This window comes from Anolis sagrei, chromosome Y, assembly GCF_037176765.1.
Source record: "Anolis sagrei isolate rAnoSag1 chromosome Y, rAnoSag1.mat, whole genome shotgun sequence".
Classification (NCBI taxonomy): Eukaryota; Metazoa; Chordata; class Lepidosauria; order Squamata; family Dactyloidae; genus Anolis; species Anolis sagrei.
In genome coordinates, this window is record NC_090035.1 from 69,513,295 (window position 1) to 69,657,473 (window position 144,179).

General features: G+C 43.1%; 1 protein-coding gene across 1 annotated transcript; it reads right to left on the reverse strand.

Moving 5' to 3' along the window:
- Positions 1-18,978: 18,978 nt before the first annotated feature.
- LOC137095539 (leucine-rich repeat and fibronectin type III domain-containing protein 1-like protein) lies at positions 18,979-87,162 on the reverse strand. Its single transcript, XM_067462320.1, has 3 exons — positions 86,988-87,162; positions 20,952-22,346; positions 18,979-19,612 (listed from the first exon to the last, which is right to left on the reverse strand). Exons 2-3 carry the CDS (start codon positions 22,325-22,327, stop codon positions 19,108-19,110), a joined length of 1,881 nt encoding a protein of 626 aa, XP_067318421.1. The 5' UTR covers positions 22,328-22,346; positions 86,988-87,162; the 3' UTR covers positions 18,979-19,107.
- Positions 87,163-144,179: the final 57,017 nt, after the last annotated feature.

Consider the following 144,179-nt stretch of genomic DNA (forward strand, 5'->3'; position numbering starts at 1 on the left):
TCAGCCATATTTTTTAAATACAGCCAGCCCTCCAAGGGTTCTTTATCCATAGACTGGACCATCTATGGCAGGAGTCTTCAAACTTTTTAAACAAAGGGCCAGGTCACAATTCCTCAAACGGTTGGAGGACCAGATTATAATTTGAAAAAAAAAGAAGAAGAGTGAATTCCTATGCACACTGCACATATCTTATTTTTAATGCAAAAAAATCCCCACTTAAAAACAATTTTAACAAATATAAACTTATTAGGTTCTTGTGGGTTTTTTCAGGCTATAGAGCCATGTTCTAGAGGCATTTCTCCTGACGTTTTGCCTGCATCTATGGCAAGCATCCTCAGAGGTAGTGAGGTCTGTTGGAATTAGGACAATGGGTTTATAATATGTGGAATGACTGGGGTGGGGCAAAGAGCTTTTCTCTGCTGGAGCTAGGTGTGAATGTTTCAATCCATTTTAAACCCATTGTCCTAATTCCAACAGACCTCACTACTCTGAGGATGCTTGCCATAGATGCAGGCGAAACGTCAGAAGAAATGGCTCTATAGCCTGAAAAAACCCACAAGAACCTAGTGATTCCAGCCATGAAAGCCTTCGACAATACATATAAACTTATTAGTATTTCAATGGGAAGTGTGAGCCTGTTTTTGGCTGATGAAATAGGATTGTTGTTGTTGTTGTTGCTGTTGTGTGCTTTCAAGTCATTTCAGACTTAGGTTGACCCTGAGCGAGGGCCGGGTAAATGACCTTGGAGGGCTGAATCCGGCCCTTGGGCCTGAGTTTGAGGACCCTGATCTATGGAAATGTTTTTAAAACTGACAAGAAAGCAAACTTTGATTTTGCCATTTTATGTAAGAGACACCATTTTACTGCAACTTTAAATATAAAGAGCACTTATGAATTTTGGTAGCCATTAGAGTGCGGAATTTGTTCCTACCATTTCTATCATTTCTTTTGTGTTTTCCGCTTCTTTGGGAGCATGAAATGGGAAGCCCCCTCCCTGCATGAAAATCTCCTCAACACAAAAGCCTGCTTTCATCTGCAGCCGAACTTGCTTCCTTGGAAAAAGAGTGTGTGTATGGTGGATTGGCATGCCCGGAGCTCAGCTGTGGGCACGCTCCAGGCCTGCCTGCATGCGCCACCATACACGCACTCTTGAAGATTGCAAGTGTGGTGGGGTGTGCAGGCAGACCCGGAATGCACATGCGGCTGAGCACCTCTTACTCTAGAGTTGTACTTGGCTGCAGGCACATGCACTTTCTGGGCCTGTCTGCACACCCTGCCACACACACACTCTTTCCAAGGAGAGTGCATGATGTGCAGGCAAGCCCAGAAAGCACGCACATCTGCCAGTGCCTACAACCTATTTCCTCGTACTCTAGAGTAGAAACAGAAAGTGACAGGTGAGAAGAATGGAAGCACACACCAGGAAGGGGAGCCAGTGGGTGGTCCCCCATAATGGTCCAATTTTTGAAACTGAAAACAACCTCCCAATTTCAGGGGGCTTCCAAAAAACAGATCAGGATGAAACGAAAACCGGGACATGAAACGGCAAGGTTTACCCCAAAAGCACAACCCTAGTAGCCATGGGGGCTCTTAGAACTAAGCCTCAGCAGAAACAAAGGATTTACCATAATCATAAGTTACTGCAGTGTTAGAAAGTTGAGAACTAACGGAAATTTATATAGGAAGTCGGTATTGTTATTTGAAGAAAAATGACTTAATTTCTCTTCTCCATACCTACACCTATGAGTATATTTCATGCCATGGAGATAAATATAGGTATTGACACTTTGTCCCCATTTCACTGGGTACACCTCTCCTGTTCCTACTGCTGTGTTACTTAGATTCAGAAACATGAGAGCAAACTGCTCTCCATCACAGCTTTCACTTTAAAACAATGCACATTAGTAGTTATTTCCAAGCCAGGAGGGTTGCAGGAACACAAGTCAGCATAAAAACAAAGTGTGTGCATCTTTTTATGATGCCCTTTCATATTCCACAGATGACAACCTGAATACATTGTCCTTATTGAGGAAGATCATAGAAACTAAGAGAGAATATGACAGTTTACTTTTTCTGAGTCTACAAGAGAGGGCAAGTTCTCCTCCCTCCTGTCTTCACCTCTTCCTAAATTTATTAAGACCACACTACTATATATATTCATGTATAAGGTCTAAAAATCTATTCAAAATATGAACCAAAAAGTCAATTTATCCATGGTCCATTAACACTATAAATCCGTGTATAAGTCTAGAGATTTTTGTCAAAAAATCATCCCCCCAAAAAACTGAGTTGACTTATTTATAGATCAATGTGAGTATTTGTTATAGTGTGAGAAAGGATGAGGGAATGTAGCCTTTAAGTGAAAGAAAGCACACTCCCTTAACCCAATGGAAAGATATGCAAGCCATAGACATGTTGATGGCTATCAGCAGAGCGAACTGCGAGGAAGGTGTTGTGAAGATGGTGCTGGAGGAAGACGAAAAGAGAAGGCGCTGAAAGGGAAGAGGAGGAGGAAGACAGGAAAGGATGGGAGGACATGCCTTTGAATCTTTCTGTGAAGAGACGGCAATAAAATAACTGAGCACTTTGACCAGCTTGCTTGCTTTGCTTGAAGACTTATACTTTGTTTACATTACCCAAACATTAGAGGAAAGGCTTTCTATGTAGTTCATCTCCTAATAGAAGAGGGTCAAACTGCCACAGTACAGTACCTAAGAGCCCCTGGTGGTGTTTTTTGTTTTGTTTGTTTGTTTGTTTGTTTGTTTTGTCGTGTCATGAGCAACTTGAGAAACTGCAAGTCGCTTCTGGTGTGAGAGAATTGGCCGTCTGCAAGGACGTTGCCCAGGGGACGCCCAGATGATTTGATGTTTTTATCATCCTTCTGGGAGGCTTCTCTCATGTCCCCGCACGAGGAGCTGGAGTTGATAGAGGAAGCTCATCCGCCTCTCCCTAGATTCAAACCTGCAACCTGTTGGTCTTCAGTCCTGCCAGTACAGGGGTTTAACCCACTGCACCACCGGAGGCTCCTTCACCACTGGGGGCTCCCTGGTAGTGCAATGGATTAAACCCTTATGCCAGCAGGACTGAAGAGTGTGGATGAGTTCCTCTGTCAGCTCCAGCTCTCCATGTAGGGACATGAAAGAAGCCTCCCACAAGGGTGGTAAAATATCAAAACATACGGCATCCCCTGGGCAAAGTCCTTGCAGACGGCCAATTCTCTCATACCAGAAGCGACTTGCAGTTTCTCAGGTCACTCCTGGGAAGAAAAAAAAACTGTACCTTAACTCTTGTTTAACAAGGAACCATCTCTGAGTAGAATGGCAAACAACAAATTACTAGTTCATCCTGGGAGAACCTATTTGTTACCTTCCATGAGCAGTTAGTAGAGGCAGGTAACAATTATGAAGATGATGATGATGGTGATGATTATTTTTTGAAACACAACAAGATGAGTCCACAGCAAACAAGATCACTCTCCTGGCTGTTGTACTGGATGACACGTCGGACACTTTCCAAGTGTCTAGGACTGTGTGATGTATCGGCAAATAATGCATGTAGATCCCAGTAAGGTGGCCTTCTGCAGCTGGCAGCTGGTAATTTTGTCAGCGCCGATTGTGTTTAAGTGCAAGCCAAGGTCTTTAGGCACTGCACCCAGTGTGCCGATCACCACTGGGACCACCTTGACTGGCTTGTGCCAGAGTCATTGCAGTTCGATCTTTAAATCCTCATTTCGTGTCAGCTTTTCCAGTTGTTTCTCTTCAATCTTGCTATCACCTGGGATTGTAACATCAACAATCCATACTTTGTTTTTTAACACGATCATGAGGTCAGGAGTATTGTGCTCCAAAACTCTGTCTGTCTGAATTCGGAAGTCCCAGAGTAGTTTGATGTATTCATTTTCTGTAACATTTTCAGGCTTGTGATCCCACCAGTTCTTTGTCGCAGGCAGATGGTATTTGTGGCACAAGTTCCAATGAATCATCTGAGCAACGGTGTTGTGCCTCTGCTTGTAGTCTGTCTGCGTGATCTATTGTTTCATCTGCTTCCTTGCAGAGTCTACATGTGGGATCTGTAGCCGACTTTTCAGTTCTGGCTTTGATGGCATTTCTTCCTCTTCTTCTTCTTCTTCTTCTTCTTCTTCTTCTTCTTCTTCTTCTTCTCCTCCTCCTCCTCCTCCTCCTCCTCCTCCTCCTCCTCCTCCTAATCCTCCTCCTTCTCCTCCTCTTCTTCTTCTTCTTCTTCCTCTTCTTCTTCCTCCTCCTCCTCCTCTTCTTCTTCTTATTATTATTATTATTATTATTATTATTATTATTATTATTAGAACACTGGCACCCTTCTACTCTTTCCTCCCTGGTTCTGGAGTTTTTGAATGCTTGGGCAAGAGAAATGTGATGAGAAGGAGCAACTGAGCCTCTAAAGCAGTGCTGATGCTGTCTCCTTTCTGCAGAATGGCATTTGGCTTATCCACACATCACATCAAAATCCATATTTTTGATCCCAAAACCTGCCCTTGACTTATACATGAGGTCAACTCACAATTATGTACAATACACTTGGAACTTGGTTTGCAGCAACTGAAGTAAGCAAAAGACAAGGGGAAAAATGAGAGAGAAGAAGTGGGACCTTTTCAAAGCAACTGAAAATTCAGAATAACAGGGGATTATTGGATACTGCCCATGCCCAAGAGGAATATGCTTTTAAAATCTTTCCCATGGTGTCAAAGGCAGGAGAGGAGAGGAAATTATTAAAAAAGGTGTAGGGTGCATTTTGTTCATGGCCCAAGAATTGAACAGAGGTTTTTTCTATAACAAGGCAGTCCTCCAGTTCAATTTAGCAGCTGTGACCTATTTCTGCACTCTTCCCTTTAATTTGACACTCCGGGAGCTCCTTCGGTAAAGCCGATTTAAATGTGTTTTGGGTTGGCCAGCTTTCCTACTAGGCCTAAGCTGACCCGGATAGATCCCAGTAGTTTAGTATCTGTTCCCACCTACTGAGTTAACAGAGCAGTAAGGCTCTTAAAAATATTTTGGGAGGAGAAATCTCAGTGTGATACTAAGTGGTTGAGAATTAAGTTTGGATGAATTTGTCTATTTGATTTCTCTCTCCATCATTTTCGGTTCTTAGCTTAGTTTGAGTATGACCTTGTTTTTTCTTTTTTAAAAAAGATGGTAGGAAAATGGGTATGAATTTTCTTCCAATACATGAATATGGGATAAAAGACTTTAGCCATCGACAAAAACTAAAAAGATTTTAGCTCTTTGGGAGCTACAAAATCTCAATACCATGCAACTATCTCTATTTAGCAGGGACATCCCCAATTGATCCTTTGTTGTCCAACTTTTTCAGCTGCTTTTCATATTGCTTCAGATTATCTCTCCTCCACCTCCTTTCCCCCTTCATCAATTGCTGCAAACTGAGATCAGATAGTAAAGTAATTTGCATTCAACTTAGGAGTAGGGAAATGAGAGGAGGGATTGAATCTTTACTTTCTCAGTAAATTAAAGCAAACTGTTTCAGCATCTCCTAATTTGCCTCTCATTTCCCATTAATATTTGTTGTCATTTTCATCACACTCCAATGTCATTTATCAATGAATCCTGATTTTCATCTATAAACACTTGGAGGGTATACAATAATGAGATATGAAACCCATATAACCTTTTCCTTGATAGTTTTAATTCATCCCAGTGCTTTGCTTCCAGTGGAATATCTTTTATCTTTTTCTTTTCACCATGTCACCCATCAACACATTTTGAAACAAAGCTTGGGCTGAATAAATTTGCTTGTTTCTTTTCCTTTCTCCTATATATTGTGTTTTTTCCCTTTTGTATTCCAGACTAATTGTGAGAGCTGTTCAGCAGTGGAACTCTCTGCCTCGCAGTGTGGTGGAGGCTCCTTCTTTGGAAGCTTTTAAACAGAGGCTGGGTGGCCATCTGTCAGGGGTGCTTTGAATGTGATTTTCCTGCTTCGTGGCAGAATAGAATTGGACTGGATGGCCCACGAGGTCTCTTCCAAATCTATGATTCTATGACTTATGTTTGTACTCTGCAACGGTAATTTCACCTTTAAACCATGCCAAAAACACATGTAGATTTGTTGCAACATGTTGTAATCACAAAATTGGAAGAGGTGACTCACACTCATATATTATTTTTCTCTCTCTTGTGGTGTAACATTTGTTGAAGTCAGGATGGAGAACTAGAGAAGTTGGGTTGTTGTAGGTTTTTTCGGGCTATATGGCCATGTTCTAGAAGCATTCTCTTCTGACGTTTCACCTGCATCTATGGCAAGCATCCTCAGAGGTAGTGAGGTCTGCTGGAACTAGGGAAAAGGGTTTATATATCTGTGGAATGACCAGGGTGGGACAAAGGACTCTTATCTGCTGGAGCTAGTTGTGAATGTTTCAACTGACCACCTTGATTAGCATTTGATGCCCTGGCAGTGCCTGGAGCAATTTTTTGTTGAGAAGTGATTAGATGTCCTTGATTGTTGTGCTGTTGTAATTTTAGAGGTTTTTTAATACTGGTAGCCAGATTTTGTTCATTTTCATGGTTTCCTCCTTTCTGTTGAAATTGTCCACATCCTTGTGTATTTCAATGGTTTCTCTGTGTAGTCTTGACATGGTGGTTGTGAGAGTGGTCCAGCATTTCTGTGTTCTCAAATAATATGCTGTGTCCAGGTTGGTTCATCAGGTGCTCTGCTATGGCTGACTTCTCTGGTTGAAGCAGTCTGCAGTGCCTTTCATGTTCCTTGATTCGTGTTTGGGCGCTGCATTTGGTGGTCCCTATGTAGACAACAACAGAGAGGAAACAAACAAGGACATCTAATCACCTCTCAACAAAAGATTGCTCCAGGCACTGCCAGGCCACAAATGCTAATCAAGAGATGCCTCTAGAACATGGCCCGAAAAAACCTACAACAACCCAACTTCTCTAGTTCTCCATCCTGACTTCAACAAATGTTACACCACAAGAGAGAGATAAATAATATATGAGTGTGAGTCACCTCTTCCAATTTTGCCTCTAAAACATGGCCGTATAGCCCGAAAAAACCTACAACAACTCAGTGATTCCGGCCATGAAAGCCTTCGACAATACTAGAGAAGTTGTGTGGACCACTTCTACCTACACACACAATGGGCCATATAGTTGCTCTAAACATGAACCGAAGTGCCATCATATTAATTCCGATTCCATGAATTGTTCAAATATGGCATATGCATTGTCAGACATAAAACTGGAAACAGATCTTGTACTATTACTGGTTGCATAGAAGAGGAAATATCATCTGCTCTTGCTTGTCACAAAATCAGGTAAGAAACAACACTTGCCAAAACTTCTCATTTTGCACAAGCAGGGGTTGTCTTTACTTGTCACAAAAGTAGTGGTCCCCTGATTTGCATTTGGCAAACCGTTGCGTAGAATCAAGAGTACCCAAACAACCCAGATTTTCTATTTGGGTGCTTCTATGTGTGATGGCAATCTTTTGCATTCAGAGGAGTTTGTGGCATCCAGAAACCTGATTCTAGTTTCCACATGCTTTGAGAAAACTTCAAAAATGTTTTCTTACATCAATGTGATCTGAGGTCTAGCACTTCTGTGAAGTATGAATCAGGCTGAGTTGTTTTGGATTCAAGACGCACACTGCACTTTGCCATGGCTATTAATATATGTTTGTATTTATCGAAGATGATACACTGAGATTTGGTGACAGATTGTTGAGATACCAAAATGTATTTTGTAATGTATTGATTTTTTTTCAGGTCCCGGAGTCCCAAGATCATCAAAGAGTTTGACCCTTTGGGGCTATTGATCCCTTTTCTCACCTGCTTCTCTTCCAAATCCTTTTCTTCCTTGGTGAGAAAAAACCCCTTCAACGTGAAGATAAGCATAGCTTTTATTTTTTTTTTGAAAGGATTTTAAAAATCCCCTTTGTGCAGTCTAAACAGTGTTTAGTCTTGTTCTATTGTGGGGGAGTTTTCTTTAAAAGTCTTGCAATTTCAGCAATCTCAGGAGAATATGACTCGAGAGAAGAGCATCCCTGTGTCTTGCAGGCTGGAGAATAATAGAACGGCTCTTTTAGTGGTGACCCTAAGTATCTCTAGCAGAGAGAAGAAGCCACCTCATGATGGTTAATTTATGTTTGAGTTAGAGAACACCAATTATTTGACCATCCTGGGGGTCACTAATGGAAGCTTAGGCACATATTATTTCTACTGAGTGGACAAAAGAACTGGGCATGTTTAGCCTGCAAAAGAGAGAGCTGAGAGGAGACATGATGAGGGCCATGTATAAAGATGTGAGAGAAATCATAGGGAGGACGGAGCAAGCGTGTTTTCTGCTGCCCTGGAGACTAGGACGCGGAACAATGGCTTCAAACTAAAGGAAAGGAGATTCCACTTGAACATTAGGAAGAACTTCCTGCCTGTGAGAGCTGTTCAGCATTGGAACTCTCTGCCCTGGGCTGTGGTGGAGGCTCCTTCTTTGGAGACTTTTAAACAGAGGCTAGATGGCCTTCTGTCAGGGGTACTTTGAATATAGTGGGGATGATTGGGGTATAGGGTGGCTACCTGTGCTCGATGGGTTCGCACTCCCTCTGAAGACACAGGTCCGCAGCTTGGGGGTCCTTCTGGACTCCGCTGTGACACTTGATGCCTAGGTGTCGGCGGTAGCTGGAAGGGCCTTTGCACAGTTAAAACTCGTGCGCCAACTGTGCCTGTACCTCGTGAAATCTGATCTGGCCATGGTGATCCATGCCCTAGTCACCTCTAGGTTGGATTACTGCAACACACTCTACATGGGGTTGCCCTTGAAGATGGCCCGCAAACAGAGGTGGCCCTAGGTAATTTTCAATGGTAAGCCAACAGTATTTTGGTGCCCCGCCCCCCAATCAATCACTGATATATATTTTCTGTTCTGTGTGCCATATTTAGTTCAATTCCATCATTGGTGGAGTTCAGAATGCTCTTTGATTGTAGGTGAACTATACATCCCAGTAACTACAACTCGCATATGTCAAGGTCTATTTTCCCCTAAGAGCGCCTCAAGAGCGCCCCTGGGCAAAATCAACTATACTGCAAATGCTTACTTTGCGTAATGGGTTGAGCCGCCCCTGCCCGGAAACTACAGTTGGCCCAAAGATCGACAGCCTGACTACTCACGGGAGTCGGTTACAGAGAGTGGTCTAACCCCCTGTTTAAACAGCTCCACTGGCTTCCAATAAGTTTCCAGTCCCAATTCAAGGTGCAGGTTATCACCTATAAAGCCCTAAACAGTTCGGGACCTGCTTATCTCTGTGATCACATCTTCCCCTATGATCCAGTGTGTACCTTGAGATTCTCTGAGGAGGTGCTGCTCTCTCTCCCTGAGGTGGGTGACGAGGGAGAGGGCTTTCTTGGTGGTGGCCTCCTGGCTTTGGAATTCCCTCCCAAGGGAGATCAGACAGGCTCCTACTTTGTCCTCTTTCCGGAGTCAATTAAAAACCTGGATGTTCCGGTGTGTTTTTAATTAAGCAGTCCACCAGTAATTTTCCTGTCCCTACTTAAGTTCAGCACTTTATACCGGCCCTCTTATGGTCTACCTCAACATGTTTTGATGACAGTATTTCCAGCCCTACCTATTTGATTATTGCTTTCATTGTGCTCCTGTTGGAATGTATTGCACTCATTGAGTCTGTACCTCAGCTATATTCTTTTCCCAGCCATATTGTTTTTACACTGTTTACAATTGTTGTTTGTATTTTATTTTTATCTGATGTTTTCAATCTGTTTTATTTGTGTGTTTTACTTGTAATTTTGGGCTTGTCCCTTGTAAGCCACCCCAAGTCTCTTAGGGGAGATAGTTGGCGGGGTATAAAAATAAAGATAATAATAATAATAATAATAATAATAATAATAATAATAATAATGCAATTTTCCTGCTTCTTGGCAGAATGGGGTTGGACTGGATAGCCCATGAAGTCTCTTCCAACTCTATGAATCTATGAATTAGGAGTATCTACATAGCAAGTCGGAGCCCCCGGTGGCGCAGTGGGTTAAAGCACTGAGCTGCTGAGCTTGTTGATCGAAAGGTCGCAGGTTCGATTCCGGGGAGCGGCGTGAGCTTCCGCTGTCAGCCCTAGCTTCTGCCAACCTAGCAGTTCGAAAACACGCAAATGTGAGGAGATCAATAGGTACTGCTCCGGCGGGAAGGTAACGGCGCTCCATGCAGTCATGCCGGCCACATGACCTTGGAGGTGTCTACGGACAACGCTGGCTCTTCGGCTTAGAAATTGAGATGAGCACCACACCCCAGAGTCAGACATGACTGGACTTAATGTCAGGGGACTACCTTTACCTTACACAGCGAGTCATTGGATGGGGAGGTGACTCAGAAATTTGACTTGAGGTTTTCTATTAACCTTTGTTCCTAATCAAGTGATTGAGACTCCCCAAAGGAAAACTGGCAGCCAGCTGTAGGTACAAGTTGAGCAGAAATGAATATTTACAAGGATTAGATGGGGCAGCCATTGGATCTGCTATTACCGGGATGGCAAATTCACTCTGTATTTTTTTCCATTCCTCCTCCTGGGACTGTTAAATAGAAGACTGTTGGGAGGCAGCAATAGGTAAGGCAGAATGAAGCCCTAATCCCCTCCAATGAGCATTCGCCCTCAAATGAAACTTTCCTTCAATTCCAGCATTGCAGAGAGTGAAGCACTGAAAACCATTCATGCTTAAAAGATTTATTTTGCTGGTAACTTTGCTCACCCCCTCTTTTTTTGTGGATGCCTGAACTGTATTTCTAAAAGCTCAACTTGAGTTCAAATTTTCTGCATTGCTAGAAATTTGAGGATTGAATGAAAAATTCATGGAGAGGAGAGAAGTCTCACTTAGGTGGGCACTCAAGCTGGAATGTGTCCAGAGGAGGGAGACTAAAATGATCAAGGGTCTGGAGAACAATCCCTATGAGGAGCGGCTTAAGGAGCTGGGCATGTTTAGCCTGAAGAAGAGAAGGCTGAGAGGAGACATGATAGCCATGTATAAATATGTGAGAGGAAGTCATAGGGAGGAGGGAGTGAACTTGTTTTCTGCTGCCCCAGGACGCAGAACAATGACTTCAAACTACAAGAAAGGATATTCCATCTGAACATTAGGAAGAACTTCCTGACTGTGAGAACAGTTCAGCAGTGGAACTCTCTGCCCTGGAGTGTGGTGGAGGCTCCTTCTTTGGAAGCTTTTAAACAGAGGCTGGATGTCCATCTGTCGGGGGTGCTTTGAATGCAATTTTCCTGCTTCATAACAGAGGGTTGGACTGGATGGCCCATGAGGCCTCTTCTAATTCTATTATTCTGTGATACTGTTCTTGGTATTTCAGTCTCTTCAGTCTCTTCTTGGCAGGGGGTTGGACTGGATGGCCCACGAGGTCTCTTCCAACTCCATGATTCTATGATTCTATGAATGGGGAAAATCTGTCCCACACCAACATGAAGATATGTCTTCATTTTAGATCCAGCCTTCACAAGCAGATAAACCCAAAACTTGTACCTTCTTTGCGTGAATTATAGGCAACAGGTACAAGTTCTTCTTTGACTGGAGAGAACCAACTTATATCACTTAGGGTTTAAAGATTGGACTGATGTTCTGTCGGGTTGGTTGTGTGTTGGAAACTCTAATTGAAATTTGAAGGTGGCTCGGAAACTGCAACTCGTACAAAGATCGGCAGCCAGGCTACTAACTGGAACTAGTTATAGGGAGAACACGATGCCTCTACTAAAGCAGCTCCATTGGCTGCCGATAAGTTTCCAGTCCCAATTCAAAGTGCAGGTTATTACCTACAAAGCCCTAAACAGTTTGGGTCCTGCCTATCTTCGTAACTGTATCTCTCCAATGAACCGGCACAGACTCTAAGATCTTCCAGGGAGGCCCTCCTCTTGGTTCCATCACCATCTCAAGCATGGTTGGTGGGGATGAGGAGGGCCTTCTCGGTGGTGGCTCCCCAGCTTTGGAACACCCTCCACAGGAAGATTAGGCAAGCCCCCACACTGTCTTCTTTCCGCTCTGGGCCAGAGTGAAGAGAGAAATCCCATTCTTTTTTCAGTGATCACAAGACTGCTTCCCCAATCCGTAGGTCCTACAACTTTTGTTATAACTCCTACATTTCCATCTGATCCAGAGTATCCTTTAATTTATCATATTTGGGGAAATGGTGGTGGGATACAAGAATAAAGTAGTAGTAGTAGTAGTATGTTGTTGTTGTTGTTGTTATTCTTGCCAAAACATGATTAAAGCCGAAGGTTTAGCACAGTTGATAAATCACCAGCAACTAGAAGATCTGTCAACCGAAAGGCTGCAAATTCGAACCCCCGGGTCGGCATGAGCAGTCGACTGTCAGCCCTGCTCACTGTTTACCTAAGCAGTTAGAAAACAGCTTTAGCTGTAATTAGAGAAATTAGGTACCGCTAAAAGCAGAGGAGGTGTTTTATGATGCCATAAAGAAGGAAGATCAGAAAATGCTGGGTGACCAAAAGGAAGGAGGAAGTCCTGATGGCTCTTCATTAAAGAGAATGGAACAACAGCACCCCATGTGGCTGGACTCACCTTTCTTGGCACTAAAAACAACAAAAGCTGGACACTGAGTCAACAACACTTCCTTTCTGCTCTTTCTGTCTGTGTATTGTCTATACAAAAGCAGCATTGAATGTTTGCTGTGTATGTGTGCTGTGATCTGCTCTGAGATCCCTTCGGTGTGAGAAGGGCGGAATATAAATAAAATGTTGTTGTTGTTGTTATAATATGGCAAAAGGCACTCTCCTACATCCTTGGATAACGGAAACCACTACTGGATCAATGTGTATGTGGTGATATCCTTGAAACCCACCTAGATCTTGAAATACCTCAGGATATAAGCCCCTGATGGCGCAGTGGATTAAAGCACTGAGCTGCTGAGCTTGTTGACTGAAAGGTCACAGATTCGATTCCAGGGAGCGGTGTGAGCTTCTGCTGTCAGCCCTAGCTTCTGCCAACCTAGCAGTTTGAAAACCTGCAAATGTGAGTAGATCAATAGGTCCGGCGGGAAGGTAATGGCACTCCATGCAGTCATGCCCGCCACATGACCTTGGAGGTGTCTATGGACAATGCCGGCTCTTCGGCTTAGAAATGGAGATGAGCACCGCACTCCAGACATAACTGGACTTAATGTCAGGGGACAACCTTTACCTTTTATAAGCTAAGAAGTTTTAATTGTGTTACCAAAACTGCTTTATGTACAAGATCTACGGATTTATTATGCAGCTTTGCACTTTATCTCATGCCCTCGTCCTATGATTACAGCTCTGGACTTACTCCCATTACATTAGCTACTGCCATTGACGGAGGAGTGCTGTTTTATTCTGAGTTTTATATTGTTGTCTATATGCTGATATGTTTTATTCAAATTGTATTGTATATTGCATTTTATTTCATGTCCTGCTTTTTAGGCACCTAGTGCCTTGTGTAAACTGCCTCGAGAGCCTTTGGGGAAATGGTGACAGGATACAAGAATAACGTTGTTGCTGCTGCTGCTGCTGCTGTTGTTGCTATTTTAGCCAAAACATGATCAAATACATTAGGTTTTGGAGAAGGACTTTTAAAGACTAAACACACAAAGCCTGCAGAGTGGGTGGACAAATCTGTAAGTTTCAGTATCCCCCACATGTCTTCTCCTCCCCCCAAAAGGATCTCAAATTCTTTCCATTCCCAAACAAGATAAAATGTACACATTTTTATCCAAAGTGGATTAAAACTGAACCCACACTCATCCTTACTATATATCTGTATGCCTTGGGGAGGCAGCTTAAAGCTTTAGGGAGGCCAATCTTATTTTTTGAACAGTGAATCAAATAACTCTGGGGCATATTAGGCTGTATGGTTATAATGCTATGATCCACTTTAACTGTTATGGTAACATCCTATCTAATCCTTGGATGTACATTGTAGGAAGGGGGAAATAGACTCCTCATAAAGAGGGCTCTAGAGAAAAACTATAAACTTTTGTGATGTCATAGCACGTCTCCATGACAGTTGAAATGGAATCAAAGTGTTCTAACTGTATAGTGTGAAACGACCCATATGATTTGCCCTTCTCAATTCCTGGGCTTTGTGGCATGGTTGGTTGATACCAACTAGAGTAGTGCCGTTGAAATTCTCCTGAGGACTTTCCACACTTGGGCGAGTATAGTGCTATCAATCCACTTTAACTACTTTAACTATTGATGGACTTAGGAGCTCCTTTGGCAGAGAAGGCTGAACATCTCTCCGCCTGTCCTTCTCTTCCGTTTTGGAAACAGACAGCGAATCCTCCCACCAAAACTCCTTCTCCGCTGTCATTGGCTGGACTCTCAGTCAAAGGGAGGTCGGTTTCTGAATCTCCAAACAGGAAGGGGAGAGCAGGTGTGTTCAGTGCATGGCAGCATGGCGAGCATGTGGGTGAGGGAGAGCATGCAAGACTGGAGGGAGGCTCATGTCATTGACTCTTTTCAAGACATGGAGGTTCTGTGTGGGAAGTTTGGCCCAATTCTATCATTGGTGTGGTTCAGAATGCTCTTTGATTGTACGTGAACTATACATCCAAACAACTACAACTCCCAAATGTCAAGGTCTATTTTCGCCAAATTCCACCAGTGTCTACATTTGGGCATATTAAGTATTCATGCCGTGACTTTGGCACAGCTGGCTGGGAGTCAGCTGCATTAAGATCACTACTGACTGAAAGGGCATGAGTTCGAAGCCAGCCCAGATCAGAGTGAGCTTCCAACCAATTTTGTGTAGTTTGCTGTCAACCTCTGCAGCCCGAAAGACAGTGACATCTGTCAAGTAGGAAATTCAGGTACCACTCATACGGGGAGGCAAATTTAACTAATTTATGAGGCCATAAAAAACTCCAGCAAATATACAAAGAATGAGGAAGTACTTCATCAGTGTCACAAATGGTCGGTGAAGGGAAAGCTTCCCCTGGTGGCCAGAATACCCTGAAGAAAAGCTGGAATGTTAAATAGCTCTGTGTGTCTGTCTATTTATTTTGTGTGTCTATGGCATTGAATGTTTGCCATGTATATGTACATTGTAATCCGCCCTGAGTCCCCTGCAGGGTGAGAAGGGCAGAATATAAATACTGTAAATAAAATAAATAAATAAATAAATAAATAAGTTTGGTCCAGATCCATCATTGTTCGAGTCCACAGTGCTCTCTGGATATAGGTGAACTACAATTCCAAAACTCAAGTATTTTCTGTTGGTCATGGGAGTTCTGCGTGCCAAGTTTGGTTCAATTCCACCATTGGTGGAGTTCGGAATGCTCTTTGATTGTAGGTGAACTATAAATCTCAGCAACTCCAACTCCCAAATGACAAATTAAATCCTCCCCACTCACACCCCCACCCCAGATTTGGGCATATTGGGTATTGGGAACTCCATAATTGGTGGAGTTCAGAATGCTCTTTGATTGTAGCTGAACTATCAATCCCAGCAACTACAAGTCCCAAATGACAAAATCAATCCCCCCCATACCCCAACAAATTTGGGTGTATTGGGTATTTGTGCCAAATTTGGTCCAGTGAATTATATCAGATATCTACATTACGATTCATACCAGTAGCAACAAAAATAATTTCATGGTTGGGGGTCACCACAACATGAGGAACTGTATTAAGGTGCTGCGGTATTAGAAAGGTTGAGAACCACTGGCTTAAAGTAGGACTTTATGCCCTGCACTTATGGGATGCAATCACAGCCATCAATCGAATCTGGCAGGAGAGACCATAAAAGGTCTCATTTGATGGATCAGGAAGAAAAAAATACACCTCAAAATGGGCTTCAAAGTAAAAATGCTACACGGAGAAAGAGGGTGCGCCCCTCCTGCCCTGACACAATTAAATCATGCGCAGTCCTTTATTTCGAAAGATGTGCTGCTACAGATTGGATCAGCGCAACACTGTTTGCAGTTCAACTCTGTTTGGCTCACACTCAATTACCAGAAAGGCTTTCCTCCTTCATAATTCAGCGCTCTTGGAAGCCTGAAGAAAAGGCAATCGGCATTTTAATAGTGATGTAGTGATAAGAAGCCTGCCGAAGAGCTAATCAGGGTGCAAGGGTGCAGCAATTTCACAAGCTGCTATTAAATCAAGCCCTTTTAGAAGTAGCGTGGCAGGTTTCTGGCCTCCAAAACACCCCACTTAACCGGCAAGGGTCTTTTTTTTCTTCTTCCTGGAAGGGTTGTAAGTAACAAAAGCAGAAGGCTCAAAATCAAGAGCTAAGATTGGTAATTTGGTAGCTCAACCTCATCAGACAAAGATAGATGTTATGCCCCTAACCATAACTAGGATGGGTCTTATCTATTGGGACAAAATACCTGGATCACCCGGAATCCAGGACTGGCTGTTTACACAATGCATAGAACTTCTGGGTAGTATCTCAGGTTTCTGCAATTAATTCAACTGTGACCCACATTAGGTAAACTTGGTGGTTAGACCCAAGTTTGCAGGAAACTCCAGAGTATCTGCAGCTGGATCAGGTCTGTTTCTGCCCAATCCACTGTCTAGATCAGGCATGGGCAAACTTCGGCCCTCCAGGTGTTTTGGACTCCAACTCCCACAATTCCTAACAGCCTATTGGCTGTTAGGAATTGTGGGAGTTGAAGTCCAAAACACCTGGAGGGCTGAAGTTTTCCCATGCCTTGCCTAGATGGACACCAGCACATAATCTTTTCCTTGTGCTGTCCATCCTGATGCCTTCACTGATGCTCCCTGCTGGCCATTGAGCTCCCTAGGAATGCCTGGCCATCGTGGTCCTGTCTGCTGATGTCAACATAAGGCAAGAAAGAAAAGGTTGCTCTATCCCAAGCATGGGCAAACTTTCTAACTTAGGGGCCACATGACAGGCCAGAGTGGGTGGGTGGACTAGGAGGGAGGGGTTTCTCCCTAAGCCCCCTCCGTGCCCTTTCCTCCCCTTCCTCTTCTCTTTTGGATGCATAAAGTGAAGGAAAGACAGGAAATGTTTGGATATTGAAAGGGTTGGTCTTGGTCAGGATGAGATGGTGGACAGGAGAGAAAAAGTGTATCCATGAGACCCTGTATTGCCTACTCCTGATATAGAATCCTTGAGTTGGAAGAGACCTCCAAAGGCCATCCAGTCCAACCCCCTGCCATGCAGGAAGGAACAATCAAAGCACTCACAATATGCAGCCTCTGTGGGAAAGCCTCAAGAGAAGGAGACTCCATCACACTCCCAGGAAGCCTATGCCATTTTCTAGGAGGTTTCTTCCTAATAGTTTCAGCCCAATCTCTTTCCCTGCCATTTGGAACCATTGCTCACTTGTGCCCTGGTCCCTAGAGCAGAGGAAAATCGGTTCCCTCTTCCCTTCTCCTCCTCAAGGGGATACCCTTTTAAATCTTGAAGCATGGTTCTTATGTTCCCTCTTTACCTTCTCTTCTCCCAGCTAAACATCCCCCAGGAGGAAGGGAAGAAGGGAAGAAGGAAGGAGAATGGAGGAGAGAGGGAAGCAGGGAGGGAAGAGGGAAGGAAAGAAGGATGAAAGTGTGGGGGTGGAATGGAAGGAGGGAGAAAGAGGGAGGGGAGGGAAGAAAGAGAGGAAGGAAAAAGAGGGAGAGTGGAAAGGAGGCAGGAAAGAGAGAAGGAAGGATGAAAAGGTGGATGAGAAGGAAGGAGGGGGAGAAAGAGGGAGAGAGGTAAGGGAGAAAGGGAAGAGAGAAGGAAGACAAAAGAGAAGGAAGAAAGGAAAAAGAGGGAGAGAGGAAAGGAGGGAGGAAAGAGAGAAGGATGGAAGGATGAAAAGGTGGAGGAGAAGGAAGGAGGGGGAGAAAGAGGGAAGGGAGGAAGGGAAGAGAGAAGGAAGGAAAGACAAAAGGAAGGAAGGAATGAAGGAAGGAAGGAAGGAAGGAAGGAAAAAAAAGGGAGTGAGGAAAGGAGGGAGGAAAGAGAGAATGAAGGATGAAAAGGTGGAAGAAAGGGAAGGAGTGGGAGAAAGGGAGAAGGGAGAAAGGGAAGAGAGAAGGAAGGAAAGACAAAAGGAAGGAAAGAAGGAAGGAAGGAAGGAAAAAGAGGGAATGAGGAAAGGAGGGAGGAAAGAGAGAATGAAGGAAGGATGAAAAGGTGGAAGAAAGGGAAGGAGGGGGAGAAAGGGAGAAGGGAGGAAGGGGAGAGAGAAGGAAGGAAAGACAAAAGGGAGGGAAGGAAGGAAGGAAGGAAGGAAGGAAGGAAGGAAGGAAGGAAAAAGAGGGAGGAAAGGAGGTAGGAAAGAGAGAAGGAAGGAAGGATGAAAGCCTGGAAGGGAAGGTGGAAGGGAGGGAGAAAGAAAGAGAGAGGTACGGAAAGAGAGGGAGGAAATGAGGAAAGAAAGAGAAGGGAATGATAGGATGGTGAGAGAGAGGAGGGCCTGGGTTTACCCATACCTGTTGTATCCCCTTCTTGAGTGGGAACCCTACTCTAACATCAACAAAAGGTTTAGACAATGGCCAAGCATTCATAGGGAGCTCTATTGCCAGAAACAAGCAGTGCCAATGAGAACTAGACAAGGGCAAGTCCAGGACAGCAGAGTTGGTCTTGAGGCTTTGGACTGGCCGTGGAGCAACTATGATAGTAGCCATATGCACCAAACCTAATCCTCACCTGGGTCAAGCATTATGCTCCGGACTGGCCCCTGATTAAGTTGCCAGTGTAGATGCATCCTAGGGAACAGTTCCATCATTGAGTGGCAAGTAACTACCAGGAAGCCCTTAAGTGTAATGATGAAGTTACCTCTGGTTGCAATGCAGCCCATGCTCACATGACGTGAAACCCAACAGAGCCAGAGGGGGATCCAAAGGCAGGTTATACCATCACTAATCCAGACCTGATTTTAAATCTATTATCTAAGAATGATTTGTTTAAAAAAATTCTTGCAAACCACACACTTTATATTTAATATTGTGCAACAAAAATAGTTAAGAATGCAAGAGCTTTTACAGATTAAAAAAATAGTTTTTTTTAAACCATCTGATCTTAAAAATAGACAATAGTAGTGAAGCTTAAAATGCAACCACAACCAGTTTCAGTTTTGGGCCACGCTTCAGAGCGAGGGAGAGGCCTCAGCATGGCTACTGAGAGAAGGCTTCACTTCGCAAAGCGCCCGTCTCTGCGGGTGCGACGCGTTCACACTCCAAACTGAGGACGCTTTTGCCTCTCTGGGGCAACCCTGAACATTCCCGCTGCAGCCCCTCTGCCAACTTAGAGCTGGAGTGGGCCACAGAGCCGCTTTGGCTGCCGTTAGTCTGAGAACAAACATTGGTCACTTTTGTGGTTTTGTTTTTGTGGTGGTTGGTGTAAACTTTGTACTTCATCAGGAGAATGAAGATGAAGACCAAAACGGATGCCACAATGATGCCTCCGATGATGATGATCATAGTCCCACCAAGGAACTGGGCGTGGAGGGAGCGGCATTGCCGGTATTCCTCCTCCGTGGTGAACTGTACACATCCGACTACCATGGTTGCAGTCAGAGATGTCACGCCATCATCATAAACGGCAAGGACACAAAGATCATAGTCACGCGCAGCAACCAGATCTGTCAGGAAGAAGGACTTACTGGAAGCTGGAATCATCCTGTAAAGAAACACAGGACAGTTTACATCACCTGAAGGACAAAGTCCAATGCATTTTTATATCCTAGGACTCAGGGATTGCTATGTGATGCTTTGGACTTTAGAAGGGAGAGGTGTTTTAACACAAATGCTTATGGCTGTGAATAATAACTTGGTAGTGTGGTACATGTACTGCAGGAAACACCTAGCTTAGATGTTTCTACTACTTGCCCTTGTTTTGAGTACAGTATGGCCCCTGTATCCACATGGAATATAGTAGAGTCTCGCTTATCCAACCTTCGCTCATCCAACATTCTGTATTATCCAATGCAGTCTGCCTCCCGCCCAGATCCACAGCTGTTCCAATATGTTGAGATATTTTGGTGCTAAATTCTTAAATGCAGTAATTACTACATAACATTGCCATGTATTGAGCTGCTTTTGCTGTCAATTTGTTGCAAAACATTATGTTTTGGTGTTTAATTTGTAAAAAACATAACGTAATTTGACATTTAATAAGCTTTTCCTTAATCCCTCCTTATTTTCCAACATTTTAACTTATCCAACATTCTGTCGGCCCATTTATGTTGGATAATCGAGACTCTACTGTACATTCTTCTGGATATGTGAAACTGTGAATAACAGCAAATCCTATAAAATAATACATAATAATACAACTTTATTACTATTCCACCCTATCTCCCCGAGGGGACTCAGGGCAAAATATAAAATAAAGGACGAGCCCAATAATGCCATAAAGTCACACTGGAAGAATCAGAAAATGCCTAGAGAGGAGATATTTTGTCAGATATGAATAAATGAAACCACAGATATAAGAATCATATTGAATATTTAATTCTTCTGAAATCCAGCAAGGTGGCAACTAGCCTAGCATGGCTACTGAAGTCACAACAAAAACCAAGACAAATTAAAATTACCACTTCGAATTTTCTTGGTGACTTATGCATGCATAACCAGAGGTAAGGAGCCCCCTGTGGTGCAGTGTGTTAAACCACTGAGCTGGGAGTGGTGTGAGCTCCCCCTGTCAGCCCCAGCTTCTGCCAACCTAGCAGTTTGAAAACATGCAAAAGTGAGTAGATCAATAGGTACCACTCTGGCAGGAAGGTAACAGCGCTCCATGCAGCCATGCCAGCCAAATGACCTTGGAGGTGTCTACAGACAATGCCGGTTCTTTGGCTTAGAAATGAAGATGAGCACCACCCCCAGAGTTGGTCATGACTTAATGTCAGGGGAAAAACTTTACCTTTACTAACCAGAGGTAAAATCAATGTTAAGTATTTTTCAGGCACTGTACAAGGAGGTATGAAATAACTCCTGCTGTATGGTGTTAGTCTCATTACCTGTACACTAGGATCTCATCAGCTGAGCTGTTGTACTGGATCTGGAACATTCGTATTCCTGGGATGTGATGCTGGGAAGGCCACTGGATGAGAGCAGAGGAAGAGGTCAGCTCAACCACCACCACCTTCCTCTCTTGGTGAGATTTGGTTTCATTGGGGAAGCTTGACTTGGCAGAGATAAGAATGTCTGAGGGTTCCGGGTCAGCTTCTTTATCGCAGTTGGTGCTGTTAGCCAGCTGAGGGTAGGGTTTAACCATGAGTTCAATGGGGGCAGTAGAGACCCCAGCAGCATTGGATGCGATGCAAGTAAATTCCCCTTTCTCTTCCACAGAAGCCACCAAAATATCCAAGGTCCCATTCTCATAGGAAACTGTTCTGGAAGTGTTGGAGACCAGCTTGCCCCCAGGCGAAATCCAGCGAACATATGGCTCCGGATCACCCACAGCTTTGCACTTCAAGGAAACACTCTCTCCTTCCATGACCACCTGCTTAGGAGTCTTGTGAGTGATCATGGGAGGCTCACAAACAAACTCTTCCTCTCGTATAGTCCAGAAGTACTTACCCATCAGTTCTGGAGGAGAGGCACATGTCTCCAGGTCATCTTCCCTGGTCAGACGCCGTAGCCAAACAAGTTCACAGTTGCAATGCAAGGGGTTCCCCCCAAAACTCAGCACCAAGGAGGACAAGGGGGATCCCTTTGGCTTGGCATAGACAGGGATGCGGGAAAAGAGGGGGTCAGGGGGGATCTTTTTCAATTTGTTGGAGGTCATGTCCAGCCGAGCCAGTTTGTGAAGTTCTGAGAAAATCCCTTCTGGTACAAAATCTATGAGGTTATGATCCAAGCTGATAGTGTTGGCATTTGAAAGCCTCCCGATAGTTTCCCAAGGAATATGAACAAGGTTATTATAGGATAGATCCAGATCCTCAATTATGTCAATGAAATCCTCAAAAGACCCAGGCGAAATATAGTGCAATTGGTTATTACTGAGGATCAAGTGGCGAAGATTAATTAACCCTTTGAAGTGATCCTCGCCAATGGAGGTGAGTCGGTTACTATCCAGGTGTAACGCGTGAAGGCCTTTGAGATCAAAAAAGGTGTAAGGCATGATCTGACTGATTGTATTCCGGGACAAGGTCAAGTGAATCAGGTTCGTCATGTTGGAAAAATCCTTCCGCCGCAGGCTGGTAATGAAGTTGTCCATCAGGCGGAGCTCAGCCGTTCGCCGGTCAATGGTAGGAGGGACAAAAAGCAGCCCTGTCTTGGTGCAGAGGATGGTAATTGAGGGGGAGAGAGTCTGGCACCTGCAGCGGGGTGGACACATCATGGCCTTCACCACAGTGCCCATGACCAGCAGGGAGAGGACCAGCCTTTCCATGGTAAGGTATACAAGCCACCTGGAAGAGAAAGAAAGGGTGGGGAGAGATCCATAAGAAGGATATCAGAAGCCTTGTTGAAGTCATTGACACTACTCAAGACCTGGTATCCTCTTGGTGACATCCATGTAAGTCCACCTGCTGTCAAGTGGAAAGCTGGGCAGGCTTGGTTATAGATAGCAATCATAGCTTTGCAATATTGTGAAGGATGTGCTATGAGGGAATCAACATGCCCTAGATCAAGAGTTCCCAACCTCTATTTTTTTTCATCAGTTTTAGACTTCAGCTCCAAAAATCTTTGGGCCCTTCCAGACAGGGTGTTATCCCAGAAGCATCCGTGTTTTTAAAAAGCGGATGTTCCCGGGGGCCCAATCTATACACACCCCAAAAGCACGTGGGTGTCCAGATGTTCTTCCGGGACTTCCTGGGAGAACACTAAGACACTGTAACCCTCTTTCCAAAAGCCCCCCAAAACAGCATAAAAAAACAAAAAACTTACCCGGCCTCCATGAGATATCTACTAGAGCTCCTGTGATGCCTACAAACAAGTATGGCATTGTGGACTCAGATAACCCAGTTCAAAGCAGATATTGTGGGATTTTCTGCCTTGATATTCTGGGTTATATGGCTGTGTTGCCCTTGGATAAAGGTCTCTCACACTTACATATGACCTTTCATTGTCATTGTGGAGGTTGCTCTTCCACCACCCACAGTGTACAAAGTTTCCCAGGATGTAACTCTGTAGCCATTATTTTGCTGATAGAAAGGAGTGAGATGTAAGTCCCTTCCACACAGCCCTATATCCCAGAATATCAAGGCAGAAAATCCCACTTTATCTGAGTGTGGACTCAGAAAACCCAGTTCAAAGCAGATATTGTAGGATTTTCTGCCTTGATATTCTGGGTTATTTGGCTGTGTTGCCCTTGGACAAAGGTCTCTCACACTTACATATGACCTTTCATGGTCATTGTGGAGGTTGCTGTTCTCTTCCACCACTCAAAGTGTACAAAGTCTCCCAGGATGTAACTCTGTAGCCATTATTTTGCTGGTAGAGAGGGGTGAAACTCAGACTCTCTGGGCAATTGTTTGCACTGCATTCCTTTCTCCACAAAGATCCCAAAGAAAAACACATTGTGTACAGATTTTCAGCCTGTCTAGTTTTATGAGGTACAGGATTCAGCCATCCCTGATGTAAAAACAGGGTACCCATTCATTTTTTAAAATAGTTTTTATTGGTTTTCTTTAGATACATCAATTCATCAGTACCCATTCATGAGACAAAACTATTAGAAATCTTTTTAGTGTGAAGACAGGCAGCTGATGTCAAAACAGTCAACACCAGAGAAGAAACAACTAGCCACCTGTCAGTTTGATGTGCTGAAAAATGCACGCAGTGGAGGAAGATGGGCCTCTCCTGCCTTTGGTTTATTTATTTACTTATTTTACTCTATTCTTCTAAACATGTCTGTCTTCACCCGGCTTTCTCTTTCATCTCCATTGCTTCCAGGACAGCTGCTGGGCTCTGCCTTCGGCATTTGATCTCACCACTTCCACTGATATGACTGCTGCTTGCATTGTTCAAACCTTGGATTGCAATCACCTCCTTATTCAAACAATTCATATTGTTCCCCCTTGCAGGAGCACACTCCAGTTTCATACGCCTTTCATACTGTGTTTCTCACTTTTCCATCCATCTGACACAGATATCTATGGCTCCAGTGAAATATTGTTGTGACAATGTGTGCGGTGACTAAATATGTGGCTGTGCAACTTTCTGGCAGTATCTGCTGTGCCACAGCAACTGTGTTAGTGCAGTTGAGCACCTTCAATATTGCACTTCCGTTCAGTAATAGAATTGCGCTGGTTCCCCAATCAATGGTCCCACAATAAGTCTTTCACACAAGCTTGTAACCCTACCTTCCTGCATTACACCTCATCCAGCATACCTGCAGTTCATTAATTTTTAAATTATTATTTTCTTATTTAATGCAGAACTGTAGTACTATATCTATATCTATTTCCCCATCCCATCAATAGCTAGGGATAGGGGAATTGAAGGTGGGGGTTGGACAGGATTGGTTGCAAAATGCACATGGTTCATGTGATAGGGACAGTCACCAAAGATGACTATCCCACTGTAGTGCAATGCATTAAGGCAATTTAAAATGGTAGAGACTGAAATACCACAAACAGTATCATAGAATCATAGAATTGGAAGAGGCCTCATGGGCCTCATTTTATGAAGCAGGAAAATTGCATTCAAAGCCCCCCTGACAGATGGCCATCCAGCCTCTGCTTAAAAGTCTCCAAAGAAGCAGCCTCCACCACACTCTAGGGCAGAGAGTTCCACTGTTGAACAGTTCTCACAGTCAGGAAGTTCTTCCTAACATTCAGGTGGAATCTCCTTTCCTGTAGTTTGAAGCCAATGTTCCGTGTCTTAGTTTCCAGGACAACAGAAAAAAAGCTTGCTCCCTCCTCCCTATGAATCCACATATTTACACATGACTCTCATCATGTCTCCTCTCAGCCTTCTCTTCTGCAGGCTAAACATACCCAGCTCTTTAAGCCACTCCTCATAGGGCTTCTTCAGACCCTTGATCATTTTATTTGCCCTTCTCTGGACACATTTCAGCTTGTGTCCAGAGAAGGGCATCTCCCTTCAATTGTGGTACCCAGAACTGGGCACAGTATGATTCCAGGTGTGGTCTAACCAAGGCAGAATAGAGGAGTCAATGACTTCCCTGGATCTAGACACTTCTGGAGTATTGGCTATCCCTCCTAATTTGGTGTCATCTGCAAACTTGCTGGTCATGTGTTGTTGAAGGCGTTCATGGCTGGAATCAATGGGCTGCTGTGAGTTTTCCAGGCTTTATGGCCATGTTCCAGAAGCATTCTCTCCTGATGTTTCACCCACATCTATGGCAGGCATCCTTAGAGGTTGAGGGGTCTGTTGGAAACTAAGTGAGGTTTATATATCTGTGGAATGTCCAGGGTGGGGAAAAGAACTCTTGTCTGCTTGAGGTACGTGTGAATGTTGCAATTTAGCATTTAATGTCCTGTTGTTTCAAGGCCTGGTTGCTTCCTGCCTGGGGGAATCCTTTGTTGGGAGGTGATTAGCTGGCCCTGATTGATTCTTGTCTGGAATTCTCCTGCTTTTTTAATCTTGCTCTTTATCTACTGCTCTGATTGTAGAGGTTTTTTTTTTAATACTGGGAGCCAGAGTCTGTTCATTTCCATGGTTCCCTTCTTTCTGTTGAAACTGTCATCATGCTTGTGGATTTCAATGGCTTCTCTGCGTAGTCTGCAACTGCAGTTGTAAGAGTGGTCCAACATTTCTGGACCACTCTAACTTTCCACAGATATATAAACCTCACATTCTCTAGTTTCCAACAGGACCCTCAACCTCTGAGGATGCCTGCCATAGATGTGGGTGAAACATCAGGAGAGAATGCTTCTGGAATATGGCCAAACAGCCCGGAAAACTCACAGCAACCCATTGATGATCATGTCTTCTAACTCCTCAGAGCTCCCGGTGGCACAGTGGGTAAAAGCGCTGAGCTGCTGAACTCGCTAAGGTTGCAGGTTCGAATCCGGGGAGTGGGGTGAGCTCCTGCTGTTAGCCCCAGCTTCTGCCAACCTAGCAGTTTGAAAACATGCAAATGTGAGTAGATCAATAGGGACCTTTCTGGTGGGAAGGTAATGGCACTCCATGCAGTCATGCCGGCCACATAACCTTGGAGGTGTCTATGGACAATGCTGGCTCTTTGGCTTAGAAATGGAGATGAGCACCAACCCCCAGGGTCAGACATAACTGGACTTAATGTCAGGGGGAAACCTTTACCGTTACCCTCATCTAAGTATAGTAACTTCATTTTTTTTTGTCAAAATGACAATAACAACCCAGTAAATGCAGAACTTTTGAACGTTGTACAGGGTTAGTCAAAATGCATAGGCCAATAAGCCATTCAATTGAATGGCTTATTGGCCTATGCATTTTGACTAACCCTGTACTTCCTGGATTGTCGTCATCCCTTTGATCAGGCATGTAGCCGGGGGGGGGGGGGGGGGGACTTTGGGGGCTTAAGCCCCCCCCCCAAATTCTCATGGTGGTCTGCGAAAAGGCCTTGCTGGTACATTATTTAAACTGTTATGTTTATTCATATCATGATCTGATCACCATACTCAATATACCTTGGGGTAACGATACAAAAGGTTTGCTAGGGTAGACCCTCTTTCACTCAGACTCAGCCCCCCCCCCCGAATCAAACTCAGCCCCCCCCCCCCCCCCCCGAATCAAAATCTTGGCTACGAGCCTGACTTTGATACTGTTTTTCATATTTCATCTTTTAATAGTTTCAGTTGTCTTCGTGACTAGTTTATTATTTAGTTTATTATTACTACACTAGCTGTACCTGTCACGTGTTGCTGTGGCCAACCATCCCTCCCTCTCTATTAGTTTCTTTCTTTCTTTCTTTCTTTCTTTCTTTCCCTTCCTTCCTTCCTTCCTTCCTTCCTTCCTTCCTTCCTTCCTTCCTTCCTCCCTCCCTCCCTCCCTCCCTCCCTCCCTCCCTCCCTCCCTCCCTTTCTTTTCTTTCCTTCTCTTGCCTTCATTCCTTCTCTACCTCTTTCCTTCCTTCTCCTCCCTTTTTCTTTCTCTCCTTTCTTCCTTCTCTACCTATTCTTGGACTGCAACTCCCAGAAGTCCTCCTGGTTGATCTATCTACCTGCTATCTATCTCTATCTGATCTATATATCTTATCTATCTGGAGGATTGCTGGAGGTTGCAGTCCAGGAATAAGAAATATGTCTGGATTGGGATGCTCTCAAAGGAATCCAAGGAGAAGCAAGCTTGCAGCTTGGAAGCAATGCATTTGGAGCATCCTCCTCCCCTAAAGGGCCTGGTCTAAGGAATGCTGGCAGACGTCATTTTTGCACATGTGTTGTATCATCATCTACCTTTTTTGGGTTTTTAAGTCCTTTCCACTGCTTTTGGGAGGGGTTTATGAGTGATGGTCACTCATTGGCCTGTTAGGGGTGTAGTGTCGAAATTTTGTGTCAATTCGTCCAGTGGTTTTTGAGTTATGTTAATCCCACAAACTAACATTACATTTTTATTTATATAGATGTAACTGGATTGCATTGTGTTCATTGTGTTTTTATGGGTTTATGTGCATCACTCTGACAGCTTTGGCAATAGAGTGATTCACAGTTTGGATGACTAATCAAAAAGACAAACAAGGTGGACAAGGGCTATCCATACGGGGCACATTTTTCACCCTTCACTTACATCACAAAAAGCAGACTGATGCTGAAATAAATTGGGGAGTCTTAATGGTGCCAGTGCCTCCTTCCAGTAATGGTTTTCCTCCTCAGATCAGATACAAATGCTGAGGAGAAAGGACTGGAGAAATTGAGACAGAGCCTGAGAAATAGCTAACTCAGGAAGAACACAGTCGACTCACAACGCCGTATATTAAAACAAATGCATTGATGGTATGAAAGGCCATTAGTATAGTTCAGTTCATAAAAGCGTAGATGCACAGTCAGTTCACAGAGGCAATTTCATTGCTTTAATCAGAATAGATTTCATAACCATCCGAGAGAGAGAAGAGAGAGAGAAGAGTGTTCTGAGTGTTGTTTACCCGCCTTGTGTGACCCCTTGGTTCATAATCATAGAGCGACATAATCTAATTATATATATTATCTTCCTTATTATTAACCCTGTCGTAATCAGGGGCAAATTGTGTCTAATTGAAATAACTCTCTTTAACCATCATGTTGCGGTATAATGATAATTATTTTAAAAAATATTTACTGCCATCATTTAACAGCTTAGATTGCACTATTTAGGGCCACAGTGGTGCAGCAGGTTAAACCGCTAAGCTTCAGAACTTGCTGACCAGAAGATCGGTGGTTCAAATCCGTGGGACGGGGTGAGCTCCTGTTGTTAGCCCCAGCTTCTGGCAACCTAGCAGTTCAAAAACATGCAAATGTAAGTAGATCAATAGGGACCGCTTCTGTGGGAAGAGAACCGTGTTCCATGCAGTCACTTCACCTTGGAGGTGTCTACGGACAACACTGGCTCCTGGCTTAGAAATGGAGATAAGCACCACCACCCAGAGTCGAACTCGACTAGACTTAATGTAGCAAACTGGCAACCAGTGGAGCTGGTTTAACATGGAAGTTGTGTGCTCCCTATATGCTGCTCCAATTATTAACCTGGCTACTTCTCATTGGACTATTTGAAGCTTCCGAACAGTCTTCAAAGGCAACCCCATATAGAGCGTGTTGCAATAGTCTATCCTACATGTGCCGAGACCATGCACATTTATTACTTGGATTTATGTTTTCATCTGCATGGTGAATAGGCTGAAATGGCAGCAAGTGTGTTCAAGATTGCAAAGGTTATTGCTAAAGAAAACCACATAAGCAAGGGGAGGCTGCAGCAGTTTGCTTTTACCTTAGCATCCTGGGAAGGGTAAGATCCCATCTAATTTTCTTCCCTTGCCCACTGCTGATAGAATTGAATTGAGTGCAAAAGTATATGCTATATTTCTTTATTTATGGTCAGCGACCCAGTATGGAATCCCACTTAACAATAATCTGTCCTCATCAGTACACTGTTTACATTAGGTTGGGACTGGAGCTCCCAGTGTTACAATGAGTTAAACCCTTGTGCTGGAAGAACTGCTAACTGAAAGGTTGGCAGTTTGAATCCAGCGAGTGGAATGAGCTCCCATCTGTCAGCTCTAGCTTCTCATGCGGGGACACAAGAGAAGCCTCCCACAGGATGGTAAAACATCCGGGCATCCCCTGGACAATGTCCTTGCAGATGGCTGATTCTCTCACACCAGAAGCAACTTGCAATTTCTCTACTTGCTCCTATCACAAAAAAATAATATGTTATCTCTAGGAATTTTAGTGTATTTATTGTATTTATTGTATTTTAATTCTGTTTTTACCACAATGTTACTATTTAATTGTAGCCTCCAGTGGCACAATGGGTTAAACTCTTGTGCCGGATGAACTGCTGATCAAAAGGTTGGTGGTTCAAATCCAGGGAGTGGCATGAGCTCCTATCTGTTAGCTCCAGTTTCCTGTGCGGGGACATGAGAGAAGCCTCCCACAGGATGGTAAAGCATCCGGGCATCCCCGGAGCAACGTCTTTACAAATAACCAATTCACAGTTGCTGTATTGGTTCACCATCCAGAAAGGAGCCAGCAGTGGTGCAATGGCTTAAACCCTTGTGCTGGCAGGACTACTGAATGACAGGTCAGTGGTTCGAATTTGGAGAGAATGTGTTGAGCTCCCTCTGTCAGCTCCAGCTAAAGATGTGGGGACATGAGAAAAGCCTCCCACAAGGATGGTAAAACATCAAGTATCCGGGCATCCTTGCAAACAGCCAATTCTCTCACACCAGAAGCGACTTGCAGTTTCTCAAGTTGCTCCTGACATGAAAAAAAAATAGGTTGGGATATGAATTAAAATTTAACACCATTATAACAGATACTTATATCCTCAGTGAGATGCTCTACAAATTCCTAGAAAAACATATTAATCAAATGTGGGAATTCATCAGTTCCACAGAAGTTATACCCAAAAGTGTGGTGGGCCAACTAAATAAATACATACATTCAGAAGCAAGGAGTCAGAAGCTCACTTGCATGGTTTCTGGAGAAAAGGAAGCTTGCCTGAATATGAATGATTGCATTCTATGAAGTCAACACTGACTGAAGAACAAGACTGAACTCAGTCTTTTATCGTACGAGAACTCACAAAGCTCCATGAATGTGATATAAATTAATAACACAAGCATCCATATGCAGAATCATTCCAACCACTAAGGTATAACTTATGTATGTTAACCAATTTAAACTTGAATCAGAAGGATTGTAGTTTAGTGGGCAGAACATCCTCTACACATGTAGAAGTTCTAGGGTCAATCCCCAATAGCGTCTCTAAGAACAAGCAGGAAACAATCCTGCTGAAAAAGCCCAAAACTCACTGTTGGCAATATAGGCCTAGAAGGATTACTTATGGGTTTGTTAAAATATTCCTGTCCTGACCTTTATCAAAAGATCCCAGGGCAGGAAAAAGACAAGAGGACAATTTAAATGAGGTTAAATTCAAACATGTAAATAGTTTCAAATGATTCAAGACAAATGCTAAGGCTCTGACTCCGGCCCCTTCTATATTGCCATATAAAATTCAAATTATTTGCTTTGAACTGGATTATATGCTAATGTAGACTTCAGCACAGCTGGTTAATCCCCAGCAGCAATAGATCAAACCAAATGAAAGGTTGGCAGTTTGAAGCCCGCGTCGGGCTGAGCACCCGGCCTTCAGCCCAGCTCGCTGTCCACCTAAACAGTTCGAAAACAGCTGTGAGCTTTGAGTAGAGAAATTAAGCACCGCTTAAGCGGGGAGATATTTTATGGTGCTCCATACAGTCATGCTGGCCACATGACTTTGGAGGCACCTACGGACAATGCTGGCTCTTCGGCTTAGAAATGGAGATGAGCACCACCCCTCTGAGTTGGACACAACTGGACTTAATGTCAGGGAACCCTTTACTTTACTTTACTTTACTAAAAAGGAAATACCCAAAAATGCTACGATCAAAGGAAGGAGGAAGTCTTTGTCATAGAGGATGGAGCAACAGCACCCTCTGTGGCCAGAATCAAGCACAGCCTCCAGGATGCTGAAGTTGGGAAAATGCCGACATATACCTCTATCTGTAGGCTGTCCTGTCTGTTTAATGGCATTGTTTGCCATGTATGTGTTCTATGATCCGACCTTCGGGATGAGAAGGGCTGAATATAAATGCTGTAAATAATATCTATATAAATAAAAATATAATGTTCGTTTGTGGGATTAACATAACTCAAAAACCACTGAACGAATTGACACCAAATTTGTACACAATATACGTATCAGGCCAACAAATGACCATCACTCATAAAAACACTGAAAAACACAGCAGAAGAGGCTTTAAAAGCCTAAAAACAAAAAAACACATTACAACACATGCGGAAAATCATATACACCCCCACCCCCCACCAAACACACACACAAACATATACACGCACAAAGCACATATATGGGCCACAGCAACATGTGGCAGGGGATGGGTAGTATAGTAATATAATCCAGATCATCATAGCAGATAATCCACATTATCTGCTTTGAACTGGATTATAGGAGTCTACACTGCCATATAATCCAGTTCAAAGCAGACAATCTGGATTTGATATGACAGTATAGAAGGGGCCTATGTGTAAAGCATTGCCACCCATCCACATAAGTAAGTATGTAAGTACAACGGGTTAACTGCTGGGAAGGATCAACTATATCCCAAGATCGGATTCCAGGTTTTTTGTTTATCCCAGATTATCTGGCAGTGCGGACTCATATAATCCAGTTTAAGGCAGAAATCCTAGAATCAGATCCTGGGATATAGGGCCTGTCTGTAAGGGCCCTTAGTTATAATTTGTGGTCTGTGTGGTTATCGCATATCATTGTGGCGTAACATTAGCCATAGAAGTTTGTCTGATGCCTATGGTGACATTTTCAGCAAAGTGTTGATGTTCATTTCATACTGCTTTTAGTTCTGTTGGCTTACGTTTGTATTGCCTGCTCTCATTAAAATTCTGTTTCATTAAAATTATAAATGGGTAAGAACTGCTCTGTTGAAGGGAAGGATGCTCATTGTTTTAAAAAGGAAGCAAGCAAGCAAAGGGGATGACCTTGCACTGCTGCCAGATAACATCTTAGATTAAGTGAGCTGCATGTAAATGGTCTGAACCAAATAATAAACTGATCTGCATGAACCCAGGAGTTATGGGTTAGGGAGTGATCAGAGGGACCTCATCCAGGGTTCAGGATCCTCAGGATTTGGGTTCTGCACAGGCAGAATGTCATACCGTTGGAACAGACTCTGCACAAATAACTATTATATTCTGGAAGTATGTTTTCTACACAAAAGCCTTTTTTTTCAGGAAAACCCTGGGCATTTCTGTGGAGAACAATTATCCAAAGCACTTTCCCTGGGCATTTCTATGCAGAACAATTATCCAAAGCATTTAATAATATTCTAATATAGTAGAGATTCCACTTCCACTGGAGTTGGGTGTGTAGGACCCCTACAAAAATGCAAAAGACACAAAAACACTATTTATTTCCCTGATATAATTCTCTCTAGGAACCTCTATGCCCTCCAGTGTGACCCTATAGTCAATGACTGCTGGATTCACCTTGGAAGAACCTAGAGAAATATTCCCTTTAAGGCCCTTCCACACAGCCATATATCCCAGAATATCAAGGCAGAAAATCCCACATCTGAGTGAGGACTCAGATAACCCAGCTAAAAGCAGATATTGTGCGATTTTCTGCCTTGATATTCTGGGATATAGGGCTCTGTGGAAGGGCCCCTGGACACCTCTTGATCCCCCAGCATGCCCTTCTACACAGCCCTATATTCCAGAATTACAAAGCAGAAAATCCCACATTATCTGCTTTGAACTGGGTTATCTGAGTCCACACTCAGATAATGTGAGTTTTTCTGCCTTTATATTCTGGGATACAGGGCTGTGTGAAAAGACCCTATGACTACCTTCCAGTTGAAGGTAGTCAACTCTCTTCCTAGAGAGAACTTGTATATATTTTTTCATATCAGGAGTAACTTGAGAAACTGCAAGTCGCTTCTGGTGTGAGAGAATTGGCCGTCTGCAAGGATGTCAGACAGGGGATGCCACTCTGTTGGAAGCTTCTCATGTTCTCATGTCCAGCTTCTCATGTCCCCACATGAGAAGGTGGAGCTGACAGACGGGAGCTCACCCTACTCCCCAGATTCGAACCGCTGACCTTTTGATCAGCAGTCCTTCCGGCACAAAGGTTTAACCCACTGCACCACTGGGGGCTGCAATCCCAACATAATATAAACACTGTACTGATGTGGACATATTATTTAGCTGAGATTCTATATTATTATTATTATTATTATTATTATTATTATTATTTGCTATATTTGTATACCACCCTTCTCAGCCCTCAGGCGACTATACTGAAATCCCACCTAACAATCTGGGGAACTCACCCTGCTCCCCAGATTCGAACTGCCGACCTTTTGGTCAGCAGTCCTGCCAGTACAAGGATTTAACCCATTGCATCCACAAGGGCTGAAACATATTAATTCAATCCCATGAATAATCAAACCTGCAAAAGTGGAACCCACCAATGTGGAGGGATGAGTTTACTAGAAAATGGCACAAGAAAAGACTTTCAATCTCTGCTCCCCCCCCCCCCCCCCCCCCCCGATGTCATTACTTGAGGTTTGGGAAACCTTGTTCTCAACCCCAAAGTTAATAGCACCATATATGATCTCTACCTCTACACACATAATGGTGTATTTACAGTTTTCATCTGTCAGCTCTGAGTGGGAGAAGCCACCTACGCACTGGGTTTTATGAGGTTTACTCATCATTTGGCAGCGTTACCAGCAGGTGGCAATAAACCCTGACTCTAGGATGCCTCTGAATGATTAACAGCTGTTGCATGGGGTGAGGAAATGGGGTGCTTTCCCCACATTCTGTGCCCATGTAACAGACACTATGGAGCTCCTCTTGGCCTCATGGTGATGGTGGAATAGGAGACCTTAAGCATCCCGCACTCCGGAGTAGGCTGGGAGACCTAAAGCTCCTGCCTGAAATGAAATGGCGACACTGAAATGACAGGACTCCCCTATAATTGAGTCTCCTTAGGCCAATGATTTTCAATCTTCCTAATGCCGTGACCCCTCAATACAGTCCCTCATGTTGTGATGACCCCCAACCATAATATCATTTTCATTGCTACTTCATAACTGTAATTTTGCTACTTTTATGAATTGTAATGCAAATATCTGATATGTAAAATGTATTTTCGGGGAGCCCCTGATGGCGCAGTGGGTTAAAGCACTGAGCTGCTGAGCTTGTTGATCGAAAGGTCACAGGTTCAATTTTGGGGAGCGGCGTGAGCTTCCGCTGTCAGCCCTAGCTTCTGCCAACCTAGCAGTTCGAAAACATGCAAATGTGAGTAGTTCAATGGGGGGAAGGTAATGGCACTCCATGCAGTCATGCCGGCCACATGACCTTGGAGGTGTCTACGGACAACGCTGGCTCTTCGGCTTAGAAATGGAGATGAGCACCACACCCCAGAGTCAGACATGACTGGACTTAATGTCAGGGGACTACCTTTACCTACCTTTACCTAAAATGTATTTTCATTCACTGGACCAAATTTGGCACAAATACCCACTATGCTCAAATCTGAATACTGGTTGGGGGGTTTTTTTGGGGGGGGGGTTGGGTTGATTTTGTCATTTGGGAGTTGTAGTTGCTGGGATTTATAGTTCACCTACAATCAAAGAGAATTCTGAACTCCACCAATGATGGAATTGAACCAAACTTGGCACACACAGAACTCCCATGACCAACAGAAAATACTGGAAGGGTTTGGTGCACAATGACCTTGAGTTTTGGAGTTGTAGTTCACCTATATCCAGAGAGCACTGTGGACTCAAACAATGATTGATCTGGAGCAAACATGGCACGGATACTCAGTGTGCCCAAATGTAAACACTGGTGGTATTTGGGGAAAATAGATCTTGACATTTGGGAGTTGTAGTTGCTGGGATTTATAGTTCACCCACAACCAAAGAGCATTTTGAACTCCACCAACAATAGAATTGGGCTAAACTTCCCACACAGAAACTCCATGATGAACGGAAAATAATGTGTTTACTGATGGTTTTTGGGGACCCCTCTGACACCCCCTCATGACCCCCAGAGGGGTCCCGATGTCCAGGTCGAGAAACAGTGCCTTAAGCATTAGCCTCTAGAAGTATATTAGAAATAGTAATTATCACTGAGCTCTCTCATGAAAATAAATACTGGTTAGTAGATGCCTACAATCCATCTATCCTATGTGCATTACTAATGGAACGTTGGAAGGGGAGTTCTAAATATATATTGCATTTGCAATGTTCTTCCTGTTTATGGATGTTTGGATGCTAATGGACGGGAAAAGTCATTTGCCTTCCCACTGCAAGGAACTGCAAGTACTTGCAAGTAGGCAAAAATAATAAATCTGCCTGCCAAAGTCAAGGCCCTCCCCTCCTGAAAATGCATTCTGGAGGCCCTGCTGATGGCTGGACATGGAGGCAGTCAGGACATCTCCAACCCTGCATGGCTCCTACAGAGCAGCAGCTGTCTGTCTCCACCTGTCCAGATACCTTAGCACCACGTCCCATCTGGAGAGAAAAAGGTGGACGACAATGAGAAATGGGTCAAACCTCCAGATTCTGGAGTCCCTCCCCAGGAGGCAAATGTACTGTGTCTCCTTGAGCCTGGATATCTGCTCTTGAATGGGGAACAGGACTGAGAGGGGGGTGCTTACGGAGATTTCATTGCAGGCAAAGTGATGCAAAGAACCAGTAGATGTCACTAATGCTTTATGAATATCAGGTACACAGCCTTGTTTGGATATGGAATTAGTTAACAAAATAAGTGGAATTAGTTCACAAAATAAGTGATCTCTATCTAAATATCTTAAACCAGTGTTTCTCAACTTGGGGGGTCAGGACCACTGGGGGGGGGGGGGGAGGCGCAGGAAGGGTTTAGAGGTATCACCAAAGACCATCAGAAAGCACATATTTCTGATGGTCTTAGGAACCCCTTTGGCAGAGAAGACTGAAGATCTCTACGCATGTCCTTCTTTTCCTTTTTGGAAACAGAAGGCAAATCCTCTCACCAAAAGCCCTCCTTCTGCTTTCTGGATGTGGGTGAATAAACACTTCAAAACTCAAGGTCAATTTTCCCCAAATTCCACCAGCGATCATATTTAGACATATTGAACATTTGTGCAAAGTTTGGTCCAGATCCATCATTGTTTGAGTCCACAGTGCTTTCTGGATGTAGGTGAACTACAACTCCAAAACTCAAGGTCATTGTGCACCAAACCCTTCCAGTATTTTCTGTTGGTCATGGGAGTTCTGTGTGTGCCAAGTTTGGTTCAATTCCACTGTTGGTGGAGTTCAGAATTCTCTTTGATTGTAGGTGAACTATAAATTCCAGCAACTACAACTCCCAAATGACAAAATCAATCCCCAACCCCACCAGTATTCAGAGTTGAGCGTAGTGGGTATTTGTGCCAAATTTGGTCCAGTGAATGAAAATACATCCTGGATATCAGATATTTACATGATGATTCATAACAGTAACAAAATTACAGTTATGAAGTAGCAACGAAAATAATTTTATGGTTGGGGGTCAGCACAACATGAGGAACTGTAATAATGGTTTGTGGCATTAGGAAGGTTGAGAACCACTGTCTTAAAGGCACCAGTTTGTGCTTGATTTTGAAAACTAAGCAGGGTCAGCCTTGGTTAGTACATGGACTGGAGGCCACCAATAAATATCAGGTGCTGTACGCTAGATTTCAGAGGAAGGGACTGGTAATGCCTTATCTTATGAAATGTATGGTGTGAGTATAAGTCAACAGCTGACCTGAAGGCATGCACACATTAAATTACCTAAAGCTCCACTTTGCCAACTGCTTGAAATCATTATGCAATCTATAATGCAAGGACACTATGATTCTTTTTCCTCATTTTGATTATTTGATTTTTCTGGCAAGACAGAAGCCTGCGGGGCAGAAAAGCATTCCTTGTGTCTCTCCCTAAATAGGACTGTTTTGGAAAGTGAAAGAAAAGAAGTGACAAGAGCTCATCAAAAAGGTTAACTATTCCACCGTGGTGGAAACTGTAGTAAAAGCTCTCGTTTACCCTTACAAATCAATTCTTTATTCACATTGGTATGAGGAAGGAAAGTCAACCTAACATACACCCAGTAGTAAGGAGGAAAAGCAAAATAAAAGTTCTTCATTGGCTACACTTAGGAACCCCCTAATTGCAGGATATCAGCCGGCACACCCACGCCTTAAATCAAGAAATAGTTTTCTAATATCTAGAGCAGGGGTCCTCAAACTAAGGCCCGGGGACCAGATACGGCCCTCCAAGGTAATTTACCTGGCCCTCGCTCAGGGTCAACCTAAGTCTGAAACTACTTGAAAGCACACAACAACATCAATCCTAAAAGCAGGCCCACACTTCTCATTGCAATATTAATAAGTTTATATTTGTTTACATTGTTCTTAGTTTTAATTAGTGAATTGTTTTTAAGTGGTTTTTGCACTACAAATAAGATATGTGCAGTGTGTCTGGAATTCATTAATTTTTTTCTTCAAATTGTAACCTGGCCCTCCAACAGTTTGAGTGACTGTGACCTGGCCCTCTGTTTAAAAAGTTTGAGGACCCCTGATCTAGAGAGATACTCACAGGAACACATCAGCAAGCGAGAGTCCAAAAGTGGCAGGTTAAAACCCAGAACCTCAATCCATGGCTGGCTGATAAAGAATGGGTGACTCCCTCCTGGGCACATAGAAGATTGTGTAACTTGGAAGGCGCTGAACAGTCTGTGCTCTGGTGCCACGAGATGCAGAACCAACCTTAAGAAATGGGCTACAAAGTGGAGTCCACAACATGCGAGTGCGGAGAAGAGCAAACCACAGATCATCTATCACAGCGCAACCTGAGCCCTGCCACATGCACAATGGGGGACCTTCTTACAGCAACACCAGAGGCACTCCAAGGACATTTAATAGAATGTCAAGTTTCGTAACGTTGTGTTTTTAAAAAAATACATTACAACTGTATCCTTAGTTCGCTCCTGATACAATAAATTAATAAATACTTAGGAACCCCAAGGGTGATGTGAGGCACACAGTCCGGATTTTGCCAACCCCACCAGGCACTCAGTTATGAAGGAATGGGAGGAGGCATTTCATAGTTCCAGCACAGTAAAACTTTTAGGAGACATCTCCTGATGTAGAATCACTGCCAAAGCACTTTCTGAACACTCAAAACATCATTCCATTGGTATATTATTCATGTGTAAGTTCCTATACAGAAACAATTAAATGCTCTTGTCAGAGAGAAAACTTTCACATTGAGCGGTGCCATTGCACATACGAATACATAATGCACAAGGATGTCCACAGCACACAATGAGTTCCCTAGTTCAGTTGTGCAACATTACAGAATTACAGAACCCTCTAGTTGAAAGAGACCACAAAGGCCAACCATGCCATGAAGGAATCCAAGCACTCCTGAAAGAAGACCACTGAGCTCTATTTAAAAAGCCTCCAAAAAAGAGATTCAATCACACTCCAAGGTAGCATATTCCTCTGTGGAACAATTCTTACCATCAGCAAGTTCTTTTTAATGTTTAGGTGGGATCTCTTTTCGAGTAGTTTGCATCATGTCCTAAACTAGAGGAAGAGAAAGCTACCTTGCTCCTTCTTCAATGAGACATCCTTCCTAATAGTTAAGCACGACTACTATCATATTTAGCTTTTTCGTCTTCAAGCTAAACATACCCAGCTCATGAATTTATTTTATTTATTATTTATTTATTTTGGGCATTTTTAACCCGCCCTTCTCAACCCCCCTGTTGACTCAGGGACTCAGGGTGGCTTCCAGCCGGCACACATTTGATGCCTGCAAGTAAACACAGTAAAATACACATCAAAATCAATTAATTATGAATAATCAAAACCATTAAGTTAATATAATAAAATCTACTAAAAAGAAACACCTGTCTGGTAGCCATTGTCTCGCTCAATTCAATAGAGTCCATTAAACTTGACCGTAATTCATTACCATAGCAATTGTCTTCATTATCATCGTCAAAGTCTGCATAGATTACCCGAATACCTGGTCCCACATCCACGTTTTTAATTTCCTTCTAAAAGAGAGGAGGAATGGAGATGACATAATTTCCCCGGGGAGTGAATTTCACAGGCGGGGGGCCACCACCGAGAAGGCCCTGTCCCTCATCCCCGCCATAAGGATTCATTGTTTTCAGAGCTTTGATCATTTTGGTAGCATTCCTTTGGACAATATCCTTGTCAAAATATCATTTTTGAATTGTGTCCATCCTTGCATCTTCACAGTTTCTATTGCATTCAATTGGGACAGGCTGCAGGGGTAGGACTTATGGAGTCCTCCCAATATAGGCAGGGCTACAACTCCCATCATTACTCATCATGCAGACTAAGGCTGCTGGGACTTGCAGATCAAGAGCACCCAGAGGAATCCATGATATTGACCCTTAATGTGCTATCTACCAACCAACCAGCCTCTTCCTCGAAAGTACTGAAGATGGACATTGGATTTGCATGAGTCCTCTGAAGACTTTTCAAGAAGGGCACGAAGGAGCCATGACTCAGTTCTATTTGGTTTTCTGAGGCCAGGTAGGGCCTTTCCCAAGAATAATAATTCAGTAGGTTGTAACCTGAGGCTAAAGTCAGACTTGGAGCCATTCCAAACACACATCATAATTGCCAGAACACACCGAGACAAAGTAGCCTTCAGCGCTCTTCATAAATGTCTATGGGGACTGCAGCAGGCTTCAGAGAAGGGGTTTTCGGAGATGCAAACACAAATGGAAAGATGATGGGCTCAGAGCCAAGCAAGAGCTTCTGTCGGTCAGGCAGAGTAAAACAGCAAAAATATCAGAACTGTAAAAACATACAGATGACTGCATTAGAGAACATGTCTGCGCAGAAAACAATATTTCTGCACAGAAAGCAGCACATTATTGTGATGTTGCTTTCCATGCAGAAATTTACTATGCAAACAGGCAGACAAACAAAACACACATTTTCATACTAAGTCATAAACTCCAAAGCCTATAGTCCAGTGGTTCTCAAACCTTGCTAATGCCACAATCCCTTAATACAGTTCTTCATGTTGTGGTGACCCCTAACCATAACATTATTTTCGTTGCTATTTCATAACTGTAATTTTGCTAATGTTATGAATCATAATGTAAATATCTGATATGCAGGATGTATTTTCATTCACTGGACCAAATTTGGCACAAATACCCCATAAGCCCAAATCTGAATACTGGTGGGGTGGGGTGGGGTGGGGGGGTGGGGGGTGGGGTGGGGGGGGGGGTGGGGTGGGTGGGGAGGATTTATTTTGTCATTTGGGAGTTGTAGATGCTGGGATTTATAGTTCACCTACAATCAAAGAGCATTCTGAACTCCACCAACAATGGAATTGAACCAAATTTGGCACACAGAACTCCCATGACCAACAGAAAATACTAGAAGAGTTTGGTGGGCATTGACCTTGAGTTTTTGGAGTTGTAGTTTACCTACATCCAGAGAACACTGTGAACTCAAACAATGATGGATCTGGACCAAACTTGGCACGACTACTCAGTATGCCCAAATATGAACACTGGTGAAGTTTGGGGAAAATATACCTTGACATTGGAGCCCCTGGTGGTGCAGTGGGTTAAACCCCTGTGCTGGCAGAACTGAAGACCGACAGGTCGCAGGTTCGAATCCGCGGAGAGGCGGATGAGCTTACTGTTTCCTGTATGTATGTTCTGATATGCAGCTTCCTTTACTCTATGGTTCTTGAGAAGTTTTAAAAAGGGGCTGCAGCCCACATGCTCTCTCTTTCTCTTTCTCTCTCCTTTTAATGATGTGACCTGTTGATAGTTGTTGCGTTATAAGAGAGATGTCCTGGCTGGATGGCACAGAGAATTATCTCAAACATATCTGAAACTGGACTGATAAGTTTTGTACTTGTGTATGCCAAATACATGAAGGTTGTGAGTAAACCAAATATGTCATTTTTATCCAAGTCTACTTCAAGAGTCCTTTGCCCCACCCTGGTCATTCCACAGATATATAAACCTTTTTTCCTAGTTCCAACAGACCTCACTACCTCTGAGGATGCTTGCCATAGATGCAGGCGAAACGTCAGGAGAGAATGCCTCTAGAACATGGCCATATAGCCCAAAAAAACCTACAACAACCCAGTGATTCCAGCCATGAAAGCCTTCGACAATACTTCATTTTTTGTCTCTACTGAGTGCATAGTATAAAACATATTTTATGGGAGAGTATATATGTTTTGGGGCACTAAGGAACACCTTCTAAAGCTCTGCTATTTTTTATGCACTGGCAAAATCTCTGTTTTCCTAACAGATCAGATATAACTGGTTATATCAGATATAACCCTTTCCACACTCCATTGTTGCCAGGAGGCAAAAACCCACAAAACAGCAAGTCCACGAAAAGCAAACCGCGAAGTAGTGAGGAAACACTGTATATCTGGTTGTATATCACGAGATAAGATTCTCATCTAAAGGGTTTTTGACTCTTCTTTGAAAGGTCATGCTTTTCTAAAAAGTTATGATCTGCAAAAGGTGTTTTTCCAAAATGTTATAAATGCCATTTCCCAAAATGCAGTGCCAGAGTTACACCCACCCATCATCAATAGTGACTTGTGCTATTGTTCTATTAAAATGGGGACAGAAGGAAACTTTCGGCATCAAAAGACATGCAAGAACCATAACAAGGATGTCACCTCACACCAGAACTTTCTAAAGTGATTGTCGTTAACCTGCTCTGCTGTCCTTCTAAATTTTGTGAAAATTTGAAAAACACCCCATGCACAATCAGTGTGATTAGTCAAACATTTCATTAATCACTGATTAATCAGGTTTAATCAGAGCTTCTCTGGCCATTTTATGGCGAGCTGGAAGGAATTTTTGAGTGTCTCTTGATCATTTCTTATAATAGTACACTTGGGGTGATTGACCCATTTTGTTTCAGCTCCTGTAAAATATGGTCCTTATTCCAAAAGGGGACCTAAAGTACTGTCCTTGAACTCCTTTGAAACTTTGTAAAGCCCTCAGACCCCCAAAGCCTTCCAAATTTTCCACCCAATTCCTGCAAAACACAATGATTTTATCAACACATCCAACTCAAGCCCCTCACATACCCCCCAAAACAAACAAAATAAATAAGAGCCAAACTAGAAGTGACATGACGTCACTTCCAGTCACATTGATAGTAGTGATGATGTGGCCTTTGGGGGAGTGTCATCATTTACACTGAGTAGAAAGAAGCCATATGTGTAATTAGCAGTCCATGAGTCAAGAAGCTGCTGAATCAATGCGTAGCTGGGGAAATCAAGACAGAGAGAAGGACTCTCAAAAGATTAGTCAAGATTTGGTTCCAAGTTTCCAGGAAAAAAAGGCAGCATCTCCAAGCTGTCTTCGGTGTCTTTCACAAAGCATAAGTGACAGACGTTGCTCCCAGAGTATGTAAAACGTTTTTTGCCTTCCTTATCTAAAAAGGCCGACTGTTCAATGAGAACAGCTGGGACAGCTCCTCCAACCAAGTGGCTGGTTTGTCAAACTCCTCCAAAAACGCTCTTGCACTGCTGATATCTCATATTAAGCATGATAGGGGATGCTGGGGCCAAAACGAGTTCCTGTTCCTTCTGCACTCATCCATGCCAATCCAAAAGGATCAAGAAATGGAGGCTAGGATCCTACATCAGGAGATACAGCTATGGAGACATGGACACAACACCTTCTGAGACTGCTGTTGGTGTAAAATATGAGTTACACATTAAATTCATCTGTTGTAGGTAAAGGTAAAGGTTTCCCCTTGACATTGTCTAGTTGTGTCCAAATCTGGGGGTTGGTGCTCATCTCCATTTCTAAGCTGAAGAGCCGGTGTTGTTCGTTGACACCTCCAAGGTCATGTGGCTGGTATGACTGCATGGAGCACCGTTACCTTCCTGCAGAAGCGGTACCTATTGATCTACTCACATTTGCATGTTTTTGAACTGCACTTTATCTTACCTGCTAGTGCAATTAAACACTACTTTCATCCCTCGAATCCTCTGTCCAGATACTTTACACTGCTCTCTCACCCAATGTTTTTAACCTTTTAATCTTTGCAGCTGGCCCTGCCCACTGTGATCAATTTTTCTGTGTTCCATTACTGTGATTTTATATTGTTTGATGTGTTTATTTATGATGTTTCTTGTATTTATTTTATTTCTTTATATTTTACTGCTGTATTCTTATGTTGTATATCTGCATCGCTGTATTGTTGGGCTTGGCCTCGTGTAAGCTGCCCCGAGTCCCCTTGGGGTGATGGAGTTGGGGTATAAATAAAGTATTATTATTATTATCATTATTATTATTACTAGGTTGGCACTAGCTGGGGCTAACAGCAGGAGCTTACCCTACTCCCTAGATTTGAATCACCAACAAGTTCAGCAACTCAGCAGTTTAACCCACTGTGTCACCAGGGGACCCTTCACCTGTTGTAATCAGCCCAATTAACTCTGGACAATAGCTGACATCTCACCCATGGCTGGTATTGTCTTGTGGAGTCTGCCACTTGTGCTATGCCAGAAATGATGTAACTGAAATATTATATGCCCAGAGCCACTTCCATCTGATGCTATGGCTAAAGTGACAGACCCTGACAACATTCTCATAAACAACAAACATTTTTGACCACATTTTGTGCAGACCACATACACCATCGCTAGGAATTATCATGTATGAAGTAGATATTGCTCATGCATACTTTATATATTTATCTATTTATTAAGGTCGATGACCATCACCAAAAAAATGAACAAATGTTGGAATAGAAATATATAATTTTAGGTATTAAGAAACACTGTCTTCATCTTTTTTTCTCTCAAATTCTATAAAATATCGATGCTTGAAAGAACCTCCATCTTGCCCAGTGCTGTTAGTGGGCTGGACTGAAAGCAAATAACCAAAGTTACTTTTTGTTGTCTGTATATGTGTAGGTAAGTTTAATTTCATGTTTTTATTGTTTTTAGTTCTATTGTGATGGCACGCCCGAGCCTATGGGAAAACGATATTGTCTGGCTTTACTCGGGGGCTATCTGTATACCTTCGGTTAAGATGAAGACCCTTAGCAGACAGAGATACTTTAGGCAAGGTGAAAAGATAATCAGATGAGTTTACTGAAGCAAGATGAATAAAGGGTTAACTCCACCTGGGACTATTATAGGATAACTTAAAACAATACATTACAAAGGGAGAATTTGCTGGTTGCAGTCATCTTCTGGAATCTTCTGCCTCTGATGCAAAGCGATGGATTATAAATAGTTGCTTTCAAACTGTCTTAATCTTCTCTGCTGTGAAGCTTGGGCGGACCAAGCTTCACAGCTTCTGTTGTCCTTTGGACTGCTTGTATAATAATACTGCTGAATGCAGCAGGTGCTAAGAATGTCTGTTTGGATTGCTTGGGCCTAGGATTCCAGACAATATCCAAGCCTCTGTAGCTCTGCTGCAGAAAAAGGAGTCCAGCAAGAGCTCTATCCAGGGAAATGGAATAGACCAACTAAGATTGGCCTCTGGAGGGATTTTAAGCTCCACGCAAAAACCAACACAATGGAAGTTATCCACACTGTTGGGAAGGTCTATAAACAGGGGGAACTAAAGCAGAGGAGAGAAGAAGGTAGAGCCAAGACTTCACATCTATGTATTATTTCTTTTATGTGCAGCACTTCAGAGTGCTTTGTAAGCCTCTGTGGGGAAATGGTGGCGGGGTACAAATAAGTAAATAAATTATTATTATTATTATTACTATTATTGTTGTTATTATTATATCCCTTCCTGTTGAGTTTCAGGCTCATCCCAGCTTATATATCACTTGGGAGGATAGTGCAGGGTGGATACCGTATTTTACTGTGTAACAGTCACACTTTTTATCCCTTTTATTCCCTTACATGAAGAAAAAAAATGTGTATAGTATTAGTACTTGAAAATAATGACCTACCCTGCCCATGACAGGCAGGGTAGGTCATTATTTGCCTCCGGTCATATGCAGTCGAGCTGGTATGAGAAGAATTTAGGCTTTCTGTATCATATGACTTACCACCTCATCACATGGGCTGTTTTTTGTCGTCAGCGCTGGGTTTTTGGTAGTTTTGCCATGGAGCTTGACAGCTCCCATCAGACCGCAAAGAAGTACTTCTGGGGTGGTTTTGGGGTGAAACTGGCAAAAAAAATAAATACCCAAACCCTGCTGCCACCGCCAATGAAAGACAAGAAGCATCCTGTGTTTACATAGGAATTCACGAAGGCAGCCAACTTCCTGACGCTTCCCCCAATGTGATGAGGTAGGGGAGAAGCCGGAACAGTGTAGAGCGTGGGCCGACAGGTCCCCATGTCATCTGGGTGGGCGCCGCTGCAATCACTGCAATCACCACAATCCACGACGATACTCAGCGATTCTGGCGGCATGTGTTAAGAGGTCATTACTGTACCAATAATAGCTTTGCCTGCATGCCACTTTCCTTTACAGCTACACCTTTTAAAGGGGTTGAGTCTGAAAGCTGGCATTGTCACTCTTTTCAACCCAAGGTTTTCAGACTTAAACCAGTGAAGAGAGTGACAGTACTGGCTTTTGGCCTCAATTACAGTGAAGGTCTGTAGCTGCAAAGGAAGTAGACGCGCAGGCGAAATTGTCTTGTGATGTGGAAAACCTGGATTTTTCCTGTACAGTTCATCTACCAGCGATACATTGGCACAGCTTGCAAAGTACAATGATTCAAAACACGTGTGGAAAGGCAAGGAACAACATTTGGGACCCAAAAAGAAGGGGTGCGACTATTATGCAGCAGCGACTATTACACAGTGAAATATAGTATTTCAGTCCTATCTGGTACTATCATTTGAAACCCTATCTTTGAAACTCTGCAATCTCCCTCCTCCCCCATGCAGCCACTTGCAAGGTGTTGGAGAGTGAGTCAGTGAGTAATGACATGCCCAGCCTTATTTTAGTTGCGGTGTGCACAGAGACAGACAGCTTCAGAGAGCCCTGCAGGGTCCTGTCTGGATCCTGCCTCAGCTGTCTGTCTCAGCACATCCAGCAAGCGGGAGACAGACAGCTCCAGAGACCCCTGCTCTCTTGTACTTTAATAGTGCTGTTCTGTGGGAGATGCCTTCAAAGGTCACTTTGGTTATTTTAATCATAACTGCAGATATGAATTGGAATAATTACAAGTAAGTCTTTCCAAGCCGTAATTACTGATCAGGACAGCAGCAAAAGCATGATCAAATCTGGGTTGTTGTGAGCTTTCCAGGCTGTACGGCTATGTTCCAGAAGCATTCTCTCCTGACATTTCACCTGCACATATGGCAGGCATCCTCAGAGGGTCTGAGGACTCTTGGAAACTAGCAAAATGGGGTTTATATATCCAGGGTGGGAGAAAGAACTCTTGTCTGTTTGAAGTTGGTATGAGTATTGCAATACACCACCTTAATAATAATAATAATAATAATAATAATAATAATAATAACTTTATTTGTATACAGCCTTATCTCCCCTAGGGGACTCAGAGCGGTTTCCCCATATGCAAAATAATACAAAACTATACAATATAAAACAAAAACATAGACATAAACTGTTAACACAACATATACAATAAAATCAATTTAAAACCAGTTCCGCTCTCTTCATTACCCAACCTGGACACAGCATATTATTTGAGAACACAGAAATGCTGGACCATTCTAACAACTACTATGTCAGACTACACAGAGACGCCATTGGGATCCACAAACAGGTGGACAATTTCAACAAAAAGGAAGAAACCATGCAAATGAACAAAATCTGGCTACCAGTATTAAAAAAAACTCCAGAATCAGGACAATAAATAAAGAACAACACTTAAAAATGGGAATTCCAGACAAGAAACAATCACCTCCCAACAAAGGATTCCTCTAGGCAGTAAGAAGCCAGACCTTGAAACTACTAGGCCATTACATGCTAATCAAGGTGGCATACTAAAACATTCACACCTAGCTCCAACAGACAGGAGTTCTTTCTCCCACCCTGGACACCCCACAGATATATAAACCCAATTTTGCTAGTTTCCAATATACCTCACAACCTCTGAGGATGCCTGCCATAGATACAGGTGAAATGTCAGGAGAGAATGCTTCTGGAACATAGCCATACAGCACGGAAAACTCACAACAACCCAGTCATGGAAGCCTTCAACAATACATTATCAATTTTTTACGACATTCTTTTTGCCATGCATGGCCACACCTTTGCCGCTTAATTTATTTTCCTGAAAAAAAATCACCTTCCATTTTAGGGTTGTACTCATTCTTTTGTTTTGTAATAAGATTTAAATATTTATAACACTTTTGTCATGTTGCTAACCATTTCGACTACCTCCGGAAGCCGTGTCATGCAGATTTAATAACCGTACAAAATGTGTCCCAGAAAGGGAGCCTCACAGCGGGCTCCGCGGCGATGTTGAAATCCATTTCGCTTTCCCTGCCCCGTTCTCCGGTGCTCCACCTCCCCCAGAAAGAGTCTACTTATTCATTTAGAAAATATACGCCCTGATCTTTTACTGCAGTCATAAACATTTTTAAAAGTCCCCCACACAATGTAATCACCGGTACTATAACATTTGTCATTTACAGATTATGGAAAGAGGAATAAAAATATAACCCAAAAAACCCATAAGGATTGGCCCACTTAAGCGTACTCTCCAACTCACCTGACTTGGCAGCGATGGCCCCACTTAATCCTCTGCTGGCCCATTTTCTCACCTGCCTTTTCAATATCCCATTTTCTCTCACTTCCCATTTCCCCCTTTAACCTCATGTTATTTCAATTGCTGTAAACCATGATCAAAGTGGGAAAACAGTCTGTACCTGATCCCATTGTCTAGACTGCCATGAAGCCCGAAGAGACGCCAGAGTTTCCAGAAACTCCAGCATATATCATCTGACTTTGCTAAATGCAGGATGAGAACTAAATTAGTAAATTGCAAAGAATTGCATGTCTACATCGTGGCGGAATGAAAAACATGCATAGTTCACGTCTTTACCAATCCACACACTGTCTTGCTGGAGAAAAGATATGCCAAGCAGATGATCAGTGAAGAAGAAGGAGAAGGAGAAGAAGGAGGAGGAGAAGGAGAAGAAGGAGAAGGAGAAGAAGAAGGAGGAGAAGGAGAAGAAGGAGAAGGAGGAGAAGGAGGAGAAGGAGGAGAAGGAGGAGAAGGAGGAGAAGGAGGAGAAGGAGAAGGAGAAGAAGTAGTAGTTTATTTTTCTACCCCACCTCCATCTCCCCGAAGGGACTAGGGGCGGCTTACATGGGGTCCAAGCCCAAGGCCGGTTACAATTAAAAACAAAGCAAAACAATTAAAACAGCATAAAACAATGTAAAACAATGTATTGTTGAAGGCTTTCATGGCCGGAATCACTGGGTTGTTGTAGGGTTGTTGTTTTTTCGGGCTACATGGCCATGTTCTAGAGGCATTTCTCCTGACGTTTCGCCTGCATCTATGGCAAGCATCCTCAGAGGTAGTGAGGTCTGTTGGAACTAGGAAAAAGGGTTTACATATCTGTGGAATGACCAGGGTGGGACAAAGGACTCTTGTCTGCTGGAGCTAGGTATGAATGTTTCAGCTGACCACCTTGATTAGCATTTGATTGCCTGGCAGTGCCTGGAGCAATCTTTTGTTGAGAGGTGATTAGATGTCCTTGTTTGTTTCCTCTCTGTTGTTGTGCTGTTCTAATTTTAGAGTTTTTAAATACTGCTAGCCAGATTTTGTTCATTTTCATGGTTTCCTCCTTTCTGTTGAAATTGTCCACATGCTTGTGGATTTCACTGGCTTCTCTGTGTAGTCTGACATAGAGTGATCCAGAGAAGCCATTGAATATATATATATATTTGGCTGAAGTTACACTTAAAAAATGTACTTGTTCCAACTTACAAACAAATTCAGCTTAAGAACAAACGTACAGAACTTATCTTGTTTGCAACTTGAGGACTGCCTGTAAGATGGAAGTGGCCACCCACGGGTTTAAGGTTTTTTTTGGGAGTCTAGATGGTCTCCTTCCTTGCTTCCTTTTGTCAATGGGTAAAGACCTTTCTCAATTTTGTGAAGTTTTAGAAAGTGATAGCTTTAGTAAAATCTTTTAGCTCTTGCTCTTCAAAGGGTATGTTTTACATAGTTTTAATCCTATAGAGGGTTTATTGGCATTTGAAACATTTTTATCTACATGTATTTGGAGTTTTATTCCTTTTTATCTTGTAAGCCACCTTGAGTCCCACTTTGAGAGAAGGTGGGATATACATAAACCAACACAATGCAGCACAGCTGCTGCAGCAGCGCCAGCATCTCCAGACCTTGGGTTCTTCTGTTCACAGCCTGATCTAAACACAAAAAGACATATTTAGATAATCCACTCTTTGAGGTTCATTCCTTTTAAGGCTCTTCGTTGAAATGTCAAACTCATTCCAATGCTGTGCTGTAAAGGAAGCCTTCTGGCACCTGGCCAAGGACCAAAGATTGAGACAGCTGGCATGCACTCTCTGGGGCATTCAAAAAACGCTTTGGAGTTTATTTAAGTCAGCAAAGGAGGTTTTTATTGTCCAGAATGACAAATACATGAAGGAAAGGTGTGCAGAGAACCCAACTAAAGATTTGGAAACATAGAATCATAGAATCAAAGAGAAGAGACCTCATGGGCCATCCAGTCCAACCCCCTGCCAAGAAGCAGGAATATTGCATTCAAATCACCCCCGACAGATGGCCATCCAGCCTCTGTTTAAAAGCTTCCAAAGAAGGAGCCTCCACCACACTCCGGGGCAGAGAGTTCCACTGCTGAACGGCTCTAACAGTCAGGAAGTTCTTCCTCATGTTCAGACGGAATCTCCTTTCTTGAGGTTTGAAGCCATTGTTTCGTGTCCTAGGCTCCAGGGAAGCAGAAAACAAGCTTGCTCCCTCCTCCCTGTGGCTTCCTCTCACATATTTATACATGGCTATCACATCTCCTCTCAGCCTTCTCTTCTTCAGGCTAAACATGCCCAGCTCCTTAAGCCGCTCCTCATAGGGCTTGTTCTCCAGACCCTTGATCATTTTAGTCGCCCTCCTCTGGACACATTCCAGCTTGTCAATATCTCTCTTGAATTGTGGTGCCCAGAATTGGACACAATATTCCAGGTGTGGTCTAACCAAAGCAGAATAGAGGGGTAGCATGACTTCCCTAGATCTAGACCCTATGCTCCTATTGATGCAGGCCAAAATCCCATTGGCTCTTTTTACCGCCACATCACATTGTTGGCTCATGTTTAACTTGTTGTCCACGAGGATTCCAAAATCTTTTTCACACGTACTGCTCTCGAGCCAGGCATTGTCTTAAATAGATTGGTTCATTCCAACTAAAATATGTCCACTGATTCATTGAATCTATATAACAATTAATAAGGAAGAATCTGTTGTCAAAGGCTTTCATGGCCAGAATCACTGGGTTGTTGTTCTGGGCTGTATGGTCATGTTCTAGAAGCATTCTCTCCTGACATTTCACCCACATCTATGTCAGGTACCCTCAGAGGTTGTGAGGTCTGTTGGAAACTAGGCAAGTGGGGTTTGTATATCTGTGGAATAATGTCCCGGGTGGGAGAAAGAACTCTTGTCTGCTCGAGGCAAGTTTGAATGTTGCAATTGGCCACTTTGATTAGCACTGAATGGTCTTGTAGCTTCAAAGCTTCGCTACTTCCTGTCTGGGGGAATCCTTTGTTGGGAAATGTTAGCTGGCTTTGAGTATTGCATGGCAGGAATTCACCTGTTTTCTGAGTGTTGTTCTTTGTTTCCTGTCCTGATTTTTGAGTTTTTTAAATACTGGTAGCCAGCTTTTGTTGATTTTCATGGTTTCCTCCTTTTTTTTTGTTGAAATTGTCCACATGCCTGTGGATTTCAATGGCTTCTCCATGTACTCTGACATGACAAAAATGCTGGACCACTCTAACAACCACCATGTCAGACTACCCGGAGAAGCCACTGAAATCCAGAAGCATGTGGACAATTTCAACAGAAAGGAGGAAACCATGAAAACCAACAAAATTAGGCTACCAGTATTTTTTTTAAAAAAACACAACAAAACTCTAAAAATAGGACAGTAACAACATTCAAGAAACAGGGGAATTCCAGACAAAAATCAATCAGGGCCAGTTAACGCCTTCCAACAAAGGATCCCCTAAGCAGCAACCAGCCAGGCTTTGAAGCTGCAAGGTCATTCAATGCTAATTATACTGGCCAATTGCAAAATTTACACTTGCCTCAAGCAGACAAGAGTTATTTCTCCCACCCTGGACATTATTCCACAGATATATAAACCTCACTTGCCGAGTTTCCAACAGACCTCACAACTTCTGAGACCTGTCATAGATGTGAGCAAAACGTCAGGAGAGATTGCTTCTATAACATGCCAAACAGCCTGGAAAACTCACAGCAACCCAGTGATTCCGGCCATGAAAGCCTTCGACAATAAATCTCCAGCATTTATTTGATTTATATTATGTTTTTTCTTCAATACAGGATCCAAAGCACATAATGAGAACTCTAGTTCCAACCAGAATCTGGAGTTGGCACAGCAAAGGCCACAGAAAATTGCCTGAACTTCTGTGCCTTTTGGTCATTTCCCAAGCAAAATGCAGCCGCTTAAGATATGCAGTCACCATGCTAATGAAGTAGAAATAATTAAATAAAGCAGCAGGATGGGATGTACCCACGTGGCCCGCCAAGTGTGCCAAGAAATACGATCAACTAATTAGTGATGTAGCTGTGATGCATTAAGGTACGCTTTGTAATTTCCATCCAGAAATGTATAAATGATTAGTCCGTTGCCTTGCTCAGGGTGTCTGTTTGTTTTATGGTCTTGGGACCCAGACACCACTGCAGCTAAAATAAAGTTTTGTAGTCTCTCACTTGGTGTTTGTATCTCTCTGAAGCTCTCCAAAGACCAGATCCCGGAAAGGGACCAGTCGATAATGAAGCTGTTTGAGCAAGGGAATAATATGCTCCTTATAATCACCAGTCAGGGATAAAACTATTTATGAATATGTTTTAGAGGCACTAATGTCTTGCTAACTGGAGATCCAATGCTGCGTGTTAAAAGCACACCCTAATGTTGTAGACTTCTCAGATCATCTGCTATGCGGGTAATGCAAAATGTCCTTGGAATATCATGTGGGTTGCTATGCAACTGCAACCCAATGGAGGGGCCATGACTTTTAGCCCTCTCTTTGTGTACTTAGGCGATCCCTTGTTGTCCGAGTAGGATAGTCTTCAAAGATGAGTGTACTGGTGGGTCCATAGGTGACTGCGTAGCCCTATTCTTGATCTGCATCTTCTCCCACACTGAGGACATTGGTTTCCAGGTGTCAGGCGGTCCCGGTCAGGGTTGGCTTGACACACCTTCCTCTTGGCATGTTTCTCTCTTTCACTCTCCATTCGTGCCTCTTCAAATTCTGCAGCACTGCTGGTCACAGCTGACCTCCAGCTGGAGCGCTCAAGGGCCAGGGCTTCCCACTTCTCAGTGTCTATGCCAGAGTTTTAAGGTTGGTTTTGAGCCCATCTTTAAATCTCTTTTCCTGCCCACCAACATTCCATTTTCCGTTCTTGAGTTTGAAGTAGAGCAACTGCTTTGGGAGACGGTGGTCGGGCATCCGGACAACGTAGCCGGTCCAGCAGAGTTGATGGCCGAGGACCATTGCTTCAGTGCTGGAGGTCTTTGCTTCTTCCAGCATGCTGACATTTGTCCGCTTTTCTTCCCAAGAGATTTGCAGGATTTTCCAGAGGCACCGCTGATGGAATCGTTCCAGGAGTTGCATGTGATGTCTGTAGATAGTCCACGTCTCACAGGCATATAGCAGGGTTGGGAGGACAATAGCTTTATAAACAAGCACCTTGGTCTCCCTATGGATGTCCCAGTCCTCAAACACTCTCTGCTTCATTTGGAAAAAAGCTGCACTCACAGAGTTCAGTCAGTGTTGTATTTCAGTGTCAATGTTGACTTTGGTGGAGAGGTGGCTGACAAGGGAGCGGAAATGGTCAACATTTTCTAATGTTACCCCATTAATCTGTATTTCTGGCAGTGGAAAGCGGTTGGCTGGTGACTGCTGTAAGAGCACTTTGGTTTTCTCAATGTTCAATGACAGGCTGAGCTTCTCGTATGCTTCTGCGAAGATGTTTAGGTGTTGTAGGTCTTCTTCTGAATGCGCACAGATGACGTTGTCACCAACATATTGGAGTTCTATAACAAATGTTGTTGTAACCTTGGTTTTGGTTTTCAGTCTGTTGAGGTTTTTCTTTGTGTAGCTATTCCAGGTATGGTAAACCCAGGCCTGGGGGCTGGATGTGGTCCTTTGGGCTCTTTTCTCAGGCCCTCCTCTCTTTCACCATCCTATCCTTCCTTCCTTCTCTCGTTCATGCCTCCTTCCCTCCTTCCCTCCCTTTGACCCTTTCATCCTTCCTTCCTTCTCTTTTGTCTTTCCTTCCTTATCTCTTTCCTCCCTCCATTCCCTTCCACCTTTCCTTCCACCTTTCTTTCAATCCAGACTGAATAGAAGTGTATTTCAACTCTACATTACTTCCACTTTACCCAGATTCTGCTGGTTCGTTTTCCTTCCTTGGGAAGATAGCCCATAGTTTGAGATCACCACCAGAACGGCCTTGTCCTTCAGAGAAAATGAAGCCACATCCAAGACAAGATGTAAACTTCTGTCAAGACTGAATGTTTTTTCAACTCTACGTTACTTCCACTTTAGCCAGATTCTGCTTGTTTGCTTTCCTTTATTGGAAAGGAAAGCTAAAGTGGATGTAGTGTAGAGTTTCACAATGGGTTAAACCCTTGTGCTGTCAGGACTGCTGACCAAAAGGTTGGAGGTTCAAATCTGGGGAGCGGAGTGAGCTCCAATCTGTCAGCTCCAGCTTCTCATGTGGGAAAATGAGAGAAGCCTCCCACAGGATGGTAGCACATCAAGGCATCCCCTGGGCAATGTCCTTGCAGATGGCCAATTCTCTCACACCAGAAGCGGCTTCCTCCTGACACACACAAAAAAATGGGAAAGTAGCCCATAGTTTGAGATCACCACCAAAAACGTGTTGTCCTACAGAGAAAGTGAAGCCACATCCAAGACAATATGCAAAATTCTATCAAGACTGAATGTTTTTTTCAACTCCACACTACATCTACTTTAGCCAGATTCTGTTAGTTCACCTTCCTTCATTGGAAAAAAAATGAAAATTGATATCTCAAAACACAGCTTATCAAATGTCCAATTATTGTACTTTAACTATTGTACTCCCTCTGGTTAAAGATTTGTGAGTCCCGAAATAAGCAGGCATCACTCTCTCACCCTAAACCTTCTCTCAGAATGGAAGACAGAACTCCGCAAGCTTCCGAGCAAATCCCATAACGCCCTCTTCATGGTGGATCTGCAGCAGCTGGTTCTGAAGTTTAAAATTACTTTGCTAAATGCATGGCAGGCACAGCTTGGCATGTTTTCGTGCCAAGAGCAAGTAGAAAAACCTATTTTTATTTCCATCCTTAAGGAGGGTTTCTTTGCTTAGCCCACTTTTTACAAAACGCTTGAACCACTGAAGAGGCAAAGAAATAATCCCTTGCAAAGGCAGGTTCTTTTGACAGCAATGTTTAACGATGATTCCATTGACAGTTTTTATGGGCAATTACAGCAATCTTCTTGGAGCAGTAACAGCAGGTGTGGAGTAGACATTACTTCCATATGTTTGCAAGAGGTTGGCAAGGAAGAGGTAGGACCTAACAGCCAATACAGAGCTTAAAGTGCCAGTCAACCTTACAACTCCATATCTCACTTGATTCAAAATGAGGCAGAAGTCTGATCTTTGTGATTAATGTTTCGCAACGAGTCTAACTTAGTGGTCCATGTGAATACAGGTGTACATACTGATAGGGCAATAATCATGAAACTAGAGAAAGCAAAGTTAAAAATGTACCCCCTCTGTATTTAGAAATGAGCTTCCAATAAGGGTCCATCTTGTTTGGAACATTTGTGGTTAGCACCTAAGAAACATGTGCAATCAACAACTTTCACAAGACAGTTCAGGCAGAAGGCTAAAAAGCTGGCAAAGTGTTTATTGCCAAATATGGGGGGGGGGGGGGGAGAGCTATTTGGGTCTTGTACTTTCCATTGTCAAGAAATCATATGATTTACAAGGAGTCAGTTAGTCAATGTGCCATAGATGGAATTAGAGAAATTAGTCAATGTGCTCAATAAGGAATTAAGCCTAGGTAGTAGTTTGTAATTGGATAACTTTGGTGAAGTGCCAAAGAGTTTTGTCTAAATAATATGAGTCTGAGAGACACTGGGCATGGCAGCATCTTGAAAGTACCAAGACCTGTGTGTTTGGTACGGCTGGCCGTCTCTTCATGATGAAAATAAACTTTTGTACTTCTCCTGAGACTGTGTGTTTGTCTTTCTGCCTCCTGTGAGCAGACCCAATGCAGGGACCCGGAAAGATGGAATGCCACAAAACTAAGATTGAATATAATTGGATTTTCCCCCAGAAATTCTTTCAATATAGTAATCTATCTACATTTTCAGGCTTCATATTTGCATTTTTGATTATTCATGGTTTTGTTTAATGTGTTCTCTCTTGGAATCTCTAGGACTTCCAGTACTATTCTATGCTCAACTTCTGCCAGAAATTAACTATAGAATTATGCTGGAGGTTGGAGAGATTTTGAGAAAGAAGATCTTTCTAGGTCAGTGTTTCACAACCTTCCAAAATCCGCGACCTCTTGATACAGTTCCTCATGTTGTGGTAACCCCCAACCATAAAATTATTTTCCATTGCTACTTCATAACTGTAATTTTGCTACTGTTATGAATTGTACTGTAAATAGCTGATATGCAGGATGTATTTTCATTCACTGGACCAAATTTGGCACACATACCCGATACTCCCAAATTTGAATACAGGTTATGTTGGGGGGGTTGATCTTGTCATTTCTATTCTATTGAAATTGCCCACATTTTGTGGATTTCAATGGCTTCTCTGTGTAGTCTGACATGGTAGTTGTTAGAGTGATCCAGTATTTCTGAGTTTGGAGGTCCCTATATAGACTTGTCCACCATGCAGCTGTGTATGAGTCTACTGTATGCCATATCTACCGTATAGCGTATAGGAGTCTACTGTATACAAAGCAGCAGTGGATAAGTCTACATAGGGACCCCCAAACTCAGCATTGCCCAAACATGAATCAAGGAACATGAAAGCACTGCAGACTACTTCAATCAGAGAATTCAGCCATAGCAGAACACCTGATGAACCAACCGGGACACAGCATATTATTTGAGAACACAGAAATGCTGGACCACTCTCACAACCACCATATCAGACTACACAGAGAAGCCATTAAAATCCACAGGCATGTGGATAATTTCATCAGAAAGGAAGAAACCATAAAAATGAACAAAATCTGGCTACCAGTATTTAAGAAAACCTAAAATCAAAACATTAAATAAACACCAACACTCAAAAACAGAGGAATTCCGGACAAGAAACAATCAAGGCCAGCTAATCACCTCCCAACAAAAGATTCCCCCAGGCAGGAGGCAGCCAGATCTTGAAACTGCAAGACCATTCAATGCTAATCAAGGTGGCCAGTTGCAACATTCACACCTGCCTCAAACAGACAAGAGTTCTTTCTCCCACCCTGGACTTTCCACAGACAGATAAACCCCATCTGCCTAATTTTCAACAGACCTCGCAACCTCTGAGGATGCCTGCCATAAATGTGGGTGAAACGTCAGGAGAGAATGCTTCTGGCACATGGCCATGGAGCCTGGAAAACTCACAGCAACCCTGAAAAAAAGTGTTCAACAAAGCAGTTTTTCCATGCTCAGTTTCTAAGTGTGCCGGATAGAAGCAACTGCACTAACTAACTCAGTAGGCTACTGAACGAAAGCACTAGAGTAATTCAAAATTTAAAAACCAAATACACTCCTAAGAGGCTGGGTTTATCTATATATAAAGAGGAGGGAATCAACAAGAGATGGGGAGATCTGTTGGATAATTAAAAAGGGAAAAGTCAGGGAAGAAACAGCAAGGCAGAAAAAGGAACAATGGAGGAGTCTACAAACCACATGTTTCCCCACGCTCTCACACACTTCTCTGTGTCAACCCTACTCAACATTCATCCACAGCTGCAAGGAAATTTGAAGTATGAAACTAACAATCAGCCTGCAGATATTAATGTTTTGTACTGTTTGAAACTGGATTATTAAAGTGCATAATGTATGCAGGCTGCTGGCAAACACAACAGATACCGCAAGAGAAGGCGCAGTCAGAAAAAGAAGAATATTTATGAGGACCAATTACTCTTGTTTTGTAGCTTGTCTTGAGTTGCAGCGCCAAGAATGGCAGCCTCTTAATAATGAAGTAGCTGTCTTAGAAGCTGAAGAGTGAGAACAATCCATCTAATGGAAAAGCCAATGAATTCCAGGAGGGCATACTAATATCATTCATTTTATCTTGGAATGAGGCATGAAGATCTCTGTGTCTCAGACCAACACAAACACAATGTCCTGTTCCAGGCATTAAAACACCCAATAGGCTTTAACCTTAGGGGCTTTTGCATTGACTTACCACTGTTTTGTTGTGCTCACTGAGTTTCCATTAGTGACTGTAACCTTTTGGGGGAGTTTTGATCAGGAGAGTGGTATAGACATGGCAGAAAATAGGAAACACAAAGCATCGTATTGGTCAGTCGCAAGGCCGAACAGGGCATAGGGTTACAGCCTGTGTTAGACAGGGGTTACACTCCCCCTGAAGACACACGTTCACAGCTTGGGAGTGATCCTGGACTCATTCCTGAGCCTGGAACCTCAGGTCTCAGCGGTAACCGGGAGAACTTTTGCACAATTAAAACTTGTGCAACAGCTGTGCCCGTTCCATGGGAAGTCTGATCTGGTCACAGTGGTCCACGCTCTTGATACATCCCGAATAGATTACTGCAATGCGTTCTACGTGGGGTTGCCTTTGAAAACTGTTTGGAAACTTCAACTAGTCCAACGGGCGGCAGCTAGACTACTCACAGGAGCGTCATACAAGGAGTGTTATATCAGCTCCACTGGCTGCCGATCCAGTTCCGAGCACAATTAAGTGCTGGCCTTGACCTATAAAACCCTATAAGGTTCCGGCCCAGCGTACCTGTCTGAACGTATCTCCTTCTATGTCCTGTCTAGGAATTTAAGATCTTCTGGAGAGGCCCTGCTCTTGGCCCCACCCTTATCACAAACATGACTGGTGGAGATGAGGTACAGGGCATTCTTGGTGGTGGCCCCCCGCTTGTGGAATTCACTCCCCGGGGAAATTAGGTCATCTACATCCCTCTTCTCCTTTAGAAGGAAATTAAAAACATGGATCTAGGACCAGGTTTTTGGGTAATCTTGCAGACTTGATGGGGACAATGATGACAATAGCTATGGAAACGGATTATGATAAGCTGAATGGAATCACTAATTGCAGAACACGGTGAGACAACAGCCACCAGGCTGGCTTTCTTTTCTAGTAGATTTTATTGCATTAACTCAATGTTTTTAACTATTTATAATTAATGTTTTGCTGTGTATTCTATTGTGTTTAATTGCAGGCATCAAAGATGTGCCGGCTGGAAGCTGCCCTGAATCCCCCCTAGGGGGTTGAGAAGAGCGAGGTAAAAATACCCGAAATAAATAAATAAATCATCATCATTCTCATCCTCAGCAATCTGGAGTTGCTGTATTCAGTAAGCAAAGGCGGCCCTGGGTAATTTTCGATGGTAAGCAAACAGTATTTTGGGGGCTCACCCAACCAATCACTGATATATCTTTTCTGTTCTTCGTGGGAGTTCTGTGTGCCATATTTGGTTCAATCCCATCCTTGGTGGAGTTCAGAATGCTCTTTGATTGTAGGTGAACTATACATCCCAGTAACTACAACTTGCATATGTCAAGGTCTATTTTCCCCAAGAGCGCCTCAAGAGCGCCCCTGGGCAAAATCAACTATACTGCAAATGCTTACTTTGTGTAATGGGTTGAGCTGCCCCTGTCACTAAGACCATATAAGATACCTTACTGGAAACCTATACTGTGTTCCCTCGCTACTTCACGGTTCACTTTTCACGGGTTTTTGCTTCCCAGTTTATGAATGGTTGCCATTGCCCAGAGAGGCATTCTAATCCTGCCTCCTGGCAACAATGGAGTTTGGAAGGGGGTTTCACCCTCCTCCTCGGGAGAGAGAGGCAGCCAATCAAAAGAGATTGCAAAGCAAAGCAGAGATAGCTAGCAAAAACAAAAAAAGGAGTGCAGTGCCTTTAAATCTCTCCTAGCTTCTGCCTCATCCTCGGAATGCGAAATACATATATAGGGTCCCTACTGCATGGATTTTCACTTTTTGCGGGTGGTCCTGGAACATAAAACCTGCAATAAGTGAGGGAACAAATATCACCCAAGACAACATTAAGAACCAGTGACTAGATCAGCATTTCTCAACCTAGGAGTTGGGACACCTGGAAGGGGGAATTGGAAGGGGGTTTCAGGGGGGTCACCAAAGACTATCAGAAAACATATATTTCTGATGGTCTTAGGAACTCCTTTGGCAGAGAAGGCAGAAGATCACTGCCTGTCCTTCTGTCCTTTTTGGAAATAGAAGGCGATTCCTTCCGCCAAAAGCCCTCCTCCGCTGTGATCGGCCAGCCTTTCAGCCACAGGGAGGGCTGTTTCTGAGACTCCAAATGGGGAAGGGAGAGCAGGCATGCTCGGCAGATGGCAGCGTGGTGCGCATGTGCAGACAACAAAGAGCGTGCAAGGCTGGAGAGGGCTTTGCACCAGCAAGTCCCTTCAAGGCATGAGGGTTCTGTGTGGGAAGTTTGGCCCAATTCTATCCTTGGTGGGGTTCAGAATGTTCTTTGATTGTAGGTGAACTATAAATCCCAGCAACTACAACTCCCAAATGTCAAGGTCTATTTCCCCCAAAATCCACCCGTGTTCACATTTGGGCATATTCGTGCCAAGTTTGGTCCAGATCCATCATGCTTGAGTCCACAGTGCTCTCTGGATGTAGGTGAACTATAACTCCAAAACTCAAGGCCAATGCCCACTAAACCCTTCCAATATTTTCTCTTGGTCATGGAGTTCTGTGTGCCAAGTTCGATTCAATTCCATCATTGGTGGAGTTCAGGATGCTCTTTGATTATAGGTTAACTATAAATCCCAGCAACAACAACTCTGAAATGACAAAATCAATTCACCCCAAAGGAGGATAATATCTCTACTCCATTGCCCCTCCTCCTTTTTCTTCCTTTTACTATCTTGCCTTTTCCCCAGTTTGCGTCTCAAGACAGCTTATAGCAGTTAAAAGAGACATAACTTAAAATTGGCAACATGCAAAACTGGGAAATGTAATCAAACTATCCCAAAGTAAAGCCTGTTCCAAACATAAATCATGGAAAAGAAAACTGTGAATAGAAGAGCACATTATGCAAGGCACGTTCCCCGTGAGCAATCTGTCTTCCGCGATATGCCAAAGCAAACAAACAAACAAACAAACCTATTTACCTCCCTACAGATGGATAGCAAACTTCAACCAGATCTCCAGCTTCAGGAGATGCCTAAACTGGGGAGAAAGTTGACAGACAACAGCAACTACTTTTCAAAGGCAAGGCTGTCTCGCACATGAAAGATTCATTGAGCATTTGCTTCCAGTATCCGATTGTCTTCAAATAGGTGCATTGCATTTCTTTTTAAAGCTGAGTGAAGGGCTTTAACCAAAAATAATATTTGTATTTCTTTTGAATTGTGTGTCTTGGTGTCAAGAAATTTCCTCCAGAACTATAAGCTAACGTTCTAAAGCAGGCATGAGCAAACTTCAGCCCTCCAGATGTTTTGGACTTCAACTCCCACAATTCCTAACAGCCTCAGGCCCTTTCCTTTTCCAAACTGCAAGGTTGGCAGAAGCTGGGGCTAATAGCGGGTGCTCACGCTGCTCCCCGGATTTGAACCTGCAACCTTGATTGTTACATGTTTTTAAATGTTTTACGTTATAATCTTTGTTTATATTGGGCTTTGTCCCTGTATAAGCCACCCCAAGTCCCTTCAGGGAGATAGAGGTGGGATATAAGAACTGAGGGGACTCAGGGCGGATTACAGTACACATATACAGCAAACATTCAATGCTGCTATCCAGTGGTTCTCAAGCTGGGGTCCCCAGATGTTTTTGGCGTACAACTCCCAGAAATCCCAGCCAGTTTACCAGCTGTTAAGATTTCTGGGAGTTGAAGGCTAAAAACATCTGGGGACCCCAGCTTGAGAACCACTGTGCTATACAATTAACAAAGACAGACAATACATAGAGGTATAGGCTTCCCATCTTTTTCCATCTCTGGCACCTGGAGGCTGTGCTCAACACCAGCCACGGAGGGTGCTGTTGCTCCATCTTCCATGCCAGGGAGCTTTGTTGCCTTTAGATGCTCTCCGAATCGAATTGCCGGCATGTCCGCATGGTTGCCTTTTATTACCTCTCTGTCAAAGCGGTACCTATTTATCTTCTCACATTACTGCTAGGTGAGCAGAAGCTGGGCTGATGGCTGGGAGCTCACTCCAACCAGAGCTTGAACTGTCGACCTTTCAATCAGCTAGATTTTCTGTAGCTGGCAGTTTAATCTGCTGTGCTAAAGCCTGGCCCTGTAATTGGTCCTCATAAATATTCTTCTTTTCCCCACTTTTGGGGAAAACCTGAACAATAGACAGGAGCGCCAGTCCCACTTGCACTGGATTTTTTCCCTTACCCACACACAACTATATGTCTGGGAGTTGACTACTAGAAGGAAGAGGAAGGGTTTCCATCCTTCAGTTGATCAGAGTGAGTTAGAAGAAATGGGCCACCAGGAAACAAATGGAATACGTGGGTTGTTGTGAGTTTTCCAGGCTGTATGGCCATGTTCCAGAAGCCTTGTCTCCTAATGTTTTTCCTGCATCTATGACAGGCATCCTCAGAGGTTATGAGGTCTGTTGGAAACTAGGACAATGAGGTTTATATATCTGTGGAATAATGTCCAGGGTGGGAGAAAGAACTCTTGTCTGTTGGAGGTAGGTGTGAATGTTTCAATTGGTCACCTTGATTAGCATGTAATGGCCTAGCAGTTACAAGGTCTGGCTTCTTACTGCCTGGGGGAATCCTTTGTTGGGAGGTGTTTAGCTGGCCCTGATTATTTCTTGTCTGGAATTTTCCTTTTTTTAGTGTTGCTCTTTACGACTCATTTTCCCTCACACAGCTGACTATGCTCCAGGTTAGGGGCACTAGCTGTCGCTTTGGCAAGCACACACTGGAGAAGGCGATCACAGAAATTGCAGCAGGGCTGTGATTCTGCTTTCTGAAGACCTCCCAACTCATTCATCCCTCCCACGCTGCCCAATTTGCCAAATTCAACATATCTTCTGGCAACAGAGATGGATAAAAAAGCCCATTTTGTGTGTTCGTTTTCCAGCATCCCATTCACTCATCCATTTTCAGGTTTTTTTAAAAAGGCCATGTGAACATTTATGTGCACTTTTCTGCGCATTTCTCCTAATGCATACATTTTGCACACTACTCTGCCTAATAGACTTCTTCTCTCACATAAATTTTCCCATACATGATGACCCCTTTTTTGTCAATTTTCCTCTAAAATACTCATGTCGAGCCCAAAGCCTTCCCTTGCCTTTTTATTCTCTTTTCTTTTCAGAGAAAGTTCTCACAAGATTAAGACAAGGGCAAAGATCAAAGGGGGAAAAACCCCTTTCTGATTCATATGCTGACTCTTATCAAAATGCAAACAAAAAACCTATATTCTCTCACCCCTTACTGGTGATGAATGCACTGGGAGAGACAGGAGGTGGGGAAGGAGACATTATTTAGCTCAGGGGCAGAGATTAATACCAGCCAATGAGATGCAGTAGTTTGAGCATTGGACTGCAGCTGGAGACCAGAGTTTGATTCAGCCATAGAAACCTATTTTGAGCAAGTCATGCTTCAGCACAAGAAAACTTCATCACAGGGTTAATGGAAGTCAGAAAGACTCAAAGGAAAAAAAAATACCAACAAGAGATGGAGAGCAGCATCCAGTTCACACGTGTGACTGCAGCTTACATATGTCTAAGTCCCTTTTTTGAAATAGTTGCACAGAGCTGTTCTCTCACCCTTGCAGTATTCTGCTGTTGCAACCATGCCAGCACCAACTTTTAGAAATGTAGAGGACAGCTACGTGTTAAATAGTAATCAAAGTGCCTCTAAATTGGTGTTTCTCAACCTGGGAGTCAGAATCTCGGGGGGGGGGGGGGTCACGAGGGGGTGTCAGAGGGATCACCAAAGACCATCAGAAAACATGATATTTTCTATTGGTCATGGGGGTTTGTGCTGGTACAGCTGTACCAGAAGCTCCCACTTTATTTGCCTTGTATTAAATGTTTGCTTGCAGTCCAAGGCTTGGGATTCTGAAGCAGGATGGCTTCCTGTTAAAGTTTGCAGTTATAGGGCAGGCCACCTGTCCATCATCATTAGGTTCCTTAGTTCCGCCCCCTTTTGGGTTTTGAGAAGGGAAGGGAGCCATTTTCAGTCAGTCACACACAAGGAAGCTAGTCTATAGGAAATAGACCATCTCGTCCCGTAGGAAAAGCTTCATTCCTCAAGATCATCCCAGGACCATCCGGTGATCATCTGGGGATCATTCAAGGAAATGGAAACAGAAGGAAAAGATCCCAAAGGCTCTGGCTGAGAGCTCACAGCCTCTCAGCCTCATAGCACCAGAGGGGGAAACAGCCCTGAAGTTCCCACAGGACAGCATTACAGAACCACGGAATTCCAGATGAAATATCTTCAAGCCTTGGCTGGTAGGTTTACTCGATGTCCAGACACATTTGGGATCGGTAATAAGACCCAGACCAGCGAGGCCCAGATGATAGACAGCCTGGGAGAGATTATAAAGGGTTCTTCCTCATGCTGGGAAAGTACAATTAATCCAAGTCAATGCCAGTCTCTTAAAGACTAGAATAAGAAAGCCTTGGAGTGTTGTTTGAAGATTTGTTATTTGTTCCTTAATAAAAACTTTGTTGTACCATTAAAGACTAAAGATCATCACTTCAGGAAATCCCTAAGAATCTCTCTTTGAGGCATCCCGGCTTCCCACTGGGTTTAAAGTATATGTCCTATAGAATAAAGACAATTTGTTCAGACCCAGTGCGTGACAGAACAGTTCTTTGTTGGAAGTTCTGCCCAATTATATCATTGGTGGAGTTCAGAGTGCTCTTTGTAAATGAACTATAAATCTCAGCAACTACAACTCCCAAATGTCAAGGTCTATTTTCCCCAAACTCCACCAGTGTTCGGATTTTGGGCATATTGAGTATTCATGCCAAGTTTGGTCCACTTACATCATGGTTTGAGTCCACAACGCTTTCTGGATGTAGGTGAACTACAATTCCAAAACTCAAGATCAACGCCCACCAAACCCTTCCAGTTTTTTCTGTCAGTCATGGGAGTCCTGTGTGCCAAGTTTGGTTCAATTGCCTCTTGGTGGAGTTCAGAATGCTCTTTGATTGTAGGTAAACTATAAATACCAGCAACTACAACTCCCAAATGACAGAATCAATCCCCCCAACACCACCAGTATTCAAATTTGGGCATATCTGGTATTTGTGCCAAATTTGGTCCACTGAATGAAAATACATCCTGCATATCAGAAATTAACATTATGATTCATAACAGGAGCAAAATGACAGTTATGAAGTTGCAACTAAAATAATGTTATGGTTGGGGGTCACCACAACGTGAGGAAATGTAGTAAGGGGTCGTGGCATTAGGAAGATTGAGAAACACTGCTCTAAATGCTCCAGATTATCAGTTTAACTTGACAGCAGCTTCAGGAACAGTGGTTTTCCGCCTGCAGGTTCCCGGGTGTTTTGACCAACAACTCCCAGAAATCCCAGCCAGTTTACCAGCTGTTATGATTTCTGGGAGTTGAAAGCCAAAACATCTGGGGACCCACAGGTTGAGAACCACTGTTCTGAAGGAAAACTGGATGGAATACATGTTTTAAACGCCTCCTTGTAATTGCTTTGAGTCTCCTTTTGGAGAGAAAAAAGCAGAGTATAAATAAACATAATCATAATAATTAAAGTCTGACTTCCTAGGTATAGGCTGCTATAGCTGTTTCAGTATACAATCGGGAAGAAAATGCATTGGATTTTAAGAAACGAAAATATACCTTGAAAGGTCCTCAAAGAGGGCAGGAGATGTTGTGACACCTCAACAGGAATTTGTTTCTCAATAATTGCAGGAAAATGAGAAAACTATGCTGTTGAGGCAAAGATCCAACTTTATTGAATGAAATATATTTCAGGGTGCTTCCAGACAGCACCAAATCATGGGTTTTAGTCAGGAGCAAAAAACAAAAAAACAAAACCCGGGGTTGGAGAAGAGGTCCACATAAAGACCTGTTGGTCCCAGGATTTCTGCCTCCGTCATCCACACTTTTGCTTTGTCTTGGGATTTTGCAAACCACAAGATGGCCAATGTGGGACATCTACAGGAAATTCTGATGTTTTTTTGAAGGAAACATAAGGTGCAAATATGCAAATCATTGTATAAGTGCCGTTCCTGGGTTATAGAGACTGTATGACCATTTTTGCAAAGTTTGGCCGTGTACTTGTGTCTGAGAAGAATGGGATGATGTTCTTGGGTTATACAAGTTTGTTCCTCGTTACTTTTATCATAAAAACATGGAAAAGGTTGATTACATGGCAAAGCCTTTGTTTGTGTGTCAGAAACTTCATTAAACATGTCGACAATGAAGTTTCTCTTGCCGGGATAAAGCTTTTGCCCTCTAGTCAACTGTTGCCATGTTTTTAGGACACAACCAATCAGGAACTGACATGTACAACCCAGGAACAAATCAACTGTAGGGACATACAGAGATTCAAATATCTGCATTTTCCAGTCAGAACTGGGGTACTCCTGTACCTGAAAATCTCACATTTTTTGCTGTTTGTAGTGATTCCTCCTGTGTTTTCAGGAAACAACATTTGGCCACCCTCCATTTTGCTGTGGGAGCTCCTGGGATAAAGGTATTGTCTGGACAGGCCCTCAGTCCCATACCATGAATCTAAACAGAATGGGCTTGGCATTCATACACAATAATAATAATAATAATAATAATAATAATAATAATGCATCCCAATGTGCACTATGTGGTTGATGTGCAATGTGTCCAGATTGAGATGTAGAACAACTTTATTTGTACCCCAACACCATCTCCCCAAAGGGGATTCGGGATGGCTAACATGAGGCCAAGGCCAAACAATTAAAGCAAATCAAAATAAAATACATACAGCAAATAATAACATCAAATAAATATAAACACAACAAGTTCAAACAAAATCAAATGCAAAAAATGAAATAAAATAATAAAAATGTGTACAGCAGGCTGGGCCAAGTTAGAAGGGATAGAATTAAAAATGTAAAGATATAAAAACCTTGGGTGAGATGGATGAATAGAATAGTATGCTTGGTGGGGGATATCAAATCAGACAATCAATGGGGTGGATTTCACTAGGGATCAGATAAAGTGCATTGAAGGGCATACTGAGCTGAGCAGGTCATAGTGTGGGGATTGTATTCATTCCTCAAAGGCACGCCAGAACAGCCAGGTTTTAAGGCTCTTCCTGAAAGCTGCCAGGGTGGGTGCTTGCCTAATCTCTCCAGGTAACGAATTCCAAAGGGAAGGGGCAACCATAGAGAAGCCCTCTCCCTCATCCTCCCCAGAGGATGGCAGGGATTGTGCAGGTTCATAGCAGGAAATACGGTCACGAAGGTAGGCAGATCCCAAACTGTTTAGGGCTTTGTAGGTGATAACCTGCACCTTGAATTGGGCTCGGAAAATAAACAGCAGCCAGCAGAGGTAGACCGCTCCCTATAATTTGCTCCACTTAACAATCTGGCTGCTGAATGTTGGACTAATTGAAGTTTCTGGGCAGTCTTCAAAGGCAGCCCCATGTAGAGTTCATTGCAATAATACAGTCTAGAGGTAACTAAGGCGTGGACCACCATGGTCACTCTACTGAGGTTTTCCAAATGTTGCTGGGGCACATACATTGCACATACAGTGAGATAACTTTCCACCCAACCTGTATTTCTAATTGATGTTTAGGTTATTTTCCAAGTTGTTGTTAACTTCCACCAACTCAACGTGTTGACCCTATGAATCAGAAGCCTCCAAGTCACCCTGTTAAGGGAGCCCTGCAAACCCAGAGCTGTGGCTCCTTAATAGAGCCTTTCCAGACCTTTCTGCCTGCCTTACACCTTAGCCAGCATTATTATTTTTTGTGATGAATCATGCTTTTTTATGATATCTCCCAGTGCAATAGTTTAGTCATCTTAGTTTCAGAGGAGAGTTCAGGCTTGATTGGCTCCAGAACACGTTTATTTGTTTTTCTAGCAGTCTGTAGTATCCATAGAGCTCCCTTCAGCACCACATTTCAATTGAGCTGGTTCTCTTCTTATCAGCTTTCCATGCCAGGTATTTAAACTGGCATCCAGTGGACCTTTTCCAGGTAAACAACCCAGTCCTCATTCTTTGCTATAAGAAAGCTCTTAACACTGATGTGTCAGGGAGGAATGCAATAAGCTCTGTTGTTACCTTGTTTTTCTGAGGAACAGTCCCTGAAACTAAGCTACTCCATTCTAGAGAGATATGTTTCTTTACGTTAGCCCAGGCAAAACTATATAAGTGTCTGTCTATTCTTGGTGCAGTCATACTAAGATTTACTATCACACAGCCCAAATGAGGACACCTCCTGTTAGATGTGCCAGCTTTCAGTGCCAAGTTGTTAATGTTGTTCTTGTGTATACAGAAGACATTAGGGAGGGTGAATGTAAGAAAAATGTGTCTGTGAGATCCAATAGGAATTTCTATCTTTTCCCATATTCCAGATGGTAGCCTTGGGCTTCCCATACTTCAACATATGGTCTTTCATCTCATTTCCTGAGATATGCCTAGTTCCTTTCAAAGGTCAAGATGGACACCTTTTGCACTTATGAAACAAGATCTGGATAGGGAGAAAAATCAGAAGGGTGGCCCCTAACACATCTCCAGTCCGCATAACTAACTCCCACCAGAATACTTCAGTGACTAGAACAGTAGTTCCCAACCTGTGGTCTGTGGACCACCAGTGGTCCACAAGAACCAATATATAGTTTGTGGCCTCACTATTGCTTTGAAACCACATAGCAATGAAAGTGACTGGTCTCACGAAACCTTCTTATATTGCTGAGGCAACGGGGATGTCGGGAGGGGAGAGGGTGATTACTCACAAAAGATTACTACTCCATCAGCTCTAGAATATTAAATACGGCTTTCTTTTAGTGAGCAGATAGTGACTACTGGATGGCATATGTTTTGTATTAGAGCTGATGTAGTCTATCCAACACAATTTTCTGAATCAGCACCCCAAATAACCAAACCAAATCAAAAGTTGACCAAAAACTGATTTGTAACTCTTTTGGTACTAATGTTAGAGGGTGGTCTATGGTCAAGTGGTCCCTGGTCAAAAAAAGATTGGGAACCAGAGGACTAGAAGGACAATTTCTAGCAGCTACAGAGAGCTCCAATGCCTTCCTGATTATGTGATATAGACCAGATTAATTGTAATTCTTTTTTTAAAAAGCTGGTACAGTAGAGCCTCGCTCATCCAACATTTTGTATTATCTAACATAGTCTGCCTCCCGCCGGATCCACAGCTATTGCGATATTTTGGTGCTAAATTCATAATTACAGTAATTACTACATAATGTTAACATGTATTGAACTTAATGTATTGTCGAAGGCTTTCATGGCTGGAATCACTAGGTTCTTGTGGGTTTTTTCGGGCTATAGAGCCATGTTCTAGAGGCATTTCTCCTGACGTTTTGCCTGCATCTATGGCAAGCTTCCTCAGAGGTTGTGAAGTCTGTTGGAAGTAGGAAAAATGGGTTTATATATCTGTGGAATGGCTGGGGTGGGGCAAGGAGCTCTTCCCTGCTGCAGTTAGGTGCAGTCACACCTAACTGCAGCAGGGAAGAGCTCCTTGCCCCACCCCAGCCATTCCACAGATATATAAACCCATTTTTCCTACTTCCAACAGACTTCACAACCTCTGAGGATGCTTGCCATAGATGCAGGCGAAACATCAGGAGAAATGCCTCTAGAACATGGCTCTATAGCCCGAAAAAACCCACAAGAACCTATGTATTGAACTGTTTTTTCTGTTAGTTTGTTGTAAAACATGATGTTTTGGTGCTTAATTTGTAAAATCATAACATAATTTGATGTTTAATAGGCTTTTCCTTAGTCCTGCCTTATTATCCAACGTTTTCGCTTATCCAGCATTCTGCTGGCTCTTTTATGTTGGATAAGCGAGACTTTACTGTACATTCTTCTGGATATGTGAAACTGTGAATAACAGAAAACCATATAAAATAATAAATAAAAATAAAACTTGATTTACATTCAACCCTAACTCTGCCCAAGGGGACTCAGGGCGAAAAATAAAATGAAGGACATGCCCAATAATGCCATAAAGTCACACCGGAAGAATCAGAAAATGCCTAGAGAGGAGATATTATGTCAGACATGAATAAATTAAACTGCAGATATAGGGATCATACTGTATATTTAATAGGCTTTTCCTTAGTCCCTCCTTATTATCCAGCGTTTTCACTTATCCATCATTCTGCCGGCCCATTTTTGTTGGATAAGCGAGACTCTCCTGTATTCACAAAGGATGCACTCGCTGCCTTATCAGCTGACATTTTCCCTTCACAGTAACCTTATCGTGGTACAAACATCAAGACTTCCCTTTTGAAATTTCTTTATTATTTATTTATTTCATAAACTTCTACCCCACCCTTCTCCTCCTCAAGGGGGGACTCAGGGCAGCCTCACACAAGCACCGTATGATGCTGTCACCATATAAACAGTCAACCAATGCACTGAAACATTAAAACAATTCATTAAAACAATAGATTAAACACACTAATTAAAACTGAATCCAAGTCTGGATTAAATCAATGTTGCGTGTATCCTAAATCTTCTTTCCAGTTGCTGCTGTCCACTAATCGAATGCCTGGTCCCAAAGCCAAGTCTTCAATTTTCTTCTAAAGGGCAGGATGGAGGTGGTCAACCTGATGTCCCTTGGGAGAGAGTTCCACAGACAGGGGACCACTACCGAGAAGGCCCTGTCTCACATCCCCACCAACCGCATTTGCGTTGATGGTGGGATTGAGAGCAGGGCCTCTCCTGAAGATCTTAAACTTCGTGATGTTTCATAAAAGGAGATACGTTCGGACAGGTAGTCTGGGCCAGAACTGTTTAGGGCTTTAAAGGTTAAAACCAGCACTTTGAATTGTGCTCAGAAGCTGACCAGCACCAAGTAGAACTGGTGTAACAGAAGAGTTGTATGCTCCCTGTACTCCATTCCAGTGAGCAACCTGGCTCATTGTCTTTATTCCAGAAGAGACTAATGTGCCAAGAGATTGCTGGAAATTGCAGCATTTGTTGCTGTCGTTCTTTCTCTCATGTCTCTCTCTCTCTCTCTCTCTGTGTGTGTGTGTGTGTATGTATGTATATGTATATGATAAGATGTTTCTGTTGTTCTGGATCATCTTCTTGCAGTTCCTGGCACCAGCTGCAACATTTCAATCCCTGCGTCAATTTGGGTTCTTTTGAAATCCAAGATGTATCAGAATAACACATGAAATATCCTTCTCCGGTCTCTCTTTTAAATTTTAATGCTACAGCGCATCAGTGAAATGGCCCTTTGGTACTACGGCGTTATAACTCGATGAGAAAAACATTAAAAATTCAGAGGGAGAAAACTTGCCCTTCAAACCATAGAACCACTTCGCATGGTTCAGAAAACCTTTGGAAGAGATCTAAACACACATCCAAGCAGAGACAGGGTTGACATTAAGCCACAAAATACTGCAAAGCCCAGGAATATACGTTCTGGGAAGTTTTGCTTCTTTGGACAAGTCTGGAAGAGCCCCTAATGGGCTGCTGAATTATCCTAGAGCACTTGGCTAAATGCCTGCATAACTCACTCCCTAGACTCAATCTCCTACCTCAAGTGTAGCATCTGTTCCTGCACTTAGCTTCTCTTCTATTCTTATGAGAACATTTACTGTGGCACAATTGTTCCTTTACTGTGAATGCTTACAGCAAGTGGCTACAATTTGTGCCTATGGAAGACTCCTTTGAAACACACACACACACACACTACATTACTCAGTGTCCTATTTCAGTAAATGCTTTGGAGAGTGCACCAATACTTTGAGAGAACAAGCACTGGAGAAGCCAAGCCACAGCAAGCTCAAACACAAAGGGTTCATGAGATCAGAAGCACGATCAATGCAATCCAGGGTCTCAGCGTGGAAAAACAGTCTACAGAAGAATCCAAAGCCAAGCAGGGGGCAATAGTCCAAGGAGCAAGGCAAAGGTCAGAAAGCAAACGAGAAGGAAATGCCCCACGATGCTGAACAGAGATAGCCGAACTGTTATCTTGTGGCAAAGACATGGCCTTGGCTGTGCTAATGTATAAGCTAACTGTTAAACCATCACAGCTGGATTAATTAGCTCTGCATTTCTTTTAAGGTCCACCAAGGCATATCCTGCTGTTTCTTGTTTGTTTTGTTGTTTTTGTTATTGTTTTACTGCTGCTTTAGTTTCCTTCATCCAGAAACAGGCTGTAAGTCTGACTCCTACTTTTTCAAGATCTACACGAGATGCTCCGGGATCCACTGTTGCAGTGGTTCCCAACCATTTTTTGACCAGGGACCACTCTGACCAGGTACCACTCTCCAACATTAGTACCAAAAGGGTTACAAATCAGTTTTTGTTCAACTTTCGATTTGGTTTGGTTATTTGGTGTGTTGATTCAGAAAATTGCATTGGATAGACCACATCAGTTCTAGTTCTGATACAGAACATATGCCATCCAGTAGTCGCCATCTGCTCGCCCACAGAAAACCATATTTAATAATCTAGACCTGATGTGGTCTATCCAATGCAATTTTCTGAATCAGTATCCCAAATAATCAGTATCCCAAATAATCCCAAATAATGCCTAAAAACAAAGACATCAAGAAAAAAAATTTTTGGTTGGGCTGTGTTATTATCCATTGACTTTGGTAATGCTCACGTAAAAAAAAAAAAAGAAGGAAAGGGGGCTGAGGTTAAAAAAAATTACAAAAAGCACAGCATCAGATCCAAAAAAACTATCCCTAATTGCTTTAACAACAGCAGCAACAACAACAACAACAACAACAACAACAACAACAACAACAACTTTGGGGGGGCTAAACGAGATCTTACAATGGGCTACTTTCCCATTACACCTCTTATGCTTGGCAACGGGAGCTAACAAATAAATAAATAAATAAATAGCCGAATTGATGAAAACCAACAGGAAAAACTCAGCCATTATCAGCACCTCAAAATTGAACTGCAAAGGCTCTGGCATAAACCAGTACAGGTTGTCCCAGTGATTATCGGCACACTGGGTGCCGTGCCAAAAGAACTCAGCTGGCATTTTGAAACAATAAACATTGATGAAATCATGATCTTACTTGGATCTGAGCTCATCATTCGAAAATACAGCACACAGTCCCAAACGCTTGGGAAGTGTTCGACTAGTGATTTTGTGATATGAAATCCAGCATATAGATCTTGTTTGCTGTGACATACTGTGTTTTTGTGTCAGTAAAATAATAATAGCAATAATAATAATAATAATAATAATAATTATTATTATTATTTTGAGAGACTAAACAGGATCTTACAAAGGGCTGTTTTCCCATTGAAATTGATGTGTGGCAATGGGAGCTAATAGCAACTACTACTACTACTACTACTACTACTACTACTTACTACTACTTTGGTGGACTCTCCTCTCTCTCGTTTACTGGGAAATACACTAATGTCTCCTTCGTTCTCTTCTTCTTCTTCTTCTTCTTCTTCTTCTTCTTCTTCTTCTTCTTCTTCTTCTCTCGCTGTCCTCCAATGGTGGCATGTACGCCTCCGGCGCATGCACAGTTGCAATCCCCCCCCCCCCCCGCATGTCTCATGAACCTTATTTTAGATCTCAGGGCTACAGCCCACAGGTTAGGAACCACTGCTGTAGAGGAATGACAGGTTAAAGTGCTCAGAAGAGGAAATGGCTAATGTTCCAGAATGGATTCCCATCTCTCCATTTGGAGATCTATAACTGCAGTGGCAATGCTTATGCTGCTATGCTTCTCCTTTGACTGCCACTCCCTAATCTACACACAGAACCCAACGGCATGTCCCAAATTCACCCAAGGCCAGTAGAAATTCATGAGAAGTGCCAGCAGAGGACAAAGCCCAGATTAAGGTACCTGGAGTTATTTTGGGCACCTGCATGCAGTTGACACAGCACCATGTGTTCCTGGTTAACATCTGTGAAGCCCTTTGAAGGTGAGGCAAGACCTTGGATGTGGTGCACGCTTTCATCTGAACAGGGGCTAATTATCGCAGACAAGTCGCTGTGCACACCACTTGCCTATGAAGATGTACCGCCGTCAGTATGGGACATAAAAGCCTGGAAACCGACGCATGTGTGTCTGTATACATACACACATAACCCCCCCCCCTCCCCTTGCCGACCCATTAAAAATAACCAGAAAGATTTGAGACTGCTTTCCCCATTTGTCCTTCTCACTTTTGTTTCCTTTCCCATTGACTACTAAGGAAATGCCTTCCTGCCCCTCCGATCGAACATGAGCAACCTGCACCTGGTATATTCTAATCCTTGGCATCTATTTATTGGCAGATCACTGGCCTTTCCTGACGCCAGGGTAATGACCCATTAACAGTGTGTAAATAGCCACATCTCTGTCGATCTAACTCCTAGAAACATCTGGTTCCAATTCATTTAGCCTGAGTATCTGATAGCCATTTAATATTTCAGTGCTAATTAAAGCCCATAAAATAGATAATCCTTTCGTTTCACCGCCACCTGATGCCCTGGGTGTTAGTCTAGTGTAAAGGGGAGGGAGAGAACAAAGCATGTATTTCCCCTTAAACTCAGGAGGATGAGAAAAGCTTCATATGTGAGGCACACTCTATGAAAAATAAACACAAAGTACGAGGGTTGAATGAAAAGTAATGCCTCCACCTTCGTTACTTGGGTTTGGATTGGAATATTTTAATAAATCAAACGCAGAAATGATCCTTAGAATGTGCTCTTTAACTACCACTATTCACTTTTCTACATAATCACCAGACAATTGGATACATTTCTGCCAACGGTGAACAAGTTTTCTGAAGCTGTCACAGAAGAAGTCGACATTCTGTTTCCACAACCCATCGTGCACAGATTTTCCAATAGCCAAGCAAAACAATAATGTAACCCACACTTTTTTGTGAAATGCCGAGTATGCTTGAAATTTCTCTGAGTGATACGACAATCATCCTGAATCAATCTGTCAACCTTTTGCTTGTGAAACTTGGTGGTTACTGTCACAGGAAGTCCAACTCTTTGCTTGTCACGCAAGTCAGATGTTCCCACCTCAACATCTTTAAACTTACTCGCCCAGTAATGCACAGTACTCACATCAACACAATCACCATAAAGAGCTTGCATTCTCTGATGAATCTCCTTTGGGGTGACACCTTCAGCTGTCAAGAATTCAATGACTGCATGTTGCTTAAGTCTCATGGACTGACAGTCTGCACAGGGTTCCATACTTTGCACTTTACCAACACAACCATTCAATGCTAAGGCTTACCGCCAAAATGTAACTGTAGAGGAGAGTCTACTGAACAAGCCAGTATGTGCTGCATACCAGTACTGCCATCTGTTGAAGAGTTACGAAGGTGGAAGCATTACTTTTCATTCAACCCTTGTACAACGGCAATCCCCTGTAATTGATGCAGTTGTATCCCAGGCAAATTGGTTCTTTATGAAAGTTTGGGAAGAAAGGCAAGGGCAAAGGTGCTGCATTAAACCCGAAACGTCATCGGAAAAGGTGAATAAATGCGCCCGGCATTTATTTATTCACACATACAGATGTATTGCTTATATCCTGAAATTTCAAAGCAGCCTACATCAATAAAATGTAAAATATACATGCGACACAAAACAAGGGAAGACAATACATGAATTCCTTTTGAAGTCGACGAACTAGCTGTTGGGTTGCATAAAGAGTTAGGCAGGCAGGCAGGCAGGCTCAAATAAATATGTTTCAACCTGTGCCAGACACCAAGGACAGCTCCCGTGTGTCAAGGGTTTGATTGGAAGAGCATGCCATCATTAAATGCCCTCCTCTGGATCACTGCCAAAGAGGCATTGGGAGCATGTGGCACTACCCAAAGGGCATGTATTTTGCATCAGTGCGCATGGACCCCAGATGGTTCCACCAGAAGCCACCTGTGAAGGCACATGGTAAACTGGCTAGAGGACTCAAAGTGGGACAGATGCTCAATGGACCTCAGGTATCTCGTCTGGGGTTAAAGAGACAAAAAGGACCGACATTCTATATAAACATTCTGTGTTCTCTCTCACACAGGTCCATTGCTACAGCCAGTCAGTAATTGAGGAGGGGGAGGGGGGCAATAAGCATAGGAAGCTGCTTGCCATTCAAAGCGATAGTTTTGCAGCTTTGTTTCACTTCCTAGTAGAACTGTAGTTAGGACATGGTGCCTGCCACCTCTTTGCATCTCTTCCTCCTCCCATCCTCTATCTTACTATTTATTTACAGTATTTATATTCCATCCTTCTCACCCTGCAGGGGACTCAGGGTGGATTACAATGTACATATACATGGCAAGCATTCGATGCCATAGACACACAACATATATAGACAGACACTCAGAGGCTATTTAAAACTCAGTGTAGTAACAATGAGGCCGCAGACCATATTTTCGTTCTTGTGGACCACTAGTGGTCCACGCACCACAGGTTGGGAACCATTGATCCAGACCAAAGATTGCAAATCACTGATTAGAGAATAGTTGCAGGTCTCAGTTTCCACATACAATTGTTCCATTCAGTTCACATAACCTTTGCAACTTTCCCACAGAAGAATTCACCTCTTTCGTGTTCAGTCTTTCATGGTAGGGCTGTACATCTCCAGCTAGAATCCTGTTAATGATATCCACGTGTGCAACTCAGGATGCAGCACATGCATTATATTATGCACATTATGAACAGGGTTCAAGGGGTTATTCACTACTCCCTAGTGCACCAATCAAAACATCCTGATTTCTGCTGATCTGGAGACTAGGATACGGTTTTAATGGCTTCAAACTACAGGCAAGGAGATTCCACCTGAACATTAGGAAGAACTTCCTGACTGTGAGAGGTGTTCAGCAGTGGAACTCTCTGTCCCAGAGTGTGGTGGAGGCTCCTTCTTTGGAGGCCTTTAAGCAGAGACTGCATGGCTATCTGTCAGGGTTATTTTGAATGTGATTTTCCTTCTCCTTGGGAGGGGGTTGGACTGGATGGCCCATAAGGACTCTTCCAACTCTATGATTCTATCTCCCACTCTGGTAGCTGAATGGGGGTTTTGCTACAGCCATTCAACACTCATTCAACAGCACCAGGACTGTGGCACAGCTGGCTGGGCGTCAGATGCATTAAGATCACTACTGACTGAAAGGTCATGAGTTCGAAGCCAGCCTGGGTCAGAGTGAGCTTCCGACCATTGTGTAGCTTGCTGTTGACCTTTGCAGCCCAAAAGACAGTTTCACCTGTCAAGTAGGAAATGTAGATACCTCTTATGAGGGGAGGCTAATTTAACTAATTTATGATGCCATAAAATCTCCAGCAAGCAAGCAAAAGAATGAGGAAGTACTCCATCAGTGTCACAAATGGATGGTGAACCGACAGCTCCCCTGGTGGCCGGAATACCCTCATGAAGCTACAATGAGGAAGAACTTCCCAACTGTGAGCACTGTTCAGCAGTGGAACTCTCTGCTCCGAAGTGTGATGGAAGCTCCTTCTTTGGAGGCTTTGAAACAGAGGCTGGATGGCCATGTGTTGGGGGTGCTTTGAATGTGATTTTCCTGCTTCTTGGCAGAATGGGGTTGGACTGGATGGCCAACAAGGTCTCTTCCAACTTTATGATTGTATAAGAAGCCAGTCTTCTCAGAAGACCAAAGAAAGCTAGAGAGTTAGGAATTTTCCATTTCTTTGTGAGCTTATTAGAAGCTGAGATTCCTTTCTTATGCACCCAACAGATCAGACAGGATGCTCTTCTAATCAGACATTGCCTAAGGTCTGTACTAAGAGAACATCCTCTGATAGCAAACACTTCCTGGTCCTCAAATGTTGTTTATTAGTGAAATATAATTCCTAAGCAGAAGCCACTATTAACTTTTCCTTCTCTCTTGGATAGAGGGAGATCCCTTCCTGAATTCCTCACATATCAGAGTTCAGCTCAGGCCATGCCAGAAATGTATGCTTATAACAAGCATTTCTTCAGCATCGATTTTCGGCAAGACAGCATTATGCTGCGAAATGTGTGGAACTGGCAGCCTGACATTTGGCTGTCAGAGCCAAGCAAATGAACAAAAAGGAAGAGGGAAAAAAACCCTGAAGATGAATGGGGTCAGCCAACCACCATCCATCCCTTGGAATTCTGGCAGCCATTTTTACTATTTCGGGAATGTTCACAGCAAAAGCATAAACCTAGAAAGAAATTGCAAAGAGGCTTCTCATCAAAGCAAGCAAGGTTTTTAGTGGGTTGTTGTAGGTTTTTTCGGGCTATATGGCCATGTTCTAGAGGCATTCTCTCCTGACGTTTTGCCTGCATCTATGGCAAGCATCCTCAGAGGTAGTCAGGTCTGTTGGAACTAGGAAAAAGGGTTTATATATCTGTGAAATGACCAGGGCGGGACAAAGGACTCTTGTCTGTTGGAGCTAGGTGTGAATGTTTCAACTGACCACCTTGATTAGCATTTGATTGCCTGGCAGTGCCTGGGGAAGTCTTTTGTTGAGAGGTGATTAGATGTCCCAGATTGTTTCCTCTCTGTTGTTCTGCTGTTGTAATTTTAGAGGTTTTTTTTTAATACTAGTAGCCAGATTTTGTTCTTTTTCAACATCTATGCTTGCCATAGATGCAGGCGAAACGTCTGGAGAGAATGCCTCTAGAACATGGCCATATAGGCTGAAAAAATCTACAACCCAGTGATTCCGGCCATGAAAGCCTTCGACAATACAAGGTTTTTAGTGCTTTGAGTATTTTACCTGCATTCTCAGCGCTGCTTCTCCAGGTGTGCAAATAGATCAATCTGTACACCAAAGGATAGTAAAGGTAAAGGTTTCCCCTAATATTAAGTCTACTTGTGTCTGACTCTGGAGGGTGGTGCTCATCTCCATTTCTAAGCCGAAGTGCCAGTATTGTCCGTAGATACCTCCAAGGTTATGTGGCCAGCATAACTGCATGGAGCACTGTTACCTTCCTGCAGAAGCGGTACCTATTGATCTACTTATATTTGCATGTTTTCAAACTGCTAGGTTTGCAGAAGCTGGGCCTATCAGTGGGGGCTCACCCTGCTCCCTGGATTCGAACTGTGAAGCTTTTGGTCAGCAAGTTCAGCAGCTCCGTGGTTTAACCTGCTGCACCACCAGACGGCCTTACACCAAAGGATACATGGATACAAATCAGAAATTTAAAATGTGAATTCTTTTTTTAAAAAAAACATATTGCAGCACACTTCAGCATTCCTAAACATTCCTTCTTAGACCTCCAAACAGCAGTCTGTGAACAAAAAATCTTCAAAGAGAGACTGGAAAGAGAAACAGCTAAATTAAGATATATCCACAAACTCTCACGGTTTGAAAAAAGTCAATGGGTTTTTGGCACATTGCACATTCAATAACACAACTTGACATCTCAGCCACTTGTAGGTTCTTCTTTCAGCTTTTTAACATCTCTCTTCTGGCCCTTGGCCTATATCACAAATCATACCAAGACCTTCTTCCATTATTATTTTGGTTTCACAGAGATCCTATTTTCCATCTTTGTCCATTATCTACTCTTTACGATCATTGTTTGGAACGAAATGTATCCCCCTCTATCACCTTGTCCACATGTTTTACATTTCTGTTATTATTCAACCACACACATGCCCCACCTCTCCATTAGTACAATTGTCTGTCCAGAGGTGCTTTGCTCCATGCATCATATCAAGAAGATCGATAGACCATCTACACTGAAGAATCATAACAGCTTTGTTATGATGTATTATTGAAGGCTTTCATAGCCGGAATCACTGGGTTGTTGTAGGTTTTTTTGGGCTATATGGCCATGGTCCAGAGGCATTCTCTCCTGATGTTTTGCCTGCATCTATGGCAAGCATCCTCTGAGGAAACATCAGGAGAGAATGCCTCTAGAACATGGCCATATAGCCCGAAAAAACCTACAACAACCCAGTTTTGTGACGCTTAATTGCCATGGTTCCATCCTGGAGGCTCAGCCAGCTTTAGCTGCAAAGACTCCACTTCACCAACAAATCTTCAAAAATCACCAAATCTCTGATAATCCACAATATTTTGGCATGGTTTAGTCTTGAGCAGACAAAGCCCAACTGGATTTGCCAAATGCCTTTTTCTAATACAAAAAACCCAACATATATATATATATATATATATATATATATATATATAGATCAATACAGTGACATGAATCTTTGGAATTTCTTTGTGGGTATTCCTATAGAGCAGTGGTTCTCAACCTGGGGTCCCCAGATGTTTTTGGCCTTCAACTCCCAGAAATCCTAGCAGCTGGTAAACTAGCTGGGATTTCTGGAAGTTGTAGACCAAAACACCCTGGAACCCACAGGTTGAGAACCACTGCTATAGAGACTCACTGTGATGGCCCACATTCATTTGTATAATATAAATTGGCACCTTGCAAAACTCCAACTGAGACCATACCTCAGTTGAAATACAGTAGTCTTCCTTATCCGACCTTCACATATCCGACATTCCATTTTATCTAACGTTCTTATACAATGCTCTCCTTTTCCTCCAACATTTCCCCTTCAATTAAAGGAGCACTCCCCAACTCTCTTTCCATTCCCAATAAGTGAAAAAGGGAAGACAATGAGAAAGAGGAGAGAAGAAAGGGGGGAAACAGGCAGGACCAGAAGCGGAATCATCCTCCCTCCTTCCCTTTGTGATTGCCATGCTCCTCTTCTGCATCTGGGCACTTCCTGCTGGGCTGCTCTAACCCCAAGGCATTGCCTTGCCTTAACACTTTTGAGTTCCTGTTGTTAGCATTCTAGGTGTCTAGATCTGTGTTTGAAGGGTAAGAGTAGGAGACTCTGTATTATCCAACATTTTCATTTATCCGACATTCTGTTGACCCGTTTATGTTGGATAAGCGAGACTCTACTGTAGATGGAACATCGCATTGTTGCATCTGTTCTGCTTGCAGGTAGGAAGTGCTTGCAGAAGTCTTTCCCTGGGTAATTGTGGAGCATTCAGGATTCCCTGCACAGGGCAAGGCCCTGATTTCAGATCAAGAGTCAACTTCTGTGTCACGGAAGGAAGAAGCATCAAAGGAGGAGCACTTTGGGGAATAGGCCTGGCTGTGGCATAGCCAGCTTCTCTTTTTAAGCAAATGCACTGCAGCTTGTAATGTGTGATAAATAAAAAATGAGTATATCAAGTTTGTGGCTTCACCAAGAGCACTTGGTCAGAAGCTGCAAGGGAGGAGAGTGAATTCAAAGGCATGCTAAGTATGCTTCCCATATCATCATCATCATTGTCATCATCATCACCATCACTATTATTGGCCAGTATTTAGTACTGCAGTTCTGAATCCATAACTTAGAATTTTGGATTTATAACTGATCTGTATTCAGTAAGGGTACTACTACATAGTCTTTTTTCTTCTTGTCGTTGTGCGCCCTCAAGTCATTTATGACTAATGTCAAAAAGGAGAATCAATCATGGAGTTTTCTTGAGCTGTGAGTGTGTTCCTCACCCAAAGGCATCCAGTGGGCTTTATAACTAAGCAGGGAATTGATCCCTGGTCTCCAAAATCAGAGTCCAACACTCAAACCACCGTACCACACGGGTGCTCACTACAGTCTTGCTAGAAACTATGTAAACATGCTGATAGAAGGAGACAGCCATCTAGCTTCCCTAGGGAGGGAGAGACAGAGCTTTTGAGCAGTCACTCATAAGATTGAACCTCTATATCCGCTGTGAAGATGGTGAGCCTGAAAGAAAGGTCCTAAGCATTTTACATGTTTAAACAGGCAGTGCTTGGGTGTGTTAGTCAAGGAATTCCACAAGATACTGAAATCCCTCTAGAACATGCTTGTCTCCCTCTAGAACATATATGGGTAAACTTTAGTCCTCCAAGTGTTTTGGAATTTAACTCTCATAATTACTAACAGCCTACCAGCTGTTAGAAATTGCTGGAGTTGAAGTCCAAAACACCTGGAGGACCTAAGTTTGCCCATGCCTACTATAGACCTTGCTTCAGACAACTGGCCTTTGTGTGATGCTTCTGCCCATTGACTACCCTTTCTCTCAGAAGAGATCATCTTCTGCCTTCCTCTTCCTCCTCTTTCTCCTCCTTCTGGTTCTGCAGCCAGAGTGAAACCTTACAGACACACCTGAAAAATCCAGGAGCCTAGGATATATTACCTGATTTCTAAAGTGCTAAAAGCACATGGGATGGGAGCCATCAGGATCGCCCGCATTGATTTCCATAGACAGCATGGACAAAATGGGCTGTCCTGTGGGCAATCTCTACCTGCAGTGAGTGCCCGATACGCTGCTGTAATGTGGCCGCATGATCCATTTCGATAATTATATATAAAACTACGAAACATCACAACTTTGTTAGATCACTAATTTTTTGTTCTATGAAGTCTTGGCTCTACCTTTTCCTCTCCTCTGCTTTAATTTCCCTTGTTTAGGTTTTCCCTTCCTTTGTATTAGTTTTGGGTGGAGCATAAAAAAACCCTTAGAGGCCGGCGTTAGTTGGTCTATTCCATTTGCCTGTATAGAGCTCTTTTGGTGGACTCCTCTTTTTCTGCAGCAGAGTTACAGTGATCAGAGGCTTGGGCATTGTCTGGGTACTCCTAGGCCTGAGCAATCCTAAACAGGCATCCTTAGCACCTATTCTTATACCTGCAGTCCCAGAGACAACAGAAGCTTTTGACCAGCTTAAACTTCACAAGAAAGAAGATTGAGACAGTTTATAAGCAACAGCTTGTAAACCATCGCCTTGCATTAGAGGCAGAAGACTCCAGAGAGATGACTGCAGCCAGCAAAATCTCCTTTTGTAATGTTTTAAGTTAGTCCCAGGTGGAGTTAACCCTTTATTCATCTTGTTTTCAGTAAACTAATTTAGTTATCTTTTCACCTTGCCTAAAGTGCCTCTGTGTTAAAATGGTCTTAATCTTAACAGAAGGTATACAGATAGCCCCCGAGTAAAGCCAGACACTATAGTTTTCCCAGCTATAGTGTCTGGGCGTGCCATCGGATGTTCCTTTAATGCAATCTTTTAAAATGTTGGTATTTTCTGCTTTAAAAAGGGGGGGGGGGTGGGTGGACAATCCCCTTGTTCATGGGATAAGGATAAAAAATATTAGCAATAAAGACCAGCAAATTATGAAGACATGATAAGTAATAAATAATGGAACATTTCAATTTGTAATGATAATGGACTGAAAATATAATTTCAAGATGCTCCCCCCCCCCCCCCCCCGCACACACACGCATACATGGTAATATCCAGAACTTCTTCCCAAAAGCCCAAGGATGGGTATAGCTGCAGATGCAACTGTTGTCCAGTGTAGCATATCATGAACCTAGGACTTCACCAACCCTTCGTATGCTGAGCTGGAACTGGCTGCTATTCAAAGCTTCTTCAAGACTTCATTTAATATCAAATACTGACCCACATCATTGGTATAGGACAAGTTTTGTTGACAAAAGATGGGTGCAGCAGCCAGGCATGTAGCTGGGGGGGGGGGGGGGGGGGGGGCTTGAGGGGCTTCAGCCCCCCCCCCCCCCGAAATTCTCATGGTGGTTCGCGAAAAGGCCTTACTGGTGCATTATTTAAACTGTTATGTTTATTCATATCATGATCTGATCACCATACTCAATATATCCCATATGCATGGGGTTATGGGGGTAATGATACAAAAGGTTTGCTAGGATAGACCCTCTTTCACTCAGACTCAGCCCCCCCCCGAAACTCAGCCCCCCCAAAAAAACCCTGAAAAAAATTCACACACCCCCCCTCCCGAAACGAAATCCTGGCTACGGGCCTGGCAGCAGCAGATCTATAATACAGTGTGGCGGTCCTTTTGTAACTGTTATATTTATATTCCCCCACACCAAAGAGTAAGCATGGCCCTCTAAAAATGATTCTAACCACACAATTCCAGGGCTAACACTGTATATCTTGATGGCCAGATAATGACCTCCCAAGGCCAAGGTACATCCTGCTCCTGCACTGGAAGATGGTTTTCTAGGATTATGGAGTGCAGAACCAAACAAAACAAAAAAACAAAACCCTGAGCTGCAAAAGAGTGACCCATCTCTCATCCTAATGGAAGGAGAAGATCAAAGCCTGTTGCTAATAGGAACGCTTATTCCCCGCTCTGTTCCTAGTCACGTCTATATCTTTGAACTGCCAGACTAGACCATAAATAATCCAGTAGGGCTTGTGTTTGTACGTGCCTTCTAGTCACCAGCTGACTTAAGGCAACCCCATGAATTCCATAGGGTTTTCTTAGGCAAAAAAACCCTCAGGGGTGGTTTTGCCAACTCCTTCCTCTGAAATATACCCTACACCTTCGGGTCAGTGCCATGCAATGTCTGCAAATAGTGCAGAAATCAGTGGCTAGATTGCTAACGGGAGTGCCGTATCTGAGAGGACAACTTCTATGCTGCAACACCTCCACTGGTTGCTGGTCCACTTCTGGGGCTAAATACAAAGTGCTAGTCGTTACCTATAAAGCCCAGAAAAGGCTATTTGTCAAATTGCATCCCCCTGTATAGACCATCATGAGCACTGTGGCCTACAGAGGAGGCCCTCCTCTCAGTCCCACCCCTGTCACAAGCTCAGTTAGTGGGAGTGAGAGAGGGGGCCTTTTCTGTGATCACACCCTGTCTCTGGGACTTCCTCCCTAAAGAAATAAAAACAGCCCCCACCTTCCTCTCCTTTAAGAAACTTCTAAAAATGCACCTATGCATTTTAGCATATGGAGCAGAAGAGGATTCGGACACTTGAAACCACTGGAATGTTGGCTAACCCACTTGTATTATATGGCTGCTATGATACATCTTAAATGATGTATCAGTGTCAGCCATTTTAATGTAATGTCTCTTAATTTGCTTTTAGGGTTTATATTGTAATGTATACTTATGTTTTAGTTCCTTATGTCTTAGTGAATTGTTCCTGTTTTATTTTTTTATTGATGCTTAATCCCTTTGTTGTAAGTTTTCTGTTGTTACTATCAATTTTCCTGTATTATTTTGATGTGTTTGTACCCATTTCAAGACATTGAATGTTTGCTTTTTGTTTGTGTAAACTGCCCTGAGTCCCTCCGGGGAGAGAGGGTGGTCTAGAAATAAAGTATTGTTGTTGTTGTTGTTGTTGTTGTTATTATTATTATTATTATTATTATTATTAGAAACACAGAAAGATTAGTACACAGCAAACAAAGTCACTCTGCTGGCTGTTGTATTGGCTCACATGTTGGACACTTTCCAAGTGTTTGGGACTGTGTGATATATTAGAGAATAATATGTGCAGATCCAAGCAAGGTGGCCTAACTGGAGGTCAGCTGTGACAAGCAGTGCTGCAGAATTCAAACAGGCACAAATAGGGGGCAAAAGGGAGAAACATGCCAAGAGGAAGGCATGTCAAGCCAACCCTGTTTGGGACTGCTTTCTATTTGGAAACCAATGTCCTCACTGCAGGAGAACATGTGGGTCAAGAATAGGGCTTCACAGCCACCTACGGACCCACTGCCAAGACACTACATCTGGAAGGCCATCATCCTTGAGCTACAAGGGATCGCCTAAGTAAGTAAGCTAAAGAGGAAGATATCAAATTCTCTCTCTCTCTTTCTCTCACACACATGCACATCTCGACAGCAATAACAGAAGAATAATAGAAAATATTTCAAATTCACCTGCTGGAAAAACACACACTCTTTTTTTGTTTGTTTACAATTTTCTGAATCACAAAATGTGTTAATGTCTTAATTGAAACCCAGGAAATAAACCCAAATTGAGCTGCGAGCATGGAGAATTGTAAAACACCAAATACCCAGTCTAATTACTTGCTGTCAAACAAGGTAGGTGTGCTGTTGTGGATTGAGTCATATGAGCTTAACATGCAAATTAGCTTGCAAACAAAACGCAGCCCTGGGGGCAGATTTCATCCTGGGTTCGGTGACCTTTTTTTGGTGGCATTTGCAGCAGGGGGTTTGCTGATGCATGGATCCCATTTGGCTTTCACTGCCGTGTTCTCCTGATTTAATTCTGCAAACAGGCAAGCAATTGCATTCAGCCAAAAAAAACAAAAACAAAAAAACAACTCAATTCAGCTACAGCTCTTGAGGGAAGCTGTAGTAGATAGATGCAGGCAGGTGCTAAGCTAATTTGTTATGAGATGTAGGGCAGAATGGGAGAATAAACTCGTCTGTGTTGTGAAGATATGAAGGGCAGGAAGGGACAAAACTCGGAGCTTCACATCCTGATATTATTTGTTACTGGTGTGTATTAGGCTTGGTTGAGCCAAAAAATGGTTCAAAACTCATTTTGGATGTAGTGGTTCGATTTGGAATTGAATTCCGAATTATTCCGAAAAGAATTTGGAACTTTCCGAAATTTCCAAATCGCTTCGTTAATGGTGGAGAGAAACCTTTTGGGGCATTGGAAGCTTATTTTACAAGTTAGGGAAGGAGGGGTTTGAATGTATGGGATTTGTAGTGTCTTTTCTGGCAATGCACAACAAACTAAGAATCAAACAGAGCACAGGGAAAACTTTTGGGGCCTTGGAAGCTGATTTTGCAAGTTAGGGAAGGAGAGGCTTGAATGTATGGGATTTGTAGTGTCTTTTCTGGCAACGCACAACAAACCAAGGAACAAACAGAGCATAGAGACCTTTTGGCCTTGGAAGATGATTTCACAACTTTAGGAAGGAGAGTTTGTGTTCAAAGAGTGGCTTGAATTGATGGGAGATCTAGTTTTTTTGAGGCAATGTGCAACAAACTAAGAAACACTGAGGTCAGAAAGACCTGCTACAATGCTCGGACTTGAAAAATGTTGGTGTGCTTTGGTTCCTCCGCATTGCTCCTTCCACCCACATCACACACCCACACACCCCAATACCCATGCGGTGCCCACCTTTCCCAAACCCCAACAGCAACAACACACAAGCGGCAAGGCAGACAGCCAGGCACAGCAGGCAACAGCCCTTCTCCCAGCCCTTCTTCTCTGCTTGCTTGCTTGCCTGCTGTCCTCTTCTTCCAACCTCCCTTCAACACAACCTCCCTTCCCTTTCTCTTTCCAAAAATGGTAAAGAAAGCTTTGAAAAGGCAAAGGGACTTCCGGTTTTTAAAAATACCTCGAAATCACTTCAAAAAGGTAATTTTAATGGATTTATAACGAGTTACGAGTTATCCGACGCGGACCTATCCATGTCTAGTGTGTATGGACACTAGGCATGTCCATACACATGTGAGGAAGGCACATCACATTAGTTCCCTTATGAGGAGCAGCAGCCAAAACCCACAGTGAGACTGAACAACTGAAACAGAGGACAGGTATTGTGTTCTTACTTTCAAGCAATCACCAAGTTCACAGCCAGATGTGTTTCAGCTTCCTCTGATCCATGTTCATTAGTTAGATCATTTCTTCCAGCTCTCCTTGACAGCCCAGATTCATGCCTGCCCAGATTCGCCTTTCCCCAGTCAATGCAGCAGTCACTCTCCATGGGATCCAATGCTGCCATCCCACCTGAAAAGAAAAAGAGACCCTTGCTGTTATTGTTGACATAGTATTACTGATAGTATTGCAGGTGGACAAATGTCAGCATGCTGGAAGAAGCAAAGACCACCAATATTGAAGTGATGCCATCAACTCCACTAGACTGGCCGCATTGTCAAAATATCTGATCACTGTCTCCCAAAGCAGTTACTATACTCCCAACTCAAGAATGAGAAATGTAATGTTGGTGGACAGGAAAAGATATTTAAAGATGGGCTTAAAGCCAGCCTTAAACACTGTGGCATAGACACTGAGAACTGGGAAGCCCTGGCTTTTGAGTGCTCTATCTGGAGGTCAGCTGTGCCCAGCAGTGCTGCAGAATTCAAAGAGGCACAAATGGAGGGCAAAAGGGAGAAACGTGCCAAGAGGAAGGGACATCAAGCCAACCCTGACCGGGACCACCTTCCACCTGGAAACCGATATCCTCACTGTAGGAGAACATGCGGATTAAGAATAATGTCATCAGTTGGGAACCCTTCCCCCCAGCACCAACTGCTACTCTGGGCCAGAGTCAGGTATGTAGCCGGGGGGGGGGGGGGGGGGTTGAGGGGCTTCAGTCCCCCCCCCTCAAAATTCTCATGGTGGTCCGCGAAAAGGCCTTACTGGTACATTATTTCAACTGTTTGTTTATTCATATCATGATCTGATCACCATGCTCAATATATTCCATCTGCATGGTGGTATTGGGGTAACGATACTGCTAGGGTAGACCCTCTTTTTCTCAGACTCAGCCCCCCCCCATCAAATTGAGCGCCCCCCCCCCCCCACCAATCAAAATCCTGGCTACGGGCCTGGCCAGAGTGAAGACAGAAGAGGCCAGGAGGACAGTTCCATCTTGTCTCCTGTGCTATGCTAATAATATAATATAATATATTGTATATTCATATAATATTTATAATATTTATAATATTATGATGTAATACAATATAATACTACTAATAATAATACAATATTATAATTATATATTTTATTTTATACGAAACATTACTAATAATATTACAATATAATGGTATAGTACAAGATAGTAATATATAATACGGATATTGTGCTATCCTATGCTATCATATATTGTATGTATGTATATATCTTGTAAGCCGCTCTGATTCCCCTTCGGGGTGAGAAGGGTGGCATATAAATGCCATAAAGAAATAAAGAAAGAAAGAAAGAAAGAAAGAAAGAAAGAAGAATAGGGTTCCACAACCATCTACGGACCCACTGCTAAGACATTACACTTGGAGGACCATCAACCTCTGGCTACCAGGGATCGACTAAGTAAGTAAGTAAGTACATTACTGATGCAAGATTATTATTGTTAGGGGTATTCAATAATTAACTGTTTCACAATCTGATAGGTGTGAGTGACATAATATTGATCATCAATGACTTGGATTCTATCTAAGAATCAAGGGACCAGAGGCATATCATTGGTTAATGTGCCATCTTCCAGGCAGCATTGCTTTTGAATAATTGCACCATTGTGATTCTATTTCTGGTGATTTTTGCAATTGTAAACCCTTCAACTGTCTCAACTTGGAAGAAAAGAAACAGCATTGGAAGAATATTTTATTGTAAGATATATTTGGAGGTCTTTAATCAAAAGTCGGGGTGGGCATCTTTCAACAGTGCCTTAGTTATGCATTCCTGCATGACAGCAGGTTGGTTATTCCATGATCCTTAGGAGGTCTCTTCTACAGTATCTACAGCTCACCTATTAACTTGGCTTAATAGATCATTCAAGCCTGCCTTCCCTGTTTGATCATTCCACTCTGCATCTCGTTTCAAGGGTGGTAGCTGGAAGCTAATTAAGCAGAACGACCTTACAGAATGAGCCAGGTACAACCCGAATGCCATGGCAACCACAGCTCAGTGTCAGTGTTCCACTATATCCCTCTCAGCAGCATCCTCAATTCCAAATCAGGGACTGTGTCAGAAGGCAACACCTGGGGACAGAATGGAGAGAAGTAATACGGGGTTGCAATGATCCTTGCTTGGAGATTCAGCAGCCCTATGGTTAAGGCTCATCTGCAGGAGAGGTAGGACGCAAACAGTGAACTGCCTGGCATTCAAAAGGATTCAGTCTGATCTTCTATGGGTTTGCTGAAAGAGGAAACAACAGAAATAACTGCTCAGCTGAAATTATTTTCGAACCACAATTTTCTGGTGCATTTTTTGCTTCCTGACATCTCCCCCAGCCAACCTCATTTGGCTGATATTTTGCTCCATCTACACAACTGTGTAGCAAAAGACCACAATGCAATAGAATCCAATTCTTCCATAGAAAGTGAACTCTGTTTTGAAAAAGGAACTGCTGGGAGGTCTCAAAGCCAAATGATAGTGGGACGGCAGAAGAGGAAGCCTATTGTGAGTCCTGGAGATTGGCAGCATGAACCACTACCTGGCAAAGGGGAGAAGATCTCCACTTGCCAGCAGCAAACCTTTTTGCCAAGTGCCTTGAGTCCCATTCCAAGTGAAAGGCGGGAACTGAGTCAAACCAACAAACAAACCAGTGATTGTCACTTCTCTAGAAACAAACTGTTGACAGTTCATACAAGGGTTATCTGGAAAGTAAGGTTACAAGGCGTGTAGCTCTCATGGGAAATTTTCTTGGAGGAAGTTGGTATCATTGCTGTGTAGCCAACAGAAGCGAATGAGCAGTGCCAGTTGTCAGTAGTTCATCAACTGACATTGTGGTGAAGGCTAGAGATAAGCGTCCTCATTCCATTTCCCTCCAAGTGCAAAGTTTGCACTGTAATATGCTACCTAAATGCTAAGGGCATGAACACTGCTGCAATTTATTGCAAAATTGTTTCAGTTTATGGAGAGGACGTAATGTCAAGATAGCATATGACAAAACGGGTATGGAATATATTGTGAGACCATGAAGAAACTTTACAGAGCCATCCAAAACAAACCTTTGTGGGATGCTGATGGTAGGAATCTGTCTCCTTCATGACAATGCGCATCCGCACATCGCTGTTGCAACGCAAGAGTTGTTGACTTCATTTGGTTGGGATGTTTTAAACCACCCCTCTCACAGCCCTAATCTCGCACCCAGTGACTATCATCTGATCACTAAATTGAAGGAACACCTGGGTGGAAAATACTTTTCCGATGACAACGAGGTGAAAATCGAAGTGACGAACTGGCTGAAAAAGGCAGAGGGAAACTTCTATGACACAGGCATCAAAAACCCATCCCATGGATGACAGAATGTATTGAACTTAATGGTGAATATGTGGAGAAATAATGTAATATTTATGCTGTAATCCATGTAAGTTTTATTAAAATATATTTATTATTGGTATTTTAAAAAAATCTTGTAACCTTTCTTTCCTCATAGAATCATTGAGTCTGAGAGCTGGAAAGCATTGCAAGGGCCATTCAGCACAACCTCCTGCCATGCAAAAAAAAAAAAAAAACACATTTTAAACCGTCCTAAAATATTTGTATCCAACCGCTCTTTCAAAATTTCTGAAGATGGAGAGTCTCAGTCTATTCAAGTGACAAACCATTCTTACAATAAGGAAGTTCCTTTTGATGTTTAGCTGGAATCACTTCTCTTGTAATTGGAATCCCTTGGTTCATGTTCTAACTTCTGGAGCAGCAGAAAACATGCTTTCAGATATTTAAAGATGGTTCTCATGTCACCTCTCAATCATTTCTTCTCTAAGCTAAATATGCCCAGCTCCTCAAGTCATCCTTGAAAAAGTTTGGTTTCCAGACGATTGATTATCCTGGTTGTGGTTGCCCTTCTCTGGACACACTCAATTGGTACATTTGATCCAAGCCCCTCACTAGCTTGCTAAAGGTACAGTACTGAAGGATAAAAAGAGGTTCCTTCTTCCTCATTTACTTTCTGGTTCTCCTGGGATTCTTGTTAACGTAGTAACTCTGTACATGGCTTCATTAATGGAGTACAAGTGCCTGGGGACCAGGCTCCTAGCCTATCTGAAGTTACAGGTTTGAATAGGGGTTTTAGCACAGCTGTGGTTGGACTCTAGCACAGCTGGTAAATCACCAGCAAATGATAAGATCTACCAACCAAAAGGTTGCCAGTTTGAAGCCTCAGGTCGGTGTGAGTACCTGACTGTCATCCCAGCTCACTGTTTACCTAAGCAGTTCGAAAACAGCTTAGAGCTGTAAGTAGAGAAATTAGGTACCGCTAAAACAAGCGGAGGAGGCCTTTTACGACACCATAAAGATCAGAAAATGCCCAGCAACCAAAAGGAAGGAGGAAGTCCTGATGGCTCTTCGCCATAGAGGATGAAACGACAGTACCTCCCTATGGCTGGATTTAAGCACAACCTTCAAGGTGCCAAAAAGTTGGAAATTGACAAAATATACCTTCTTTCTGTCCTGTCCTGTCTGTCTAAAATGGCATTGAATGTTTGCCATGTATGTATACTGTGATCCACCCTGAGTCCCCTTGGATAGATAGGGTGGAATATAAATAAAGTATTATTATTATTATCCATTTAAGATTTTCATACTGTTTGTTTGTTACATGCCATCAGAATGAGAGTAACTCATTGAGCTCTCAGAGGTTGGGCATCCTGCTTTGAACACTATTTATTGCCCTAGGACTCCAAACATCTCAATCCCATCCCATAGCAGATGGTGAATCTACTCTGGTTTGTAATCTGAATTTGAAAGGAGTTATCAAAGGTGCTGAAGCTACTTGGGAAGAAAGTTCAGCACTTTGGAGAGCTACTTTAAAACCTGGGTTTAAACTTGGACCGAATTTGCCATCTGAGACAGGAGCCACCTGCTGCTGCTCAGAAGAATCAGCAATCTATTTACCACCACTGTGTAAAAAAGAGAGACAGATTCAACCAACTGGCCAGGCTAGTTGCCTGCTTGTTCTACACAACAGCAGGCAACTTCATATGCAGAATCAGTGATGTATTCCATCAGAAAAGTGGATTTTATTCCAAGGGGATCTCACAGATCTGCTGAAAGAAGACATAAATAATCTATTTTCATTCCTTTGTGCAGCCAGCAGGCAAATGGAAGTCAGGCAACCCATCGACTCAGCAGGAAAAGCTCTGCATGGCTAGTTATAAGCTTGGTTCGTTCCTGATGAATTCTGCCAAACCATCTGAACAAGAGAAGTTCAGCCTGAAGTGGCAGGAAGTCTGATAGTGGGAGTACATGACTCTTGAGGGCAGGAAGGCCCCACGGCCCTCTCTTGTCAGGGCTTGCAAGTGAGAATCATTAGGTCAATGGGAGATGAGGAAGGGGGACATGAGAGAGAGGCCAAGAAGGGGGTAGTTTCTGCCAGAATGGGCTCTTGGCATGCCTCCTGATCTTTAACAGCTTGCTTCCATTCCAGATGATGATGATGGTAATCATCAGTGGTCATTGAGCTGCATTTGGAAATAGTAAAGTGGGGCAACCTATCTACTGGCATCTAAAAAGCCAGAGGATGGAAGGTTTGAGGAGGTGCCTGTGAAACGTGGACTGACTACAGACTTCACACTCAACTCCTGGAATGATTCCCAGTGTTGCCTCCAGAAAATCCTGCAAATCTCTTGGGAAGACAAGCGAACAAATGACAGCGTGCTGGAAGAATAAAAAACCACCAGCATTTAAATGATGCTCCTACGCCATCAACTCCGATGGACTGGCCAAGTTGTCCGAATGTCCGATCACTGCCTACCAAAGCAGTTACTATCCTCCCAACTCAAGAACAGGAAACGTAATGTTGGTTGACAGAAAAAGAGATTTAAAGATGGGCTTAAAGCCAACCTTAAAAACTGTGGCTTAGACACTGAGAACCGGGAAGCCCTAGCCCTTGAGCACTCTAACTGGAGGTCAGCTGTGACCAGCAGTGCTGCAGAATTTGAAGGGGCATGAATGGAGGATGAAAGGGGGGAAAGCGCCAAGAGTAAGGTGCATCAAGCCAATCCTCACTGGGACTGCCTTCCACCTGGAATATGATGTCCTCACTGCGGGAGAACATGTGGATCAAGAATAGGGCTCCACAGGCACCTATGGACCCAACGTCAAGGCACTACACTTGCAGGACCATCATCCTCAGGCTACTTGGGATTGCCTTAGTAAGTAAAGTAAGTAAAGGCTTAAGTAATCCCAGTAGCAATCCCAGTACCCTTTGTATTTGTTAACAGGCTTGCTTTCTCCCAGGCCATTTGCTTGAACCTTTTCTCCAAACTCCAATCACACACCAACTCAGAAAGAGCAATGCCCTCTGAGCCTAGTATTCCATCTCTTTACACTTGCTGCTGCTTGCATACTTTAAGGGGATGCAAATGAGCAAGGAGTGACAGCAAGAAGGAAAAGCAGCAGAGCCAAGAATCTCCAGATGTTAACAGTGAGCCTATTGCAAGAAGAGGGAGAAGCTTGTGAGGATTCACCCATACTGATGATCATGCTGCCCTGGTCTTGAAAAAGGCCAATACCAACTGAGTGTCAAAAAAGGAAAGCTGTGGCAACAATTAAACTCATCATGAGATCAGCAGAGAAAGAACTGGACATCGGGCTTTTCACACTATACCAGTTGTACTCCAAATGTTTTGAACTTCAGCTGCATAATGCACCGCGTAGCCTGGCCAGCGTTTACGAAATCTAGGAGCACTATTATAGCACTATGATTCTACTTCAAATACCATAGTGACTTCCTACGGAACTTGGGATTTGCAGTGCATTGGTGACACCATGGTGTAGTGGTTTAGGTGTTGGGCTAGGACTTATGGAGATCTGGGTTAACATCCTTATTTAGTCATGGAAACCAACTGGGGGATTTAAGCCAAGTTGTACATTCTCATAGCATTTAAGTGAAAAATCTGACTCATAAAATGCAGGACTTCAAGGTCAATCAGAGGAGCCAGAAGCTGCAACATTAGATAAGGAGTTGGGCAAAAAAGATAAGTAGTACAGAAGGCTCTCAGGAAAAAAAACATGGAGTTATGGGGATCAACAAAGGTATTTGTTTACAGATCAGAGCAGAAAATAGGCATCGTAGGTCAGAGCAATTACGTGATAAAGTTGGGGAGAGATTTTGTGGGGAAAAACATGAGTTCATGGGTGCCTATTGATTTGCAAGTTGTTTACCTAAGAGTTAGTTCATAAAACGTGGCATTTAAGTGAGAAGCTAGACCTAAGTTCTCTGGTTCTTGGCCATTGAAGCCAACTGGGGGATTTAAGCCAAGTTGTACATTCTCCCAATTTCAAAGGAAGGCAATAGAAAAAAAAAAACCTGCAAACAAACCTTGCCAAGGAAACCCTGTGTTATGTTCACCTTAGGGTTAGAAATAACTTGAAGGCACACAACAACAAGAAAGCCTACATGACTATCCCTAAGCTGGGATTCTCCAAGATGTTGCCTGTCAGTTAAAATGGAATCATAGCACTATAATTGTGTTGTGTGAAATCACTATTGCCAATAGGTTGAGACGGTTCTTATCCTGGATTAAGGCTGAGAGTCAAGTTAACTTTTTTTTTAGCCACAGGCCATGTCAAACATAATCCAGACTTAGAAACCAATTACAAGCTTTGGGTCCTGTGTGCTTGCTACAGAAATTCAATTTTGGAGTCATCCATTAGTTTCAGAGGGGTGAAACACAATTCTATCACCTTTTGTCGAAAGACAGGGTGAGATAGCCATGATTGCAGCTGCTCTTTGGTTGTTCAGGGGCAAGTCGGAAACATTAGAGATTGGGCAGGACGTTCCAACAAGGACCATCAGCAATTGGTTAAAAAGAATGATGGGATACAGTTGCTTTTGTAACCCAGTAAAGTAGGTTGTGTGTAACGCCCCCAGTTTCTCCTTTCCTCTCAATGAAGAAAATGTGCATTGGGGTATTTTCCATCCGGATTATTAAGGGATGATAGCATGCAACTGAGAGGAATGAGTACTTTCATCAACTGAACTTCATTAACTGCTGGCACATTCTTCTCACCACGGTGTTGATTCTTAAACAAATTATCTGAGCCAAAGGACAACATGTACCGGAGAACAAATATCTGCCAGACTTTCTTTGAAATTACGTTTTGGAACCATATTTCTACTAAGAAAAAATGATCCAAATAGAAATGACTATGATTGAATCATTTCATTTGATCCCCTTCATTGAGTGACAGTAGAAAACCGGGCTTTTTCAGACTGTGTTGTCGAAGACTTTCATGGCCGGAAAGACTGGGTTGTTGTGAGTTTTCCGGGCTGTATGGCCATGTTCCAGAAGCATTCTCTTCTGATGTTTCACCTACATCTATGGCGTTTTTGAGTGTTGTTCCTTGTTTATTGTCCTGATTCTAGAGTTTTTTTTAATACTGGTAGCCAGATTTTGTTCATCTTCATGGTTTCTTCCTTTCTGTTGAAATTGTCCACATGCTTGTGGATCTCACTGGTGTTTCTGTGTAGTCTGATATGGTGGTTGTTAGAGTGGTCCAGCATTTCTGTGTTCTCAAATAATATGCTGTCTCCAGGTTGGGTAATGAAAAACAGGGGAATTCTAGACAAGAAACAATCAGGGCCAGCTAATCACCTCCCAACAAAGATTCCCCCAGGCAGTTGGAAGCCAGACCTTGAAACTGCCAGGCCATTAGATGCTAATCAAGGTGGCCAATTGCAATACTCACACCTACTTCAAACAGACAAGAGTTCTTACTCCCACCCTGGACATTCCACAGATATATAAACCCATTTTTTCTAATTTCTAACAGATCTCAGAACCTCTGAGGATGCCTGCCATAGATGTAGGTGAAACATCAGGCGAGAATGCTTTTGGAACATGGCCATATAGCTCAGAAAACTCATAGCAACACACTTTTTCAGACTGTAGATGCCAACTAGAGGACTGCAAGGAGTTGTAGGTCCCAAAACACCTGAAGGGCCATAGGGAAGTATCCCCGCTCTATATATAAGTGGCCTGGTTGTTTGAGCTACCTTTGAGTTGCTACCATTCAAAAGAGTTGAAGAATTTTATTCTCAAACATGTCTGATATTTACTCCAATAGTTAGATAAATATGAACGCACTTTACATTCTCTGGGCAGTAAACCTGTTTCAATCCTCAAAGCAAACAAATAGCAGAGACCATCTGGATATACACAACATGCTTGTAAAATAATCCAGAGTAAACAGGTTCCCAGACTGGGTCATTCCTAAGTCAGTAGGGCATTGAACCAGCTCCAAGTTTAAGCCTAACTTTTAAAAAGCTGTGCAAGGCACTGAAACCATTTGAGTAAGAGGGTGCAGCATCTCAAATAACTTCTTTGAAGGTTGTATTGAAACCCAGAATGGATTCACAGTTCCTGTTCATATCAAAACCATCAGCTGCCTTGTCCATATGTTGACTCCACAGAATATATTTAAAGCATCAGCTCATTGTTATGTATGTTTGTTTACACCATAGACCCATTGGTTTGTTTGTTTGTTTGGCTGCATCCTGCAAGTCACTTCTAGTGTCAGAGAATCAGCCATCTACAAAGACATTGCCCAGGGGATGTCTGGATGTGTTATGATCCTGCGGAGAGGCTTCTCTCATGGAGAAGAGCAAACCACAGACCACCGATTACAATGCAGTCTGAGCCCTGCCACATGCACAATGGAGGACCTTCTTATAGCAACACCAGAGGCACTCCAAGTGGCCAGCTACAGGTCAAAGGATATTTAGTATAATGCAAGTTTTAAACTTTGTTTATGTTTTTAAATACATTACAACTGTACCCACAATTCACTTCTGACACAATAAATAAAAATACTATATACCCAGATTGGATTTCCTCTACAAATCCTTCAAAAGCTAAACACAGGTGGTTGCTTTACTCTTGACAATGTTGCATTAGGACAACTTCCAAATTCACGAAACACCCACCACTTACCCCACAAAAAATCCAATTCTATTTTATTTTTATGTACAATATTATTCTACATACTTTCTTCAAATAGCACCAATTTGTGGAATCACTTATGTTCAACTAACTTGTGCTTAAATACCATCTCCTTGCTTTTATTGTTCTAGATGTTAAGCTGATCCAAATTTTAAAGAATTCCGTTTATAAAATCTCCCTTGACATGACAACATGTCAAACAAAACCATCTGGCTCTTTGCAACAACACCAATCTCCTCCACGCAAAGAAGGCATCTCTCTCATCCTCACCAAAGGTAGAAAATAGCATCCCATCATAAAGCTCAGACATCATGTTCTTCACAAAGGCAGCAAAGAAACATGGGCAAGGCTGCCCTCATATATCTCTGGTGTTGATGACAGTTCTGGAAATGACAGTTTTTAGACAACTATCACTACAGACAACTTATAAACTGGTATCACCATCAATTTCTATCTTTTTTCTAAAGAGGTTGTGGACATTGTTGTAGCTGTAAAGGCAAGAAAGATGACAGCCAAGATCCTGCATCAGAGGTGATAATAATGTCAGAGGTATGTTGTTGACATGAGTTACAATCGGCTTAGTAGGATGTGATAAAGTAGAACAGAGCACAATACCAGATGTCCTATTGGGCATTATGTCCTGATGTACAAAATATCCTGATTTACTTGTTCCAAAATGCACTGCATCCCAAGCAAATAAGACATCCAAATCCACAACAACAACAACAACAACAACAACAACAACAACAACAACAGCAAAGGCTGGTCTCAGTAGTGATCGGCACACTGGGTGGAGTGCCTAAAGACCTTGGCGTGCACTTAAAAACAATTGGTGCTGACAAAATTACCATTTGTCAGCTGCAAAAGGCCACCCAACTCAGATCTACACACATTATTTGTCGATACATCACATAGTCCTAGGCACTTGGAAAGTGTACGATGTGTGATTATATACAAAAGCCAGCTTAGTGTTCTTGTTTGCTGTGTACTAATCTTGTTATGTATCTAATAATAATAATAATAATAATAATAATAATAATAATGCATCCCAATGTGCACAATGTGGTTGATGTGCAATGTGTCCAGACTGAGATGTAGAATGGTCCCAATTCTCATGCCGCAATGTGCAATGTGTCCTAATACACAATGTCTAAATATGCGCCAACTTGCAATGTGCCCTGAGCACAATGTATTCTGATGATCACTGTATTCCACAAGGCATCCAGATGTGCATTCCATTGCCCATTGGTCCAAATATACAACGTATCCCAAACAAAACATGTCCCACTCTGGATTGGGACCATTGTGCAAAAGTCATGCTACTGACTCCATTTGCACAATAGGGCTGTAGACAGAGGTATAGGACCATTGTGCAGAAAGAGTCAATAGAATGACGTTTTGAGAATACAGTACTATGCACAATATCTACAGTGGATACTGTTGGAGATCGGTCTGAGACTGATGGGTTCACTGATGATTTAGAGAGGATTGTGGGATTGCCTGTGGGGTTTCCTGGGGCTTGAAGTGATGAAGATTCAAGTCAGGGGAATGATGCTTCTCCCTGTGAAAAATCTGACTCAAACAGTGCATGCTTCAAGGTCAGCCAGAGGAGCCAGAAACTGCAACAGTAGATAAGTAGTTGGGCAAAGAGATAAGTAGTACAGAAGGCTCTCAGGGAAAAAAACACATGGAGTTATGGAGATCAATAAAGGTATTTGTTTATGGATCAGAGCAGAAAATAGGCATCATAGGTCAGAGCGATTACATGGGAAAGCTGGGGAGAGATTTCGTGGGGAAAAACATTACTTCATGGGTGCCTATTGATTTGCAAGTTGTTTACCTAAGAGTTAGTTCAGGAAATGTAGCATTCAAGTGAGACGCTAGACCTAAGTTCTCTGGTTCTTGTCTCAAGCCAAGCCTTGGTTTTGGATTTAAGTGTCTAGAAGTTTTCTATGTTCTTGTATTTATATTCCTGCAAAAGTTTTACTAAGTATACCTTTAACATGTGGACTTATGCTGTACTTGTGATTTTTTGGCTATTCCTGGACTGTGTTACCTTGGGATCTGCATGAGACATTTGGATAACTGTTTGGTTATCACCTAACCCATTTTAGCTTATACATCTTTCTTTATTCTTGATTTTTCATATATTTTTATGTGTTTTTACCATAAACTGTTTGCTTATACTCTGGACTCTTATGTGGTGCTGTGGTCATAGGTGTTTTCCAGGCCTTGGGTGCAACAGATACATTCCCAGACGTTGCATGGATAAACGTAACCACAGATAACTGCAAACCCTATTGAAATGAAGGATGTCTGATACAAGAATACCACGGAGTCATGATGGCAGACGTAAAACATGTCTAGAGAAAAAATTGTCAGACATGGATAAACGAAACTACGCGTAACAGTCTCGTGGATACTGGGGTCGTACTGTGTGAGCATTGGGCAACATAGCAATTCACCCTTGTGTGATCATAAGTCAGTTTACGACAATGTAAATAACGAACAGGATGCCAGCTTATCCTATTTATTATGGCATATAAGTGTTCTGGACCACAGCCCACTTAATCTGATATATTGCCCTTGCTGAATCAGCCGCCACTCTTATTTTTAGGTGTTGTTTTTGCTGAGGATTCTATTTTTATATGGCGTTTTACATGCCAAGTTCTTGTAAGCAGCCTCGCAGACTTCTTTACTCTGACAGGCAGCAGGATTTTTTTCTCTCAAATAAATACATAAATCACCAGGAACAAATAAATTGCGACCCACATTGGGGAAGAGCAACTTTGCCCCAAAGGCTTCCCCATATCTCTTTTGGGAAATGTCATCTTCAGCCCAGGAAAAAGCAACCTATAAACGGCCCTTTTGTCAAGCGACACATTTAGAAATGAACACTGTGAGAAAGCACAAAGCAATTATCTCTGATGAATTACCCAGCTTTAGTGTAGTCGCTGCAAACTGTGCCTTAGAAATAGAATGGCACGGCAGTTCCTTTGAACAGATGAATAGGCAGAAGACACTGTACGTCCACCATGTGTTTTTTCACAGACTCAGGCCAGTTGGTCTTCCTCTTACAGAACATGAAGATTAAAACTGACATCCTGTTGGTGACATACACACAAGTAATTTAACCTTGTGCCTGCAGACAATATGACCCCCGTATCCCATTCCTGAATTTCACATGGATATGTGAAACTACGGAAAACTGATAATCCTATTTATTTATTTACTATATATCTACCCCACTCTATAGAATCGTAGAATCACAGAGTTGGAAGAGACCTCATGGGCCATCCAGTCCAACCCCATTCTGCCAAGAAGCAGGAAAATTGCATTCAAAGCACCCCCGACAGATGGCCATCCAGCCTCTGATGGAGGAGGTGGGTAGTAAAGAGAACAGGTCCATGGAGAGCTGGCACCGAGCCTGCAGCAAGATGTGAGGTCAGATCCCTCTGCCTAAATTTAGCAACAGACCACGTACGAGTCATTCTCTGAGCTGCTGAAATGCCAGCATTTGTTTTGCAATGCATTCATTTCTCCATTCTGCAGACCCCTCCAGCACACAAAGATTGAGTTCCCTCACTAGTACCTACTTCCCTGTCTTCTGCCCTGGTTCTTTAAAAACCACAGTAGTGAAGTGGACTTCTTGCCTCCTCTCACCACCACCTCAATTCCAGGTATTTCACCTCTTAGCTGTGGTATATTCTTTTTTAAGACCCAGCACAGGCTGGGAAGAGAACTGACTTCATCTTATAGAATCATGGAATCATAGATGGTTGTTGTAGGTTTTTTGGGCTGTATGGCCATTTTCTAGAAGCATTCTCTCCTGACGTTTTGCCTGCATCTATGGCAGGCATCCTCAGAGATTGTGAGAACATGGCCATGCAGCCTGAAAAACCTACAATCCAGTGATTCCGGCCATGAAAACCTTCAACAATAGAATCATTTAGTTGGAAGACACCTTGTGGGTCATCAAGTCCAACCCCTGCCAAGGAGCAGGAAATTCACATTCAAAGCACCCCCGACAGATGGCCATCCAGCCTCTGCTTAAAAGCCACCAAAGATGGAGCCTCCACTACACTCCAGGGCAGAAAGTTTCACTGCTGAACAGTTCTAACAGTCAGGAAGTTCTTCTTAAAATTCAGGTGGAATCTCCTTTCCTGTAGTTTGAAGCCATTGTTCTGTGTCCTAGTCTCCAGGGCAGCAGAAAACAAGCTTGCTCCCTCCTCCCTATGACTTTCCCTCACATATTGATCCATGGCCCCCATTATGTCTCCTCTCAGCCTTCTCTTCTGCAGGCTAAACATGCCCAGATCTTTAAGCCGCTCCTCATAGGGCTTGTTCTCCAGACCCTGGATCATTTTAGTCACCCTCCTCTGAACACATTCCAGCTTGTCAACATCCACCAACGTCTCACTATCTCACTCTGGAGGAGACCCAGAGCAGCTATTGAGAGATTCCCTCCATCCACAGTGAGCAAAGTGCCCCTGTAGATACCATAGAACCACTCAACCCTTAATCCACATCTATTCATACCCAAAGAAGAGAAGAGGGAACCTACAAACATTGCACTGGAGGAGCACAGAGAAAATACAAGTTATTTGTTAAGGAAGCCATGCCTCAAAGGAGAAGGTGGTCCCATCAAGCCCTTTGGCAACCAGTTGGTACACTGACATTTTCCAAATACTGTACAAATTTCTATGGAAATGAATCCTGATGATTTCCATGCAACTCAGAGCTGAATCCCCAAAGAGGCCAAGAATCAAAATTAATTCCCCTTTTCACCCTGCTCTTCGCCTTGCTCTGCCCCTGAACTTGATGTCGTTGCATGACGTGAGCTCAGTGGGAGCCAGAGCGGGATCTAAAAAGGGAAATTTGACTATCAAGGGCTACAAGGAGTTTGACAGAACCAGCTCCCTGTTTTCCCTTCCCTGCCTTTTATGTAGCTGAAGTATAACATGAAGCTCCTAATCCCTAGACAATGCCAAGCTCTAAAAGCCACGCCGTGAAACCACGCGCCTGTGGTGAACTCCCAGGATAGGAACAAAGAGGCGGATGTGAAAGCTCTCACGACAGAGGCACAAAGGCCTTGATTGTGCGCCTGCCACGTTTCTCCGGGCTGCGAGATTATCCGAGGCGACTTCAGCCTTATAAATAATGCAGCAGTGGTGGCGACGGTGGCAATTTGCACACTCCCACGGGGACTGACTCTTCCCCCACTCTCCCCCGAGCAGCAGAAACACTCCAAAAACTGCCAAATGCCATAGGATCTGAAGGTTGCGAGAAAATACTACTACCGACAATGAGGGCAGTCCAGGATAATGTGCCCAGATCTCCAGGCCTGGCCCTGAGTCACAGGACCCAAGCCTTCTTCATTGGCTGTCAGGGAGAGAGGGAGGAATCTCAGGGCAAGAACGCTGTCTTCAAAAGTGTACATTAGGGATGTGCAAAACTCCATTTTTAATTAGTTAGTCGTATCTAATTCGTAAGTTTTGTATTCATTTATTTAGGACATTTATATCCCGTCCTATCTCGACCTCTGCAGAGGGACTCAGGGCAGCTAACAACAAAAACATAAATATACATATTAAATAGAAACAGTATAAAACATTAAAACAATCACCAATTTAAGTCATAATCCTAAAAGCAGTCCATCAGAGTCCATTAAAACCATAGCTTTGCCATCAAGTCAGTCTAGTCTGCAAAGGCCTGATCCCACAGCTAGGATTTCACTTTTTTCCGGAAGGTCAGAAGGGATGGAGCAGATCTGATTTCACTTGGGAGGGAATTCCATTGCTGAGGGGTCACCACGGAGAAGGCCCTATCTCTTGTCCCCACCAGCAAGCAGGGCCTCCTTGGATGATCTTAAGGTCCTAGGTGGTTCATAGCGGGAGATACATTCAGACAGGTTAACTGGGCCAGAACTGTTATAGGTAGCGGAAAATACGTTCGGACAGGGAAACTGGGCCAGAACTGTTGTATATATGAACAGATATTAAGAATCATCGGGGGGGGGGGCAGAAAAACTTGATGGGCTAACAGTGGTAAATATGTTCTATAACTGCAGGAAATTTCATACCGATAGCTCTAACAATGAGGGAGAAAGGCACCCCTGAATTTTCCTCATTGCCACAATTAATTACTTAACGAAAAATAACAAAAAAGTATTTAGTTACAACACAAACCCTATACAATTTTGGAAACACTTTAGAAACTATGCCCCCCACCCACCCACACACACACACACACACACACACACCTTGTAATTTTGTAATGAATATTAAAACATTTTTTCATTAATCGCATAGGCCTAGTGTATATGATTTCCCTTCCTCATTTGTTAGACTTGAGCCTTTTTATTTGAATGGTAATCCTTGTACCATTGTGGTTGATGCCTAATGAATCATGTTAAAAACATCACCAGAGTTCTTCCCTTGTAACATGATCCTAATAGCATCAGCACCACTTGTCTTCTGTAACGTCAGTGGAGGCAGGTGTTGTGTCTCGGTTTCATATTTTGGATCTGAAATTGCACTCCTCCTCACTTCCCAAACCTAGTCCAGCAAAGCTGCAAGGTGCTTCTCCTGACTTGCACCACAGGTATCCCATCTCAGAGTGTCCTGCCCTGGTGAAAACCACAACTTAGTTAAGATACTGTATCCCAAAAGTTGGATGAGGGGGAGAATTCTGATTTTTGCCTTTCTATGGCTCAGAGGAGTTACTTGGATTGGTGTCACCCAATGAAGTAACTCATGGCATCACTTCTTTTCCATCTGGGAACTAGATTTCCAAAAATCCTGTTCTGTCATTCTGTGGACATACTCTTTGGGCATCCTAATCTTCAAATATGGCTCCACGTGGAAAAAGCACCAAGTTCTTCTGGGAGGCCACACAGAAACCAGTCTCTGATGGTGTCACTCGGTGTTGCTATGGCTGCTATGGCTGAAATACCGGGAACTGTTGAAGAATGTGTGATGCATCTAAGACAGGCATGGGCAAATTAAGGCCCACGTGCTGGACACTTATGTCTGGCCCTTATTTCTGGACTTCAAAAGTTTCCCCTGTCCTCTGGGCATAAGAATGTGGTGGCCTGCCAAGTCCTTATGCTGAAAGGATGAGGGAGGAAGGCATGTGGCGGTACCTAGAGTGCTCACAGTCACCTTGTGCCTTCCCTGAGCCATCCTCCCAGTATAAGGACAGGATGAGCAGTTCTGTCCCAATGCTGGGAGAAGCGTTGGGACAACGACACCACTGCTATGGCTGAAATACTGGGAACTGTTGAAAAACATATGGTGCATGTAGGACAAACTAAGGCCCATGGGTTGGACATGACCCTCTGGACCCTTGTGTCTGGCCCTCAAAGGTTTCTCCCCTGTTCTCCGGGCATAAGGATGTGGCGGCCTACCGTGTCCTTATGCTAAAAGGTTGAGAGAGGAAGGCGAATGGTCCTGTCCCAATGTGTGAGAAGCCTGGCCCGGGCAAAGAGACAAGAAGCTCCAAAGCCACCTCACCTGCCCCTTGCCTCTCCTTTCACCTGGCACCAGGACAAAGTGAAGCCATGTCCTGATGCCAGGAGAAGCTCGGCATGGGTGAGGAGACAAGCAGAGGGGGAAGCAGCTTCAAATCTGCCTTGCCTGCCATTTGCTTCTCCCTTCACCTGGTGTCAGGACATGGCCTGGCCAGGAAAAACCCAGCCCAGGCGAAGAGGCAAGCTGTGGGTGAAGTGGCTCCAAAGCAGCCTCACCTGACACTTGCTCTCCCTTCACCTGGCGTCAGGACAAAGTGAAGCCCTGTCCCAGTGCCAGGAGAAGCATGGCCTGGGCAAAGAAGCAATCGGTGGATGAAACAGCTCCAAAGCCACCTCACTTGCTGCTGTCCACTCCCTTCTTCTGGCATCAGGATGACGTGAGGCCCCATCCTGATGCTGGCAGAAGGGAAAGGCAGGCGGAGGCCGAGGGACCCCCAAAGCTGGGATGCTGTAAGTTTTCCAGGCTGTATGGCCATGTTCCAGAAGCATTCTCTCCTGATGTTTCACCCACATCTATGGCAGGCATTCTCAGATACAGGGTGAGTGGGCACCCTGTCCTTATAACTCAGACTTCCGAAGCCTCACATTCCTCCCAGCATTCCTCCTCATGATGGGAGGAAAGCCTGAGGGTGATCTGCCCCAAACATGCCTCCTCCATGACCTGCCCAGCCCCCAGTTCTGCCCCCTCCAGGGCCGACCCCGCCCTTCCTCCTGGCCGGACCCACAATGCAGCCCTAGGGCAAAAAAGTGTGCCTATACCTGATCTAGGAACATAAAGAATATTTTTATATACATTTTCTTCCAAACCTATACAATAAGACTGATAAGGAAATGAGGGAAATATGCGATTCATTCTACTTTGCAGCTCTTTATGGGAAAATGCATTTTGTCCATCAGGTTGCGTTGTAACTTGCATCTGACAAAAATATTGTTTTGTTCAGAAAACATGTTTACGGAGCAAAACAATATCACATTTGCTGCCCAGAAAAACATATGTATATCTGGATAGATTGCTCTTTCTGGAAAAGAGATTCAAAGTGTTCAAATGTTTTGCGGAAACACTCATATTCTCATGGTGAAAATTGCTAGAATCATTTATTCTTTCAGGCAAGAATGAAAGTTTTATATCCCTAGATAAAGCTGCCATGCTTTCTCCCTAGGCTGCTTCAGAAGCTAGCAAACATTTGCCTATTTACTCACTGGAAGAATCAATAGCTGTGTGTCAGTTCCCCTTAACTTCTACAGCAGAAGCAGTAATAAGGTCCAGATTCCCTGCTGCAAAAAGAATGTCAGACAACAGGTTCTTCCATGTCTCAGCCCACCTCCCCCCACCCTCAAAGAAAATCAAGAGTATCCTAATCTTCATACAAATATCAAACTATAAAAGAGAGAAATCATCTGAGACGCTTCTAGAGCTGCATTTCCCAACCTTGGGGAGGGGGGGGGGTGTCACGAGGGAATTTCAGAGGGGTCATGAAAGACCACCAGAAAACATATATTTCTAATGGTCTTAGGAACCCCTTTGGCAGAGAAGACTAAAGATCTCTCCGCCTGTCCTTCTCTTCCTTTTTGGAAACAGATGGTGAATCCTCCCATTGAAAGCCCTCCTCTGCTGTGATTGATCGGCCTCTCAGCCAAGGGGAGGGCTGTTGCCTGTTTCTGAGACTTCAAGTAGGGAGGGGAAAGCAGGCATACTTGGCACATGGCATTGTGATGTGCATGTGCGGGGCGAGGGAGAGCGCACAAGTCTGGAGAGAGGCTTGGGCCAGTGAATCCCTTCAAGGCATAAGGGTTCTGTGTGGGAAGTTTGGCCCAATTCCATCATTGGTGAGGTTCAGTATGCTCTTTGATTATAGGTGAACTATAAATCCCAGCAACTACAATTCCCAAATATCAAGGTCTATTTTCCCCAAACTCCACCAGTGTTCACATTTGGGCATATTGAGTACTCGTGCCAACTTTGGTCCAGATCCATCATTGTTTGAGTCCACAGTACTCTCTGGATGTAGTTGAACTACAACTCCCAAACTCAAGGTCAATGCCCACCAAACCCTTCCAGTATTTTCTGTTGGTCGTGGGAGTTCTGTGTGCCAAGTTTGGTTCAACTCCATCGTTGATGGAGTTCAGAATGCTCTGATTGTAGGTGAACTATAAATCCCTGCAACTACAACTCCCAAATGACAAAATCAACCTCCTCCCAACCCCACCAGTATTCAGATTTGGGCATATTGAGTATTTGTGCCAAATTTAGTCCAGTGGATGAAAATACATCCTGTATATCAGATATTTACATTACAATTCATAACAGTGGCAAAATTACAGTTATGAAGTAGAAATAAAAATAATTTTATGGTTGGGCTTTACCAAAATATGAGGAGTCATGGCATTAGGAAGGTTGTGAAACACTATTCTAGAGATTAGTGGGCAATTCCCTTCGTGTGGCCTCAGCTTAAGCAGTTGAGGAGGAAAAGGAAAGGGCCTGAGGGCAGGAATTGTGGGAATTGAAGTCCAAAACACCTGGAGAGCTGTGGTTTGCCCATGCCTCCTCCAGGGCCACTTTTTTGACCTAAATATTATCAAATAGAGTCTCAAATGCAATTTTCTTCCTTGTGGTCTCTCTGACCCTATCCACCTCTCTTACTCAAATTCACCTCAGAGGTAGAAATGTATGACCTATTGCAAGCTACTGAATTATCTTTCCTCTTTTCTGCCTGAACAGAGAAGGGGAGTCAGAGAGAAGATGGAAATGGGGAGGAAAAAGACTGTGAAGTATTATGAATGGAAGGCAGTATTGTCAGGACACACACACACCACATAAAAGCGCATGAATGAGGCACAGCGGGTGCATGAATGTCTCACCTGGCAGCTTTCTAAGACCCTGATAAGTCCCAAAAGCAGACTCAGAATCACTTCTGATACAACTGGCTGATAGCCCAGCCAAGAACAAATGGATGAATGGTGCTCAGAGACCTCCAAGGCATCATCCACTCACTACACAATGTCATTCCTCTGGCTTTTGGAGTCTACCACCGGTATTTCTCAGTCTTTCTTTGAGGACTTTCCGACTCAGTTGGGCCATTTTGCTCCTACTGCCAAAAAAGCAGCCATAAGGGCTGAAAACATGGTGTGTTGTTCACTCACACAAGCCCACACACTGGAAGATGTCAACACACTTTACTCTTTCATGTGTTTCCTCTCAAAGGCCTGCCAAGTGCTGAGCTTCTGACTCCAGGGTCAGAACCCTGCTTGTGACTTATGCAAACATGATGTCTAAACTACATCCACATAGGTCGGTTTTGAATTGTTGTGGAGGGCGGCATTCTCTACCGACTTTGTACAATGATCAAACTTCCTTTCCAAACCAAAAAAAACATGTTTTATCTAATCCAAGCCCTCCCCACACAACAAATTCAAATTTACAAGATAATAGAAAGCATTTAACTATATTATTATATGTGTTATCAAAGGCTTTTGTGGCTAGAATAACTGGGTTGCTGTGAGTTTTTCAGTCTGTACGGCCATGTTCCAGTAGCATTCTTTCCTGACATTTCAACTGCAGGTGAGCAGGTAGAGGAGGAGGGTCTCCTGCTGGGCCAGGACCCTCGAGACGACTGCCAGGATGACCATCTGCAGAGGTCTGTTGGAGGTGAGGCATGTCTGTGGAATGTCCAAGGTGGAAGAAAGAACTTGTGTCTGTTTGAAGCAAGTGTGAACGTTGCAATTAGCTAGCTTGATTAGCATTGAATCATAGAATCATAGAATCATAGAATCATAGAATCATAGAATCATAGAATCATAGAAGCATAGAAGCATAGAAGCATAGAATCATAGAATCAAGGAGTTGGAAGAGACCTCATGGGCCATCCAGTCCAACCCCCTGCCAAGAAGCAGGAATATTGCATTCAAATCACCCCTGACAGATGGCCATCCAGCCTCTGTTTAAAAGCTTCCAAAGAAGGAGCTTCCACCACACTCCGGGGCAGAGAGTTCCACTGCTGAACAGCTCTTGCAGTCAGGAAGTTCTTCCCCGTGTTCAGATGGAATCTCCTCTCTTGTAGTTTGAAGCCATTGTTCCGCGTCCTAAGGAAGCAGAACTTTGGGAGCTCCTAACGGTACAAAAATCCGCCCGACATGAAACCCCCAGCAAACAAAAAGAAAACCCTCATTCCCATGGTCCATGAGGTCACAAGGAGTCAGAAGCAACTGAATGAATAAACAACAACATCCTTTTGTCAAAAGCTTATTATGCATATTATTTGAGAACACGGAAATGCTAGACCACTCTAACAACTACCATGTCAGGATACACAGAGAAGCCATTGAAATCCACAAGCATGTGGACAATTTCAACAGAAAGGAGGAAACCATGAAAATGAACAAAATCTGGCAACCAATATTTTAAAAAAACTCTAAAATCAAAAGAGTAAATAAAGAACAACACTCAGAAATGGGAATTCCAAACAAGAAACAATCAGGGCCAGGTAATCACCTCCCAATAAAGGATTCCTCCAGGCAGTAAGTAGCCAGAACTTGAAGTTGCAAGGCTATTAAATGCTAATCAAGGTGGCCAACTGCAACATTCATACCTGCCTCGAACAGACAAGAGTTCTTTCCCCCACCCTAGACATTCCACAGATCTATAAACCCCACTTGCATAGTTTCCAACAGACCTCATAACCTCTGAGGATGCCTCCCATAAATTCAGGTGAAATGTCAGGAGAGAATGCTTCTGGAACATGGCCGTACAGCCCAGAAAACTCACAGCAATCCAATAATAATTTTATTACCCGCCTCTCCCTGCAGCTTGTTTCTTGATGCCTGGAATGGCTAGTGACATCCAAAAATCGTAAATACCTTGGAGGCACCAGATTTTTTTTTCTTGTTCTGAAAGCTAACCAAGCCAGAAGGTGGACTGCCAAAGAATATCAGGTGCTGTAGATCAGTCATATTCAAAGTGATGGTCCCTGGACTAGTGCTGGCCCTTAAACCATTGGTTGCCAACCCCTGCTAAGTTTCCTTGAGAGGGCAACAAGACAATTTAGAAAGGGAGATAATTTCATATCCTGACCCATCAGTTCTGTGCTCCAGCAACCGCCCTGCTTCAAATCATCTCAATTTTTTTGACTTTGATATTTATAGCCATTGTGTAAGCAAGGTGGGAGAGGGTGCTGACAATGCCAGTGAAAAATAAGCAATGAGTAAACCTTCCTTTTCACTGGGAAGCTGTTCCTCCTGTATTTGAACAAACAGAATTTGGAAATGCCAATGTGCTTAAGGTGAGCATGCCAAACAGGCTTGTGCATTGCCTGCTGGGTTTAGGCTCCTGCTGTTTCCCACCTGGCTTGGCTTCTGATGTGACAGATGGACCGCCACTGCACTGAGATGTCCTCATTTGTCTCTACTGTGTCTGCATGTGTCCTCCAAAGACTGAGGATGAAACTTGGACCAAGATTCTATACCACAAAGTTCTGCACAGGTGAATCTGCAAAATGTCTCAGTCTCATCCAGCCCATCTTTCAATTGCTGTTTGTTGTTCATTCGTTCAGTTGCTTCCGACTCTTTGTGGCCTCATGAACCAGCCCATGCCAGAGCTCCCTGTCATCTGTCACCACCCCCAGCTCCTTCAAGATCAAGCCGGTCACTTCACGGATGCCATCCATCCATCACAATTGCTGTAGTTCCTGCAAAACACCTGTTTACTGGCTGGTGGAGGATGTTGTTGTTGTTTATTCATTCAGTTGCTTCTGACTCTTTGTGACCTCATGGACCAGCAACACCAGAGCTCCCTGTCGTCCGACACCACCCCCAGCTCCTTGGTATCACTTGGTATCACTTCAAGGATACCAAGGTTGGTGGAAGGTAGAGAATGGCATATAAACAGCCATCTTTGTTCCTATAGCTGAATTCATCCTTGGGAGTTCTCTTAAGGTCCTGGAGAATGACCTCAGCCCTTAGCACTTATGTCAGCATTTTTCAAACTTCCAGATGTTTTGGGCTTCTGTGCCCAGAATTCTGATTGTTGGTCAAGCTGGTTTCCAAGCTTTTGGGGAATTGAAGTCCCAAACATCTGGAGGACTAAAGTTTGTGGAACACTGAGCTAGCTATAAGAAGAAACACAACCTACAAACAATCTGCAGACCAACTAAGAAAATTCCACAAATGCTACATTCAGGGAAGGTTAAGAGGGATCCTCTAGTTGGGAGCAGGGGAGGAAGACAAGCTGAAGAACACTTTTCCCCAAGGGTCCTCTGGAGCCATTTGCAATTGCTATTCCCAATTCCAACTGATTCCAACTGCCCTTGGAAAACAAGATCCAACCAGTGGTACATCATGGCAGAAACAGCCGCAAATCCGAAAATCACAGGTGGCACAAATGTCATGCCACCCAAGTCTTGACTGTGGCAGTGAGGAATGGCAGCCTTTCATCACCCCAATTGGGCAATGGCAAGTAGGTGCCAATGCCTCAATTGCATGACAGCACAGTTATTCACTCCACACTTTTAACTCAGTTTACAACTTTGGAAAACCCAGCAGGATGGCTGTCATGCTCTTCTGACTTTCCAGAACAACTGGGGAGAGCAAGGATCTTTTTTTTTAAACAAAGTAATATGGGACATTTCATTCACTGCTACCTATCCCCTCCCCTCCAGTTCCACACACAAACTCAAAATCCCAGGTCCTCTCTTTTCTATGTCCTCATTTCAAACATCTAAACTTGATGTTTTACTTATCTTTTGCAAGAAACAAAGGGTCACCCAGAGCAATGCTATCTTTAAAAATAGAACAGGCAAAGCAGCCCCTAAGGAGACTAAGAAAGGGACTGATCTGGGTTAGCAAGTTGGATTCCTGGAAACTAGGAATTACTACTAATTTTTACTGAAGGATGAATGTCGTTTTTGCCAGATTATTTCTCTCTATGATTGGCTTCTAGCCTGTTGTACACCTCTCCATGCTCCATCTATCCCACAATGGCTAAAATCCCTTATACCAGTGTTTCTCAACCTTTCTAATGCTGCGACCCCTTAATACAGTTCCACATGTTGTGGTGATCCCCAACCATAACATTATTTTCATTGCTACTTCATAACTGTAATTTTGCTACTGTTATGAATCGTAATATAAATATCTGATATGCAGGAAGTATTTTCATTCACTGGACCAAATTTGGCACATATGTGATACGCCCACATTTGAATACTACTGGGGTTGGGGGGATTGATTTTGTCATTGGGAGTGGTAGTTAGTGGAATTTATAATTAACCTACAATCAAAGAGCATTCTGAACTCCACCAATGATGGAATTGAACCAAACTTGGTGCACAAAACTCCCATGACCAACATAAAAAATTGGAAGGGTTTGGTGAGGATTGACTTTGAGTTTTTGGGAGTTGTAGTTCACCTACATCCAGAGAGCACTGTGGACTCAAACAATGATGTATGTGAACCAAACTTGGCATGAATACTCAATATGTCCAAATGTGAGCACTGGTGGTGTTTGTGGAAAATAGATCTTGACATTTTGGAGTTGTAGTTGCTGGGATTTATAGTACACCTACAATCAAATAGCATTCTGATCCCCACCAATGATAGAATTTGGCCAAACCTCCCACATAGAACCTGCATACTGTGTTTCCTGATGGCCCTTGGTGACCCCTCTGACACCCCCCTCGCAACCCGCACAGGGGTCCCAACCCCCAGGTTGAGAAACACTGTCTTATACACAATGTGGAACAGCTGCATTCTGTTCAAGATGGTTAAAGCAGAGCTCAATATTTGGGACCATCACACACAGATGGGAATTGCATCTAGCACACTGATGTGTATTGTACAGAGATGCACACTGAATGTTGTTTTTATGCATCCAAGTGCATAATGAGTTACACCCTCGGCCCCTTGATTCTATTGTGTGCAGCACTGTCAATCAGCAACAAGGCTAATACTGCACAATAAATGCATAATCCCACAAACAGAGGTTTATACTCTACGATCCCAAAGCCTCTTGGCCAGAGGCTCCATCCTGGCCCACTCTGCATCGACCTTTCCCTTTGCTGTGCAAGCCACAAAACCACATGCCAGGGAGAAGCAAACCACTCAGGAAAAGAAAAGAGCATTGCAACCCGCGTCTTTTGAAAGGCTGGTTTTGCTGAAATGAGTTACTCTCTGTGGAATATGGCTTATCACAAATAACATCACTGACCTGCTTAAAAGCATTTGGGAGAGAGGAAGGAAGCCCGGGAGCTGAGCAAATCTTGCCTTGCACATATGGCCATCTGTCTACAGGGAAGAAGGGCAGGGGGTCTCCTACAAACTGTGTGCACAAAGAGTTTGGCCAATGCAAACCTTCAGTGAGAATGGGCAGAATTTCAGCCAGGGATTGCTGGTCTTGCTTAGAAGCCAAGCACAAATCTGCTGCAGCCCCTGAGGGGGAAGAACAGCAGAGTCATGCACAGAGAGGAGGGGAAGTACATCATGCACCGGTGTGCCAATGCTCCCAAGGACACTGTTGCCGTCAGCGCCTTCCTTGCAGCCTTCCGCCAGGCACTGGCTCAGTGCTTGCTTGCAAAAGAGAGTCCACGTTGCTATCACAACCGTGGAAAAGCCCTGCAACATTGTCAAGACTGATTTATTTGAGCAGGAGAAAATCTGTGCTACAATAAAGGTCTTCTTCTTTAAGGTGAGAACTTCTAGCTGTTTTTCCATTCCTCAAAGCAAAAGAATAAAGATCTCGCAAGGAGTTGTCAGAGCTCCAAATTCTCTACACACGCACACAGATGGGAGTCGAAGCACTTTCCTCAGCACCAGCTTCAGTCTGTGGAAGCAGAGAGATGACAATGGGAGATGCATGAACTGCAATGGGAGACAATGCAGCAGGAACACAGCACACCCAGAAGAATACAACATCCTCTAAAAGGGAAGGCAATTTTTTGTGCATATGAGAAAACATCAGCGAAGTCAGGTTGCTATAAGGAAGGACAAGCATATGCTTAATTTCCCTTTGAAATCACAAAGCGGATGACTGCTCCAACTAAGGCCCCTTCCACACAGCTGGAAAAAAACCCCACATTATCTGCTTTGAACTGGAATATATGGCAGTGTGGACTCAGATAACCCAGTTCGAAGCAGATATTGTGGGATTTTCTGCCTTGATGTTCTGGGATATAGGGCTGTGTGGAAGGGCCTTTCACTAGTGTCCAAAACACTGACAGAAAGTTGTGGATTCATCCTTTAGGAGACGCTTAGAGCAGAGTTTCTTAAACCGGGGGTCAGGACCCCTGGGGGGTTGCAAGAGGGTTTCAGAGGGGTCACCAAAAACCATCAGAAAACATATTTCTGATGGGCTTAGGAACCCCTTTGGCAGAGAAGGCTGAAGATCTCTCTGCTTGTCCTTCTCTTCCTTTTTGAAAACAGAAGATGAATCCTCCCACCAAAAGCCTTCCTCTGCTGGGAATGGATGGCTGCTCAGCCAAGGGGAGGGCTGTTTCTGGAACTCCAAGTGGGAAGGGGAGAGCAGGCATGCTGGGCACATGGCAACATAGTGCGCATGTGTGAGCAAGGGAGAGTGTGCGAAGGGAGGATTGCACCAGCAAGTCCCTTCAAGGCATGGGGGTTCTGTGTGGGAAGGCTAGACTAATTCTATCGTTTGTAGCCGGGGGGGGGGGGGGGGGGGCTTGAGGGGTTTCAGCCCCCCCCCCCCCAAAATTCTCATGGTGGTTCGCGAAAAGACCTTACTGGTGCATTATGTAAACTGTTATGTTTATTCATATCATGATCTGATCACCATAATCAATATAATCAATATATCCCATATGCATGGGGGTATTGGGGTAATGATACAAAAGGTTTGCTAGGCTAGACCCTCTTTCACTCAGACTCACCCCCCCCCCTGAAACTCAGCCCCCCCGAACTCCCCCCCCGAATCCCTCCCCCCCCCCCCGAAACGAAATCCTGGCTACGGGCCTGGTTGGTAGGATTCAGAATGCTCTTTGATTGTAAATGAACTATAAATCCCAGCAACTACAACTCCCAAATGTCGAGGTCTATTTCCCCCAAACTCCACCAGAGTTCACATTTGGGCATACTGAGTATTCATGCCAAGTTTGATCCAGATCCATCATTGTTTGAGTTCACAGTGCTCTCTGGATGTAGGTGAACTACAACTTCAAAACCCAAGGTCAATGCCCACCAAACCCTACCAGTATTTTCTCTTGATCACAGGAGTTCTGTGTGCCAAGTTTGGTTCAATTCCATCTTTGGTGGAGTTCAGAATGCTCTTTGATTGCAGGTGAACTATAAACCCCAGCAACTGCAACTCCCAAATGACAAACCCCCCATAGCGGTATGCAAATTTGGGCATATCAGGTATTTGTGCCAAATTTGGTCCAGTGAATGAAAATACATCCTGCATATCTGATATTTACATTATGATTCGTAACAGTAGCACAATTACAGTTATGAAGTAGCGACAAAAATAATTTTATAGTTGGGGTTCACCATAACATAAGAAACTGTATTAAGGGGTTGCAGTATTAGGGAGGTTGAGAATCACTGCCCTAAATGGTTCCAGCCCAGTTTACCTGTCTGAACGTTTCTCCCTCTATGAACCATCACAGAGATTAAAATCTTCTGGGAAGGCCCTGCTCTTGGTCCCACCTGCCTCGCAAGTGCGGTTGGTGAGGACAAGAATCATAGAATCAAAGAGTTGGAAGAGACCTCATGGGCCATCCAGTCCAACCCCTGCCAAGAAGCAGGAATATTGCATTCAAATTACCCCTGACAGATGACCATCCAGCCTCTGTTTAAAAGCTTCCAAAGAAAGGAGCCAGGGAGCCAGGAGCCAACAAGAGACAGGGCCTTCTTAGTGGTGACTCCTTGGCTCTGAAACTCTCTCCCCAGTGAGATTAAATCAGGATCCTCCCTTCTGGGTGTCAGAAAGAAAACAAAGATGTGGTTGTGGGAGCAGGCTTTTGGCCAGCAATGCAATGCAAAGAATAATCAGGAAACACATGCTATGACAATTAAAATGGCCATAATGGATGATTTTTGGATCGTGTGATTTTAATCTTTATATTAGGATATTTTTAATGTTTTGTCTTAGTGTTTACATGTTGTATATGCCTATGTTTACTGGTTTTACTGATTTTCATTTATATGTCTCTCTCTGTGTGTGTTTAGTCACTGTGATTTTATTTTATTTTATGTATGTTGGCATTGAATTATTGCCTTCAATATGTTGTAAACAGCTTTGAGTCCCTCCAGGGGTGAGAAACACTGTATATAAATATATTAAATAAACATTAAATAAATTGTGCAGGTTATTTTTAAGAACAATCAAACTGAACTTGGCAAATATGGTGTTGAAGTATCTATTTTTAAGAAAAAGGTTTTATTCTCCCTAATAGGAGACAGTCCCAATCTATTCCTTCTTGTATAGCAGTAATAAACTCTAAAAGACACAAAGGAAGATCCATCTAGGTAGCTTGACTAGGAAACCAGGATTAACTACTTCATGATTAATGAGCGGAGCAGTACGGTGGTGTCCGACTTTGCCTTGGCGCTATGCACAAGGCAGCACATAATTCAGCACATGCAGCAAAAGTTACTACCTTCTTAGCAAGCAGGAGCATTTTGTTCATGCTTCACAAGCTAAATTAGGAGAGCTCACACACCTGTCCAACCACCATGGAGCAAACCTTCCCAGCCAGCTTTATAGGCCCAAAATGGAGTTCAAAGATACAGGCAGCATGAAGCTTTCCCTACCATATTTCAGCAGCTCAGCATCATATTTTTGTCGCATCCAATGAAATATTATCCCACATCAAGGAGTCATTAACACCCCATTATCCCATTTCCAAATCAAAGAGAGCGGTGAGAACACACTTAAGCCCCTTCCACACAGCTGTATAAAATCCACATTGAACTGGATTATATGGCAGTGTGGACTCAGATATTCTGGTTTATCTGCTTTGATATTCTGGGTTATATGGTTGTGTGGTAGGGCCCTTCGATATACATTAGCCATACAAGACTATGGGCCTGCATAAGCTTCATCAGTTTGGTCTCTTCCAAATATTTTGAACTTCTACTCTCATCAGCCCAAACCAACATGATCAATGCTGCCTTGTGCACGATGGGAAATACAGTTCAAAACATCCGAGGGCCCTTCCACACAGCCCTACATCCCAGAATATCAAGGCAGAAAATCCCACATTACTTACTTACTTAGGCGATCCCTTGTTGTCCGAGTAGGATAGTCTTCCAAGATCAGTGTGCTGGTGGTGGGTCCGTAGGTGACTGTGGAGCCCCATTTTTGATCTGCATGTTCTCCCGCAGTGAGGGCATCGGTTTCCAGGTGGAAGGAGGTCCCAGTCGGGGTTGGCTTGACACGCCTTCCTCTTGGCATGTTTCTCTTTTTTGCCCTCCATTTGTGCCTCTTCAAATTCTGCAGCACTGCTGGTCACAGCTGACCTCCAGCTGGAGCGCTCAAGGGCCAGGGCTTCCCACTTCTCAGTGTCTATGCCAGAGTTTTTAAGGTTGGTTTTGAGCCCATCTTTCAGTCTCTTTTCCTGCCCACCAACATGCTGTTTCCCATTCTTGAGTTCGGAGTAGAGCAACTGCTTTGGGAGATGATAGTCAGGCATCCGGACAACGTGGCCGGGTTAGCGGAGTTGATGGCGGAGGACCATTGCTTCAATGCAGGTGGTCTTTCCTTCTTCCAGCACCCTGACATTCATCCACTTGTCTTCTGAAGAGATTGCAGGATTTTCCAGAGGCAACTATGATGGAGATTGCAGGATTTTCCAGAGGCAACTAGTCCAGAGTTGCATGTGACTCCTTTAGACAATCCACATCTCGCAGGGTTGGGAGGACAACATATATATATATATATATATATATATATATATATATATATCTTGTAAGCCATTCTGAGTCCCCTTCAGGGTGAGAAGGGTGGCATATAAATGTTGTAAACAAATAAATAAATAAATAAAATCCAGTTCAAGGCAAATTTTATATGGCAATGTAGTTGAGTCTAAAAATCAGCCTTCGAGCTGATATGAGCGGGGTAGAAATAATGCAAATAAAATAAATAAATAAAAATCTATTATTCTGTCTTCCAGGAACAACTAAGCCCCCTTTTTATACTGCTATATAAAATCCAGATTATCTACTTTGAACTGGATTATATGGCAGTGTAGACTCAAACAATCCAGTTCAATTACCTGCTTTGATAATCTGGACTATATGGCAGTGTAGAAGGCACCAAAGAACCATTTATGAAGAGAGAGTTGTATGATTTTGGCCCTGTTTCCCCTGGACCTCAAGCTATGCCCAGCGGTTTCCTCCTGGACCACATGCCCAGAGCCCAGCAGACATATGCTTCGAGCACAGCTTTTTGCTGCCAAAACAGAATTTGCTTCGAGCCTCTCCCCTGACTGCAACTCAGCATGGGTTATTTTTGGAAGCAAGCATTCTGTTCCTTGGGGTGAGGCTGATCGATGCCCAAAGCTCAGCAGGATGCTGCATTTTCCCAACAAATTGCAGTAGGGCTTCCATGTCGGGACCCTGGGAGCCAGCTCAGCATTATGAATAATGGAGCATGAGTGAGATCAAGGCCAAACAAACAAGAAATCCATTGCTTGGTTATGATTGCCCTTGCGATGCCATGCTCTCAGGCTCCTGGGGCCACTGCATTCACCACTTCCAACACAACTTCTTTCTTCGTCAGAAGATAGGCTCTCATTTTTTTCATCAGGAGTAATTTGTTCCATTGTTTCCACTGTATGGTCTGCACTTCTGTGGCTGTGCACACAGAGAATTGCAAGCACATCTTCTTGTACAAAACCTGCCCATCATCTGACCTTGCTTGGTTAAAAGGCTAGGAGGCCGGTTAGCAAATATTTACTTACTTACTTACTTACTTACTTACTTACTTACTTACAGTATTTATATTCTGCCCTTCTCACCCCTCAGGGGACTCAGGGCGGATTACAGTGCACATATACATGGAAAACATTCAATGCCACAGACACACAACATATATAGACAGACACACAGAGGCTATTTAACATTCCTGCTTTTGATGAGGGTATTCTGGCCACCAGGGGAGCTGTCGCTTCACCATCCATGATGAAGTACTTCCTCATTCTTTGCATACTTGCTGGAGATTTTTATGGCATCATAAATTAGTTAAATTAGCCTCCCCGCATACGCGGTACCTAAATTTCTTACTTGACAGATGCACCTGTCTTACGGGCTGCAAATATTGACAGCAAGCTACACAAATTGGTTGGAAGCTCACTCTAACCCGGGCTGGCTTCGAACTCATGACCTTTTGGTCAGTAGTGATCTTAATGCAGCTGACTCTCTGGAAAAATCCATCTTTCTGTCTATCTTCTTTTTGTCTTTCTTTCTTATTGTATATAGCAGGCTGGGTGTGTGACATAGAATTGCGCTAGAATCGACTTGGCAGAACAGGAAGCAACAGATGGAGAGCTAACGGGAGGAAAAGCCCTCGTGCTTGCAAAAGCAATGAATGGATTCCCACCAGCCCTGTGGCAATGAACTGCAAACCACACAGACAACTTAATGTGCAAATGTGTTGTTCTTCAATTGTTGATGATTTTAGCGAATGCAAACTTTGTTGTTAAGTGCCTTCAGGTTCACTCCAGTCCATAGCAACCCTGGCATAGGGTTTCCTTAGAAAAACGAATTCTTCTTCTTTTTTGCTTCTTTCTTCTTTAGGCGATCCCTCGTAGTCTAAATAGGATTGTCATCCAAAATTGGTGTACTGGTGGTGGGTCCGTAGGTGACTGTGGAGCCCTATTTTTGATCTGCATGTTCTCCCACAATGAGGGCATTGGTTTCCAGGTGGAAGACAGTCCCGGTCAGGGTTGGCTTGATGCACCTTCCTCTTGGCATGTTTCTCTCTTTTGCCCTCCATTCGTGCCTCTTCAAATTCTACAGCACTGCTGGTCAGAGCTGACCTCCATCTGGATCTCTCAAGGGGCAGGGCTTCCCACTTCTCAGTGTCCATGCCAGAGTTTTAAGGTTGGCTTTGAGCCGACATTTTATCTCTTTTCCTGCCCACCAACATTCCATTTCTCACTCTTTTGGAGTTTGGAGTAGAGCAACTGCTTTGAGAGGTGGTAGTCGGGCATCTGAACAACGTGGCCGGTCCAGCGGAATTGATGGCAGAGGACTATCGCTTCAATGCTTCTTCCAGCACACTGACATTTGTCCGCTTGTCTTCCCAAAAGATTTGTAGGATTTTTCAGAGGCAACGCTGATGGAATCATTTGCATGTGATGTCTGTAGATAGGCCACATCTCACAGGCATATAACAGGGTTGTGTGGGCAATAGCTTTATAAACAAGCACCTTGGTATCCCTATAGATGTCCTGGTCCTCAAACACTCTGTGCTTCATTCGTAAAAATGCTGCACTCACAGCGCTCAGGCGGTGTTGTGTTTCAGTGTCAATGTTGACTTTTGTGGAGAGGTGGCATATAAGGTGTGGCATAGGCTAAGAGTGTGACTTCCCAAGGTGTGTTTACTAGGGCTGGGCGGTTTCGTTTCATTAATTCGTAATTCGTTAATAATTCGTTAATTTTTTCAATTACAAAACGATAACGAACCATTCTGGAGCAATTATTAAAAAAACGAGTTTTCAAAAACGTTTTGTAAATGCTTCGTATTTCGATATTGTATTCGTTTCGTTATTGTTCTGAGGTTGTTTCGTTATTATTTCCGCATGTCTGGGCCAGTTTTATGGTTTAATTAGTGAAAAAAAATTATAATATCACACCAACAGTCAACAACAGAGGGAGAGGGAAGCTTCAGAAGGTTTTGGAGGTTTTTTAGCGTATTTCGCGGTCGCGTCCGCCATTAACAAATCGATTCGTTATTGTTTCGGAAATCGATTCGTTAAATTTTTACCATTTACGAAATTTCATAAATATCGAACTTTTTAAAAGGAAAATTTTGTAATTATTTTAAATATCGAAACAAAAAAAAAACCCCAAATACAAATAGATTTTAGAAACAATTTTTTCCGTTGTTACCCAGGCCTAGTGTTTACTTGTCTGGTCAGGAATAAGAACCCTGGTTTCCCAGTATTATAATCCAGCTAGTTATCCAAGCAGATAGAATTCTGGAACCCTGTATTTGCAGTAGGTGTATGTCACTTAATTTGGATTCCACCATCCCTAGGCTCTTTTAAAACTGTTTTTCAAAAGCCTAGGTCAAACCTCTTTGCAGTGTTGTGGAGTTTGAATGTAACCATAATCTCATGTGGTTGCACAAAAATTGTATAATTCTACCCTATCAGTGAACAGTGAAATAGCACATATTGTACATACAAGTGAATGTGCACATGCATTTACATGCACAATGCAAATCTGTATGTGAGGCTGTACAATGAGCATCATTCGGCACCACATGTACAACTCCTCCTTTGCAACCATGAACTGAATGCCCAAACGTAGAATGTTCTACACGGTCAATATGTTCAACAATTTCCATAGGGAAGCTACATGCACATTAAAGACACTAACAAGACTTCAGCCATTAGTATGAACTCTAAGTAAACAACTTCTAATTACACAGTATGACCCCCTCATCCACACATTCAATACCAACTGTTTCACTTATTTATTTATTTATTTATTTATTTATTTATTTATTATTTCATTTATATACCACTTTTATCACCCCTGGGGGGACTCAAAGCAATTCACAGCAAAGTGAATGGCAAAATTCAATGCTTTACAAAATATAAATACATCACAAAACTAAAATAGCATAAAACAATAGATTAAAACAAGTAAACTATAAAACAGAAAACATTGGACACAGTCAACATGAAACATAGAACATTTGACATTGCACCATTCCCAACGTTGTTTTAACTACTTGCTCTCACTCTCCAAATGTAAAAGCTACGTATTAAGTTGTTTCTTAAACACCAGGAGGAAGGGGCCAATCTGATCTCACTGGGGAGGGTGTTCCACAGCCATGGGACCACCATCAAGAAGGTCCTGTTTCTCTTCCCCACCAGTCATGCCTGTGCAGGCAGCGGGTCCAAGAGCAGGACTTCCTCAGCTCATCTTAATTCTCTAACAGGCTCATAAAGGGAGAAGCTGGACAGGAACAATTTAGGGATTTATAGGGTAAAGCCAGCACTTTGAATTGTGTTTAGTAGCAAACCAGCACCCAGTTTTGCTGGCTCAACAGGAAGGTTGTATGCTCCCTGTGTGTTGCTCCAGTTAGAAAGCTGACTGCCACCCACTGGACTACTTGAAGCTTGAACGGTCTTCAAAGGCAATCCCATGTAGAGCATGTTGCAGTAATCTGTTTGACATGTAACAAAAGCGTGGATCACTGTGGCCAAATCTGAATTCCCAAGGTATTGGCACAGCTGGAGCACAATTGTGTGAATGCTTCCCTGGCCACAACTGAAATCTGAGGTTCCAGCCTCAAAAATGAGTCCAGGAGAACTCCCAAAGTGCAAACCTGCGTCTTCAGGGTTAGTGTAACCCCATCCAGCACAGACTGTAACCCTATACCCTATTTGTCCTTTTGACTGACCAGGAATACCTCTGTCTTGTCTGGATTCAATTTCAATTTGTTTGCCCTCATCCAGACTGTCACAGCCACCAAGCATCGGTTCAGGACCTGAACAGCCTCCTTAGCAGTAGATGGAAAGGAGTGATAGAGTTGGATGTCATCTGCATACAGATGGCATCAAACTCCAAAATTCTGGATGATTTCTCCCAGAAAATGCATATAGATGTTAAACAACACATGGGACAGTAGTGAACCCTGCAGGACACCATAGGACAAAGGCCATGGGGCTGAGCAGGAGTCCCCCAGCAACACCTTCTGAGAACAACCCTCTAGGAAGAACCAGAGCTACTGCAAAACAGTGCCCCCAAGTCCCATATCAATGAGGCATCTTAGAAGGATACAGTGGTCTATGATACTGAAGGCCACTGAAAGGTCCAGGAGAACTAGCAGGGGTGCACTCCCCATTTCTAGTTCCTTGCATAGATCATCCACTGAAGGAGACCAAGGCTATTTCAGCTCCATGACCTGGCCTAAAACCAGACTGTGTCTTACTCAAATCCTGAAAAACATTTCCTTCCAGAAGCATCTGTGGGCCTTGCTTGGTCCTCCAGTGTATTTACAGAAGACAGTATGACTCCAATATCCATGAGGATACATCCCAAGGTACATATCTATGGTATACTTTCAGCCCAAGTATAGTCAGAATGTAGGGTTTTCTATTATCCATAGTTTCACGTGTCCGTGGGGGTGTGTATGTCTAATGGAATATATCCCCTCTGGATATTGAGGTTGTTTTGTATTCTATGAATATATTAACAAAAGCTAAATAAATGGGAGACCAGTACTACTCCACAGGTGATGTTCATGCATGAATATGAAAACACAATATCTTCCTCCTCTGCTCTCTCTCTCTCAATCTTCTATTCAACCTTGCCTCCCTCTAAGTGCAAAGACAAAGAAGGTCAATGAATTGAAAATTTGGGGAGTTGGCAGACATCTGAATGAGCAGGAAGCGTCTGGATAGAAATGCAAGGGATCCATTTCTGATGAATTGAAAATTAATCTGAAAACAGCCTCGCGTAATTGCTTAGTGTGTGTACCTACCTAGATCTCTGAATATGTATTAAGGGTATATTAAACAGTAATGTACTGCTTCTAAAAAAAGAAATGATGAGTAAATAGAATCTCTCTCAGAAGCGATTCAGACTGCAATTTCAATCGTGAAAATTGAGTTCTTCAGAGAAGGCATTTCAATCGTTATGTAAATCAGGCCAACCTTGGGACCACCTAACTTTAACCCGGTGGGAGGACAGGGTGGGCTCTGAATGTATCTCCATGGCATTAAGCATCATCACCTCTTCTGATTCTAAGGCAGAAAGCCACAGAAAGCCATCTTCACAGGCTGCCTTCCTTTCCATTGTCTTCCCAGTCCCAGGGATACAAAGCTAATGTGTCTGGATGCTCTCACCAGCTTCAAGGCGGAGTTGGGAGCTGCCTCCTCTATTTGGGGAATGCCATATTCTGCTTCTTCCCTTGTCTGAGTCGATCCGGTAACAGACATCAATTCAGCATTTATGTGGAGAGCTAAACAGCAGTCAAGCAGTCCATTACTGAATGTCATCACAATTGCTGTTCCTCAGGTTGAATAAGTACTTTGGATAAAACAGACAATTTCTTCAGAGCGAATATGATATTCTTTTAAGATGCTAAGCTGTTTCGCTTACCTTTCCAAGGCACATTATGCCTCAGTGGTTTACAGAATTTCGTGCTCCCTATGAACCTGTTCTCTCTCACATAACACACTCCTACACATGTCTGGGCTCTGTCTTGGCATCTTGGAAGGAAGAAGGGGTTTCCAGTCATGAAACAGAGCTGAACTTGTTGTGACCCACAGTGGCCAATGGAGAGGAATGGACAATTGATATAATACTACTACTACTACTACTAATAATAATAATAATAATAATTCAGACAGAGAGAGTTCTGGAGCACAACACTCCTGACCTCACATTCATGTTAAAAAACAAAGTATGGATTGTCAATGTCGCAATCCCAGGTGACAGCAGGATTGCAGAGAAACAACTGGAAAAGCTGACACCATATGAGGATTTAAAGATTGAACTGCAAAGACTCTGGCACACAAGCCAATAATGGTGGTCCCAGTGGTGATCGGCACACTGGGTGCAGTGCCTAAAGACCTTGGCCTGCACTTAAACACAATCGGCGCTGACAAAATTACCATCTGCCAGCTGCAGAAGTTCACCTTACTGGGATCTGCAAGCATTATTCGCTGATACATCACACAGTCCTAGACACTTGGGAAGTGTCCGACGTGATCCAATACAACAGCCAACATCTTGTTGTGTTTCAAATAATCATTATCATCATCATCATCATCATCATCATCATCATCATCATTATCATTACTATTTATAAGTTGCTGTGAGTTTTCCGGGTGGTATGGCCATGTTCCAGAAGCATTCTCTCCTCATATTCCACCCACATCTATGGCAGGCATCCTCAGAGGTTGTGAGATCTGTTGGAAACTAGGCAAGTAGGGTTTATAGAGTAGTATAGAACCATAGCAGAGCACCTGATGAACCAGCCTGGACACAGCATATTATTTGAGAACACAGAAATGCTGGACCACTCTGACAACCACCATGCCAGGCCACACAGAGAAGCTATTGAAATCTTCAAGCATGTTGACAATTTCAACAGAAAGGAGTAAACCATAAAAATGACAAAATGTAGCTACAAGCATTAAAAAGCTCTAAAATCAGGAGAGTAAATAAAGAGGAACACTCAGAAAACAGGGTAAATCCAGACAAGAATAAACCAGGGCCAGCTAAAATCTCCCAACAAAGGATTCCTCCAGGCAGGAAGCAGCCAGGCTTTGAAGCTGCAAGCCTATTCAATGTTAATCAAGTTTGTCATGTGCAGCATTCACACCTGTTTCAAAGAGACAAGCGTTCTTTCTTCCACACTGGACATTATTCCACAGATATATAAACCTCACTTGACTAATTTCCAATAAACCTCACTACCTCTGAGGATGACTGCCATAGATGGAGGCAAAATGTCAGGAGAGAATGCTTCTAGAACATGGCCACACAGCCTGAAATACAACAACCCAGTGATCCCAGCCATGAAAGCCTTCGACAGTACAATCATTTTTATTTCTTACTGGCCTCACCTCAGGACTGGAGGAGGGGTACAGCACCATTAAAAACCCATTGTTCTAAAACATTAATGTAAAAGACATATATTGAAATCTATTTCTATGAAATGCATATGTTAAAATTCACAGTACAAAGATTGGGTTGTTGTAGGTTTTTTTGGGCTATAATGTTCAGAGATAGATCTCACTACCTCTGAGGATGCTTGCCATAGATGCAGGTGAAACGTCAGGAGAGAATGCCTCTAGAACATGGCCATATAGCCCGAAAAAACCTACAACAACCCAGTGATTCCAGCCATGAAAGCCTTCGACAATACAAAGATTAAAATACAGTAAACACAAGGAATGAGTTTTAAAAAATAGTACAAAATAGTCCATCAGAAGCATAAACCATCTCAAATGCCACATGTGCCACAAAAGGCAAACAAACTGCAACACAAAGACTGCATAGTAAGTCTTCATCTCATGACAGCAAACAGAGAGCAATCATGGAAGTTTGGACACATTCAAATGTAACTTATGAGGAAGAGAGGGAGGAAGGTCATGTCTTTCTCATCGAAACAACAAAAAAGAGCTGCCTCTGAGCTTCCCACTGTGAAGTGAAACCAAAGAACTGGGTAAACAAAGCTTTGGAAGCACGCCTTTCATGTCCAGATGGGGATCCAAGTCTTTTCATACTTCAGATGCCAGGAATTAGAGCAGTGAGTGAAAAGAAGTCCATAATGTCTCTGTGAATGTGTGTGTGTGTGAGCATGTCAATACACATACCATGCAGAGAAAGAAACTATGGAAACAGTATTCAAAAATATTCAAAACAATGGTCAAAAGCATGTTTCGTGAGTGTCAGGAACTGTGATGAAGAGGATCCCAAACTGACAAGACTTTTCATACTTTGGGACTTAGTCTGTACAAACATTTGCAAGTTGTATCCATAACTTTCTTAAAATTATGCTTATTTGAAGTAACATTTTCTTCTGCACAGAAAATATGGTTTCTTCAATAAAATGTTGTTATAACAGGGAGAAAATGAAGTTTTTATATAGCATAGGTGCCCAAGGGCAACATTTTCTGCACAGGAAACATGCAGACAAAATGTGTGTGAATTTTTCATGAAATGGGGCCCAAACTCCAAATACGATTCAAAAATTGCTTACTTTTCAAAGACTTTCCTGCAGCACAAAGAAATTGTTAAACTACTTACTGCTTTCTTCAAGAATAAAATTAGTGAAGAATGGCATCCCCAACACATACACACACACAAACCTGCATTTTAGCAGGGAAAGGAGCACATGAATGAAGCAGCCAAAGCTCCCACTGCAAGGAACATGTGCACCATAGTAGAAATGAGCATAATACATTTACCAGGTCACTTGCAGCTGTGGGAGGTCTATTGCAGTCTCCGGGGCCCCAGCTGGCCTATCTCCAAGACACCAGCTCCTCCCTACCCAGAAATACATATACACACCATACCATTTTCTATCAAATCAGAACCCATATTAAAAATATCCAAAATATTGAAAGATCAGTTGGTTCCCTCTCCCAAAAAAGGAGGAAAGCACTCCAATAACCAACCCAAAAGGTGACCAGGAGTCATGTGACATTATTCCTTATATCCCCAAATAACGTCTGTGATAGGTCAGCACTAGGAGCCCCTAGTGGTGCAATGGGTTAAACCCTGTGCTAGGAGGACTGAAGACCGATAGGTCAAAGGTTTGAATCTAGGGAGAGTGCGGATGAGCTCCCTCTGTCAGCTCCAACTCCCCTTGCGGAGACATAAGAGAAACCTCCCATAAGGATGGTAAAACATCAAAACATCCAGGCTTCTCCACAATGTCCTTGCAGACAGCCAATTCTCTCACACCAGAAGCAACCTGCAGTTTCTCAAGTTGCTCCTGGCATGAAAAAAAAAACCCAACATAGTCCAATGGTAAAAAGTGTTGTTGTTTCAAGCATCAAGCTGGCTTCGATTTACAGTGACCCTATGAATGGAAGATCTCCAAGTATCATCAACATTTGTAGGGTTGCCCATCCCAGAATACGGAAAGGAGATCCTTTCCCCTAAACATCTGACACCAAAAGGAAAAAGAAAAATAAAGCTCAGCACTGGCCTCCAGAACTCTGGAGGAGTAATTATATTGCATAGTTTTCTGGATTCCTGGTCATGCCTACTCCAGTCTAGAACACTTTTGGAATGGGTGTTTTGGAATGGGATAGGCTTCTCTCAGTGTTCACCAGGGACACCATGTTTATCATCTATCCATCTGTACCTGTCATGAAGGATTTCCATGCCAGTGGAATAGTCAGTCAATTCCAGGTCTTGACTAAACGAGTTTTCCAAGGTTCAGGGCCTGTTTAGGACTACCATTCAGCACCTTGGAGAGCTCTTTCAAAGGCACTAAATTAGAGCAGCAGTGCTGTGTGGGGATTGGCTACCTCTCTCTCAAGAGTGTGAACCAACTTCCCAAAGGAAGCTCACCTCTATCCACCCACCGCTACCTGCTGTCCTTTTACCTACAAAGTCTTTTTCATTCAGCCGGCACTTTCCCTATTGCTGTGCTTTTATAAATGCTTTAAATCTAGTCGCGTTTCAGTTGTACAATACATTTCATTGTGTTTTAGTATAATTTGTGTGCTTTTATCTATTATCTTTTTGAGTTCATCTCGCTGTGTGCCAACTTGAATCCTTGCCTTGGGATTAAAAGCAAGATAGACAGGTACAGATGGATAGATGATAAACATGGTGTCCCTGGTGAACACTGAGAGAAGCCCATCCCATTCCAAAACACAGAAAGTTTGGGTAGAACGCATGCAGTTGAGTGTCTGCAAGTGTTACAGAAAATGTACCAACTTCCTTTTTCAGGAAGCAGAATAAATTTACCCACAGATACACTCATTAGTGGGCAAAATACCTAGCCAAGGATGCCCAGATTCTGCAGAATTTGCAAACCATGGTGAAGTCAGGGGCAGTAGATAATGACAAAAACAACCCATTCATACCATCAAATAATATATGGGTTTCTGAAATTATCTTAGTAAGTCTGCTGCAAAAATTGCCCCTTTTTACCAATGGCAAGCGATACCGGAACCAGGATTCTGCCAAGTTCTTGACTGAGCCACTTTCACAGAGAGAGCACAACGAACTGGGAGCCATGCACCGCCCCGAGTCGCCTTCGGGCTGAGAGGGGCGGTCAATAAATGCAAATAATAAATAAATAAATAAATAAATGACAAGGCAAGCAGCCAATGGGCCCCTTTGCCAGCCACCCGCGCACCTCCCCATTGGAACACTCCACTCATCAGTCACCAGTTCTTGCCACTACCAAAGCTGTGCAGCTGAGTCACCCAGCTGGCAAGGAAATGCTAGAAGTTCTAGTACTCTGAGCTTCACAGATTGAATGAGTTCCCACTTGGGACTCAGCCACAACAAACGATGGAGAGAGGGAGGGATAGACATACAGACAGACAAGATGGATCATGGGGAGGCTTTGAGCAAATACTCTGAAGCTTTCCCCCATCTCTTCCCCCATTTAGAGACCACAATGACCATTCAGTCCAACCCCCTGCCATGCAGGTATCAAAGCACTTTGACAGATGGCCATCCAGCCACTGCTTAAAACCCTCAGACAATGAGACTCCACCATCCTCTAAGGCAGCATAGTTCACTGCCAAACAGCCTTATCATCAGGAAGTTCTTCCCAATGTTTAGATGGAATCTCCCCCACCCCTCCCCCGCGCGCACTTTGAATTTATTGCTCCATTACATCCTAGTCTCCAGAGCAGCAGAAAACAAGCTTGCCCTCTCCTCAATGGGACATCTTTCAAATATTTAGATATGGACATAATATCCTCTCTCAGCTTTCTTTTCTCCAAGCTAAACATACCCAGTTCCATAAGCCACTCCTCCTAGGGCTTGGTTTCCTAATATTTGATTGCCCAAATGCCCTTTCATGGGTAGTCTGAACTGCCATTGACCAGTCAGGGTTTGTGTGTGTGTGAAGAGCGACGTGGGAAACTGCAAGTCACTTCTGGTGTGAGAGAACTGGCCGTCTGCAAGGACGTTGCCCAGGGGACACCCGGATGTTTGATGTTTTACCATCATTCTGGGAGCGACTTGAGAAACTGCAAGTTGCTTCTGGTGTGAGAGAATTGGCCATCTGCAAGGACATTGCCCAGGGAATGCCCAGATGTTTTTCATGTTTTACCATCCTTGTGGGAGGCTTCTCTCATGTCCCTGCATGGGGAGCCGGAGCTGACAGAGGGAGCTCATCCACACTCTCCAAAGGCTCTACTTTATTGCCTTTGAAAGAGCTCTCCAAGGTGCTGAATTTGAACCTCTGACCTGTTGGTCATCAGTCTTGCCAGCACAAGGGTTTAACATTGTGCCATCAGGGGCTCCGACCAGTCAGGTAACTAGGCAGAAACTAGGTCAGAGGCCCTGTGACTCATAAACAGTGCAAACTTGTCAGTGGTCTCCACTGATTTTGGATTGGGTTCCACTGGCACCTACCCCAGCTTCTCTACAGTATCAGGCCAAGAATATCTTTTAATTTCATTTTCCCTGTGTGTGTCTCTTTCATTTTGCTTGCTGTTCGGTCGCTCTAACAATGTATTTTTTAAGATTTTATATTTATTTTACAAGCTACTCTGGGAACTCAACCAAAGGCTGAGCGATACATCCCTATAATGAGCAATGGCTGGAATTCACTATCATAGTAGTTACGGATGCATAAGCTAAAGTTACACATCCATAACTGATTCGTATTCACGGTCTCTTCATATTCATGATCATTGCATTACTGCCACAATTGTAAAGGTCCCCTGATTCCGCTTGACTGAGGAATCAGCCACTGAAAGTGCTAGCTGTCCCTTCTATCATTCAGGATACAGCAGGCTGATGTTTCCTTCCCCCCCCCCCCCCACACACACACCATTTTAAGTGCAAGAAGAACTGCAACAGAGATCCTGCTTCTGATTGGAGGAAGGTGCTGAAAACATCAGTATGTTGTGTCCTGATCAATAGAAGTACAGATCCCCATTGCTCACAGTCACTTTGGCCTATAAGCAGAATTAGGGTTAGGGTCAAAGGACATTACTTAGTATAGTACAGTATGATCCCCATAGCAGTGAGGGATACATTCAAGGACTTTGAATGAATATACAAAATCCTATTGAACAACCATAGGGTCCCTTGTTGGTGCAGCGGGTTAAACTGCTGAGCTGCTGAAATTGCTGACCAAAAGGTTGGTGGTTCGAATTTGGGGAGGGGAGTGAGCTCCTGCTGTTAGGCCCAGCTTCTGCCAACCTAGCAGTTCAAAATCTGAGTAGATCAATAGGTCCTGCCTTGGCAAAAAGGTAACAGCACTCCATGCAGTCTGCTAGCCACATGACCTTGGAGGTGTCTATGGACAATGCTGGCTCTTTGGCTTAGAAATGGAGATGAGCACCAACCCTGAGTCAGACACGACTAGACTTAATATCATGGGAAAACCTTTACCTTTATTGAATAACCATAGAATTGCATGGAAGACCTAGGAGATGACTGACAGGGTAAACAAAACCACAGATACTGATCCTACAGATCAGTATCTGTAGGATCAGCTTGTACTATATACATAACTAAACAGCTCTAGGATCTTGGCCAATGATTTTTAAAAAGGCAAAGGCCTTAACCTTGGGGAGGCCCATATCTTCAAAGTGTCTGGAATCTCATTTGGAAGGCAAAGCAGGAGGGAGAATAATAGCTATGTTTTTCATATAATGTGTATTTTTTAAATATAATTTGGGTTCGGTACTTATGCATTTCATATTATTGCAACTGCTGTGTTTAATCTCTACGCTGACACCACGGTATTTTTACACTTGAGCAATTTGCAGCTGCCGCTAATGGTTTAAAAGTTGGGCTTCATTATTTATTGAAATGTGGACACTGTGTTTATTGAATGATTTTTCTTTCCTCCCCTGAAATGTTTACTGAACAGTTGTTATGTTTTGGTATGTGCTGTTCTTATAGCCGGCTTGTGTTCTATGTATTGGGAATGACTCTAGGCGCACATTTTATGCTGCAAAAGAACACTCTCATGAAAACCAATTCTCTAACATAGAGAGAGCCATTCTTCAGAGCCTCAAGGTGTTGTATTGCAAATATTTAGCTCTTCCAGAGCTCTCTACAGGTTTTCCATGGGTCACCTATTCCCAACCATGCACTTGCCAACATAAAATCATTGATGAACACTGGGAAGTGGGGGATGCATGCCTTCCATGAGCCACATCCATAAATCCAGGGCACATTAGAGATGATGCATTATCACTTCCCATCATCATTTCTCATATATTGGGGGTGATTGGAGGGGGGTATTTTAAATGGAAAAATAATCAAGGCGTTTTTGTTAAAATTGGGAGGTGAAGGCTTTTGGGGTCTCTAGAGATGCTTTGAGGAGACTACAGAAATGGAGATTGGGGCTTCTCCATTGGGGCTTTTCCACAACCCTGGTTCAATAAAGTGGGATCGACTTTTCAATTCTGGCTTTGATGGCATTTGTTCTAATAATAATAATAATAATAATAATAATAATAATAATAATGGTGATGTATTTGCCAATACATCACACAATCTGAGACACTTGGGAAGTGTCCAATGTGTGATCCAATACATCAGCCAGCAGAGTGATCTTGTTTTCTGTAGACTCATCTTCTTGTGTTTCAAATTATTATTATTATTATTATTATTATTATTATTATTAGAACAAATGCCATCAAAGCCAGAATTGAAAAGTCGATCCCAAATGTAGACTCTGCAAGGAAGCAGATGAAACTATAGATCACATCTTCAGCTGCTGCAAGAAGATCGCGCAGACAGACTACAAGCAGAGGCATAACACCATTGCTCAGATGATTCATTGGAACCTGTGCCACAAATACCATCTGCCTGTGATAAAGAACTGGTGGGATCACAAGCCTGAAAAAGTTACAGAAAATGAACACGTCAAACTCCTCTGGGACTTCCGAATTCAGACAGAGTTTTGGAGCACAATACTCTTGACCTCACGATTGTGTTAAAAAAACAAAGTATGGATTGTTGATGTTGCAATCCCAGGTGACAGCAGGATTGAAGAGAAAAAATTGGAAAAGTTGACACAATATGAGGATTTAAAGATCGAACTACAAAGACTCTGGCACAGGCCAGTAAAGGTGGTCCCTGTGGTGATCGGCACTCTGGGTGCAGTGCCTAAAGACCTTGGCCTGCACTTAAACACAATCAGCACTGACAAAATTACCAGCTGCCAGCTGCAAAAGGCCACCTTACTGGGATCTGCATGTGTTATTTGCCGATACATCACAAAGTCCTAGACACTTGGGAAGTGTCTGATGTGTGATCCAATATAACAGACAGCAGAGTGATCTTGTCTGCTGTGGACTCATCTTGTGGTGTTTCAAATAATAATAATAATAATAATAATAAGAAGAAGAAGAAGAAGAAGAAGAAGAAGAAGAGTGATGTATTTGCTGATACATCACACAATCCTAGACACTTAGGAAGTGTCCGACGTGAGATCCAATACAACAGCCAGCAGAGTGATCTTGTTTGCTGTAGACTCATCTTGTTGTTTTTTAAAATAATAATAATAATAATAATAATAATAATAATAATAATTGTTATTATTATTATGGTCCCTGAAACCCATGAGGTGTCAAAAAAATTCCCAAGATTTTTCAAAATTGTCCATCCCCCCCCCCCCCCCCCCCCAATGATCTCTAGGGGCCCAGGAAATTTTCCAACATGTCCTCCATGTTCCTCAGGACCTCATCCCATTAGGTCCTCATCCCATCTGCCCCTTTTAGTCTGCTGGCACTCCCTAGAAAATGCTTTCCCCCTGGATTAATGGAATCTTCATTCTCCTCTACTTTACTGATGGTTTTATTTGTCAGTACTACAGCAGAAAACTCTATTTGAAAGGAAAAAAATTGACAAAACCATCTCTGAGTATTCCTTGCCTTAAAAAAAACAATGAAATTCATGAGGTCTCTAGAGGTTGACAGGCACATATACGTACACAAACTCACACACTATAGTTTAATTGAGTGTTTGAGGGCACTGGTCTGGTTCCAAACCCACCCACCCTTATTCTCTTCAAAAAGAAACTGTAGCTTCATCTTATCTCCTAAACGTCTCACAGCAAGTGAACAATTTACCCATCTGAAACAATGTTCTCACTTACAATGTAACGCACGTACACAAAAAGAAAGACAGAAAACAATACAACATTGATCAAAATATTTAGGATAACCCCAGAGCAGCCATCAATTCAAACAGCAACGAAAAAGACACTCCTAATGCCTTCAACAACAAAAAAGGTTTATTTTTTCCCCAGCCCCATTCACAAGGCCATAAATAAGACTGAACTAGTAAATGAGGGGAGAAGGAGGAGAGAAAATACACTGGTTTTCCTTGTGCAAAAGCTCCGGAACCAACCAAAGACCTCTCAGCCATAGATATAGGTGAATGTCAGGTGAGAATGCTTCTAGAACATGGTCATACAGCCCGAAAAACCTACAACAATCCAAGAGCCAAGTTGTCTTCAAAAAACCTAAAATTAGTGTTGTGGACATGGACCCCTGGAGGTTCTGCAGACACAGTGGGAAAAGAAAACAGTAGATAGATGGGTTCCCTTTTCGATGAAGCCACCAACTAAAGTCTAGCAGGAATCCTTCAGATTGAGATGGTGCTCTGCTAGGAAGTTTCCAGGGTTAAAATTGGAGAGAGCTTCTATATCTTTAATGCAATGGTTCCCAACCTTTGGGCCTTTGGGTGTTTTGGACTTCAGCTCCCAGAAATCCCAGCCAGCTTACCAGCTGTTAGGAACACTTGGAGGCCCCAAGGTTGGGAATCACTGCTTTAATGGTTGTGCAGAACAAGGAACCTCTGCAGGTGTTGTGTGACAAGGAATACCTCTGAATTGTCGAAGGCTTTCATGGCAGGAATCACTGGGTTGTTGTAGGTTTTTCAGGTTGTATGGCCATGTTCTAGAAGCATTCTCTCCTGATGTTTCACCTGCATCTGTGCCAAGTATTCTAATCTTAACAGATTAGAGAAATGGGCCAAAATTAATAAAATGAAATTCAACAGTGACAAATGCAAGATACTCCACTTAGGCAGAAAAAATGAAATGCAGAGATACAGAATGGGGGGCAATGCCTGGCTCGACAGCAGTACATGTGAAAAGATCTTGGAGTCCTCGTGGACAACAAGTTAAACATGAGCCAACAATGTGATGTGGCGGCAAAAAAAGCCAATGGGATTTTGGCCTGCATCAATAGGAGTATAGTGTCTAGATCCAGGGATGTCATGCTACCCCTCTATTCTGCCTTGGTTAGACCACACCTGGAATATTGTGTCCAATTCTGGGCACCACAATGGAAGAGAGATATTGACAAGCTGGAATGTGTTCAGAGGAGGGCAACTAAAAGGATCAAGGGTCTGGAGAACAAGCCCTATGAGGAGCGGCTTAAAGAGCTGGGCATGTTCAGCCTGAAGAAGAGACGGCTGAGAGGAGACATGATAGCCGCGTATAGATATGTGAGAGAAAGTCATAGGGAGGAGGGAGGAAGCTTGTTTTCTGCTGCCCTGGAGACTAGGACGCGGAACAATGGCTTCAAACTACAAGAAAGGAGATTCCAGCTGAATATTAGGAAGAACTCCTGACTGTGAGAGCCATTCAACAGTGGAAATCTCTGCCCTGGAGTGTGGTGGGGGCTCCTTCTTTGGAAGCTTTTAAATAGAGGCTGGATGGCCATCTGTTGAGGGTGCTTTGAATGCAATATTCCTGCTTCTTGTCAGGGGGTTGGACTGGATGGCTCATGAGGTCTCTTCCAACTCTATGATTCTAGAACATGGCCATACAACTCGAAAACCTACAATAGCCCTACACCTTTTAAATCCTCTCTTAAACACAATAATTAAAGGAAAAAGCACCCTCAGCGTTTTCAGGCTAGCAACTTCACCGGTATTGCATGAACTAGGATCATACTGAACTGGGATCATACCTGGGCCAAATCCCTCCTGATCTCAGCTTGGACCTCCAAAGTATATGCAGCTGTTGCTTCCTCTCTCACTTACTCTCCTCCTGTCAAACACGGTGGCGTATGGATCAAGACTGGCACTTAACCCAAATAGTAATTTTCCACTCCACCTCACTTATTACAACCCCAGTTTACTGTCACGATTCGCAGTGGGTGGTCTCCCCGCTGCTCTGCAGGCAGAAGTCAGCCGAGAATTAATGAAGGAGGCCTGCCTGCTATTGTGGATAATCCATGACAAAGGGCAGCCAACCTCCTTTCTCAACTCCTTGGAAAAAGAAGGAATTGGTCAAATAATGACCTGTTCTGTACATCTTCCAACTATCCCAGTTTGGCAGGGACACAGCCCTAAGTAATCATCTGTTCTCTTCATTTTACAGCTACTTCAGTTTCTCTTCCCTTCTCTTACTTTCTTCTTTTGTCCCTGAGTTATTTCCATGGCTGCAAACTGGGTTCACAATGCAAACATTGTTTACACTCCATTAACTCAGCAGGGAGGCCCATTCAAAAGTACTGTAAATGGCTGCATCCTCTCTCGCTTGTCTGTTTTTCCTTATAAATAGCTTTTTGCCCCCTTGACCAGACTCTGATGTTGCTTGGCCTTAATGTTGCATGTGTGGTGGTTCTAACTGTGAAGTGTTGGAGAGTATGTGTTGTCAAAGGCTTTACTGAATCACTGGGTGGCTGTGAGTTTTCCAGGCTGTATGGCCATGTTCCAAAAGCATTCTCTCCTCACATCTATGGCAACCATCCTCAGAGGTTGTGAGGTCTGTTGCAAACTAGGCAATTGGGGTTTATATATTTTTGGAAAGTCCAGATTGGGATAAAAAAATGTCTCCTTGAGGCAAGTGTGAGTTTTGCAATTGACCACCTTTATTAGCATTTAATGGACTTGCAGCTTCAAAGCCTAGCTGCTTCCTGCCTGAAGGAATCCTTTGTTGGGATGTGTTAGCTGGTCCTGATTGTTTCATGTCAGAAATTCCCCTGGTTTTTTTTTTAGTATTCCTCCTTATTTACTGTCCTGATTTTAGAGATTTTAATACAGGTAGCTAGAATTTGTTCATTTTCATGGTTTTCTCCTTTTCGTTGAAATTGTCCACATGCTTGTTGAATAGCTTCTCTGTTTAGTTGGACATGGTGGTTGTCCTAAACTAAATTCTGCTCACATCAGAAAGCCCCAATCAGGAGAGAGAGAGATTTGTCCCTCCATAGCAGCAACCAGGCAGAGTTTCAATGAATGGTTGAATCTGCAAAAAAGAAGGACTGACTGATACTTCTAGTAAGTAAGTAAAAGGTAAAGGTAAAGGTTTTCCCCTGACATTAAGTCCAGTCATGTCCGACTCTGGGGGCTGGTGCTAATCTCCATTTCTAAGCCAAAGAGCTGGCATTGTCTGTAGACACCTCCAAGGTCATGTGGCCAGCAAGACTGCATGTAAGTAAACAATAATAATAATAATAATTATTATTATTATTATTATTATTATTATTATTATTATTTAAATCAGTGTTGGACTGGAAAGAAATCCCTAAATGGATGTCACTTGGGGGTCCCTTCCAACTCAATAGGGGAAGCATATTAATTACTTTAGAGGCTGAATGGCCATCTGTCAGGTGAGTTTTGATGGTGCCCTTCTGCTTGGAAGAAGGGAATTGGACTAGAAGGCCCTTGTGGGTGCCCCACCAACTCTAGGAGTCTATGAAAATGTAGAATTTGTTAATATTGGTTTATATTAGTTCATATATGAGAGACATTCAATAAGGTAGCTGTTGTGGCTTTTTTAGAAAAACATTTTTTAAATCCCTAAAATCAGTAGATGTATGAATATTTCTGAAAGTTTGGTTAAATGATCCCCTGCTTTCTTGTGTCAGTGTACAGAAAATTCAAAGTGCTAGCTCTTGTAGTTTTTATTAACGTTGTTTATAAAAACTTTGAAAATTCCCCAAACATCAATGGATGTGAAATGTTCTGAAACATGATGGGCTAACAGTGGTAAATGTGTTCTACCATTGTAGCAAGTTTCACCCCAGTAGCTGTAATGAGACAGAAAGGAGCCCATGAAGTTTCCCCAATTATAGTAATTATGTGCAATTACTATAAGGAAAATGTAACAAAATTTCATTACTATTGTTATAGTAACAAAATTTTCACTAACTATACTTTAGAACAGTGTTTTTCAACCAGGAGGTCGGGACCCATGGGGAAGGTTGTGAAGGGGTGTCAGAGGGGTTGCCAAAGACCATCAGAAAACATAGCATTTTCTGTTAGCCATGGGGAAGCTTGTTAGTGTGGGAAGTTTGGCCCAATTTTATTGTTGGTGAGGTTTAAAATGCTGTTTGATTACAGGTCAACTATAAATCCCAGCAACTACAACTCCCAAATATCAAGGTCTATTTTACCCAAAATCCACCAGTGTTCACATTTGGGCATACTGAGTATTTGTGCCAAGTTTGGTCTGGATCCTTCATTGTTTGAGTACACAGTGCTCTCTGGATGTAGGTGAACTACAACTCTAAAGGTCAATGCTCACCAATGCCTTCCAGTGTTTTCTGTTGATCATGGGGTTCTGTGTGCCAAGTTTGGTTCAATTCCATCATTGGTGGAGTTCAGAATGCTCTTTGATTGTAGTTGAACAATAAATCCCAGAAATTACAACTCCCAAACATCAAGGTCTATTTTCCTCAAACTCCACCAGTATTCACATTCAGGCATATTCCGTATTCATGCCAAGTCTGGTCCGGTTCCTTCATTGTTTGAGTCCACAGTGCTCTCTGGATGTACAACTCCAAAACTCCAGGTCAATGCCCACCAGCAAGTGCAACTCCCAAATGACAAAATAAATCCCTCCCGAACCCCACCAGTATTCAAATTTGGACATATCAGGTATTTGTGCCAAATTTGGTCCAGTGAATGAAAATACATCCTGCATATCAGATATTTACATTACAAGGATCTCCTGTTGGGAATGGCAGGGCCCTGCATCCTTCTCAGAAATATAGAGCAAGATGCTGCTTCCACTTGAAAGGCAAAGTATATTATGCGGCAGTTTGTTTATGTATTATGTTATAAGACTATGGCATAATACATGAATGCTTTTTTCCCATCTCTTCACAGAATATGCAAGTAAAAGCTGGAGCAATTCACTTCCCTTGAGCTTTTACTGTAATGCAGAAAGAATTAATGAAGGCAACCCATCAGGAAATAGAAATCTTTCAAGCAAGGCGCAACAATGGAACCAGAGAAGGAAAGGGCTTTGCAGAGTGAGCCATAGTAGGATCTTCTATTTGCATCCCCAAAGAGATGAATGGCACAATACAGTGGGAGGAAGTTCCTTGGCAACTTTGTGAGCAGTGAGCTCCAGCAATGATGACCCCAACCAAGGCTTGATCTACACTACCCTATATCCCAGGATCTGATCTCAGATTCCTGTATGACAGGAGATTGGACTGGATGGCCCTTCTGTGATTCATGCCATTGAGAACATCTGCTTATCCCAGATTGTCAGACAGTGTAGATTCATAGAATCATAGAATCAAAGAGTTGGAAGAGACCTCATGGGCCATCCAGTCCAACCCCCTGCCAAGAAGCAGGAATATTGCATTCAAATCACCCCTGACAGATGGCCGATCAAATTCAAAGCAGATGATTTGGGATCAGATTCTGGGATATAGGGCACAATTCAGTTCTCAATGGCACGAATCACAGAAGGGCCATCCAGTCCAATCTCTTGTCATACAGGAATACACAATCAAAGCACTTTCAACAGATAGCCATCCAGTCTTGGCTTTAAAACCTTCAGAGAAGAAGTCTCTACCATATTCCAAGGCAGCACATTCCGCTTTCAAACAGCTCTAAATAAGTTCTCCCTGTTGTTTAGGTGGAATCTCTTTTCCTGTAGTTTGACACCATTGCTTCATGCCCTAGTCTCTAGAGCAACAGAAAACAAGCTTGCTGTTTTATGTTTTTTGGGCTGTATGGCCATGCTCCAGAAGCATTGTCTCCTGCCGTTTCACCTGCATCTATGGCAGGCCTCTTCAGAGGTTGTGGGGTCTCTTGGAAACTAGGAAAATGGGGTTTATATATCTGTGGAATGTCCACAGTGGGAGAAAGAACTCTTGTCTGTGGGAGGTAGGTCTGAATGTTTCAGTTGGCCACCTTGATTAGCATTTGATGGCCTCAGAGTTTTTAGATGTGGCTTGTTCCTGCCTGGGGGAATCCTTTGTTGAGAGGTGATTAGCTGTTCCTGATCGTTTCTTGTTTGGAGTTTCCGTCACAAGCACAGTTGGTGGGGATGAGAGAGAGGCCCTTCTCGGTGGTGGCCCCCTGCCTCTGGAACTCCCTTCCTGCAGAAATAAGACAGGCCCCATCCCTCCCCTCCTTTCGTAAGAGCCTGAAGACCTGGTGGTTTAAAGAAACCTTTTAGAATGACTAGTTCTAGCTCTGCCCCAGATACTGTAGAAATTGACCATATCTTTTTCTACCAATTACCCAGGTCCCTTTCTTCTATTAGGCCCTGGAATTGTACAGCTATAGACTCTACCTAATTTCCTGCGCCTCTAAAATCGCACTAGCCCGGCCTGGCCTTTTAAACTGCCTTGAACAGGCAGGATTATTTTAAATATATATGTTATTGTGGTTTTTAATGCTTATTTTGTCTTGTTGATTTTATGTTCATGCTGTTCTCTTTGTATGTATTGATTATGTCACTTGGAAAGCGCTCTGAGTCCCCTTGGGGAGATAGAGCAGTATATAAATAAAGTTTTATCGTTGTTCTTATTCTACAGCATAGATGCACCCCAAATGTTTTCTTTTCCATTGCTGAAAACTTTGGTGTTCTAACACTTTTGTTTTGAAAGAAGGAATTATAAACATGCAGACACTGAAATACACATCTTTTTTGGCCAAATGACAAAGAGTGCACTTTTTGCCACTGTGTATTACATTCTCCAGAAAAAAAAATTGGATTCCGGGTTTTGAACATTTAAGTGCGCATTAGATTTGATGGCGCATTGGACTCGAGTTATTACAGGTAAGTAAAGTTAAAACTTTTCCCTGACATTAAGTCTAGTTGTTCAACTCTAGGGAGTGATGCTCATCTTCATTTCTAAATGCATCGTGTTATTGTTATTGTTTTTTGCTTATTTTGCTTATGAGTTTATGTATTGTTTTTGTATTATTGCTGTTATTGCTTATTGTTGTATTGTGGGCTCGGCCTCATGTAAGCTGCACCGAGTCCCTCGGGAGATGGCAGTGGAGTACAAATAAAGTGTTGTTGTTGTTGTTGTTATTATTCTAAGCCAAAGAGCCAGCATTGTCCATAGACACCTCCAGGATCATGTGGCCAGCATGTCTGCATGGAGTGCTGTTATCTTCCCGCAGAAGCAGTACCAACTGATCTAATCAAATTTGCATGTTTTCAAATTGCTAGGTTGGCAGAAGCTGGGCCTAACAGCAGGAGCTCATCCAGCTCCCTGGATTCGAACCACCAATCTTTCAGTCAGCAAATTCAACAGCTCAGTGGTTTAACCCGCTACACTCCCAGGGCATTTACTGATAAAAATATTGATATCTGTATCATACATAGATATCAGTATAGATAGATAAATAGATATATCATGGTGAATAAGAGTTCAAAGATATATTTGTCACCTAAAATAATTTCTATAGCTATGCAAGAGGGAGAACTTTATATAACACTATGTGTTGTATCAGATCATTGTCATTCTTGATTTCCTTTTCTCAGTTCTTTTTATAGAAATGAATGTGTTATAGCTGCTTGACACTCTAGAGAATTAGTGGAGACAAAGTAATTTTCTCTGTTTTACCTACGTTGATGTTTTCATTTTTTCAAAGAATATCCAAATGACTTTCCCCCCTATTGCTCCAAAAACTCCAGAAAGGATACCTCTCTGCCCTGACCTCGGGCTGGGCCAATTGGCTCCTTCTTCCCACTGAAAACCACAAAACTTTGAAGCAAGGCCATCCCAGGAACAGACAGACAGAAGGTTTTGCCAGAAGCAGAAAACACCAGGAAGGCAACGCCCAAATCCAAACAACAAGACCTGAGTTTGTCGATCCTGGGAGTGAAAATGTCATTTCTCCACATGAGTCAAACAGAAAATTCTTCATTTGGGAAATAAAGGCTTGAGATTGGCAGGTTCGTTCTAGAAGAAGCTCTCGGTACCTTCCTATCTACAGATAAGACCTTTGTGCTCGCAACACTGCAGAATTGACATTCAGACTTCTCTGGTCAATTAGCCGAGGTCTTTGCGAGAAGCATCCCGGGGGCTGTGCCAGGCTGTAGACAGCACCTGCCAACAAGAATGAGTTGGCAGAGTCATTTATCGATCATGCTCGGCCTCCTTGCATGGACCCCCTGCTGCCTCTGAGCTGCCCATGTGCTTCATTTTTTTGCCCGTCCCTTCACCATTCTGGAGCGATAAAGGTCAGACTGCCCTGCAAAGAGGGAGCATGTCATGTAAGATCATCTTCAGAAGCACTCAAAGCAAGAGCCACAAACTTCTCACCATACAACCCCAGAACAGCAAATCCTACAAAGAAGGAGTAAGGAAGAAGTGGTACATCTAGGACAGCATTTCTCAACTTGTGGGTCGGGACCCCTTGGAGGATTACGAGGGGGTTTCAGAGGGGTTGCCAAAGACCATCAGAAAACATATATTTCTGATGGTCTTAGGAACCCCTTTGGCAGAGAAGGCTGAAGATCTCTCCACCTGCCCTTCTCTTCCTTTTTGGAAACAGACAGCTAATCCTCCCACCAAAAACCCTTCTCCACGATGATTGGCCAGCCTCTCAGCCAAGGGGAGGGCTGTTTAAGTGGGGAAGGAAGAGCAGGCATGCTTGGTGCATGGCAGCGTGGTGCACATGTTTAGGCAAGGGTGGAGATAGGCCTATGCCAGCGAGTCCCTTCAAGCCATGGGGGTTCTGTGTGGGAAGTTTGGCCCAATTCTATTGTTGGTGCGGTTCAGAATGTGCTTTGATTATAGGTGAACTATAAATCCCAGTAACTACAATTTCCAAATTTCAAGGTCTGTTTTCCCCAAACTTTGTCAGTGTTCACATTTGAGCACATTGAGTATTCGTACCAAGTTTGGTCCAGATCTATCATAGTTTAAGTCCACAGTGCTCTCTAGATGTAGGTGAACTACAACTCCAAAACTCAAGGTCAATGCCCACCAAACCCTTCCAGTCAGGCATGTAGCGGGGGGGGGGGGGGGGGGGGGGGGGGGCTTAAGCCCCTGAAATTCTCATGGTGGTTCGCGAAAAGGCCTTACTGGTGCATTATTTAAACTGTTATGTTTATTCATATCATGATCTGATCACCATACTCAATATATCCCATATGCATGGGGGTATTGAGGTAATGATACCAAAGGTTTGCTAGGGTAGACCCTCTTTCACTCAGACTCAGCCCCCCCGAACCCCCCCCCCCCCCCGAAAAAATTCTGCCCCCGCCGAAACGAAATCCTGGCTACGGGCCTGCTTCCAGTATTTTCTGTTGGTTATGGAAGTTCTGTGTGCCAAGTTTGGTTCAATTTCATCATTGGTGGAGTCTGGAATGATCTTTGATTATAGGTTAACTATAAATCCCAGGAACTACAACTCTGAAATTACAAAATCAATCTCCCCCTACCTCACCAGGATTCAAATTTGGGCAAACCAGGTATTTGTGCCAAATTTGGTCCAGTGAATGAAAATACATCCTGTATATCAGATATTTATATTACAATTCATAACAGTAGCAAAATTACAGTTATGAAGTAGTAACAAAAATAATGTTATGGTTGGGGATCACCACAACAAGGAACTGGATTAAGTGATCATGCAATTGGGAAAGTTGAGAAACACTGATCTGGGAGTGGGGGGGAAAGGCTTCCAGTCCTCTTTCATTGGAACCAACCAATAAGCAAGTGGCAGAAGATATCTTCCAACATCATGGTTCTAGGTTTCTGGCTTGACTAACTCAAGATAATTCGTAGGTGGCTAATGTGGCCACTAACCCATGGAGGTGATATCCACAAGCAGTGATTAATATCCAACTTTTTCAAGAGGTGGCTGTAACAATGAGCATGGATCTGTAGGAAGAAGATCTAGGTTACCCAACAGTCATATTAGAGGGAGAATTACTCATTCTGAATAGTTCATTAAGTGTATAGAATAAAAGGAAAGTGGGGAGAGATACACAGGGCAAAAACACCTTTCCAGAATGCTGTAGGATGCATCCAAATTTGCATTTTCCTTGATGCCAAGAGAAACTCTTCCCCTCCTCCACAAGAGGAGCTCTCAGACATGCTATATTTTTATCTCAAGTTTTGCAGCCACAGAAAAGAGAGAGAAATCTGAGCAAAACAAAATATTCACAGTCAGTTCCAGAAGGAAAGGGAAAATGCATAAGGCAATAGGTCAATCTCTGCCAAGCTTTTTTAGCCAACCACTTCTTGGCCTTCCCATAAAACTTTTGAAGAAGGATGCTGTTGTTGTTTATTCATTCAGTTGCTTCCGACTCTTCATTATCTCATGGACCAGTCCATGCCAGAGCTCCCTGTCAGCCATGGCCACCCCCAGCTCCTTCAAGGCCAAGCCAGTCACTTCAAGGATACCATCCACCCATCTGGCCCTTGGCTGGCTCCTATTCCTTTTTCCTTCCATTTTCCCCAGCATCATTATATTCTCCAAGCTTTCCTGTCTTCTCATTATATGGCCAAAGTTCTCCATCTTTGCCTCTAATAGCCTTCCCTCCAGTGAGCAGTTGGGCATTATTTCGTGGA

What these genes read in the sequence shown, in the direction of transcription:
- LOC137095539 (XM_067462320.1), bottom strand. Translation starts at nt 22,327, where the DNA reads ATGGAAAGGCTGGTCCTCTCCCTGCTGGTCATGGGCACTGTGGTGAAG. An exon ending in GATGAGATCCTAGTGTACAG is followed by an intron (nt 19,613 to 20,951) that starts GTAATGAGACTA and finishes GTTTCTTTACAG; the next exon opens with GATGATTCCAGCTTCCAGTA.